Source organism: Dromaius novaehollandiae, chromosome Z, assembly GCF_036370855.1.
Source record: "Dromaius novaehollandiae isolate bDroNov1 chromosome Z, bDroNov1.hap1, whole genome shotgun sequence".
NCBI classification, from domain to species: domain Eukaryota; kingdom Metazoa; phylum Chordata; class Aves; order Casuariiformes; family Dromaiidae; genus Dromaius; species Dromaius novaehollandiae.
This window is the reverse complement of record NC_088132.1, coordinates 46,278,374-46,394,299: the sequence shown is the minus strand read 5'-3', so window position 1 is coordinate 46,394,299 and position 115,926 is coordinate 46,278,374. Positions and strand designations below refer to the sequence as shown.

General features: G+C 38.6%; 2 protein-coding genes across 16 annotated transcripts; both read left to right on the top strand.

Moving 5' to 3' along the window:
* Positions 1-637: 637 nt before the first annotated feature.
* LOC135323506 (inositol hexakisphosphate and diphosphoinositol-pentakisphosphate kinase 2) lies at positions 638-53,475 on the top strand. 14 transcript variants are annotated; one of them, XM_064502053.1, is made up of 32 exons: positions 649-769; positions 3,495-3,560; positions 12,281-12,681; positions 14,206-14,401; positions 15,147-15,237; positions 16,529-16,614; positions 17,804-17,958; positions 18,502-18,603; positions 20,872-21,033; positions 22,148-22,269; positions 23,779-23,880; positions 24,423-24,509; positions 25,544-25,619; positions 25,720-25,829; positions 26,895-26,980; positions 27,600-27,725; positions 27,832-27,953; positions 29,447-29,629; positions 31,151-31,292; positions 32,280-32,503; positions 34,140-34,267; positions 34,461-34,575; positions 36,136-36,243; positions 36,328-36,444; positions 37,242-37,415; positions 39,751-39,924; positions 41,149-41,218; positions 43,276-43,395; positions 44,291-44,353; positions 48,241-48,387; positions 49,920-50,048; positions 51,616-53,475. In XM_064502053.1, exons 3-32 carry the CDS (start codon positions 12,538-12,540, stop codon positions 51,717-51,719), a joined length of 3,765 nt encoding a protein of 1,254 aa, XP_064358123.1. In that variant the 5' UTR covers positions 649-769; positions 3,495-3,560; positions 12,281-12,537; the 3' UTR covers positions 51,720-53,475. The 14 variants fall into 14 exon arrangements, with proteins under 14 accessions (XP_064358124.1, XP_064358123.1, XP_064358122.1 ...); XM_064502052.1 differs by lacking the exon at positions 649-769 and adding an exon at positions 906-1,006; XM_064502054.1 differs by lacking the exon at positions 3,495-3,560 and having other exon boundaries at positions 638-769.
* Positions 53,476-59,862: 6,387 nt separating this feature from the next.
* Positions 59,863-71,962, top strand: MACIR (macrophage immunometabolism regulator). 2 transcript variants are annotated; one of them, XM_064501419.1, is made up of 2 exons: positions 59,863-59,971; positions 69,584-71,962. In XM_064501419.1, the coding sequence occupies exon 2, from the start codon at positions 69,605-69,607 to the stop codon at positions 70,226-70,228; it is 624 nt and encodes a 207-aa protein (XP_064357489.1). In that variant the 5' UTR covers positions 59,863-59,971; positions 69,584-69,604; the 3' UTR covers positions 70,229-71,962. The 2 variants fall into 2 exon arrangements, with proteins under 2 accessions (XP_064357489.1, XP_025971275.2); XM_026115490.2 differs by lacking the exon at positions 59,863-59,971 and adding an exon at positions 61,565-61,678.
* The last annotated feature ends 43,964 nt before the right edge of the window (positions 71,963-115,926 follow it).

Here is a 115,926-nt window from a genome sequence, read left to right as displayed (position 1 = left end):
TGTTATTTTAGAATAAACCATGTTACTTCAGATCAATCATGTGCTGCTATTAGCAATCATAACCATAGCATATACTCTCTAAAACTCAAAGAATTTTAGAGTCAGCAAACAAGTCTTCAATGCCTTTGAAATAGGGAAAGACTACACTGTATTACAGACAAAATATTTGGGTAATGAGACAAACGTCTATATAAGCAGGACTCCTTTTGCTCAGCAGTAGTAGTCACACCTAGTGATGTTTATTTTTCTTTTTACTGCCCTTTTTAAATACACTCACAACTGCAAATCTCTTTAGTCCAGCTTTTGAACCCTTCCTCTTCCTCGTTCTGCAATTCGTACCAGAGGAATTCCCCATATTCTTGAATACATCTTTTAAAAGCCAAGTGTCCAGACACTCAGTAAGTAACAGAGACACCACCGCTAACGTCCCTCACTAGGTTTTACGGCAGGCGACCTCGCTCGGCCCTGCCCTGCCCCGCCACGCCCCGCCGCCGCCAGGACTACAGCCCCCAGCATGCGCCACGCCCCCCGAGCCACCAACCACAGTCCGCGGGCGAAAGGGCGCGCGCTGACCTGCGTCTCCAGGACGGCATAATCTGCGCATGCGCCCGGCGACACTGGCGCGATCTCTTCCTCCCCCCCCCCCGCTTCTCTCTCCCTCCCTCCCGCCGATGCTTACCCCCTTCTCTGGGCGCGGCAGCGAGGCCGCAGCACACCGAGAGTTGCAGGCAGCTGCTGGGCTCTTGAGCACACACCTGCTGCCGCAGAGGTATCAGCGCAATCCGTCCCCCGGGGCACAGCCCGCTGTGTTCACTGCCTCCCCGCGCGGCGAGCCGGAGCACCGACCCTCGCACCCGGGACTTTTGTGGCGCCCCCGGAAGTGGTGCGGGGGAGGGGGCGGGGCGGGCCGTGCGCGGCGCGGGGGGGCGGGGCCGCGGGGCGGTGGCGGCGGCTCCTCAATGGGACGCGGGGGCGCGGGCGGCGCCATGCGTGGTGGCACGCGCAGGTGAGGCCGTTGTTGCCGCGCGCCGCTCCAGGCTCCCCCCTTCCCTTCCCCTCCGCGCCCCGCGCTGCCCCCGGCCCGGCCCGGCCCGGCCCGCCGCGGGGGATGCGGAGGGGCCCGCGCTGCCTCTCGCGGCCGGCTCGGCGCCGCCCGCCGCAGCCCGGTGGCGGTGGGCGCTGCCGCGCGCGGTGCGGGGGAGCCCCGCGGGCAGCCGGGCGGCGGGCGCGGCCCTAACGGAAGCGCGGAGCCGCCGGGCTCGCGGGCGCCAGCGGCTCGGCCGGGCGGTCCCTCTGCCTTCCCTCCGCCGGGCTCAGCCCCGCTGCGCGGCGGCAGGAGCGCTGAAGCTCTTTGTTTCCGCAGCAGCCGCCGCTTCCCCGGAGCAGCGTTACCGGGACAGCCCCGCCGCGAGGTCGCGGCGCCGCGCTGTGCGGAGGGGTGGTGGAGCTTCTGCGTGCGCGGGAGCTCGCGGGGCGGCGGGCAGCGCTCCCGGGGCGGCTTTCGTGTTACGCCTCCTAGAGCCCCGCGCGGGGCTCCGTGTTAATGCACTGAAAACTGGCAGTGAATTCCAGCTGTAACCTGGGAACAAGTTGTAGAGATGAAGTGGGTGGTATATAGGTAGGGGGCCTCTGTAATATCTCTGTGCTAATGGTGTTTTCCTGTACCTGGGAGCTTTACGGAGTCTTAGTAAGCTCCGAGTGTTGAGTATTAGTATGCTGCTTTCCTGATGTGTGTGTTTGGCTAGCAGTGATGCTTTTTGTACTTAGCGACTCTCCTCACAAAGCTGGGAGACTGGGGGAGCCTAGTGTCACAACCACAGTGAGATAAGTGGCTGCCTCGCTCTTCCAGACCGCTTGTATTTAGTGCTGTCTAAGCTGGAAAGCTACTCCTTATCCTTTGTATAGTCTTTTGTATAGTATTTCTGCAGCACGTTGAATCTTTGAGTGCTGTTTCCCATTGTCTGAGCTGCTGCTTGTCATATCTTCTCGAGATCCCTTTTGCTTTGTTTTTTGTAAACTGGTAGCAGGCCAAGCCTTTTCTGTGCAAGGTATCAAAATTCCTGAAGAACTCTGCCTTCGCTTTGGTGGAAACATGTGTGATTGTCTCACAGCTATTTTAAATGAAGGGAGGCAGTTAAACCTATCAGTTTCAGGAGGTTTTAATTCAACCCATAACAAAACTATTGTTGTTATGTAAAACTTTTTTTGATGAGGGAGTCAACTGATATAATATGCCTGTTGTGTTTCACGTTGGAGAAATATGATTTTTTGCACTGGTTGGCTTATCCTGTTTGGCTGACATGTTTTGTGGAAGTGTGCTTCTGCAGTTGTGGTTAGAGTGGATCAGGCCTCTCGAGACTGAGTATGTTGGAACTTTGGTACAGAATTTTTGGCAACAACTTTCTCATCTTTGCAAAAATTCTTCTCTCCGAAAGGTTGAAATAACTAGTTCTACTGTCTGGGAGAATATAGAGAAGCTGTTGTGATGTCTTTGAAGGGGGAGCTTTAAAAGATCAAAAATCAGCTTTACTTAAAACTTTCAGACTTGCCATTAATACAGCCATCTTTCATGGCTGATGCATGTGATGTGCGTGACAAGATTTGATTTAGAAATGCGCTTGGAGGACGTGAAGGTTATCTGTACTGTGGCTCTGCAGGAGGCACTTGCAGTGCATGCCACATGTCAGTTTGTAGTGGTGTTTGCCAGTACTAAAAAAATACTTCCTTTCCATCTTGAAGGGAGGACAGTGATATTGACCAGACTGGGATTTTTTTAGACCTCTAAAGCTGTTCTGACACTGCTGCTGGAGGTCTGCAATGGTTCATTTTGCAGTTTAGACCCTATGACTGCTAAAGGGTGGAAGGATGAAGCACTGTGATAAAGCAGTGTTTGGGCTTCTTCATGCTCGACTGAATTTTAGTGGATGTCACTGAGTATGCTGGTGAGATGTTGGTGAAAAAATTAATTTCTTTAGGCAAAGAATTTTGTACGGGAAAGATTAAGGTATTTGTACAGAAAAGATGTTTTGTTTAAAGTTTGGTAATTCTAAATGACTAGAAATATTTTGATTTACTCTGTAGAATTACTAGAGAAGAAAGCAAACATGGGAAACTCAGCCAAGTAATTAATGCTTGAAAAATGTAACAGTTGTCTTTTAAGGCTAGACATTTCATTCATCCACAGCTTAAAAGGCGTATCTTCCCACTCTACAAAGCTGGCTTATTAGCGCAGTCCTGGTTCACATGGCAGGTTACTGCTCTGAACTTCTAGCACCTTGGGCTCGGCTACTGTAATGTGGAGGGTCAGATGGAAACCCTGCTTTAGGTGCACCAGTTAGGTAGCATGGTTCTGGGAAAATAATTCTGGTCCCTGGGAAAAGTTTTAGGCAACTGCAATTAGTTGGCTAGCTGAGCTACATAGTATTGAAAGAAATTTAAGTGCCTCTGTAAAGTAAATGCTGGTAAGATGGGTATTTGTGAATTTGTCTCCTTAGATCTTTGGCAAGATTTTACACGTTCGGTCCCTTCTGCTTTGGATTCAGAGCACCGAGCCCCCTCCTGTAAGTAGAAGCTCAATGGCCCTCCTTTGAAGAAAACTGCTGGCATATGGGGGAAGTGGAGCTAGACCATGGCAGGCTAGCGGTGAGAACGCTTGACCGGAGCAGGAGAAATATCATTTCTATTCCCTCTTGTCTCAGTGGTTTCAAGTCCCTCTTTTCTGTTTATCAGAAAAATGTCCTAACCACCAAGCCAAAAAAAAGTGTGAATAAAAGTACTTGTACACTTTACTACTGAAGATGTAACAGTGCAAGAGTGATTTGGCCAGGAAAAATGTTTCGAGCACTTAACTGGCGGGGAAGGCTTCCTCTTCAAAATGTTTCTTCAAGTCTCAGAGTTCAGAGGAGTGAAAATGAAAGATTAGTCTCAATTTTAGAAAGGGGGCTGCTATAGCTTTTCTGGTGAAGTAGTGCATAAAGTAGTATATAAGAATGTTTTTGGAACACTACAAAATATTTATAATGTTCCTGTAAAGAAAATTTAGCATGTTCACAGTTGTCATTAAACCTAGATTATGGCTCTTCATCTGACTGTCTGAAAGCCACATTTGGCTTGCAGGTGCAACCAAGTGGCTGGCTAAAAGCAACAAATAAAAGAGTACTCTTCGACTTCTGCTTTGTAAAACTTCTATTGTGTCACCTCTTCCTGGCTGATTGTGGCGATTGCCCTACCCCATCACCAGAATGAAGGGCACTGGGATGAGCAGGCAGAGCTAGTAGAGGTGACACACTCAACTGGGAGTCTGGACAGGGCAAAAGTCTTTCTATAAGGTGCAGGGTTCAGGGTGTGCGGAAAGGAAGATGGTAAAGTTGTGGCTGTCCCTGTGCTGGAGCACAGAGCAAGTTGTGGTGGGTTGAAGCTCTTGATGATGAGAGCTAAAGGCTTTTCGTAATTTCACAATTCTCAGCCGGACTCTTATGCCACTGGACTTTGTATGTTTCAGTAGTTATTGGAAACTGCTATATCCTTTTGTATTTTCTGTTTGTTATGTTTCATTTGATGTAGTCCTCTTCTTCCGTGCAAATTATCAGCGGGCTAAAACTATAATGTTCTTTGTGACTTGGCGATGTAGCTGCTCTACATCTTTTCTTAGGTTTAGTCTATGTCTGTAATGGGCTGACAGCTGCTACTGGCCACCTTGTAGGATGTATGGTAGAACAGAACAACATTTGTGTGTAAATATTAATGTTATGTAATACTGAAGATGTGACACAGTAGACGTTGAATATTTAAGTAGATTGGAGAGCCAAGTATCTGTTGCTATGTAAGACATAGTACTAAACCAACAAGCAATTTCTGGTTTGCTCACAGTCTTGTCTTTGGCAATTTCCCTGTCTTCACATCCTTTCCCTGTTCTTCCACCTTCTCCATGTCATATTGCCTTTCTCTTCCTGATCACATGTCAGACCCAAGGAAATGTTGTTACCAAACATGGGCCTTGTTTGTAGTTCAAGAGTCTGCATTTAAATCTGAATTATCACCAAATTTGTTTGACTCATCCCTGAAGAGGTATTATACATATGGATAAAGTACTCGGGTCCTTACTTGCAGCTCTCATACTTGCTTGTGTCAGCTGTCTCAGCGTTCATACTCTGCGTTTTTGTTTTTCCTGTGTCCCCCTCGCTTCCCCCCGCCTCCCCTGTGTTGTTTCTACATGAGCAGCAACCCAACGGGCTGCCCGGCTGCCGTGGTTTGTCCCGCCAGCGCTCGCGTCGCGTAGTTGGGGTTCCAAAACAGACAGAACATGTGTCGGCAATCGTGAGGCGGACGTTGTCGTTGCCGTATTCAGTGACTACCGCCGAGGGAGAAACCTTTCCATTTTCAGGCTTCTTAAATGTGCCTTGTCTCTGTACTTTAGATCAGAAGCATAAATGTGTTTGAAAAACGTAAAAATTCCTTGGAAAAAAACCAACTTCCAGCTTGCTTTTGAAGACTTTGTTTAGATGATGTTTATTCAGACCATCTAACATACTGCGTATTGCTTAATGTTATATAGGCTGTTAATGAACATGTTAGGTATAGCAGTTCTAAAAATAAGATATCAAACGTTTTTTGATATCTTACTGAGACTACCCAAAAATTATTAAAGCTATTCAGTTTGTCAATCCTTTGAATTTGAATTGGAGGAAGCCGATAGTAGACTCCTGGCAGTTTGAATAAACTTACAATGGTAAGAACTGAGACTTAAAAAGGGGCAATACTTGGGGGAAAGGTGTTGTTTTATTTTTTAATAGAATCATATAACAGATGATCTCCAGTTACACTTTTTGTACAGTTATCTGTTTGTTTAAATTCCAAAATGTAAATGGAGCAAAGGTGTTTTTGAGTTGTTTTGTTATAATGGCATTTCCAAAAGAAATTTTCTTGTGTGGCTCCTGATTTGAAAGTGTTCTATGGCTGTTTAGTTTATGATATGTTTTTTTCTTGAGGTTACAAATGAGAAACATTTTTACTGTAGTTTTGACCTATTACTTTTCATCAGAGTGCAGTAGAGGTAGTTTGCTTTTTTGGTAGCTATACCTATACAAAAGAAAAGCTGGAGGAATGCTTGCTTCGTTTTACAAAAGTCGTATTTATATAAGTGTTTCATACAGAGCTGTTAAAACTTTGAGCTGTTTATACATGACTGTTCAGATCATTGCTCCTCTATTGAGCTGATTTGTTGCTGACAGTTATTGGAATGCTAATCTTTATGGTCTGAGTAAATATAGGAAGTACCAAGGCTGGATTCCTGAGCTGCTGTAACGTGTGGAGTGGGGACAGGAAAACTATTTGAGAGAATAACTGTTTAACATTTAGTAGGGGCTGCTTCTTGGTTTGTGAAACCTCTTTAAGATTTTACTTGTGAAAGTAGAGAACTGTTCTGTTAGAAAAAGCCTACAGAGTACCCCTGAAGTGAACACTGGACTTGAGTGTTTAATGGGCTATGATTCAAGTACAACCCTGTCTGTTTATTATTATTAAATTTGTCTGTGTATGATTTTATATATTCAGAATGTTACCTTGGTATAGCTTTTATTAGTAAGCATTAATAATAGGAGTCAAACTTAAGGCTTTTTCTTTCTCCTTTGCATTATGCTGTTTTAGTGCCATTTACCTTTTCAGGGAAAAGCTGAGATTGATTTATTTCAAGAATGTACAATGAGCAAATTTACTGATGTTTTCTTTGAGCAGTTACTTTTTTTCTTCTTTTTTTTTTTTTTTGCCCCTCCCCCCTTTTTTGGCAAAGATTTATAGTATGGTGGTCATGAATAGAAGGTTTTAGGGCAGGCAGAATGAACAGACCATACGTTTAGTTGAAGGTTCTTTTAAAGAAACAACACTATTAAACTATGGTTTTCAAAAATAAGAGATTTTTAATCTGTAAACTGTAAAATAGAACCCTTGCGTAACAGCTGAGGTTTAAAGGGAACACAATCTAATTCGTTTTTACCTTGAGAGGTTATTGCACAGGAGGAGATTGTTGCCTGGATCTTCTTGCCGTTACCTCGCTGGAAACGGATCAGTGTATGTTCCAGCAGAAAGCTTTGGGTTTTGTCTTGCTTAGATTGCAGTCTTCTCTGGTTGAGGTATGCATGTAATCTTTTAATCTTTGTTGTCTGGTGAGGCTTATGCTCATGCACTCGATATGAGAGGATATGACATAGAGCAGCTCTACCTCCATTTTGCTGCTGCTGCTCGCTACTTAATACAGAAAAGCGGGAGCTGGAAGGACTCTTCCTTGCTGTCTGTGGTAGCAAGATGGAATTCTGCTTAGAACACGGTGTGTTAGAAGCTTCTCCGATCAGCATCGAGACACCGCTGACAATGCTTCCAGAGGAACTGAGACTTCATTTCAGACGAGCTCCATCTTCTTGCTCTGTCATTTGTTGTTTCTCCTTGGCATACAATTTGAGAACCATGTATTAATCCAGTGACTGTCTCTTTACTTGGTTGCTGCGTTTTCTGTTGACTGCAGATTACTGTAGATGTTTTAGAAGGCTTCTGTAAATTATTCACATTTCTTCAGATTTTTCTTTCTGTGCCCCTTGTCTTGGACTTCTTATGTCACACACCGCAAGAAAGAAGTGGATTCCTTATTTTTTTATAGTAGCCAAAGCTTTTGGAGGGGAAGGATCTTGATTCTTATCTCTAAAAGCATTTACTCCAAAAATAAAGAATTTACTCACTTCTGTCATGACACAAATTTATGCTAATGACAGTAGTTTACAGCATCTGCTGTCTGAAAGATAAGCTGGTAATCATCAGCTGTCAGAATGCCAATTTATATGCAGTTCAGCTAGTCCATGCAGTAGTAGGTTATAAGACTGCAAAAGGGTCGGTACCTTTTCTTGATCTTGTATCTTTGCTCTTATTTTTACAAACTTAAAATTCTGGGTCCCATTTGCAGTAGTAGGGAATAGCAATCTAGCAATTCATCTATGTGGATAATTGATTTATAAAGTGAGTTCATCCCAAGATTTCTGTTGCTTCATCCATAGTCCTTACACTAGTTTTCTCTCCTTAGGAGAAAGTAAATTACAAAATAACCGTAATCGCCTATCTGGTCAGCTGAGATCTGTATTCTGAGTTGGCATTAATGCAGCTATCCTTTGATATTTCTGAAAACTGTAGTTTTCAAATCTTAAGAAAGCTCCCAAGAAGCAGCTGGAACCCTGCAAGACGCATCTTGCCAAGCTGCATTTCCTGTGTCTCTGGGGTAGGCTGAGGATGGTTTTCCAAACAAAATATATCAGTGTTTGCCTCACAATTGCAGTTTGTCTTTTCTTCTCTAGATTTATAAATGCATGCTCTTACCAGTCTTGCTGTAGTAACACTGAATGCACTCCTCCACAAGAGCTAGAGGGGCTCATCTGCAGCTGGAAAGTATGTGCTCATGAAGAGGATGCTTGCTCTTCAGACTAATAGCTTGGGAGTTTTGTCAACTGGTCTAAGACACCTGTGTAAGATAAATTCCTCTAGCACTGTGTTAAGATAGGTGGTGCCTTGCAACTTACTTGTTAGAAGACACAAAAGATGCCACCTTCAGAGGGTGAACAGTGTGATGAACCTTGCAGGAAGCAATCTGCTAACCACAAAGGTGACTGCTCAAAGTCTGTCTTCCACAAGTGAAGCTCCCTTTGATAGATCTTCTTGCCATCAGTAAGATCAACAAACACTCTCCAGATTCTTGCGTGAGTAAAATGAAGAAACGCTAAGTTTCAAATAGACTTGCTGATCTGTCCTGTTGGGGAATTACATTTGCCAGTCTGTCTTTGATTTGTAGAGGGGTTGTGCTTTTCCCTTCAATCTTTATTTGTATGATTTCCTAGCTAACTGCTTTGAGAAGTGATTGCTTCAGGTAAGAGAGATTCAAGTACTGCCAGAGACCCTCATATTGTGCCTATTTGATATTAACGTCAGATTCTTTGCTGTGCTTTTAGGAATACTGTAATCATCATGATCCTAGGCGCAGAATAACACGGCTTTTTGACATACTAAAGTTAACTGAATAAGCTTTGTCATCCAAAATTAGTAGATTTTTAGGTGAGTTAACTGCAGTTTTCTAAGGAGATCCAGGCATGTTTCATTCTCCTTCTAAGAGAAATTGTGTGTTAAAATGGTGCCCAACAGCCTGCTTTGGGAACTAAGGTCTTATTATGCTAAATACTGTGCATGTCTAGGAGGAGTTAATTCTTTTCTTTTGTGAAATTTTACGGGACCTGTGGGATATTTTTGCAATGTAATTGTTAATTCTGAAATTCATTAAATACTGCTCAGATTTGGAACAGATATTGAGTGTTAGTGGTGCTACCAAACACTATGTAAACACTTCACTACCTGACCAGGAATAAAATGCCTAGTCTTTAATTGCTTAACTTCACAAACTCTACCGCTTTCACAAAGGGCGCTACAGGAATATTTAGGGGGAAGAAAACTAACAACCCCCTTTTGATGACCTGCTGCTTATCTGCTTAAAGTGGTTGCTTTTTCTTCTTTAAGAGAAAACCTTAAGTTTTAAGAACTTGGTAGGACATCTGTTTTTCTTTTCTTGACATATTCTTTTCGAGGTTTTCTGTATATGAAAATTTGTGCTAGTGAAATAAATCATCAGGAGACAGCCTGTATGGTATAGTATTTTTCCTGTTTGTTCTACCCATCTCTTTTGCATCCTGGATGTCTCACATGCAGGGAAACGCATGGGTCCAATGTATTGAAAGGTTAGGTACTATGATACTTCTCCTTTTGGGGAGTTACTACAGCAGTATAGCTAGCAAAAGTACTTAAGAACTGTTGTTCTAAAGTCAGACCAAAGATAAGTCTAGCTGATAACGAAATGTCTAGGGAGGAACATGTGGCCTGTTCTCTTGGTCATTCAAGAATGATCGTTCATCTTGCAGCAGCTTGGGGACTTCAAGAGATGGTATCATATCTGCTATTTTCTTCCATCCATGAATTTGCCTAATCACATTTTGAACCCATACAAGCTTATAGAATCAAAACCATCTGGATTTCCAAAACGTAATTATGTATATTGTGAGGGAAAAAACTGTTCTTTTTGTCTCTTCCATCTGCTAGTCTTTGCCCTCAAGCAAAATATTAGAAAGGATAATGAAGAGTCCTACCCTATTTTCCTTCTCCATTGCTAGTGATTTTGCAGATTTGTCATACCTCAATCATTTATCCTTTTCTTTACATTCTCTTCTTTTTTTCTAAAGAGGAAGTGACAAGAACTTCATGTTGTACGTGCTGCAGTGTTGCGCCACGATTTGTACCATAGCCTTACAAAGAGTTCTGCTTTTTCTTCTGTGTTGCCTCACTTATTCTTAAGGAATAGCTGTAAAATATTGCAGTACCTCCTTCTGTTCCTCTTGACTGAGTTGATGATCTTTTTTTCTTTGGTCTGGTGAGGAACTCACCTGCATAATTAATTATGCTTTTAAATATGAGAGTATTTACAGAACGGGGGGGGGGGGGGGGACAGACTGTCTTGAGAGGAGCTGTTAAACTTTTCATTTTTCTTAAGTTTGGATCCAATTCTTCAGACTGCCAATTTTTTTAATCTTTAGTACTATTTCAAAATTCTGTATTAGTTGCCAGTAACCTCTGCCTTGCTGAATCTTTCTTGAGGCAGGATTTGGACAGTTTGTTTTCTTCCCCTTTTCATGAATGGAATTCTCTCAATACCTAATTTCTAACTCTCATGTGGGAGCAAAATGAATTGTTTGAAGTTTCATTTTGTCCTTGTTGCTTGAAACACAAACAGCTGCAGTTTGACATAAGGGAAAGTAATTTTTATTAGTGGGATTGAAACAGCAGATACATAACAAATAAATTTAAGAGTGGAATCACTTGCTGTGGCTCCAGGATCCCTGCATGTCTGTTCAGACCTCAGCTTTTCCAGATCTGAAGCAGCTATATTGTTTATCCATGCTTAATCTGTCACTCTCTGGCTTATGACAGATCCTTTCTGCTTTATTTGCCACCCTCTTTCGCAGGAGGCTGAGTGACTGGTTACCATTGGAAATTTCCTGTTGCTTTACTTGGTTTATAGAACAATCAAAGTTATTTTGGCAGATTAAAAGACAAGTTCAGTTCTGCTGAGACATCACTGTTCAACAGCACTTGCATAATGATCTGACTAGTAAACAACCTAAATGATTTCTGTTCCTGTCTCTTTAATTTAGAACATTTATGCATTATACTGACTTCTTTCTCATTGCCTAAAACCATTGTTTAAGAAGCAGTAGAGGCAAACTGCAACAGCCACGCCGCAGCTCAGTCTGTGTAGCTACTGGGTACTTGCAGTCCTTTAAATGGCTTCTTCCAGCTCACTGAAGCCACATGATCAGATGAACTTCTAAACAAATAACTGCTTATTAAAATTCCAAATAATGAGTTATAATTAATAGTATAAAACCATGCACAATTTATAAAGTAACAGTTGTCTAGTTAATATAACAGAAGACTGAGCATCAAGTCTCTTTGTTTCTATATACAGCTTACTTGGCCAAGACTTTCTTTTGATGTGGCTGGTTAATATGTGTTCGTTTCACTGGGACATCGAAAGCTGATGTTTAGAAGTAGTTTTGATCAAAGGCAGTGCTAATGGGTACCTCTGTAAATATTTTTTCAGTGTGAAAATGAAGCAACACTTAATTGAACTAAATAAGCACACAACATCAAGTTGGCATATATGTTTTACTTTCAAACCAAAGTCTTACTCTGTTTTTGAAAGAATAGTTTTCTTAAATAGCCTTAATGGTGGCTTTATATGTTGGGGTTTTTTTTTTTTTGGAATTTTTGTCTATTAGTTTTAGTTGTTTGTCGCTGCACGTTTTATCAGGAAACTAGAAAAAACAGCTGACCGAAATTGGTATTTAAATATCTCAAATACTGAAGAAGGCTATTGTTCCTTTATCTTTGTATAAAAGATACCCTCTATGCTTTGCCTTTTCTAAGTTGGAAAGAATGCATTTAATGCTTTTTACTTTGCAGAGTTGTACTGGGTATTTTTAAAATGTCTGAGTCAGCAGTTTGAAATATCTTGAAATTACTTTCCCCAGCTCTAAATATACATGTAGAATTGTAGACTGTACGTAGTCTGCAGGGTTTTATTTCTGATTCTTTGCTTTGGACACTGTGTCTTAGATCAGAGGTGTATTGATATCCAAATGCCTTTTTTCTTTTTTGATAAGCTTTTTTTATGTGCCTTTATCAAGTTGTGTGTGTTGGTTTTTAGGATAAAAAGTTGCCATATCATCTCAGGGAAACCGTAACCCGTGGCTGGTTTCTTGGAGCAACAACTCAAACCAATAATGGACAGCTGATACCTGTTAAACTGTGCCTGGCAGACAGCTTAATCACGGTAACAACACTGCAGAAGCAGCATCAAAGAGCGGGGGACTTCTGTGTTCCCAAGTCGTTGGGAATATGCCCAGTATCTCAGCTACCGAAGCGGCTGCAGTTTCTACCTAGATCTCTATAGGTCTTGTAACCATGTCTGTTAGTGCAACAGAGAGCGATCCTCCTCGATTCTTCGTGGGTGGAGAAGATGGAGAGGAATTGCTGGACTCAGCCAGATCTACAGATTATGATCACTTCTATGGCCATGCAGAGGAGGAGGAGGAGGAATATGACTCTGTACGTACTTTAGGGGCACATACACCTTGTATGTTTTCTAGTGTTATTTTACCTTTGAAATGATATTAGCTCGCATAGATCACCATTTCAGTATTAGACTTAAACTGGGAAATGTCTAATCGTATTAGGATAATGGCCTGTCAGTTACATTTGGAAATGCAGCACACTTGAAAAATAAGTTACAATATGTATGCCTTGAACTTGGAAGTAGATGTGATTGACCTTAATGCAGAGTTTGAGGGCAGTTCAGGTGGTTGTGCCAGTTTTGCAGGCTTGATTTGGATTCTGGGATTGAATTTCAGGGCATAAGATGATGGAGAGTTTATCTTTGGTATATATTGTCAACTGCTGTGGGATTACCTTTGATTTTCAGTTTGAACAGACTCCTAAGATTTCTATTTTCATCTTATAATCATCTTGCTGTTGTTTTCATGAGGCTGACATGTTTTTATTCTTTCCTTCTTTCTTATCTTGGTCTATAGAAAGTGCATGTGAAATTAATCTTAAATTATACTCTAGTTTATTATACTTGCGGAATGTTGTGAATTGTATTTTAACACTGTACTTACCGCTTTTTAGCTTAAGGCTGAAACTCTTAATTTTATTCTGCGCGAGTCATGTTACATCTCTGCTAAATTGCGTTTTTTCTTCATCTTTTAGTCTGTAACTTTTCACTTTAGGGAATTGTCAGATTAAATTTTCGTCGATTGCAAGCATGTCTAAAATTTAAATGAAATGTTAATCAAATACTTGATCGTGATTAATGGGAATGCAACCACATACTGCAAAGTTAGCACTGAAGCTGTTTAATGCAATCAGTGTATTTTAACAAGAAAAAGTAACTGGCTATATTTTAAAAGAACAATAACTTAAAATAAGGGTTTTTTTTTGTGGGGTTCTTGTTTCATTTTAAACAGATGAGCAGGTTAGCTGTCACAGTTAAGACCACAGGGGAAAGTAAAAAATTTTTTAAAGGCTTATAAAGTGGAAGAGAATATCGACTATACAGAAGAAGAGTGAAACTAGCTATACACAGAATAACTCTGAGAAATCTAAAGTAATATTTTCCATTTGATTAGCTTTCATTATCATAGTTCACTTCTTAATAATAGGTAGTAAAATGAGAAGCCTTGTGGCTAATAGGTTTAGAAAAATTAAATTGTTTAAAAAAGAATTGCTGGTTAATTTCACAGCAAGTCACAAGTGTGATCTCGCTCTGGTGTGGCATTTCTGACTCAATTTTTGATCCTGTACATTTGTTCCTGGTAAGATGCTCACAAAAATATTTTAAAGTAGTATCGTGCTGTTGAACAACTTAATTTCTTGAAGCATGTTTCATAAGGACGCAGGGCAAATTGCTATCATACCGGATTGTATTCCTTGCTAGCAATTTACTACCTCTAGTTTAGCTTTTAATCATGTATGTGAATTTTAACAGAGTACGTCTGCACTAGTATTATGCTGCTAAAACACTGTTGCATTCTGAGAAGACTTAATAATTGCTTTTTTTCCCACCCCCTCCAGCCACCAGAAAGACAAATTTTAGTTGGGATTTGTTCAATGGCTAAGAAATCCAAGTCCAAACCAATGAAAGAAATTCTTGAACGCCTCTCCATGTTTAAGTACATAACTGTTGTAATATTTGAAGAGGATGTTATTTTGAATGAGCCAGTAGAAAACTGGCCTTCATGTGACTGTCTCATTTCCTTTCATTCTAAAGGTAAATCTTTTACTGATACTAAATTCAATTTTACTAATACTAAACTCAACAACTATATATTTCTTCCAGCCTGTGGATTTTTTTAAATTATTTTTGCCTTGTAGTTCTCTTGGATTTTCCTAGGAAGCAGTACCCTTTTCTTGTTTAATGTAATACAGCTGACTTTTAAAATGCAAGCTCTTAAAATGATGCTATTTTTATTGTGTGAGAAAGTCGTGTTCTGACATGACTTTTAAAATAGCTGTTCCATTAGTAAATATTTGGGATGCCAGTGGAATGGTAAGCGCTATTGATCTAATACTAATTTGGACCAATAACTGCAAAAGCATGCTGCTCTCTCAATGGGCGTGTTGGGTCTCTAGCTACATGTTCCTGCATCTCTGCAGGACTTAATCTCTAAGCTTTTTGTGGGACTATGCAGTGAACCAAAGGTGAGTGGGCTAAGGTTAAAAATTACATTTTCAGGCAAAGGCAACACAAACCCTAGTTCTGGCACTAGGGAATATGGAGTGAGGAGGAGGGAATGGGAGACACGACCACTACTTCTGGCAGTGTACACTGAAATTGGCCTATGATTTCGTGATTGTCTTAAGCTCACATTATATATGTCTACAGTTGAGGGAGGGAACATCGTCCCAAAGCCGTATGTCTGGTTATACTCTAAAGTTTGAAAATGAAGGTGTCAAACTATGTACTAGCATTGTGTATCATGATTTTAATTTATATTCTTTAATAAATATTCTAGGTTTTCCACTGGACAAAGCAGTTGCCTATGCAAAACTCAGGAATCCATTTGTAATCAATGACTTGAATATGCAGTATCACATACAGGACAGGTAAGTGATGATAACTACCTATCAAGAACAAACCACTTTTAAGTGAGGGACTGTGAGAATCTGCTGGTATTGCACAACAACAGTTTCAATGTATTGTACACTAGTTTAAATTACAATGAATTTTATGTTTTGTTAATTTATGTATAATTTTGTGATGTGTGTTTAGGTATGCTTTTTTTCCTTGACTGCTTTCATATTGATGGCTCTGAAGATTTGCCAAGATAGAAATTTGGTAATACATTTGTCTAATGCCTAGCAAATAAAAAAGGTTAAAGTCTGAAAAATACGTATAGCATAGGTTTGGGATTGTACAATCCTCTGTTGTCAAGCACTCGTGAAGTGGCATAGCATTTGGTTATCTATTGGTATTCATTAATCTGACTTTTGATATGCATTTGATCACCTCTTATTCAAGTCATTGGGACTGTGAAACTTAAGCAGTGAGACCCTGATGCCAGCTATGGAAGTTTAGAGGAGAGTTTCTTGATGACTTTAAGTTGTCCTGAAATGTTCAATTTCTTGTAGAGTGCTAATTTTACACGAGCATTGCATTTTGCAGTTGTATGTGTCGAAAGAGATTAGCAGCGTCAATTAAGATAGTCATTATGCAAGATGATGTTAGCTGTGAAACAGGAAAAGCTTAATTGGAAGCATATTAAACAGTTAATTGTCTCTGAGATGAGGAAATAAAAGCACATTTGACTTTGGGGCCATAACTGTTCTCTGCAACTGTAGAGCATTCCATATTGTAGAATTCATATGGCTTATGTAAGGCTTTTTCTGTAAAGTAAAAACTTTTGGGGGTTGTTGAATGACCACATGATCTTTGAATACCAAAGCGAATTTTTTCTGGGCTGCAATCATGCTTAGCAAATATTAACAAAACAATAGTAAGCAAAATAAACAGAGCTTTCTGAACAGTGAACAGGCTTGTTATTTTAGATGATTTCAATTGCTGTACTGTAAGAACTTTTCCAGCCATTCTTGTTAATCTGTTCTACTGAGAGACTTGCTCTGTGCAAGTTGTTCTTGCACCATGAGGATGGAGGGAAAGCACTGGCACTGCAAATGTGATTGTTTTACTGATACTGATGAGATCCCTGCGAAGGTACAGCTCTCCATCAACAACCTTTTGAAGCATTGTATACACAGAGTGTTAACAGTATATACGTGATCTTTTGCGGTGTGGTTATATAGTTTCCTCTTCCTTTCCACACACTCATGGACTAGAAAATACAAATACTGTCAGGACCTGCAGTCTTACTATGCAACTTCTGTTCTTTTCTTCTAGGAGAGAAGTATACAGTATTCTTAAAGCTGAAGGCATTTTACTTCCTCGTTATGCAGTTCTAAACCGTGATCCAAATAATCCCCAAGGTAAAAACTGATGACAAAAATATCAACCATTGGCATCTTTTGATTTCCATTGGAGACCAGTAGATTCATACAGGAAAACTAAACTTTGCTTCCTAGAGAATTGGTTCAGTGGCTCAGAGATTGATTTCTTCTCCAGTATTTAATTAAAGTACGCATTTAAGAAGAGTGATTCTGAAGTCTGAGGTCAGAATTCTCTTATAGCAATCATAAACCAGCTAGAATGAGGCCTTCCAAACTCAAACTGATGTAGAAATATGCTACCAACGAAGGAGAGCAGCATTTGTGATTTGTCTTCCATTACCCGTGATAATTAGTAATCCTGCTTAGAATAGTAGGATCGGCAAAAGCAACTCAGGCTATTGAATCCTTTCCCTTTCAAATACAAGGAACTACGTAAAGGAAACTTAGTCCAGAGAGATTCTGCAGATGATCTCCTCTGGATATCACTTGCAATGAATTTTTTCTCTACTTTAAAACCAACCTAAGAGCTTTTTCTTAGGAGATTGCAATGACTGATCAAGACATAAGAATAAGACATAAGAAACAATAAGGAAAATTGGAGCATTACCGTGTTGTAGCTCTCAGGAGAGGTAGAGAATTCTAGGTGAAAAAGTCTGCCTAACCTTGGGGGAAAAAAAGACTCATTTTATGCTACTGAAGTCAAATGAAAGCTGCTGCACCCAGCCAACCTGTAGTGAAGAGATTTCCAATCCTATACACAGCAGAGTTACCTAATCCAATCACACATTGTGAGAGAGTTCTCAGCATACTAAAAGTACTATTGCATCTGGCCCCACATTCACTCTCAAGCTGTGGTTGCTCTGGTATTTCAGAGAAGGGCACTGAAAGAAAAACTAACAGCCCTACCTCCTCCCTTCAAAACATTTCAAAAAAAAAAAACCCACAAAAAAACATGCTCATATACAAGAATATGCATCTGTAGGGGATGATTTGCTCTCCAATGCTGCAGGAATCAGCAGAAATCCTGAAAAACAGGATTAATGTAATACCATTTAGACGTGGTACGGCAAACGTGTTCAGCACGTGATGATGAAGTCTTCGTGCAGTCAATAACGATCCAGTCAACTGAAGATTCATTGTAATCTTTATTTCAACCACCAATATCACCTTTAATCATTTTTTCCATGAGTATATCATTGCATCTCTGTTGTTTGCGCTGTTTCTTCAGAGTGCAGTTTGATTGAAGGAGAAGATCATGTGGAAGTGAATGGGGAAATTTTCCAAAAGCCTTTTGTAGAAAAGCCAGTTAGTGCTGAGGACCACAATGTTTACATTTATTATCCAACATCTGCTGGGGGTGGAAGCCAGAGGCTCTTTCGAAAGGTGAGGACAGTATACTAAAAATGCTGAAATTCTGTCATGCTAAGTGGAAACTTGGTGAAAGTAACTCTTGTGGGGTGGAATCAGTATCCCGGTGTGAGAACATAAAATTAGATTCTGTAAGAAAGTTACGGCCTTTGTTCCCCCCACATCCCTCCCAAAGAAGTTGATGCCCGGCAGAGAATTGCAGAGTAATTTTGTCCTGTCCATATGTTAGCTGAGACCTGCATCTTTGCTTTTGTCACATTCGGCCTGTGTAGGAGTAGTGCAGATCAGAAAAATGAGTTTCAGGAAAACTTGTAGAATGAATTAAGGCCCCTGTTCCTTTTAGTAGATTGTCAGCTGCTGCCTATTCTTATAGATAAAATAAGCATACACTGTCAGTGCATGTTTAGAATATCAAAAATCTTCTGAGAGCTATCAAAAAACTATTTGCTTCACTTAGGACAGGAAATATGTTCTATCAGTACAGATGTGGTACTTCAAGGAGTTTTAAAAGTCTCTCAGTAGCCTATGAGTTTATTAATAGAAAAATATTTATTTCAGATTGGCAGCAGAAGCAGTGTTTATTCTCCTGAAAGCAGTGTGAGAAAAACAGGCTCCTATATTTATGAGGAATTCATGCCTACAGATGGCACTGATGTGAAGGTATGACAACTATGCATTCTGATTTATATTTAGAACAATCAAGTGCTCTAAGAGTTTGTCAGCTTTAAAGATGAAAGTGTATCTGTGTGTCAAGGATTAGCTTTAATAAAGTTTTGGTACAGTTCATAAGTAGAGAATGTCGTTCTTATTCTAGCAAAACACAGTACTTGTAATTCAGAGTATCTTTGCTTATGTCTTTGCAAGCAAGTACTGGATGTTTATTACCTGACTCATCATCTGTCTTTTTTGTAATGTATTAGTGCCAGAACACCACATACTTTCCTATGTAAACAGATGCTACCTTGATATTTTGTCTGCAAGTTGCAAAGAAATCTGTACCTGAAATATATTTTTACCAAATATTTTAATCTTATCATTAATAAACGCTAGTTACTTACTAAAATGATATGAAGTTGGAAAAGCTAATGCATTGAACATACCTGTATATTATTTTCAATCTTTTCTTCATTTACTTGAGCAGATACAAAGATCAGGCATCATAACAGAGTAATAAAATACAGTTATAACAGAATGGGAACTCAGCCAGTCATCTATGGAAATTGCTTTCCTTCCCTTTTTGTCAGAAGTCAATTCTAAACCCATCACAAAACATGTCAAACAATTGTTTTACCATATGCGTGGGAGATCATATTTAGGCCAAGAGTGGAAGTCAGAGTCTGACATTTAGCAGTCAGCTTCTTCCACTTGGAGATGCATGAGAGGAACGCTGTTTTTATGTTTGCAGACAAATTCCCTGTTCTCTAAGTTGCTGTGCTTTTATGAGCCATACTCCTCAGATGATTTTAGTGTGCAGCACCATGCAGAACACTTTGCAGTAGGTTAACCTGAGGTTATAGAAGCCTGTGTAAAAGCTTTACAATCTACTTCCAAAAATAAAAGTTTGTAGTCATCTGAAGAGATGCAAATACTTGGGTGGATGGGGACTGCTTTGACTACTGTGGTAGTGTAGTTACTGAACAGCAACTGTGGACTTAAGCATCCTGAGTAAATAGATTTTCTTCAAGTAAAAAGACTGATGTCATCTTTGTATCAGGCAACTTCACCCAACTCGCCCTCTTACCTGAGTTGACCGGCTTTCAGGTGTTTCTGTCACCCATATTCTAATCTCAGCTTGCCAATGGCTGAGATACTACATTCATCAGTCAAGCAGGAAATACGCAGTCTAGTCTTGCAGGAGGTTGATAATACCACATGCCATGCCTTACAGTAGAGGTATAAGACACTTGTCACCCCATCTCTTCCACATGTTGTCCTATAGGGTTTTGCATCTGAGAACTGTTTGAAGAAGTGCAACTGCCTACAATTGCTCCCTTAAATCTACTGGTAAAGATAAAACCACTAGAGAGAAGTCATGTCTAGTCTCATTAGACTTTCAAGTGAGTCAGTATTGCCTTATGGTCAACCACACGTTGTTAAATGTAGCACAGGGAAGGGGTATTGTCAGCTTAGATTTTTAGCCTTGGAGAGGTTTCTGTGACTTTAGCCAGGTACTTATTCCATCTGCTGAGAACCAAGAAGGTATTGAGATTCTGTGAGAGCTCTCACCACAGCTTTCTTCATTCCTGTTTGAGAATAGATGCGATATTTGACAGTATTTACAATCACCTTTTCAGTTGAAGACTTTCTTATCAAAACTTGCAGATTTGTTTTTAAGGAAAGTAAGAGTAACCTGTGTCTTGAGAGCTTTCGACAAATCTCTTCTATTAAAGGCTCCAATACTTTCCTCTTTTAGTGAGTATTGCCAGTTGAAATTCTAGCAGAGAGGACAGCACTCTTATTTTCTAAATCCCTTGTCTTGTCACAGTAAAACGGGGCAGATCATCTTTGTTCAATCTTGCCTGAAATATGAAAATATCTTTTAATAACGGGAATCACTTAGTCCTACAGCCAAATTTCAATTATCAAGTAAGCTCAAATATTTTTTTGTATTAATCTATCCAGGCTTTGCAGATGATTTGGTTTAAAAATAAGAAATTAATCTTCACTCAGCAACTTCTAATTTTTCCTGTTCACTTGGGCTCTGGCTGTTTTCCCCTCCTGTTTCATCCTAGGTTGTCAGTAAGTGATCAGTGTCCTCTGAACACAGTACCATTGAGGAAGTTACTTTAGAGCCATCTCATCAGTGATGAAAACTTGCTAGCATCTTTTGCGTGGACTACCACAGTTGAGATAAATTTAGTAAGGTTCTTGCATACATGTAATGTAACTTAATTACACTGAATCAAGAGTTCCTATTTTTTAATAAAGGTGTACACAGTAGGTCCAGACTATGCTCATGCTGAAGCCCGGAAATCTCCAGCTCTGGATGGCAAGGTAGAACGAGATAGTGAAGGAAAAGAAGTGAGGTATCCAGTCATCCTGAATGCAAGAGAGAAGTTAATTGCTTGGAAAGTATGCCTTGCCTTCAAGGTAAGCTGATTACTTTGCTATCTGATCAAACATTTAGTGCTAATTAATTGTTTAGCACATGAAATTTCCTTAGCATTTAAGTGTACAGAGCCAGTAGTTACACTGCTGCAGAACTCCCAAGAGGGAGAAGAGTTAAACTTCTGCATCCACACTTTGTTTAATCTGGAAGAATTCTTCCTTTGCATTAAAAAGTTCTGGGTGGGATACTTTTATTGTGCAGGTTTCCTGTTACTATTGTGGTTTGCCAGTGCACAGCGTGTGTGTTTTATGCATCATACATTCGCACACTTTGTTAATGGTTTCTAAGTTAAGGAAACACAACTGCAGTAGTCAAGTTTATGTAACTCTTGTTAACTAGTGTTTACACTGGGCCCGATTAATATTAATTTGGTATTGACACAACTAGTTTTTCTTGGTTTTAAATCTTTGATGATTTCCATTTCTGTATAGTTCAAGGTACTTTAAAACTTCACTCAATTTCTTGCCCTCCTTCAGCCTTATTAAAAGGTTGCCTTTCAGTCTGTCATGTGTTACCTGCATGTAACTATGGTGGTATTCAGGAGCCTGTAAGGTATGGACCATTATCACCAAGCAAAGTGGGCTTTGAGCTCTAAAAAGTAATCTGTTAAAACAGCATTTTATCCTAAATTAACAATGTAAATATCGTGTCAATGTCAAAGCAATAGCCTATCAAATTAAGATTTGTACAAAAAAGGTTTTATTGGTGCTTTGTCTCTTCTTGCCTGCCACCCTCAAAGCAGTGTCTAGAGAAAAATCTGTAAGAATGGAGAACTTGTAAGCCAATCTTTGCGTACACTGAGGGTCCCGAGGGTTAGATTTGTGAATGTATGAATTTGACCTGCAGTATTGATGTTGCTACGGATATGTAGGAAGTTTAAAGCAAAGCTGGGGATGTAAAGCTAATAGAAAAATGGTTGCGTAAGGTGAGCAAACCTTACATGGAATTGGCAAAAGGAATGAAGTATTAAATCTATTACATCTTTGTCACGTTTTTGGATAATTACCATGTAAAAATATAATGAATATTTATAATAAGCAAACCTAAGGAAGGTGATCTCTGACAGAAATGACTTGAACTTTTATTCTGAAACAGCAAACAGTTTGTGGCTTTGATTTATTGCGTGCTAATGGACAATCCTATGTCTGTGATGTGAATGGCTTCAGTTTTGTGAAGAACTCCATGAAATACTATGATGATTGTGCTAAGATACTTGGGTAAGAGTTTATTGACTTCAGGCATTTTGCCTATTCACTGTATTGTGTGTAACTATAGTTCATGTGCTACTTTCCCATTATTCCTAAATTATTTATGAAACATCTAAGCTGAGTGTTTTGTGAACACTTAAAGGTAATTGAAAAAATATTTTCAAAGCAGGACTGAGTTCTTATAGGTGGTTGAGTTTGGGTTTGAGGGTTGGTTGGTTGGTTGGTTTGTTTTTTCTCCAAGTGGGCAAGCACCACTTAGTGATTATGTTTCTTGCTGTTTAATATGTGCCCAAATTTATGAACATTGTCCTTCATCTGATGCCAGTATATATTTTTATACTTGTGTATTTTGTAATGGTATATACAAGCTGAGGTAGCATCAAGATACCCTGTCATGCCATTTTCTGTCTGTTACACTGGGAGCAAAAAAAGGGATAATAAGGGATTATGCGGAATTGGGTACTGAACAGTATGCCAGTGAAATGTTGCCCTCAAGCTCAGTTGATCCTATTTTGGCCAGTTAAACTGGCTTTACAGTAAGATTGCGCTAATGACATACAGCATGACCTTACTGCATTATCAAATGATCTAGCATCTTATCTAAATGGTGAAAAAGAATTTATAGCTAGATTGAAATTCTAGATAATAACTGTAGGTCTGTTGTTTTAGGTCACTTCTTGAGTTAGAGTCAGAACTCTTAGACCCATTTTGATTTCTCTTTATTCAAGTTCCTGTAGATCTTGTGATTTCTGCAAAAAGTTATCAATTTATTCATTATGTTAAAAAGTAATAAGTTATAGTGTTAAGTCAACAAAAAACATTTTTTCCTAGCTTCTTAGAAATTAATGTTTGGGGTTCAGCTAATTTAAAATGAATTATTTTAAGTGCTCAGTACTATTACTTTGGTAGATTTTAATCTGAAGTTCAATGTATTTGACGAAATACTTAGGCAGTAGGACATTAACAAAGTTTTAAAATCTTCTGTATGTTGGTGTAACGTAATCATTTTGTAGTTATGACCAGAGACTTTACATGTTCTTCCAGTTCTTACTATATAAACTTCTGAGAAATAAAATTACTGCTAAAAGTACCAGTTAATCTTTGATTAGAATGGCTTGCTGGTTTTCAGGGACTTTCAGTTAGATAATGGAGTCAGGTATCCTAATATTTCAATTAACGAGACCAAATCACAGCCTAGGAATTTTTCTAGGAATTGGAGTACATAGACTGAGGTTTCTTACAAATCCTGAGCAAGTTAGGGTTCTGTTGTTTCTATAACAAATGTAATTAAGGATTATAGTAGCCTTAAATTTGTTGTTTTTTTCTTTTAATTGTAATACAATGCACTACTGAAACATGTCTAGAGACTTAATGTCACTAGTATTCTAAAACTGAGTTGGTTAAAAGTATATGCATATGTCTATTTGGTTTGGGGCTTGTATATGTTGTTATGTTGTATAAGCCATACTTTAAATAGTCTTTTTTCCTTTTTAACACCCCACCCCCCTCATCTTTTAGAAATATCATAATGAGAGAACTTGCTCCCCAGTTTCAAATTCCATGGTCGATTCCTTTGGAAGCTGAAGACATCCCTATTGTGCCAACGACCTCTGGAACAATGTAAGAGAATAGTAGCTCTACCTGAATTGTGTCAAGTCCTAATATAACTTTTGTGTGAATTTTTTTTTCTCTTCAAAAGGTGTGCCCACTTTCGCCTATGAACACTTGTTTTGTGTGATGAAAACAAGGAAGGAATCACAATTGCTATGCCAGCAATCAGAGTTTCTGACCCTTAGTCAAGCTGAGTATAGAACAGCAGATTTTCAAGTGTAGCATCTTCTACGCATAGCTTCCTTCACTGCTAATCATTGTTCAGCACCAACTTAATATGCGCTTCTAATAAACATGCTCTTTCATTAAATAAACCTCAAAATTGTTGTTTTAAAAACTACTTAAAATAGATATTCTGTAGTTACCCAAGTCTTAAAATCAGTATTTTTTATACCTTCCATCATTTTCAGTTAACCTTATATTCTTGCATATCCTTCCGTCACTTCTGTAGTTATGTCAGATATAATTGTGTCAACTGTCTTGATTCACGGTGTTTTTAATAAGAAAAAAAACCCATACATTGAACTGAAGAAAAACTCTTAAAATTTCAGGATGGAGCTTAGATGTGTTATAGCTGTAATACGTCATGGGGACCGAACACCAAAACAAAAAATGAAAATGGAAGTAAAACATCAGAAGTAAGTTGACTTTTGATAAAAAATTAGTTTCATAACTTTAGAACCAAGCTCATTTCATGGGCATGTGGAGGTCATGCGGTGAATTGAGCAGAAGTTGCATGCACACAGGTTTGTATTTCTTTTTTTTCTTTTAAATCTAACCAGTGTTATTCTAGGTAAATAATAAGCATGCACCTCTCTTTCTAACAAGACAATCAAATTAATTGTGCAGACTTCCTTCATCCCATGTGATTTGTAAATGCTCCTGTTTAAACTTATTGAAAATGCCTTTGTTTCTATAAGTGTCCTTACTCCAAATATTGTAGCAAAGTGTATTTCTGTTTCGGCATTTGACCATGATGCTATGTCTTCTTTGGCTTTCTCTTTTTATCCTACTGTTTTTCTTGCATGAACTGTCTTGCTGCACCACCTTTTTGTCTTCTGCCATATGATTATATGATACTTCTGGTAGATACCATCTTTAGGGTGGAGATTGTAAAGTGCCTTACCTAGCAGTCCTGCAGTTATGTGCAATTTCAATAAAACATAATTATTCTTCATACTGGGACTAAATTGTTGCTTTCAGCAATATGTGTTGTAAATGTGTAGAACTGTGTATATGATACTTATAATCTCCATTTCTGTCAAGGATTGTTCTTGAAGATAAGACTAGACCTAGCTGTATACTCAAAAATATTTTGTCATTTGATGTGTAGGGTGTTTTGTGGAGGGGGGAGCTGTTTTTTGTTTTTGTTTTGTTTGTTTTTTCCCTAACACTTGGCAAGTCAGTTTTTCTCTGACTTTTCTAATGTGTTGAAGACTTTCTTGGGAGATAAGATCTGAATGAGTAAAGGTTGGCTTGAGCTCTGAAGTTCAGATTTTCACATGCTTTCCTTATAATGTAAGGATGCTAATTTCAGGCCGCTTTAATTTTAAAAGCCACTTCTTTAAGTAATAATCATGACTTCTTTAAGTAATAATCTAACATTCTTACCAAATATGGTTTATTGTGTTTTTTTGTTTGTTTGTTTTAATCAATATGCTTTCTCCTAAAGATTTTTTGATCTCTTTGAAAAATGTGATGGATATAAATCTGGAAAACTAAAACTGAAAAAACCAAAACAGTTGCAGGCAAGTTTGTCTTTATCCTTCCACCCCACCCCCACCCCACCCCTATTTTATAACTAGAAAATAATTTGTTTTAAGGAATTCCTTTGTTTCCTTTCTTTAGGAAGTGCTTGATATAGCAAGGCAACTTCTTGTAGAACTTGGGCAAAACAATGATTCTGAAATTGAAGAAAGTAAAGCAAAACTTGAACAACTAAAGACTGTGTTAGAAATGTAAGTATCTAATTTTGTCTAATGCTTCATAGCGGTACAGATTTCTGTTATTTTGACTTCTTTGACTATTACAGTTACTGCTTAGAATTGCAATGATTACCAAATAATATGCAATGATATATTAATTAAAGCATAAAGATTAGTAAGAGAAAGGATGGCTTCATGTTTGATGTTAAGGAGGGATCAAGGAGACCCAGCCTCTTTCCATGTTTTCTCCTTATCTTTTTTTATTGAACTTAATGCTTAATTTAGTATGCGTCTCAGTACACTTTTTATGAAAGTACTACTTCCTTTGATCTCGAGTTTCATTTTCTTGTATATTTTTAAACCTAAAGTACTTGAATGTAGGGTCTGTCTCTTGCAGTGTGTGGCATAATGAAGTCTGCTGGAGCCTGTAGGCACTTACGCTGCTTGTATACTGTCCACCTTTTAGCAGACTTGGCAGATTCCAAATAGATAAGGCTTTGTGTATAAAACACGAAACATTTTTAACTGAAACTAAAGTTGCAAGGTTTGTTACAGACCTGGGGTCTTAAAATTCTACATGGTAGTAGATAACTTTAATTTTAAAAAATCAGGGCAAAACCAATAGTTATTGAGATATATGCAGCAGATCTCTACTCTTCAGATATATTGAGTCCTGCTTGAAAACTTCATTGGCCATCTACACTGCCAGATCAGATTCTAGATACTGATGGTTATAGATATGAATAAATTACTCATGCAGTCTGAAAATGTAGGTTGTTTTAGGCTGCTATGCATAAGCAGTTTTTCAGTTTTGTGTTCAGTGCAGTGAACAGTAAATAGTGGGTAATATTTTGAAATGTTTCATCGTGGGATGATTGCTATTTTTGTAGTCATTCTGTGCTTGTTGAATAAGGTTTGTTGCAAGCACTGCTTCAGTATATGGGCAGCCACATGCATGAATCAATGGGCAGCATAGTTTTATTATATCCTAACTGTTACAGGAGCACAGTAATTCTGAATATTTATTGGAAAAATACATATTCTTATCCGAAATATTATTTCTCTCTTCCCCCCTTCTTCCAATAATTGCTACTTCAGGTATGGGCATTTTTCAGGGATAAATCGCAAAGTCCAGTTAACATATCTTCCTCATGGTTGCCCAAAAACTTCCAGTGAAGAGGAAGGTATGGTATTACTTTAGCATGTACTCTTGTCTTAATAGGATGTCCATTTACATTCTTGATGTTAGGAAGAGAAATATGTTGTTTTGAATGTTTGTATTGATGGCAGATATTCAGTCTCTTAATCTGCTGAGTAGTACACCCAAAACTAGGTAGTAAATTTGTATTTTAACGTTGCTTTTTTTTGTAACAGAAGAAGCTTCAGTGATTCGCCAGAAATGGTATCCTGGGGCAGATATGGGGAAAATCCCACGCACTGTTTACTATTATCTTTAAAAAAAATTTTAAGCTTTTATGGGTGTTAACTGAAATAACTCTAGATATTTAGCATCCCATTTGTTTTAGCTTTCTGGCTTTTGATTTTTTTTCCCCCCCTCAGATTTCCTACAAAATATTTTTCACTTACGTTTTCTCTGTAATTGAACTACTGCAGGTTTCTCTGTTTAAGTGCCCATTTTGTCCTCTAGTTCAGTGTTTTCCTAATGCTAGAATGCTATTAAAAATTTATAATGTTGAAGAGATCCTTTACTAAAGCCCTGTGTAGGTCCAGTATTTTTATTTATAAACAAAAAAGATTTGTAATATAGTTCACTACTGAACTCCTCTCTCTGTGTACAATTAGATAACAGAAGAAATGAGCCATCCCTGCTTTTGGTTCTAAAATGGGGAGGAGAACTGACCCCTGCAGGCAGGGTTCAAGCAGAGGAGCTTGGAAGGGCTTTCAGGTGCATGTATCCAGGTGGACAAGGTAAAAAAAAAAAAAAAAAAAAAATTGTGTTGAATGGTGTATACTAATCACTTCTGAAGTTGATCAAGTGCAAAATGAGAGTTTGAGCAGAATGTTTGTTTGATAGGAGATTATGCTGGATTTCCTGGATGTGGTTTACTTAGATTACATAGCACTTATCGACATGATCTCAAAATCTACGCTTCTGATGAGGGACGAGTTCAGATGACTGCAGCAGCTTTTGCAAAGGTACGGTGTGAAATTGCAATTTCAATTTAGAATCCTGATGTTCTGAGGACTGTTTGTTCTGCTGAAGACTGGGGGAGTTGTATGGTTTATTACAGTCCGCAGAGTAACAAGGCTGCATTTCAAAAGAAATATATTTTCAAAAAGTATTTAGGGCAGTGTGCTAAGTTTCCAATTAATGTGCCTGGCACGTGAAGCTCTGAGAGAGCAGCTGTCTGCAGACGGGTTTAACTTATGCAACCATAGCAATACACCTTAGTCTTTTCCAGTAACCACTTCCAAAAGAGAGAAACATGTATAGTTTTACCTTGCCTATTTTGGGTTTATTTTCCACATATTTTGACAGATTTCTTTGACAAATTGTGTGTGTGTGTGATGCATAAAGCACAGATATTAGAACTGATTTAACTGTGCATTCATTTTACATGAGCAAAAAATCCATTTTCAGTCACTTGGACCAAAGGGTCTGGAGTTCAGGAGGCAACACTGTCATTGAAACCGTCTTTTGCATATTGCTTTGTAATCGTATACAGAAAACAGGAGGCTTGAAGCTATAACAAATGTGGAATTAATAAACTACTTTAAAAGGGAAATTGCAATACAGATTCTATGTTCATGGCTTTTTAGAATTAATAGAAAAAATTTCTTAGAATAAAAGGTTGTTACAGGATGCTTTTACAGTTGGCCTTTCAGAATAACCACCAAATAGGTAAGACATGCTGACAGTACTGCGTGTGCACATCTTACTATTTTATAGCAATTTATTGGAGCTAAGGCATGGTTCAGGCTCACCCAACACCAATGCCACTTCTGACAGAGCTGGATCTTCCACACCTGCTGCCAGTGTGCCATCCTTAATCTGTTAATGCACATCTGCAGGCAGAGGAGGAGCTTTCGTTCTGTTGCCAGAAACATCTCTAGTTTCTGTCTGTTTACATTTTGGAAGTCTTCAGCCACCTCTTGCTCAAGCATAGCCTTTGGTTGTCTCCTTTTATATCACAGTGGGTTTTGTCTTTTGCCCCTATCTATCTTCTGTGTGTCCTCTCTGATGCTCTTCAGCCTGCTAACTCTTCCCATAGCTCTTCACCTGATGGCTCAGCACCTTGACCAGAGCGTGTTTGCCATAGGTAGGTTGCTGTTACTCCCAGCCTTGGGGCGAGGCGCCAGGCATCCCTGCGGTCTGAGACCTGGACAGCCAGGGCTTCTCTGGCAGCACTTCTGACATGCCAGGGTCGCTTCAGCTGGTGCTGGGGAGCATGCTCAGGGCACGTCACCACCACTGTTGCACTGACTCTAGCTATCCTATGCACTAAAGTGGCATTTTGGGGGTCACTTGCAGGCAAACTGCAAAAATTATCTGCCAAGTCTCTGTATGTCAAACATGTAGGCAAGTGATATAACCTTGATTTAAATTGTTGGTGTTTTGTTTTGTTTTCTTAAGGTACTCTTTACATTTTCATCTTTATCTATTTGGCTAATTATATTATTTGCTTCAGGGACTACTGGCCTTAGAGGGTGAGCTGACTCCTATTCTTGTCCAGATGGTTAAAAGTGCTAATATGAATGGTCTGTTGGACAGTGACAGTGATTCTTTAAGCAGCTGTCAGCATCGTGTTAAAGCAAGACTCCATGAAATTCTCCAGAGAGACAGAGAATTTACTGCTGACGATTATGATAAGGTTAGAATATGATTACTTTTTCTGTGAAATGAAATAGAGATCAAGCAAATATTTGTATTGAAGTAATAAGCAGGGATTTTGTTTATGTATTTTGAAAAATTATTTGCTTGCAAATAATTTGAACTAAGCAGGAATCTGCAGGAATTTCGTTTCAGGTATTTTTTCCCTTTATGCAATTTGAGTTATTGGAATAGTTAAAAACTTTGAAATAGGAATATAATTGTTGATAGGGACCACATTAGTAAATCTTTTTCACTGTTACAATAAATTTTTTAAAATTGTTCAAGAGATTTAAGTATGTTTATTTTTTTTGGTAATAGTTACTTTGATGGTGTGTGGTATTGCAAAATATATTGCTGGCTGATTAAAGTTTGTACCAATATTTAACTTGCTACAAGGCCTTTTTCTGATTCTGAGAGTATTAAGATGCTGAAAACCAGTGGAATACTTTCTAAACAGTGAAAGGAAATGTCTCATTAACATGCTAAATTAGTGCATCTTAATAAAATTTATTCTGACTTAGTACAAAATACAAATAATTATTCCTGGTTTTAAATGCAAGTATCATTTGTTAGGAACAGTTAGAAAATAGTTAGGAAACTTTTTTTTAATATTTTCAAATGCCCTTACTCTGCCTGGTATAACAACTAAAAAGAAATCCTCAAAATGATATTTAAGCTTAATCTGCTATACTCTAAAAGGTATTGACAGCAAATTGTTGAAAAATTAATTTTATTAATTTGCACATATATTCTATGTGAACTCATTTAAATGTATAGATTGAAAATGTCATCCAAATCACTGTTAGTAGTGAATTTAGCAGGAGCTGGAGAAAGTAGTAGATGGTACCAGGATTTATTTTTTTCTTTTCCTGTATAAATGGTATGGGATTTGAAAGGCACCTGAAACGATTGAGCATGCTCTTCTAAAAGAAAGTCACTGAAACGTACTAACGTTAGAGTTTTTAAAGTGATAATACTATTTTTTGTTGGGGTTTGTTCTTTTTACTTGCCTGCAGTTTGGAGGAAACAATGTGGTATTTTTTTCCTATATCAGAGCACCAGTTCTTTCGGATTACTTTTGAATTACACAGGGCTTCCTGTAACATTTTTTTATAAAATTTTTAGTGAGCTTTTAAATACAATAGTTACTGAATGGAAATTTTGGAAAATTACTAAATGTATATGAAGTCTTACACATCCTCAGAATTTGCACTTTTTGGAATAAGAGAGAGTTAAATCAACTCCTGAAACTTGCTTAACTCTGCTGTATAGAACTATTTACTCTGTGAATTTCTTGTAAGCTTTTGAATCTCTAGTAAATCTTACTACCTTTCAATTTATCTCTTTGTTAGCTCCTCTAAAGGGAGTAGATAATTGAGAAATGCTTTCAAAAATAACAATGTGCTTGAATACCTTTCCTGCAGTACTTGGAATCTTTAGTACATTCTATCTTGATTCCTCAGTTCTTTCAAAATTAACCAATTTGTTGAGATAATTTTGTGTTTATCTGAAATTGCAGCTTACCCCGTCTGGAAGCATCTCTTTGATAAAATCAATGCAGGTTATCAAAAATCCTGTAAAGACATGTGACAAGGTCTATTCCTTAATCCAGAGCTTGACTTCTCAGATCAGGCAAAGAATGGAAGATCCAAAGTCTGCAGGTACTTAAGTATTTTGTAATTATATTTAGTTTCTCTCATTTACATTTGAGAAAGAATCGTAATATAACCTTTCTTCATTAAACTGGCTTTTAGCAGAACTTTGATCAACAATACCTTAGGGATTTTCACATCTGATCTTGTATGTGTGATTTTAGAATAAAAGTTTTCTGCTCTCAAAATTATGTGAGAGCAGTAGGAAGAACCCATGGTCATATTGGAGGAAAGGGCTCTTGTGTCTAGAAACTCAGGGTAGCTTTCAAATGTCTGCAGAAATTCTTGTCATAATAGTTTGGGAGTCACCAGTTTGCAAAAGGAATGGGAAAAGCAAATGGTAGTAAAGCTAAGTTGGATAGAAACTTTTTTTTATTTAAGTATCTTTGATGAAGATCTGTTGCTTACTCTATGTGATACACAGTAATATTGCAGAGAATGATGCTCTGATTAGTGGTGGTGAACAGCTACCACAGGAAAACTAGTACTGGGATTGACCACAAGTTTTTTTGTTTGTTGTTTTTTGGGGTTTTTTGATACTAGCTAAGTATTAGAACATACTCCATCACTGTTCTCCAGAGGGTGTAGTATGTGAACAGCTTCTACTTGGAAGCTGGGCACTACACGTTTCACCCATAGGTGCTGTTGGTGTTCCGTCTGTTTGGTCCAATCCTCTATCCTGTCAATGGGGATTACCCATCCTTTCTTCCCACTCTCTTGGCTTCTGCTGTTGACACATGCAAGAAAGAGAGAAATGGGATATGCACTCTGTTCTGAAGCATTCTCATTTGGTTGGTTTTTTATATGGTTTGTGCTCTAGGACACTTTATTCTTGGCGCTGTAGTTTTGCTTACAAAGCCAGTTGTGTATTTCTACTAAACTAAATCTCTATTAATTCCTGTTAAAATTATTTTAAAGTGTTAATAATGTAATTAAAATTGTGCTTTTGTTATTTGGATGATCCTGAATACTTACATGAGGTATCTGTCTGTCCAGATATTCAGCTGTACCATAGTGAAACACTAGAACTAATGCTGCGCAGGTGGGCCAAGCTGGAAAAAGACTTTAAAACAAAGAACGGAAGATACGATATTAGCAAAATTCCTGATATTTATGACTGTATAAAATATGATGTTCAGCACAATGGTTCCTTAAAATTAGAGAACACAATGGAATTGTACAGGCTTTCAAAGGCTTTAGCTGACATTGTGATCCCTCAGGTAAGCATTTTCAATTAAGTAGATTGCTTGTAGAATAAATGTTTAATCAAATTATGTGAAAGATGCCTATTGTATGTTTGGGGTTTTTTTTGAATGTTCCTGTGTTTTGCAGTAATAGAAGCCGTAAATTTCACCTCTTATTTTCTGGCAGTAAGCAGATTATTTAGCATCAGAGAAGTTTTGATTCATAATTCATCAAATTTAATGTGTACAGAGTGACTTTTTTTCTAGCATCTCTAAACTATGAACATATATGCTTCCTATAATGCAGTGTATTGAAATAAACTTGTTCATCTCGGTTATTCTTTATAGATTTAAGTGGAGCCAGTGTGAATGCCTGTGTCTTCTGAAATTTTATTTAACTTCATTCTTCCTGCTTCTAGAAACTTTATTTTCAGGCTGTTGCAAACAGAGATTGTTAATCCCTAATCTATCTAATTTCACTTTTATTAAGTAATTTAAATTTTAAAAGACCTTTCTGCTGTTTTAAAACAGTAACATTTCTTGTTTAAAATACATACATATATATATAAAAATGCACACGCACACACACACAAAAAGAATTTCACAGACTATAAAGTCACAGGTAGACAAGTTGAACTTCCTTACACTACAGGCTATTAAATTCAGGTTAGTCTAAAATGTTGTGGGCTACAGGACATGAAATTACATTGTGGTATAGAACAGACTAAAACTGTCCCCAAGTATCCCTACAGTTACAGAGCACTGATGCTGGAGAAGTGTGATCCACATCTTACATAGCAGGTGAGGGAGCTTCTTCCCCTCCACCTCTCTGAAACTCCCTGATAGCAGGGAGAGCAAAAGAGCAATGACACTAAAAGGTTAATTTTGAATAGAGTTTCAGAGCAGAGTGGATATAAAATAAGGATAAATACTGAAGGAATTAAAACAAAACTTGGAGGACCTGCACAATGCAAAGGAAAAACACCTATCTTGCTTTCTGGGGTAACAAGGTAACCAGGATGTCCATCATAATGATGAGTATGCTTTCATTTGATATGTAGCATAAAGCATGAAGCTTTTGAAAAAGGAGATTTTAAATGTTATACATATTGTAACAAATGCAATATTATCCAATTGTGTTATACTACCGAATGTCTGTCTGTCTTTTAAAAGAATCTTTTGTTTTCAGTACTGTTTGAGGTGAATTAGGATCTCCTGTGGGATGGTTTACTCCAAGCTAAAATAGATAATGTGCCTATCTCTCTTTATTGACTGTAAAAAGAGTAGTTAATTAAAATCAGGTGAGATTAAACTCATCATAAATGTCTGAACATGTGGGGAAAAAATAATTCTCTAGGTGTTTTGCTTCAGGAAAAGAGCTTCGTCATACCAAGGTTAATCCACTTTTGTGGCTTATCTGGTGAATGACTAGTTCGCTACTTTACGAGTGAACTAGCGAATGGTTTTTTCTGTGTCATCTCAAACAGCATAAAGGCAGACCCTGTCTTACTTGAAGGAAAGTTAGTATAAAAGTGTACTAAAAACACTTTAAAAAACAGTTTGCAACCAAAGCAAAATAATAGGTGACTAATTGACTTTAATGTACAGGCCTTGAATGCAAAGTTGTTTTATCTTTAACTTGATTTTTAAAAGTCAGTTTCTTCTTATACAGGAATATGGTATTTCCAAGGCTGAGAAACTGGAGATTGCCAAAGGTTACTGCACTCCTCTAGTTAGAAAAATCCGTTCTGACCTTCAGAGAACTCAAGATGATGATACTGTAAATAAGCTTCACCCTCTGTAAGTCTTTTACTTTTTTTTATATAGTTACATTAACTTCTGTAAGATTTACTGGAGGTATTGCATAGCTTTCATATTTGAAATGTCTTACCAGCTCACAGTCATTTAAAAAGTATAGTTTATTCGTTAACAGCTATTTTTAAAGTGGGGTCACATCTCATTATGGTCTAATAAGACTTTTTTGACTTTTAAGCTACTCCAGGGGTGTTATGTCCCCCGAACGTCATGTTCGTACACGGCTATATTTCACCAGCGAGAGTCATGTTCATTCCTTGTTATCCACCCTTCGTTATGGTGCCTTATGCGATGTAAGTTGAAGACTTTTTCTTCTGTTAAAACTCTGGTATTTTGAGAGGAACCTAAATGACCAGATCCCACTAAAATTATATCAGTTAATTTTCTTAGGTGGCTCTGAAAATTGTCACACTTCTTGAAACATTTGATTTCTAGTTATGTATGATGGACATATTTCAAATGGTTAGGATGCTTATCTGTGGAAAACAGTGGCTTGAGTATACCTTTTAAAGTAATGCCGAGTTCCTTTGGCCTGTTCAGCTGTATATGTCATTGTCTCAAGGGATTTGGAAAGGGCAGATAACCCAGTCTTTTGTTTTAAATTCTCACCTGTAATTAATTCTGATTTTCCCCCCCCCCTTTTGAGTTATAGATCAAATTTCTCTTGAATTCACTTTTGGATTGGCCTATAACTTTTGTCCATTGGCATATGGTCAAGACCTTGCTACCTGGCTTCAAGAATACTCTACAGTGCAACTTTTGCACTGCTCAGTGGATTGTCTTGCTTACCCATATTGTTGTAGAGCACTTGAAGGTGGCCCATTTTTCTTCATCTTTTTGGCCTTGAAACCAAGGATAAAAAAAAGACAAGCTCCCCAAATTCACATGTGACGGCACTGAGCTGCATAGAGAGGATAAATGTAGCACCTTAGAGCCTATATAGCTGCTTCTTAGAGCTTGATTAATTTATTAATTTTTGAAATAGTTGTATTGATATACTTGCTTCTGGTAGCAGATAACTAAACTCATTGAGCCAAAAAGCACTGTTAGTCCCAGACTTCAGTGTGACAGGATGGTATAGCAGATAACCCTTTAGTTTTAGGCTGATACACTTTTAAGTTTTTTATAAGATGGATTTATAAATGCAGTGTGTTTCATAATTACTGGACCACTTCTAGAGCATGAAAAAGGTGAATGTTCATTTTAAATGGCTTGGGAATGTATGGTAGGGGTTTTTTTCTCCCCTCTCTATATTCTAAAGGCTCCATTTACTCTGTCCATTTGACTAGTAGAGAAATATCTAGAAACACAGCTTAATAGTTCCAGTTGTTCGTTTTTGTCCTCTGCCTTGTTAAGCCTAAATTTGGGGGTGGAAAGAAAGATACGTGTGTGTGTGTGTGTGTGTGTGTGTGTGTGTGTGTGTGTGTGTGTATACATATTTATCACTTTTCGAGCAAACACTGCTTGAAACTGGTTTATAGCAAAATCAAAGATTCCTATCAGGAGAATTTAGAATGTTTCTTTTCTCTACAAGTCTACATATGCTATCACTACCAAAAGAACATGAAAAATAAAATGAATTAAATATGAAAAGTTCGGATCTCCACCTTTTATTCATTTGAGTGTTTTACAGTCATTTTTATCTTTTTCTAGTTGTTCATGAGGGTGTGTATTTCTTTTTCATTACTTGGGAAGAGCTTTATACTTCTGCTATGAAAATAAAATCCATGTAAATGGCGGGAGAGACACAGAGATTATCAGTCCTTTTAAAGCAAATCGCTGACTTCTAATTTTCGAGATTTAAATGTGGCTCACAAAGGATTTTTTTCTCTCCCCTCCTCTCCCCCCATAAGGAATCAAAAGATGACCAATGGAAGCGAGCTATGGATTATCTGAATGTTGTCAATGAACTCAATTACATGACACAGATTGTTATCATGCTTTATGAGGATCCAAACAAGGTATTTAAAATTGGTAAATATTTTCAGAAATGAGTAGTTCTAAGCTGTGTATTAAAGTGTAAACGTATTTATCCTTTTCTTTAGGAACTTTCTTCAGAGGAACGTTTTCATGTAGAGCTGCACTTTAGTCCAGGAGCGAAAGGCTGTGAGGAAGATAAAAATTTACCAGCTGGATATGGATACAGACCTGCCTCCCGAGAGGTGGTAATTGTGTCTGTCTTTAAAACAAAAATTGATGTTTCTAGATATGGATATGCCTAAAATGAATACTGAAAGATTGTTAGATGAAAAATAAAAATGTGGTCTTTGGTTTTTGTTTTGTTTTTTTTTTTTGTAGAAAAATATCTAAGAAAATAAAGGTAATCCCAACATACTGGTCTGTTTTGGATAGACGCTGGGGAAATGGACACATAATTTGGGCCTTTTTTGGCTTTGCCCAACTGTATTGCTAGAAATGCAAAGTACTTGTAATAAAAGTGGTGTCAGCAGGTATTGCCATGTCAATGATGTTATGGCAAATGCAAGAAATATTTAAGAAAATGGGGTAGTTTGGAATGTTTGATAATACAGATAGATGAGGACGGATTGATATTTTCAGAGTTGTATGTGTAGATCCATACAGTTACCTGCTTTCTAAGAAATAAATGAAAGTAAAGCTTGGTGAGAATTCTGCGATTGGTTTCTGGTGCCAGACTTGTATTACTGTGTCAACAGAAAACTGGAGTAAGATATGGAGGTTGAGCAGTATGGTTCATTAGGACCTCATTGTCATATGTAGTGGCTAGTCAGGAGCAAATACTCATAGATGTATAAAAGTCCCAAGCAATATATATTTTTATGACTAGTCATTAAATAATATATGATTAATCTGTATTTTTAATGTGTTTTTAAAATCAACTTGCTTTTGGTTTGCCCAAAAAATCTACTTAATGACCACTTCTGTCTACATGGTGCAAAGTGTGTAGCTAAATTGAAAAGGATTTATCTATTTCTTGTAGAATGAAGGCTCAAAGAAAACCTCCCATAGAAATGATAGTGATGAGGAGGCACATGCTTCTAAAAGGGATGAAACAGACCGGTCAGTAGTGATGTTCAAGCCAATGGTATCAGACCCAATTCACATACACAGAAAGTCACCTCTTCCAAGATCCAGGAAGATTGGTTCTGTTGAAGTAAGTGTTTCTGTTCCAGAGCACGTCTTTTACAGAAATTAACTTTCTGCTTGCTTTTAACAAAAAAAGGCAATTCTGCTTTTGGTTACACAAAAACAGAATGATGTTATGCATCATAAAAGGATTGCTTTAATTCTACGGGAAATCTTCCATGGCAGTGATCTGTCTCAGTGAATTTTTTTTTAAATGAGTGATTATTTTGCCCTAAAATACTTCTTTCCTTCCCCCCTCCCCGCTTTTAAAACCGTATTAGAAAAACCGCTATTTGAAAATGAAGGCCTTTTCAGTCTAAGCCCACATCTCCTTCAAACTAACGCACATTGCTTTTGTATTCATCTTTACAAGACAGCTGCTATTGGGAATAAAGCAAACCTTGAGGGTGATTATGCTGAGAGGGGAGGAGGGTTTGGGGTGGTAGGGGAGGTGCAGGAGGTGAGAGAAATGTTTTCAGCTGTCTTTGCTTTCACATGGGGTGAAAGTGGCTCCAGTAGTCCAGCATTTGAAGGTAAGAGAACAAACTGGCAGTATTTTTTGAAGTGGGTGGGTTTTGCGTTTCAGGAAGTCTCTAGATAACCCAAACAGTCTAGTCTCCAGTTTCGAAGGCCATGACATCTAGGTGTGCTTCACAGATAAGGCTTTAATGTCACAGCAGTGGAGGATGCACAGCAGTGTCATGGTACCACTTGTGTGGTTGAGTGGCAAAGCTTCAATTGGTGCATAGTGACACTTCTGTGACTTTAATGCTAGAAGTAGACTAACAGCTTCATGTTACCTCATTTTCTGTTGCTTAAAACCATCAGAACTTAGGACCTGCACCAAATGCTTTTCCTTTTGTGTTTGTTTTGGGAATGGGCTGTTTGTACACTATGCGAGTATTATGGAAGTAAGATTTGCAAGTAACTTGGTTATTAGTAGAGTGGAGAGAAAAAGATGCATGGTTTTCTTCTACAAGTATATCTTTATAACTTCACATGACTTCCATAAATTAACAAAGGTAATAAATGTGAATGTCTTACATTTTCTATTTACAAGTTTATCATAAACAAATGCTTACAACATCAGTACTTTGGATTTTTAAAAGCTGCTTTCACTATGATCATGCAAACTCCCCTCCTCATTATGAGTTCACACACACACAACTTAATAGTATTTTCAACTTTTAACCATTTTCATTCTTGTAAATTATTTACAAGTTACTTTCAAAAGATATTAATGACATAAATTGCTAAATTTTGACTGTGTTGCTAATGCATGTTCAGATAGAATGTGTTGCAGCATTCAGCGTTTTTTTCTGGGAAGGAAATAGCCTACTTAAAGAAATCATTCACTATGAAATTTTTTTTGAAAATGTAAAATTGGAAATCTCATCTGGCAAACTGAAATCTGCAAAACCAGTATTTGGAATATTTATCCCAAATGGTATTTTCAGGTGTTTTTTAAAATGTTACTGCAACTTAAACTGCAACTGCCTTGATTTTTTTTTTCTCCCCCCCCATAGACAATTCTCTTTTCACTTATGTCCGTTAATTAAAGGGACACTGTCAGGTAATATTAGATGTAACTTTTAATCTGGGTTATAGTCCAGCAGAATCTACAGAAGAAGCATTGCAATTCTGCATTGAGTCATGAAAACAAACAAACAGAGTTCTAACAGTAAAATGAGAAAGTAAGGCTCATCAGCATTGAAAATCAAATTCTGTATTACTAAAAATGTTTGTTACTAGTCATTATAGTAATACATAGTGATGTAGGGCATGGAGGAATCTTAGCCTGACACTGTCCCTTGAAGTGTTATAGCTGTCCAGCATCAGTAAATTAAAAATATATATAATTTAAGTTGGAAGACCCATGGTGCCACTACCAGACAGTCGGCTGTAAAATCTCCAAGGCAATTCTAAAAATCATTAGAAAATTTTAGATAAGGTTACAGACTAGAAATGAAAACTATTAAATAGTAAATAGGAAAAGGTTAATGTACTTAGAGGGGGAAACTATTAAACAGTATGTCAAGAATAATAGATGTTGTTTCCAACTTGTAGGGGAATTTTTTAAAGTTTTGAACCAATTATTGACCACAGTTATTTTTGCTTCGTGCCATTACTAAGTAATTAGTCCACCAGAATTTGATGAAACCGTTGTATTTAAAGATATAATTGATTATGAGCAGAACTGGTAATTTTGTAACATTACTCTTCCCTAGTCACTGTTTAATAGTTTTAAAAGCAGTATATAAAAGGGTGCAAGCAGACTGGGTTTTTTTCTTTTCTGTTCATTTGGCTCTGTTGAATCTAACTTTGCATGCTTTGCTGTTTTTTGCCCCCTTTCTCACTTCCAGGAAGAGAGCCCCCTGAGTGTGTCTAGCCCAGAGTGTATTGGTACCTGGCTGCATTACACCAGTGGTGTGGGTACTGGGCGTCGAAGACGCAGATCAGGGGAACAAATCACTTCTTCCCCTGTCTCCCCTAAATCATTGGCTTTCACATCCAGTATTTTTGGCTCATGGCAACAGGTTTTTAAACTTTACTTCATTCAACATTATTATGCATTCCGAGCAACAACCAACTGTCTTTAAGGACATCTAATCCCTTGTTATGGATTACATTTGAAGCAAATTCTTCCACTTCTTAAAATTACTTCCCGAGAATGTTTGGGGGGAAAAAAAAGAGCAAGTGCCTGTTTTTCCACTGAATGTGTTGTACATCTCCCTGAAGAATTGGTTCCTCTATAGGAAATGCAAATGTTAACACAGCAGAAAAGACATAGTCTACTGCCTAATGAAACAGATTTCTGCTTTGGCTTAGTTGTCCTTTAAGACTTTGAAAATGGCATTGCTTAATTTGGTGGTAGGTAAATTGAAAAACTTCTATAATGGCAAACAATACCATTTAAAATAATTTATTTGGAACTTCATATTGCTACTCAACTTGTTTTGCATATATCATATTTTCAGTGGCCTGGTATTAACTACTGCAGGGAACAAACTCTAGCACTAATAATTCTTGCCTTCTATATCTGGAGGTATCTGAAACTCCCAGCACAGTACATCATCCATTGAATTGTACAATATTTTGAAGATTTTTCTAAATGTTGGGGAAGAAGCAGGAAAAAAGACACAAATATTTCTGAAGCATCAATGAAGATCTAAAGACTGTTTAATATTTCAAGATATTGTTTACGTATGTGGCAATGGATGGTGTTCTGTTAACCGTACCCTTTTTCTTTATAAAAATTTTTGTAATTTCTTTTTATTGTGGAAAACTTAAAACTATTTATGTAGGAAAAGTATATATCGGTAAAGGCTGTGAGCATCTGAAGATTACACTGATTGAGCCCGTGCATGGATCAGTGATTGTATGGTGTCCTCAATAGTTTGTCTGTCTTTCCTTCCCTCCCCTCCTTTTTTCAATACAGGCGCAGTTTAGGAGAGTGCATTTGGTAAAATAAAATAAAATCTGTCTCAAATGTCTGTTCTCATATATGTCTTGGTCTGTGTCCTTTTTCATTCTGAATGCTTGCTTTGCACCACTTCATTGCAAGGAACTCATATGTGAAATGGACTCCCTTCAGAAGGGGATATTGCATGATCTTTCATATTTCCTTTACACATTTTTACTAACACTTATCATACAGCTTATTAACACTTGTCTGTCTGAAACAGGCTGCTGTATCAAATTAAATAGATGTTTCATGCTGCTGTTCTACTTTTCCTTATTTTTCTGTTTTTTATATCCAGGTCCTATCAGAAAGCAATAGTAACTTACGAACACCAAGAACTATTTTGGAACAAAAGCAGAGCGGTCTAGGTATGTGCATATAATTGATGTTTTGTTTCACGTTAGCTTTTCCTCTGCCCATTGTTCTGTACAGTTGTACTTTTTTTTTTTTTAAGGGGGGGGGGGGGAAAAAAGCTTTTACATTGAACAGGACCAGGTAGTATTTGTAATCAATAATATCTGCTGATTGTCTGAAACAGTACAGCCTTTTGAACTGGACAGTTTTTTTTTGCAGCAAAAGTTTTTATATAAATTATAATTGAAAAGAGCAAATTGTTTGAGACTGTTAACATTACTGACTCTTTACTGCCCAAAACAGGTACACAGGATTATTTTTAGCATAACATAGATCTTTAAGATTATTTAGTTTATGACTGAGCTGTTGGTTTTTGCAGAATCTTTTGGATTGAAAAGGCCTACTGTGGAAACCATTAAAGCACTTTTATTGAAGATAATTAATGTTTCCTACTGTGGGCAGTTGATGGAATTGAAGGTGTGGTACCAATGCTGGGGAAAAAAAACGAACAAACTTCAAGTTTCTTGGGTGTATCAGGGCTTTTGCACACAGTCCCTTTCCTAAAATCAATTTCTTTCTTTCAGTGTTAGAATTAATTTTGCTATAATTCAATGAGTTGTTTCAAACTCTTTTAATACAAGTGATGTTCTTCTGTCATTTCTTTGAAACAGGCATTCATTTGACCAATATGCAAAAATATGAAATTTTGGACTACTGTAAATTAATACTGTATCTTTTTTCTGTAAATGTAAAATGTCTTTTCATGGGAAAAATGCAGTGTAGAAAATGCATAAGCTGTATATATTAGGCTATTAGTAGCTTTTCCTTTCCTTGTAAAGATCTGTATTTTTATCTAATCTTTCTGTGATACTTTTCTCCCTACTATATTTTTTTCCTTAGTAAAATGCATTCATCAGGTGCTCTTGTTTACTGAAGTCATTTTTTAATGTGTGCTTGCTAAAGTTAAACAACTTTTCTTTTGTCAGTGTGACACAATATGGCTTGTGGAAGTTGATATATTTGTGTGTGGAGGTCAAGATACTACTTTTGGTGCTTTTGCCACAGACCAGGCACCAATTTATTTTGGCTGTGATTGGTCACATGTGCTAGTAATGTTTCCCTCATTGGGTCTTCAAAAGTAATGAAAGGAAATATCTCCGAATAGTTGGTCTTTAAAAATCTGGTGCTACTTATCTGAAATACAAAAGATAAGTTTCTAGTGAATCATTTCTCCTTTCAAGTGGTAGTGAAGATTAAAGGAAAAAAATTAAAGCATTTTTTTCCATTTTACTCACTGGTGTATGTAAATTTCATATATGGTGTTTATAAAAAATAGATTTCTGCGTATGGCTTTCAGTGATATGTTAAAACTCCTAGTGGCAGGACTGTACGAGTGGTAACAAAAGTACTCTCAATTGCATGGAAACGTACAGAAGTCTTTTCTCTAGGAAGGAAGTTGAGCTGAACTTGCTGAAAATTTTAGGTTTTTTCAGTGTCTACCATTGGCAATGAAGGTAGTTGAAATAGTGATAGAGTATTTCTGATTTGGTTAACATTTCATGGAGGCTAAAAGGAAAATGTTTCCATATTAATCTGTGGAAATGCATGAGTACTTCATTGCAGCCTGTCATCTCAAAGGTTGATTTGGATGAAAGCAATGAGCAGTATTTTCCAGTTTTTATTTGTTTCAGGACTGCAAGTTTTAAAACCCACAACTTTTACATCATCATCTTGTTTTTGTTTTGTTGTTTTGGTTATGTTTACATTGACGCTAACTGGTAACTTTTCTTTACCAAACTTGAAAACAGGATATGAAGTCACTTTGTTAAAGTCAGTCCTCTCTGCCCATGTAGCAGAGAGTGCTGTTTCATGAGTAGAAGCACAATAAATTATGATAGTTTCAGCCTACAAGTACCACTTTGACATTACAAGCATATTGTGAACCTGTCCAAGGCACTGCCAAAAGCTGCCTTTTGTGTGGTAAGAGCCCTGTGCTTGCATGCTGCATGCATCCCCAATGTGAATGGACGAACACCTGGTTGTTGTATGTATTTTCTCTAACTCCCATCAGGGTCTCACTGTGCGGGCCTGTTTAGCACCTCAGTGCTCGGGGGTTCTTCAAGTGCACCTAACCTACAGGATTATGCTCGTACTCATCGTAAAAAGCTGACTTCTTCTGGCTTCATAGATGGTATGTGCACACTCTCGCACATGCACGCACAAACCCATGTGCCACGTTAAACTTCTAAAGATAAATCCTAGGTTACTGATTTTCATGGAATCCTAGAATCCTTTGCCTTAGTATTAATTGTATGAGTTTCTGTTGCTTCTTTATGGCCCGTAGCTTGCTTATGTTTAACTTAATAGCATAGTTAATTCTTGTTACTGTCTTGAATTGAACACTAGCTCGCAGACTTGTAATACATGCCAAGAGATTTCAGCAAGTGCATTTTTTCAATATGCTAAAATTTTAGTTTTGAAATTCTTTTTCTCATTTTAAACTTCTGCTTTTATCATTTCTTACTCATCTTGAAATAAATTGCTTAGAGCATATACAAGGAATGAGAGAAATGATAAACTAATAACTTAAAAATACTGATGGTGAAAATTTTAGGATTCCTGACTCCTTTTCTGGTGGGGTTTGGCTTACAGAAGAGCAGGAGGTTTTCAGTTTTGTATAATCTGGGGTAGAGCAGAAACTCTTTCAATGGATTTCAGAATGTATATATGTGATAGCTTACCTTTATAACATTGAGGCGAAGCAGTATTCATGCTGTTTTCCCCTGAAATTCACTACTCAATGTTCAACTCTAACATGATATAACCTCGTATGCCAGAATCACCAGCTCATTCTGCTTGTTTTCATACACTTCATTACACATCTTGTAGTTACCAACTGCCCAAATTTTCTTCTTTTAACATCTATTTAGATTTTAGCCCTTTTCCCTGGTCCCCTCTGCATGCCACTCAGTTCTAACACCTTCTCATCTCTTTTTTTTTTTTCTTTCCTCTTCCTCTCCTTTTTTAAAATGTCCCCCTTTTGGTAGCTGTTACGAATTTCAGGTACCTGTTTTTCTCTTTCTCAGACACCACACGCGGTTCTGCTGTTAAAAGGTTTTCTATCTCATTTGCTCGACACCCAACCAATGGTACGTTTTGCTTTTATTTTAAAAAAACAAAAACAAAAGGTTCCTTGCTTCATCCCTTTTATTTTTATTTCAAATATGGGGTGTACACTATCATCCAACCATCTGTCGTTCCTAACTTCAAGCACAACTGCAAATATATTTGTGATCATTAGATATCTTAAATCTCTTCTTTACCATTCATTAGTATAAATATGACGTCAAAATTCATTCATCAGAAAAATCTTTGAAAAATTGAAATGCTACTGTTAATTATGATCTCTAATAAATTATTCTCCCCAATTTCTCATGTGATCAGACTGTATGGTACAAGACAAAAACAGAATTATATCTGATCTTTATTGGGCATACACTTCTTAATAGCTGCTGCTGCTTCTTCTTTGTCTTCCTTCTGCTGAGCTATTTCCCTCCTCATTCCAAAGTAAATAATGGAGTTGACAAATGGATTTCATGACCATCTTCTTGAAGTGACACTAAATTAAAAAAAAAAAAAAAAAAAAAAAAAAAGCTTTGGTTCCTTTCCTGCTAAATTGCAATATCTATCAATGAACAAAAAATTTACCTGATCATACTTCTCTGTTCATCAGGTGTGCAAATTACTTAAATATTGCACTAAAAAATCACAGTGAGAGTGTTGCCTCTCGCTTACATAGACCTCTTGAGCTTCAAGGGTGAGAGTTAACTTGTTATCAGTCTAGCATTTAAAAAAAAAGTAAAGTCTGTTTTAACACACAGGACAGAGGTATATCTTTCTCTTCCTCAGCAAAATATTTTGCGCTTAACTTTCTACGTGATTAAATAGTCCCCAAACATATGCTGTTCATGGAGACCAGACTCGGTCTTCAGCATTCACCAGACCTTAATATAGCTTTTCCAGATTCCTTAATTTCAGTTTTAGAGTGCACGACTGCTGGCCCAGTACAGTGATGATGATGATATTGAAACTGCAGTGGAAATTATCAGCATTGTCATGTTCGATTTGAAAGGCACTTGTTTAGGAATGAGGTTTAAGAAAAGTGAGTGCTTGCTTTGTGTTGCCGTGAAGCAAACTGGTACTTTACTGTATTCATTTGGAATCCATAGCGAGTTGCACCGCAGTGTTTCTTGAAGGAAAAGTGGTATAATAAGGCTGAAAGAATAGCAGTGAGCTTCTATTTGATCTAAAAAGGCCAACTCCAGTGTCCTATTTCCAATAGGAAATGTGGGAACCTATTTTTTATCTTTAGAATCTAATCAGATAATATTTCCAAAACATTACAAAGTCAGAAAGTAAGAACTGCATTTGAATATGGATATTTAATAGTTGGATTACTTTGTTCCGTTTAGCACTATCTTCTGTGACTGCATTCTTTAAAAATAGATCCATCTAAATTGCTTTTACCGAATGCATTGATTGTTCTGATTCATTTAATACAGAAGTTTTACCACACATCTCTCACGAGATAATGCATGCTGTATGAGCTCCTATGAAACCTAAATATCTGACAGGTTTCTACGAGTTCCTTACTAACATACCAGCATATAGGTATCATTTTGTCTGTCCTCTGGACTGTCATTTTGATTCTCTTTGTCCCTTCCACTCTCTTCCTCTTACTTTTCTGTTGTTATCGCACCTTCTAACTCATTTCACAGACTTCCCCCTCCCCCTCATCTTTAGTTCAAGGAACATGGTGAAACAAGCATCTTCTGACAGTGCTGTACCTTATTTCTGGGCCTCTGTGCAGAACACCCACACCTCTTCAGGTGCAGTGCGTTTCCTCTGAGAGGCTCCCGTGGTCCCGCTCGGTAGCTTTTAAACGGAAGGCAGCAGGGTGGCTTTCTGAAGCGCTGCGTGAACCCTTTCATTGTCTTGCATTTTGAAGGGGACTGTGCCTTACGAGTAAATACAGCCCAAACTCCAGGGCTGTTAGTTTGCAGGACATTGCTTTATTAAATGGATACTGTCGGGCTGCTTTGCCATTACATATTCAAATATATTTATCAAATTCATTAATTACTTCCATAATTTATCATAAAATATTCAAATAAAACACATTAGGTAGATTTTCAGGGTATCTGTTGTAGTCATATCCCTTAGATGCAAAAGTTTTATAACATCATGCTGGGGTATGGCTATCTGAGAGCAGAGTTCCCAAATCTGAACCCAAGCCTGGAGACAGGGAATTCCTAAAAGGAAAATGCTTTTTTTCTTTCTTTCTTTTTAAGGGGTTGGTCTGTTTTGAATTTTCTTTCTGGTTTTCTATAACATTGCACTGAAATATTAATAGGTATTTAAAAAATTAACCTGACATTGTCCCACTGCATTCTTTGCAAGAGTAAGATTTAAAAAAAAAAAAAAAAAATCTTATTCAACTGATGGCAATACTTATGTCAGGGTAAATAAATAAAATCTTGTGTATTTTAGTGTAATGCAAAGAAAGGGTTTGCGCTTTGCATGCATGCATAGTTATATAGGATATTAACATGTATGCCAAACATTTTTTAGTGCTGACACTGAAGCTTAGCTGCTGTCTTTTTAAGAAAAAAATACAAATGAAGAATGCGTTGGTGTTTCTTTTGCACATGAAAACTGAGTTTCCCTGAAATGCAATGTTTTATTCATAGTATAAGTGAAGCTGACATAAGCACACTTCAGTTGATTGTGTATCTGGAGTGACTTTCTCAAATTTGAGTATGACCATGGTGGATTGAAATATAAATATAGACATTTTGGGGTTGAAATTTCATGAAACTATTTTTTCTATGTAAATCACTAAATGAGGAGCAAATGGGGAACACTGGATATCAGAGGAATATTGATGCTTACTTTTTGGGGGAAGGGAAGAGTTCACAGTTATATTGCTATCTCTAAAAAATGTACCTTGAACTGAAATTCTAAACATTATTTCATTCACTATTGTTTCTTCATTTAAATATCTTAAAAGAAATGTAGCAACTATAAATTTACAGTATTGAATTGCAAGCTTGTAATGTTACAGCTGTATGTGAAAACGCTAATGGACACATTTTCCTCTTTTGAAATGCAATTGGATGAAGAGAGCTGTTCATTGAGTTATCAAACTTGCATCAGTTTACAGAAGTGCAGTTTTATGCTAAGATGTGTTTAAATGCTTTTTGATATGTTAGTAATACAAATATGCATGGTTGGTTTATGATTAATACTAATGTAGAAAAGTAGAGTCGAATAAATTTTTAGATTTTGGTTTCGTATACTTACCTGCTCTAATATATGAAACATTTAGTGTTTTAAGTGCTGATTTTTAAATGCCTAAAGGTAGGTGTAAATCTGTCTTACAAAATTAAAACGTGTAACCTCAAAGTACACAAGTGCTGATAGTGGTTTTCTGTGGATACTTAAGGCAACAGTTGTTTTCACAGAATGCTTGAGATGATAGAAGGTGACTTCTGCAAACTTTTCTTGTTGAGAGTTCTAGCATTTTTAGCTCTTCTGTCTCAGCTAGCTGTTGACAACATAGCTGTCCTACTTCACTTGCATGAATGAGTTATCTATTCAGTGTTCTGCCTCATATGAGAATGAGTAGGAGAAATACTACAATTTCTTGAATTTTTTAGTGATTTAGTCTTAAAAGAAAGTTATTCTTCATGAACTGATTTGAGAGTAAAGCTTACTGATTGTAGACCAATTCATGTCTACATGGGACTTGTATCCCATGGTATGTTACATGGTACTTTGAGTTTAGTATGTTCTGGAAATCAGCCCACCTTTTTTCAACTCCATGTTCTATTAATGTCATGATTTCAAGAGTATTATGTCTGCATGTATTGAATTTAAGATAAGTATTGTGTTTTATGCATTAATGCTTGCCCATGCAATAGCTTAAATCCTGTCTTATGTTTGGAAATTTTTTTTTTATTATTATTTTTTGCAGGTTTTGAACTGTATTCCATGGTGCCTTCTATTTGCCCGTTGGAAACCCTACACAATTCCCTGTCTTTAAAGCAGGTGGATGAATTTCTTGCCTCTGTTGCTGCTCCATCAAGTGAAAATCTACAGGAGACATGTACTGCTTTTAGTTGTAATTATGCTTATCTTTAATTGTTAAATATTGTCTAGTTAATCTTTCCAGTATCTTATAGCAAACGAATAAACTAAGAGTATTGCTTATTTAAAAGAGAAAAAGAAAAAAAATATAGAGATTAACTGTAATTTTAATTTTTGGAGTATTCTCTTGCTATATGAACATTATCATGATCCATTGAGGTAATATCCCTATTAATTGGTATAATAAACCAAAAATTTTACGAAATATTAATAGGTTTATTTCCTCACATTAAGAACTTCTCAGTACTGTCCACATTAAATCTAGCTGGATTATAGGGAATGCTTTTTACTAACACTGAGCATGCACTTCCAGCTTTATACTGTACTGCTGTACTGGCAGTAACCTCAGCAGAGTAGTGTTGCTTTTTATATCTTATGCTGCTGTTTCCTGTGTCTTTCAATATTACTTGGTGTTTCACATGTCGAGTGCCTTGCAATTACTTTTTTTAATAAGTTGTGCTGCATGTTTCATGTTTACATGATCTTGAAATCAGATGCGAACTGAGTTCTGTACATGTGCATGTGTGTGGGAAGATGCTTTTCCCATTGTGATTCTTCTGCTGTTTCTCTGGAAACTGTTTTCAGTTGGTTTAGATTTACCATTTAATAGAATGGTTATAATTTGTGTGTCAGGTGAGTGAAAAACAGTTGTCTTGAGGAAATGTTTAAAGAATCATACTTTTGATGAGAAAACTTGTGCATGCTAGTACTAATACAAAAATAATAGCAATGCTAGGGGTTTTGCCTCTTTTTGCTGTTCTAAGTTTATATGCTTTAGATTTGAATCAGCAGCTAATTTGATAGCATAGGCCTCCTACATCTGGGAAGGAAGATAATCTAAGAAAACTGGTGTTATTGAAAAGGAAATAAGGGGAGCTCATATGTATTTTAAAGTTCTTAGGTATTTAAAACGTTTTGTTATACTGCTTAGGATTTGGAAAGATGGTGTCTTTTTAAAAGCAGTTAAGAATTTACCGTTCATTAGAGGAAAAAAAATACTAGAAAAACCCAAAGTCATACTATTGGGGTGGATTGGTAAGCAGAATTTTCACAATTCTGCTTATGTAGAGATCACCTGTATGTAGATCCTTCTGCTTTCTTACCACATCTGGGAGTTGTCTAGAGAGTAATCTGTTATATACCTGTTTCTTAGACCTATTGGACTGCATGTCAGTTCCAGTGGCATTTTCACAACCCATGAGAAGTAACACTAATTCTGTTGCCAGTCGTCTTCTGGCAAGGCAGCCATTACTGAAACTTGGCTTAGCTTCACACTGCCAAAGATGCTGTCATGTCGCTTGCTGAGGTAAAAAGGCGATTTTGTCTTTCATGCTTCGAAGTTTTGACACAGGGTCAAAAATCTGTGACTGACTTGCAGGGTTTATGGCTAAGGCTTCTGTAGTACTAGACAGATATGTGGTTCTGTGACTACTATTTTTAGCATTTTGCTAATACAAGCATATTTTTAATATTTGTGATGTATATCTCCCCCCCCCCCCCTTCCAGCTTCTCCAACTTATATGAGTCCGCTGTCAGGAAGAAAAATTTCTTTAAATACATACACCCCTGCAAAAATTCAGCCAACACCACTTGAAGCTTTGCCTGAAAGGCTAGCAATAGAGAAACCAACCATATGTAAGTAACTTCTGTCAGAAGTAGAATAGCTAACTTCATTTAATTTCTTATAGCAGTATTTTTTTCTTACATATTGCATAATTTCTTAGGGCAGCTATTTCATAGCATTGCCTGTCTATGTAGGTGGGATCGTTTTAGTAATCATCCAGAACTCATAGCATTGCCCATGTGCTTCTAGCAGTAAAACTTTATTAATAGTTGCTTTCTCTTATGCTCTGAAGTGTTTGGAAGAAATGTTATGATCTGAAAATTCATGGGGTTTTTTTGTCTTGTTTTGCTTTTAAGTATGTCAGTATTTCCAGCTATGTCTTACTGAGATGAACAGAGGAAATGTATTTATTTAAATGGCAGAATTGCTAATGTGAATAGTAGTAATGAACCAAAAAAAATTAACATTTCCTAACTGAAGATCTGCTATTTACAAAACAGGGAAAGGAAGAAAAATGACCCAGGTAATTCAAATAGTTGCTGCCATGCATCTGGAAATTGATTGTTGAAAGGCAGGATTCCTCACAGAGCTTGTAGATACAGAAATTAAAAAAGAAGAAAAAGACCAGTGAGATCAAAAGAAAGTGATCTGGGTTTTTTATGCTTTGATAATAACATTAGCTTACTGCACACACGAGATATACTTCCTTTACTGATTAAACGTCACACGCATGAGCTGTGTGTGTGTGATTACAGTTAAAAGCTTTCTTCTTTTTCTTTTTTTTCTTTTTTTTCTTCTTTTGAATAGTTTGGAATTTTGCTGCTCATTGGCATATGATCCTGGAATTTGCAACATTACTTGAAAAAGAACTTAAAAAAATTCCTACAGTTAATTTTTGACCTTTTTTTGACTTGAAACTAATAACATGACCCTGTTTGATTTTTCATTTCCTTTGAGTTTTGCTGTTTGTGGATGCCCTCCAGTTTGTTTTTAATATCCCAAGCTTGGTATATTGGTTTCATCCAAAGGTGGTTTTGATTCTGAAACTACGTGTTCAGATAAATATATTTCAGCTTTAGTTTAGTATTTTAGGAATAAGAAAATGTAAATTTAATGTCCAGTTCCTATATAAACTTGCTAAAGTGTTTTTGTTGCCATTGGTTTTTTTAGATATATAGATCATTCTAAAATGCTGTCCAGCAGCTCACACTTAAAACTTTTTTTTATTGCAACTCCAAGAGGATTATTTTTTTCCTACGCCTACCAGCTTTGGCTTTTCTGTTCTTAATTTCTTTCTTTCTAGAGTTTTCAAATCTGCTTTCATCTGTTTTATCTATTACAATGTGTTCCTTCTGCTCTTAGTCTGACTTTGTAAAATTAACTATTTATCCTACTGATGTCTGTGGTTTGGGGGTTGTTTTGCTGTTTTAGTGTCAGTATAATGAGTTTTTAATAGTGGTGAATTGCTAAACCTGTAATTTTAAGATCTGTTTACTTTAAGATCTCTACTTATTGTAGCATTGTGTGTGTTTCTGTGCTAGGTAACTTTTGTTGCATTTGCTGTGCTTGTTATCTTTTTAGCATGGATGTTCTTATGTATAAAATACAATAATTTCTTTCTTTTCTTTACCTTTGCAGCTACCAGTGGATCATCTGGTTGCATATCTAATGTTAAGCTATCTCTTGAAGAGGCCTCACTAGATGTAAAAGTTAGTGATGAAACTCTTTCTGAGAAGAAATGAAGTTGATCAGAGAAATCTGAAGCAACTACTTAAACAATTCTTTAGTGTGCATTTGGTTGTAGAGAAACAAACCAAATGATGATTGAGCTTTCAAAAGCCATTCATGTCTGCATCTCATAGTGCACTTAATCCCATACAGACTAAAGACAACTAGTGTGCACTCTACATATCTAGGTCAAAGATCTCATTTTTTAAAAACATTTAAGGAAATATTTATTTATCAGCTTGATAAACTGCATAACTTTAACAGAAAAACTGTACAAGAACCTTTTTGGTGTCTTCAAATATTTACTGTAAACCTGTACAAAAAAAAAAAAAAGAAAAAAGAAAATACCAATCCAGTGGTATATTATGGTGGCATTGTTGATGCCACTGTAATGAAGCATTATCTGTTGTCATTATAAACTTCTATTTTCAGGAGTTTATAATTTGCCTGTGAGTTTCTTTTGGGGGCTGAAAGGTAACACATGTCTTCGCTAGGAGCTTTTTTCTTTTCCTTTTTTTTTTTTTTTTTTTTTTTTTTTTTTTTTTTTTTTTAATTTAACTACTTTTCCAAAGAAATGACTCTGCCTGTTCTTGAAGGTAAGCAGGTGTTTTCTGTGTTTGAATGATTTTTTTTATCATATATGCTGCAATAATTAGGCATGATGGAGTGAGTTAATGTATTTTCACTTTTGAGTCTCCTTACTTTTATTCTATGTTTACATCAGACCTATAACATTCTAATATACCTTCTCTTTTGTTGTTTAGTATTCATGCCTATATGTGGCTACCTGTATGTCATTCAGCTGATAAAATTGTCTTTTATATGTTTTTATCAAAAAAATTCTTTTGTTTACTAAAAAGACAGCTTTATTTGCTTCACCATATGTTCGTACAAAAAGGTGACATTAAAAATCAGGGTTTATAAAAAGAGAAATGGTTACAGCTGGTCTGCTAGTAAGTTTATCCTGAAAATTGTAAATATCCCATCTGTGCTTTATTATTAGCCCTTCAGAGCAGAGAGAGACTGTGGTCCTGCCATGTAACAGAATACTCAGGCTTCAGGATGGACCCACTGGGATTTTTGTACCTCTCCTAATTCAGGCGGTTGTCAACAGCTCTCATTAAAAGTCATTAAAGATCTTACAAGAGCTGTGAGAAGCTTTAGTAAGTCAGTGGTGCTTTGAGTGATTGGGTTATGTAGAGTAATCATCCTATTTCAGCGGTCCTTGTGATTATCTGTGGCATGACAAACGTTTGAATGTTTGTAATTATCCCAAATGTATGCAAAATATTGTCCACTTTCGTAAGTTGAAGTGGCTGTTTATTAATAACTGACTTAATAAACTACAAGTTAGATAATTCCTTTCACATTTAAGTTGCAGAAGACAGCTTCAGGGTAGTATTTTTAAGCAAGTAAGGCTCTTGCTCTTCTTCAGAGTCAGTGCAACTATAATTACGTTCACCTTGCCACAGAGTCTGAGTGTTTAGACTGATGATACATGAAATGGCTTCAACAGACTAATTCTATAGAATACCGGTTAAATACCAAAAATACGAAGGGTTTCACAGCTCTGTACTTAAAACATTTCATTTTCTGTAGTGTAAATGTGTTATTGACAGTGTTTGTCCTGCACACAATTGAATGTACATATTATGTTTACAATTAAAAAAAAAAATGTTAAAACTTAAGTATGCATATCATTCCAGTCAACCAAAGCTGTGGCATAACTTTTTTTATGTGCTCCTAAATAAAAACCAAGGTCACTGGCAACTTCTGTCCATTTTGCTTTCTCTTTTATGAATATATTTGAAGTACATTGAGTGGTCTCAGTGAAGAAGAATTAGCCATTAACATACAAATAAGCCATAATTTCTTTTGCGGGTGGGTGAAGTAGCTTACAAGAAATTAGGGTTTATCATTCTCTATTGTTGAAATCAGTCCTCAAAAAGGTAGACAGAACACAGTCACTTGTTCTGCAGTGCTTTCTAAAGGCCTTGCATGGTAACACTAAGTATGTAACAACTGTGAGTATTTCGAGCACTTCTTTTTCCTCTTTTTACTCTGGCAATAAGGAAGAGTGTGGGCGGTATCTGGCTGCTTGGCTGAGTGTTCTGAACTTCAGAACCTATTTTAGTCCAGTTTATTTAGGCAATTGGACTCTCTTTCTCCCATTAAACTTTGAACTGTACACCCTGTTCCAGCCAGATTTGACAGTTAGAGGTCTCAAAGATTAAGTTCACAGATAGTCAATGCTTGAATATGGCTGTAATTCCGGAAATATTACCACCCTGATATGTAATTTAAGGAAACATTTAGTATTTCCTTCAAAAAATGAAGCATCTTTACCAGAGATCTCCTGGAATGAAATCCAAAAATGTTTGTTTAATCATATATAATTTTAAAAGTCTTGTATTATCTATGTTCTTAAATTATAATAAAGACATAAATTTGAGTTCTCTATATAATTATGCTAATAGGTGAAATTTGTTAAGGGAAAGTGGAAGTGCATTTGTACTTCAGTTTAATGGGAAACCACATAAAGTAGCATAGGGAGAGGGAAGGAGGGCCCATCTAGAGAAGTGTACAAAAAATCCATATGGGACTGATCAATAGTATCAAGACCAGCAGAGGTTAAAGGAAGATGGCAGAAGACCTGAGACACAGTGAAGACTGAGAGCCATTTCAATGCAGTAGAATATGCACATGGCAGAATGTGGGGATTTTAGCGCTGTGTTCTCTCATCTAGTAGAGATGAAAGTTTAAGGTTTCACTTGTTTGAAACATCCTGTTCCCTGTATAGTTTTTCTTTATAGTTAACAGCAACTATATTGTTGATAGGCCTGTAAGTCGCTAAAGAAAAAATGGCAAAGACTATTCCAAAAAGTCAGTTCTGAAAGAATTGATAATTAGGTGGTAGAAGAAAGGAAGGCTACTTTCAAATCCAGTTATTTATGTTTCTGTTCTTTTACTTTTTTATTAGTGGCTTTAATTTAGCTTGATTTCATGGAGAGGATGTATTTCAGTGACTATTTTTGAATACTAATTTCTTGTCTCCCTTTGCTTATCCCCATAAAGTTCTTCAAAACAACCATCTTCTGCTCAGAAATACAGAAAGTGGTGTAATAACAAAGCAGTCCTGGGCATTTTACTTTGGAAAACAGATGTCTGAGAAAAACATTTTAAACTTGTATCTATAAATACAGAAATAGTCTAATTCTAGACCACAGTGCAATGTGATACCTCTCAGCATTTTAACTCATCATTTTAAATGTAACAGTGCTGCTGTCTAATTGAATACAGTTCCTTTAGGGATGGCAGAAATCCAGTATTTGAACTCTAAAGCTTCTGGCAAAACAGCTAGCTGGAGGTCCAGCTCAGTCTTCAGTGACATGCAGTTTTATCTCTATGATCTGTCCTTCTTTCTTCAGTGACTGAGTTGGATGATACTGAGTGAGAGCCCTGCAGAGCATCTGTACTTTGGAGATGAATTCTATTTGCAGTTCACACGAGAAAAATCTTGGATAGATAGATGTGCATGTGCGTTAGTGGCATCAGATGTGGGCCCTTGATGAAGAGGGTGTGCTAAATATAGACAACATCCATGTTGTAAAAGAGGTAGAAAATCTTGTGGGGAAAAAATAGTCTGAGAGTAGGTCTAAGTGGACACCCTACTGCAATCACAAAACCTTACAAGAAGCTGAAGGTTTTTGCATTCACAGAAAAACATTCTAATACATACGTGCTTCAAGAGAGAACAGAAGAATGGATGAAATTTTTTTTCACCATACCACATAATGTATGAATGTGATAGTAGAAATAGATTTCTTCTAGTCCAGACTTTTAAGAATTACAGATTTTTCATATGATCTGCTGCTAATGGCTGAGGGATGGCAAGCATCAACTTTTTGAAATAACACTGAACTTGATTTAAAATCATGTTGTTGTCTTTCCCTGAGCTATATTGACATTGCTGTATATTTACCTATCTATTGCAAAGATGTTGGAAAGGAGGAACTTTTATCTTATTTGAAATTATCATAAGTTTACTGACGTATTTTCTTTCAAAAAGAGCCTCATTTGATGATACTTGTTCTGATCTATTCTCTAGGGAGAAATTCCTTCTTTTGGTAAATGAGGAGAAGTAGAGGGAAAAAAAACCCTCATATTTTTGTAGGTATCTCAAGATTTGCCTGAAAGGGAGCTATTTTAGGTTATTTTTAGTCAGAATGTATTTTATCCACCCATTTTATCCTCTGGCATTTGATCTATATAATCTGATGTCTCTGAATAAAACAGAAATATCATCAAGACCATTTTCTGAAGCATCACACCTACGTATTCCCATTCCCTTCAGTAAAAGGGACAAAAATCAGTGACAAGGGAAAATAAGATAATTGGGTGATGTGCATTTTGTACCAGACCAAGGATCATCCTAATAGTATAACAATTTCTTTGCTTCCAGCAAAGCCTATATGGTCTGGGGGCATGTGTCTCACTAAATCATGTCCTGTTGTAATACATTTCTCTCCAGAACAGAACCGTTCCTTTCATAAATTTATTGCTATACTATACTAATATAAACAGCAAAACTCCCTCTTAGGTTTTTTTTTTTTTTAACTTGCTGTAAGCCCACTTGGACCTTCTGTCTTACTTGCCTTCAGATTCTTAAAAATTTCTTATTTCTCTTTGGTGGGGGGATGGTTAGGCTGGAATATCTTTGGACTTAAAACATTGTTTCAAAAGCCTCCCTAAATGATCTTGAAGGACAGTAGTCTGGAAAATATTTTAAATGATTTATGAATTTGAACTAAGAGTCTGTAGTCATTTTTAAAGAGGACTTGCGCAGTAAATGGAGAGGTACAAACTACTGAGTCTGCACAGGGGAAAATCAAACCAAAAGTGATACTCCACTTCCCTTTTCCAGTAATTATTAAATCTTACAGTGTAGGATACAGTCCTTGTTCATTGGTTGTAATTATTCTTTAAGACAGTATGAGTCAGAGTAGGTACTAATTCAACATCTGCAAAATACATATAGCTCTAAAACATTACCTTTTTCACATTCTTTCCTGCGCTTACCTCCTCCATCGGATACAAAGGAGCAAATTTAGCCTTTCATGAGTAGCCATAATTCCTACTGAAGTCAGCTTAATTATGCTGAAAGTGAATTTGGCTCAAAAAGCAAATGAAGGAATGTTTTCCACACACTCTAAAGGTTCATTTTACTACTGCTGCATAAAAGATAAAGATGGGATTTCATTAAATGGCATACTTCAGACATTTGGTTTAGATTTTCAATAAGTTGCCACCATACTTTCTTTGAACTTAGCCAAATATCCTTTTAAGATCTGTTTAAAAAATGACTAAGCTTTTGGTTTTGGATGGCAAAAGTTGATAAATCTTACGGCAATAGATAACACTGCTACTTTTGACTGTTTTAACATAAAAACATTCACGTTTCAAAATTTTTTTTCAATGGAAAAGTTGTAGTACTATTTCAGCCATACCCCTCTGAGTGTTGCTACATTGCCAACTTTGTGCTTTTTTATTCCATTGCAGTGTTAGCTTTTGCACAGATTATTTCAATTTTAGGAATCTGTTTTACTCAGTTTTAAGTATGGCATATATGTTCTCTATTATCAGTTTTTGTTTAACTTGTCTTAGAATTTTAAAACTAATTTTGCCTACTACTTTTAAATTTGATAAAGATATTTTTAATGTTATGTACTTCTGTGAGTTGAAGATGTTTCAAGAATTGGTTTTTTCATGTTTTTTCCTAAAAAAAAAAAAAAAAAAAAAAACAAAAAAAACACAAATACTTTGTATTTTATCTTGAATGTCCTTACAGTTTTCCAACAAAATCAGAGTTTCAGAATAATGGCTACAATCTCTAATAAGGGAAAAGAGATCGAATATTTAATAAAAGATTATGTTTGTCCTATTATGCTTTGGAATTAAATCCATGAAAAAAAATTATATACACTGAGTACATATTCTTTCAGTAGCTCAGCTTTCAGCCCTCGTGATTTAGTAACTGCATTAATGCTCAAATCATCTTAACAGTTTCCAATATACAAGCCTGGAATATACAAACGCAAGAAAGAAAAATCTTTTGATAAAAGCTCTCCAAGGGTAATAAATAAAAAAAGTTACAGATAATGAAAAGGAAGTGGAACCCTTTGTGTTTCATCTTTAATAGTTATGAAAAATGATTTAAACTGAATTACATTGGCAGTGGAATTGACTGTTACTGATGTAGGAACCCAGTAGTGGGCAAAGCCATCACAAGATTGAGGTACTTGATATTTTGGTTAGGGTGATGATGCAGGGAAAATCTAAAGTAGCTGCTAACCTGTAATGGTTTGTGTCTTTCTCTGCATTGAAGCAGCACACAAAACTTTTAACCTATTTTTAAGTGGGAAAAACAAAGTTCTAGTACCTCAGTGTATCTTTGTTCAGCATGTAAAATCTTGGATAATTTTAAGAGCACTGCAAAAGTAGTGAAATACAGTAGCTGTACTCTTGGTAAAGATTAATAGCCTCAGTTGTTTCATGGAAAATGCAGAAGTTTGAAATTTGAGAGTTTTTTACTCTCAGATATTTGTTGTGGAGTTCAGATATAATCATTGGGAGAAGTTTTTTGCTTTAGTACCTAGAAATTTCAAAGACAATTTTGCACCGCATTAATTCTGTTAGTACATTAAGTGTTATTAAGGTTTATTAAATGTCAAAACACCTGACACCTGGGGGGAGGGAGGCAAATCTGTAAATCATGTCTTATTTTAAATGGCTACTTGGATAAAGTGCATTATGACCAACCCCAGGTATCTGTCCTCTCCTGAAGTCTTTGGCCACTGCGTTCCCTTCCTATCAACCTCGGCCACTAGATGGAAGTCCACCTCAAAGCCTGACAGCTTGGTCAACAGCAAGGGGCCCAAAGGTTAGCATTTACTCCATGACAGAATCATATATGGCCACATAACCACAAAAATACTCCTTCCATCAGCAAAATATGTGTTTGCTTGAATATTTGTGAAGGGAAGTTGCGGTATACTAACTCAGAGGACTTTTAGCTGTGTCTACTGCAGGGCACCACAGGAAGATGAATTTTCTGACTCAAGCTAAAAGCAATATTGCAGATTTCAAACTGTTTGTGTGCTGTGAGCAGCATAGAGCATCATAATGACACTAAAATATGCACCCAATTCCTTTCCTTGTACTGCTGCTGCTTAATCAGATATATTCCCCACTTTCCATATTTAATTTACTAGTTTAACACCATTCCTCCACTGTAGTCAAAGCTCACTCCAGATTGTTCTATTATCACATTTTGTAAGTAGTCCAAATATTAGGGAAAATACTTAAAACTAGATTTTCTAACATTATTTCAATTGGCTGTACACCTATTTTATCCAGACTGCTTCTTTATTTTAATGTTGTATCCAGTGAGGTGTCCTTTTTAAAAATCAAGACATTTTGTTTCAGAGCACCTGTTTTGAACACCTGTGGTCAGAGAAGCCATTTTAAAACAATTTAATGGCACTGGTTTTATTAGTCTCTCAAATACTAGCCCAATGTTGTGATGCACGGAGGAAAGTGGCCTGGGTGGGAATAGCCTGGCATTTCTCAGGTGGGGCACGGGGTGAAAGTGAGAGCCACAGCTCCTGCTGCCACACATCCCTGTGTGGTTCAGCTGCCAACAAACTAGAGAAAAAGATTGGACTACCTTGCGACACCTTCCCCTCCCTGTCCCTTTTTTTTCTTTTTTGCTTAGAGAAGGGAAATTAGGCAATTACTTGCAAAGTTTGTTGCAGTAGCAGCATCTTTGCTAAGTCCCCAGCATATCCAATAAAATAGTGAAATGCTCTAGCGGAACCGCGGTAAAACCATGACTAGAAGTTTGTATCCAGCCAGTGTCCCCCCACCGTTGCCTGAGTGTGGGCCCCGCGAAGCTGCGTGGCCGCCCGTGCCGCGGGGGAAAGGCGAGGCGAGGCGAGGCGAGTGGGCGGCGGGCCCGCGCCGCTGCCCCGCGGGGCCCGGGCAGCCGTTGGCAGCCGTTACGGCGCGCGCCGCGCGGCCCGGCGCGGGGGGCGGGGCCTGCGCGCGCCCCGCGAGGCGCGGCCCCGCCCTCGGCCCCGGCCGGCGGGGCGGGGCGGGGCGGGGCCGAGCCGCCGCACTCGGCGCCTCGCTGCCGCTTCCGCGCTCTGTCGTGTCCCTCGCCGCCGCCGCTGTGTGCCGGGCTGGGCCCCGCCGCCCTGGACCGCAGGTAGGAGGAGGGGGCGGCACCGCCCGGCGGAGCGGAGCGGCCGCGGCTCGGGCTGGGGCTCTGCCGCGGCGGCGAGCCCTGCCCGTGTTGAGGGGGTACTGGGGAGGGGGCGGCGGCGGCGACGCGGGGGCCTCGCGGCGGGGGTCTCGCGTGGCGCGCGGGGCCGTGCGGGGCGGCGGTGATGTCACCGGCAGGCGGCACGGGCCGCGCGCGTGCCCTCGCGTCTGTGCGGGCGCGGCGGCGCCGGCGGCGGTGATGGTGCCGCCGGGCTTTCTGTCATGTCATCGCGCCGGGCGGCGGCAGGAGGCGGCGGCCCGCGCTGCGTTCCCGCCCGGGCGCGCCAGGTGCCGGCTCCGGTCCGCGGTGCGGAGGGGGCTCCCGCTGCTGCCGCCGCCCTTTCGTAACGGGGTCCCGCTTCGCGGGGGGCGGCCGCGCTCTGCCCGCCGCTCCCGGCCTGTGGGGCCGCGGTGCGGTGCGGTGCGGTGCGCCGGGCCGTGCCTCCGGTGCGGCGCGGTCAGCCGGGGAGGGAGCTGCCGGGAACCGCTTTCGGCCACAGTGGGAGCTCCCGCAGGCCTGCTTTGTCCTGGCTTCTCAGACCCACGTTTTCTTTTGCTCCCATCACTGTTTAAAAATACAGTGGGAGCAGTAACTAGGCAGTGGAGCTGCTCTGGCAGATCTCGGAGGAAAAGAAGATATTAATTTTGATAATCGTCATGTGGAAACCTGGAGAGTTTCCACCTGAAGCCTTCAGCTTGTAGTTAGGTTGCTCAAGTGCATTTTTTGTGCCAGCTATGATTATCAATCCACACTGGTGGAAAAGGCAGAGTTCACACATGTTAGCACCTGTATCTTTTTATAACCATTTATAATTCTTTTCAGTTGCAACTTATAACCCACAGCAGCCCTACTCATACCATTCCTAATACTCTTATACAAGTCCTAAACGTGAGTACAGCCTTTCAACTATTCAGTCGTGCTGTTACAGTGGCCTGCTGCCCAGCTTCCTATGGGCAACTTTATATTTTGCTGTAATTAAAACTTGTTTAGTTAAAGGCGAATGGAGACTCAAAGCTCTGTCTTAAGTGTCAGTTATATTATCCACGATACTCATGGACTGCATTTGCATGCCCTGATGCAGGTTAAAGGGTTGCTTTGTATATATGGAGCTTGCTAAATGGCTCTGGTTTATTGGCTGGATTGTTTTGCCTGTTCCCTCTCTGTGTATTGAGATGTTGGGTGGGGAGGGACGGAGGGGGGAGGGGGAATGTCTCCAAACAGTTAAGGTACTAACTGCTGTTTCAAGTGTTGAGTAGATATGTAGGAAAATAGTCTCCGGTCTTAAACCTTCCTATGTAGTTATTATTTATATGCCATTTTATGGAGGATTTTAGCTGACATGAGTGCATGTGTATCTATTGCACAGAAAATAGCAAGAAATGTGCATTAGTAGATATTTTCTATGAACATGTCTTTGCTTGTTAGTGTGTCTGTCTAGGGTGGGGTTGTACATCACCGTACGTATATGCTTGCACAGTTATGTGTGGAAACGAATTAATGGCAGAAGACTGCAGTTATGCAGACTGTGGGAGTGATGGAGAGGGTCTGTGATGGGGACAATGACTTGCTACTTCTAGCAGTAGTTGGCTGACTTCTGACGTCGTTTTGAAAACAGCAGGATTTCTTGGAGCGTGACCAGAAGGAGGTGTAGTGAGTACTGGGAGACTGATTCTTTGTTTTGCCATAGTGAGTGGAGATGTGCAACGTTCATTTTCCTTCTTCCTTTTCCCATGTCATCTCCCTTTTTGAAATCTTCTCTTCCCACCACCCCAATCTCTGCCGCTACCATTGGCGTATTTTGAGACATATGCTGTCTTATGTGGTGTACTTTCTTTTTCTTCCTTGAGGAAAAGTGTTTATGGAGATAATGAGAATGGAGAAGGGTGATTCTTTCAGTAGCTCTGAAATGGAGGAAAGAAGTGAGGCAACAGCCATGTGATCACTGAAATTAAATCCTTGCATAACAGTGCTGGCATTGTAGCATGGCTTTCTTTATAATCTCTTCTTTGACCAGCCATATGCTGCCTGCTTGGCCACCAGGCTTGCATAATCAGCTGCAAACATTATTGTGGTAAAGTCAGATGGATGGAGCATTCCTAGTCAAAGTTTTCTGTTTGCACATTTAAATCACATTTACTGTACTTGAGTGTGCTGTTGGGCTTCAATTAATGTTTATCCCATATTTGTGTACCAAATGTTGCCTAAAAACAAGTGTTTATTTAAGTATGGGAAGGGGCATTTGAAGAGGTGGCAGAGAACAAAACTTTAAATGTCCTTGTATACATAGCTTGTAAGCTTGAGGAAGTGACCTTTTGAAATGTGGGTGGTGCAAGTGAATGAGACACACCTTTCCAAGGAACAGCTAGATACCTGCTGCGGATTACATCACATCAAGACAATGAAATAGTTGCTTAAAGTGCTTCTGTTTAAAAACCCTGCAAAGTAAATTACATTGATATTTTCCCTAATAGCTTTGAGAGTAGGTGTTATTTTTAACTAGTGTCTTTCTTTGAATAGCTGTTCCTAGGCAAAGTCTGTATATGATACAGTTTTTGTTTAGATTGATAGTTTCAAAATAATATCTGCACAGCTGTGTTTTTGGGCATGGCAAGATAACCTATTACCAAACATTCATTTCTTGTCTGACACAAAAATGATGGAGACCTGTTTTGCTCTTAGTATTTTGCTTTTAAAGACAAAAAGTAGTATTTATTCAGTGAAACATTCAAAAATTATACCTTTATACTTCTGTCTTTATTATTCTGTAAAGCTAATTGAATTATTCTGACAAATCAAGTTAGTTTTCTTACAAGTGAAATGGCCTGAAACTGGAGAGAGAACTAAATTTTCAGTTGATGAGATGAAAATAAAAGATGCTGAGAAATAAATAAAATGCAATAATTATGAAAAACTTCTTTTAATGTACCATTTTGAACTGTTGCTTGCTAAGGAAGCAAAGGATTTGTTTTACGCTACGCACCAACTCTTTTACATGTCTTACAGTTTAGTCTTTTAATGAGTAATAGCAAACAGCTATCTTCATGTTGGCTTAGAGCGTCAACTTGCTAACAGAATGGGGGGAAATGTTCATCTATGATTCCATACAGCACAGTTGCATTGGTTATTTAAAGAACTATGTATCTTTCAAAAAAGTTACTCTCTGTTAAATATGTTCATCTAATATTGTTTGGTGAAGAGATGTTAGAAGTTAAGTGCCCTTCTTTCCCACCATTTTCTTTTACTTTTCCAGCTTGCTAAGACTACTCATACAAAATTCATTAGCCCGAACCTACTCGTGAAATTCCATCTGTCTCTTTTCTGTGTAAATTGTATGCTCTGGCATGCTGATCTGGTCTGCTGGCTGTCACATCTGCAGGATGAGCCTGTCACTGCAATTGCCAGTTGTAGTTCCTCAGTAATTCAGTTGTGATCCTCTTCATTTTTAAAATAATGTTTCCTGGATCATTTTTGTTTTCTGTTTGAAGTTGAATTAATAAGAAAGATTAACAGATAAACTGGTTAACTAGTTCTGGTTCTAGCAGTAGGAATGTATTATTAGAAACTGACTTAATCTTCTTTTGCAAAACATTCAGTATCTCCTTGTTCTGTATAAATCATGGTATGGTAAAACTGATATTGTATTGTCCAGTATACTGCATTGCTTCAGGGCTAAGTACTTCACCTGGTCAAAAGAAAAATGCCAGCTATTCCATATTTATCATTTTAATTGGTTGTTAGGTGGAGACTGTTGTTTTGCACCACTTCCTGAAGTTATTGCACTGTCTTTATTAATTCAGTCTGTCTTTGACTTCTTGCTACTCACTTGGGAATATGTGTGTGTGTATACATATATACATATGTCTCCATACCTGTTACGTGTTATTTCTTTTTCTTATGTTTAAATTTGAAAAAAAAGTTAAACTTTGTTTTTGCTCAGTCCGAAAGTTACCTTATATGATGCAGCAATTTAATGTTTTCTCCATTTGCTTCTTCTGTGGCTTAGTATCTCTTTTAAGGAAGATCAGGATTTGGTGAAAATATGTCCAGTTTGTAGGCATCTTTCATGAGCTTTCTCTCTAGTCCCGCTGTGATTTCCCCCCTTCCCCCCACCCTTTCCTGTCTCTACAAACATGGTATCCATCTATAAAACTTAATGTGACTGTTCGAGGGTACCTTCAAGAGCATAACGAGGCTAAGTGTTTTTGGTTTTGTTTGTTTTTTAAACCCCTTCAGCTGAATACGAAGTTGTCTATGGTTAAGAATAACTAGCAGTTTGAGAGAAAGGTGAGTGACTCTGGGAGTAAGTTGAGGGGGGGGCAACTCCCCACCACTGTGTCTGTAATCTGGGGCTGGCAGCACCCGCAGCAGGATCACCAGCTTGTGCAGGAAGGGCCTGCAAGCGGCAAACAGCTCAAGGTCTGTGGGCTGGCTGCCCCTGCTCTAGAAACTGAAATGTGGCACCTTTGTGGATACTCTTAGATAGTTCGACTTTAACCTGGCTCTTTTCTTTCAGCTAAATGTTTCACTATATATAGTTTTTAATTGCCGATTGGAAATAATTATTTCCAGAAACATATACTCTACAAATACATAGTTCCGTCAGCATTCAGCAAAACAGGATGGAATTTCCAAGTATCCATACTATCTGTGTGAGAATTCATTTTTTCATACTGTAAAGGGAATGATGTAGACTTTATTTTTTCCCCTTAACAAAGGGGAAAGATTAAAATAGGTTTTTGGGGTTTTTTTTAATAAAAATGTGTCGACTTTGCTTGTCACAGTCCTCTTATAACTACATGGGCTGGGTGACTTCACTTCCTGTATTCTTTCCTGATGTTTGATAGACAAAAAAGCATGTCTTTTAGGTGTGTTGTATATATTAAGAAGTAATGGAAGATCAGAGAAGGGGAAATATCAAAACTGGTACTGCTCGATTAATATCTCTAACCAAATGTGTTTCACCCTTGTACAGAGTTGGTGTGTGCTGACTCTAATGCCATCTTTCCATTCAGCCACCTGCTTGTTGCAATTAAAGTATTTTATCAGAGAGAGAGATCTCCGTGGTTCTTAACAAACGGTAAACATACCTGCAGGACTGCTATCTAGAAAACAAAAACCAGATGGATCTGTATGATTAAAGACATCAGTTTGTAGTCGGATGCACAGAAATCTAATGCTTTTCATAGAAATAGCAGAGAACCAGTACTCTTGTTAAGGACAACCTGTTTTAGTGGTTTCAAAATAACACAGGCTTTTTAGAAAGCATAGGAATGTCGAGGGAAAACCCACTTCATCTTTCTTTGTATTTTCTTTGTTTAAATTTTGAATAACCGCACAATTAAAGTTGATATTTTTAGAGTCACTTGTTGTCTTTTTGAGGAAGAGAGAAAAGTAAATAACAGATTATCAGCAAAAAAAACAAACCCCAAAAATGTGGTTGTGTGTAATCAGAGCAAATGACTAGAGGACATTTCAGGGCTCCAATCCAAGTCAACAAATGATTTACAGTATGTATACTAGCATATGATGTGATGTTAATATGTAACACACTTCTGTTTTTCACATGTAACATACTTACCTTTGTGTGGTATCTGCCACCTTTTTAAAATGTTCAAAAATCAGAAAGCTTTGGTATATGCAGGGTATAGGGGCTTTTTGATTTCTGGGGGTTTTGCTCTCAAAGATCTATCTCAAGCATATTAATGCAGTCTTTAAGGTAATAGTGATTTATAATAGTTAACCTAGCCTTTGTATTCATTATTCCTTTTCTCAGTGGTTTAGGTGGCTTTTTTGATATTTAGCTGAATTAGGTCAGATTAATTTATATGCAAAGCCTCCTTTGTAGTTTAAAGAAAATAATTAAAATCTTGAAAGATCTTAATGAAGCGAATTTTATTCTGGAAGCACTTTTAGCACCAGTATATATGTTGGTCAAGTGAATCCTCCTGTTAACTTCTATTTTCAATATTTTTCCTTACTACTTAACTATGTGGAGAGGCAGTAAAGAAAAGCGTATGCCATCTTGTTCATCATCTCCTTGTTTTCATTCTATAGTAAAGCCTTAATTATAAATTACGTTGAATTGGCATCGCTCCGTTGTCATTCTCTTTGAGAATCAAGGCAAAAAGGCAACTGTGATCTGAGGAAATAATCTCTCTTAATTGAAGTACTGTTTTTTCAGTAGTAAAATTGATGCTGAGAATTACTGACATGTGCTTAGATCATTATACAGCAATAAACTTATTAGTAGTCAGCTAATGTCTTATAACCACAGAAATGGCCTAAAAATTCAGCCTAAAAGCCTTAAAAATGTATTTATAGGTACTAGTACCTACACTCACAGATGCTGTGAATCTCACAAATGATCTTCTTTTATAGAAATCTTCTAAACAATGTTACTCTGTCTTTTTTACCAGATAAGGAAATGAAGCATATTGAAACCATATGGCAGTTTGAGTAAGTCACATTAAAAGGCTTGGGAAAGCACGGTTGCACATGCTGCATTTTGGACCTACGCCTCCGGAGCTGGCCAGTCATTCATTTCACCAACTCAGTGCTGTTCCCTTAAGCTTCTGATGTTTATGGCACCAAATCCTACAATTTGGCTTCTGATGCTACCGTTCTTTTCAGACGTCTGTCGGATTCTCTCTAGTGTCTTGTTTTTAGGGCTGTTCTTTGCATTGGAATACAGCAATGGAAATTCTGTGATTTCAATTTGAAGCATTAGGCTGGAGCATTGCTGACTTCAAGGGTTTTTTCCTCTGTTTTTCCTTGTCCTGTTCTTGGCCAGCAAGGGATCATTGTTCTACGAGGACCTCTTGCCCCCTGCCCTCCTGCTTGCAGTTTTTTTTCCAAAATTGATTGCTTTTTGTTAGCAGGGCACACACCCATGTTTCAAACTAAAGTAAGTTAATTTTAAAAGCTGTATTTTGAGAAGAGCCTTTGTGTTGCTTTCCAGTAATCCAAGGCTTTTTTAGCTCAAAATGTGCATGGGGACATCCCTTCCTCCCTCCCTTTCCTTAGGGCACCCATGGCTGTAGCAAGTGATGATTGCTGTTGTTGCTGGGTTTTAGGATGTATGTAGTACAGGCTAATTCATTTCTAACCTTGCTATAAAACTCTACTTTATTTATACTTTTCCTAGCATTGTTTCTGCTTTTTAACAGAACAAGTTGAATCTTTCTGGAAGATCACTGTAGATATTTTTGACCTGGAAGAGACAACTAGGAATTAACAGGAACAGTTAAATATTTAGGTTTCTTGGTGAAAAGCCTAGGGTAGCCAAAAGTTTTAATGAAAGATTTTTCTAATTTACACTTCCAGTAACCTTGGTTCTTGATGGTGCAGGAACTATAATTTCTGCCCAAGGAGTTGCAATGAATATCTCTAACTGTGTGTGCTGAAACCTTGCCATATTTATCATCTCATTGTCTAGATATGGTACTAAAGTAGGAAACAACAATTGCTTCTGCTATTCTGAAAGTTTGAATTGACTCTGTAAATATATTTCAGAAAGCCAATTAAATTTAACAAGCAACATTCTTGAGTTTTTATGTAGTTGTTCAGTGAAAAATGTTGACATTTGGTTTGGTATAATATTTTGATTTTTATTTAGCTTTTGCTATGTTATCTATATTTTTAGTAGAAAATGTTAAGAACTTGCTGCATAAAGTGAATCTATGTATCTGTAAAAACAATGCTACCCAAACTGAGAAATCCAAAGTAGACCACATTACGAGGAGAACTGAAAAAGGACATTTTAGACGAAAGGCACTTTAGTAATGGTCTCTCCATAATATAAGTCTTTTTGTCAACGACTGGCAAATCAAATCCTGTTTAGCAAAACTATGAGAATTTTAATTCCTCTTTAATTAGAATAGGACTGAAGCAGCAGGTTGATTTGAGGCTAAGCAGGAAACCATAGGTAGGAGCATTACTTAAACTGCTCTCTCCCAGTCCGTGAACAGAAACCAGGTAGGCTTAAGCTTTTAAGACAAGTGAATGGTTGTTGACCTTGATGGAGTTTTCCATTCTGTTTAAGTCCATTCTGTATTGGAGTGTCTAATTACAAATGTTTGAATAAAGTATTGAAAAGGATGAACTATTTTCCTTCCCTTATTGCATCTTTGCTTCTCTGTCTCTGACCTCTCAATTCTCAGAACGGCAGCAAGTAGCAGCTTTAAGTCTGCAAACTGACAGTAGCGCGTTGTAAAGGCAGTCTCGTTTGTGACACTCTACCAAGCCCGTTAATGTGGGTCTTACAGTTTCCTATAGTAAAGTTCAGAACTTTGTTTCCGCTGGAAGGTTGCAAACTAACTTTCCTTTCTTCTCTGAGTCCTGTTGACTTTAAACATTACAAAGCTGCATAGTTTTTGGGGTTTTTTTGTGTGAAATATATTGGCTAGGCAGTTACTAGCTAACATTTAGAGCAAAGGTGAGGCTGACAGTGTAGGAAACATAGATTTGGAAACAGATGTAACCTTTGCATTTTGTGAACTAGCTGTGGCAGAAAGATAGTGTAAAAGATATCAAAAGCAAAGAAATGAAAAAAATTAAGCCTTCTTTGTGTTCTGGCACCCATTGGCATATATTTGCTGTGATAGCAACTTTATGTTCCCATGTTAAAGATGGTAATGGCTAGGTGTGGAAAGTTATTGCATCTGTAAAGGCACCAAACAATTTATGTAGAATAGTTGTGAGGGGAGAAAGGACAGGGCAAACTAGTTTGTTTCTGAAAGAAATAAAAGCCAAACAAATATGACAGAAATCAGAGTATTGGTTATACTTAAGATGCTTATAAGACTCTTATGGCATACTTATTAAACACTAGTAAACTATTTCCTTTGTTAGAAATACATTAGAATAAAACATTGTGGTTTTGGTTGGTTAACTGTGAATAAGAAGCTTGTGTTTTTTGGAGGGGGAGGTTTATGGATGACCTATAAAGACAGCTGAGTTCGAACAGTCAGGATGCTGTTCTTTGTTGAATCTAAAGCAAGCTGTTTTCACTTCTGGAAGAGGGAAACATTGCAGTACCCAATAGGTCAGGTCTGGACCATGGTCATGCCTGAGGTGGTAGCTGTTAGATGTGGGGGAGTGTTTTTTGTTTTTGGTTTGGGTTGGGTTTTTAGCTTTCTTTACTGAGATTATTGTGAATGGAAAATATATGCATCCAAGTACAGGAGAATTTACTGTGGATGTGCTAATAGATGTAGATGGCCTCAAAGGAAAGGGAATCAAATGGTCTAAAAGGATTGAAAAACAGAGTGGATTTCAGTTTTAGTGGATTTAGTAAAATACTATTCAAGATTGTTCTTAACATATTCAAGAATATCAAGAATTATTTGTCATAAAAAACAATCAAAATAGTTCTAGAAGGCAAATGTTGGTGATAGCTTTGTTATGAGATTTTGTAGAGTGTAAGACAAGACTGTAAAGAGAAGTACTGGTTGTGATTTTTGGGTGATAAAAAAAAATCTGGTATCTGAGATCTTCTCTCAGCTTCTCTTCTGGGTTAAAGGCTCTTTTTCTGATCAAGCTCTGTTTTATTTTTAGGAGAATAGCATTGTGTTTAAAATGGAAGTTGACATAAATGGAGAGTCCAGAACTACCATATCTACCCTTCCTGTACCTCTTGCAGAGGTGAGTTCTGCAGGCAAAACCGACGCCGAGAAGCCCCGATGCTCCAGCACCCCGTGCTCACCAATGCGGCGGACAGTTTCAGGCTATCAGATCCTTCATATGGATTCTAACTATTTGGTTGGCTTCACAACTGGAGAGGAGCTGCTGAAATTAGCCCAAAAGTGTACAGGAAATGAAGAGAATAAAGGGGAATCCGGGCCTAACTTGCGTTCCAAACAGCTTGATTCAGGACTTGCACGTTCCTCCCGTTTGTACAAAACTAGAAGTAGGTACTATCAGCCATATGAGATCCCAGCAGTAAACGGAAGGAGGAGGAGACGGATGCCCAGCTCAGGGGATAAATGCACTAAGGCTTTACCATATGAACCTTATAAGGCACTACATGGTCCCCTGCCTCTTTGCCTTTTAAAAGGTAAAAGGGCTCACTCTAAATCCCTGGACTACCTCAATTTAGACAAAATGAGCATCAAGGAACCTGCTGACACAGAAGTGCTACAATACCAGCTCCAACACCTTACCCTTAGAGGGGACCGTATGTTTGCAAGAAATAACACATGAACTATTATCTGGAATTTAGAATCAATTTCTGGTTATTTCTCTGTTGCTGCAAAAATCCACTGTTGTACTGTGTACATGACTGTCCACATTGTAGGTGGTCGTATCAGCTAAATGTTACCAGAAAGTAATTTATTTGAATAGAATTCTGACAATGCAATGTGTTACAAATACTCGGAGGGAAATAAATCTTTCCAGAGCAAGCAGCTTCTAATTCAAATTTGACTGCAACTGGTGGATATTCCTTTGGACACCTTTTAACAAAGAAAAAGCTTTTGTTTTTTTGATTTTGGGTTTTGTTTTTTTTTTTTTGTACAGTTATATCTAGTATTTACAGTAATTTAACACTGAAAAATGGTGATGTCTGCTTGGTTGTTGCTAATTTTGGCTTGATGTTAGAAACTGCTCTTGGATAAGTACTCAAGTTATCTTTTTGTTTCTTCCTGTATTCTACAGTAAAATGTATGTATGATTTTTTTACATAATGGCAAGGAATGTGAACTTGGCTAAATTAGATCACTTGTTATTTAAACAATCCAGTTCAAACATTTTGTAACTGGGCTTGCACTGGTGAGGGGGAAATTCACTCAAAATATACCTTTGTTCTTTTGATACTTTAGACCTATTAAATTATTTTTTAGTTTCTGCATGGAAGTAATTGCTTTGCCTCCTCTGTTCTATAAAAAAATTGTTTGGAATAAGTATTTGGGATATTTAAAAAATCTTTGGGGGAGTGAGGTTTTATTTGTTGTTAATGTGATTTTTTTTTTTTTACATGTAAGCAAGGATTCACTTCAAATGCCAGTAAATACACTAGAATGTCTGCATCAGTATGTGAATAATGTTTTTAATTTTAATTCATTATTTCTATAACATATATAGTAATGGAAAGTGTCAAATAACTTTAGCGTTGCTTTGGAAATTTAGTTTATTTGAAGCACTGCACACTTTTATTGAGATCCAGAAGGTAGACGTTTAGATGGAGTGCAAGTAAAGTGTTTCTATATCATCCTCGAAGAGCTGATCCTGGTTTTTTTCGGCAGAGTAGATTGAATACACTGGCTTAATTTGTTGCTTAAGAAATTTTCATCCAAACATGACATTAAATGCAATTTTGACAGCTGTATTCTTAGGTATATTTAAAACATGTTAATAACTTATGTTAAAAAAATGAAAAATAGTTTTTAGACTTTTTTAGGTGCAATTTATTACTGAAGCAGTGTGCAGCTTAGTCTTGGTTGATGACCTCTCTAGAAGTTAAGAATAATTAAGATCACATTGTTTTGAAACATAACATATTTGATCAGTTGTTCCTGGTACAATTCAGGTATTTGTTGTTTCTCCTTCGGAATGAATAGAAAGCACTAGTCAGTGCATGTGTTGTGGAAAATGAAGAGTTCTTTTCATTCTATCACTTACTCCGCAGTTGTAACTGAAGGCAGTAAATAAAAGCCCGGTAGTCTGAATTTACTGGTTTGGTTAATGTTTTAGATTTATTAGAATCTTTACAACAAGTGATGTGTATTTTAAGAAGTTAACTGCACCTCTGTAAATTTAATGTATTCAGCAATGATCTCTAAAGTAAACTTTTCCTATATAGGCTTTAATTTGAAAAACAGAATATGGTCAAATGCCAAAGAGAACGGGGCTTTGTTTAAAGAATAAACACCACTATTTATTGAAATACCTATGAAATTGTATTTCTGGCTGAAAAATAAAAAGGGTGATATAAATACATATTGTTGTGGAGTCTTTTGCTGTGTAGGAGACTGAGGACACTAAAAAATGTCACTTTAGAGTGGGAATGCCAGAGTTCTATGAAATATTTAGATACTTCTGTTGTTTGAGGAAATCACACAATTGTTAGTATGTTTTGTGCATGTTGTTACTGGGATCCTGTGCACTACTTGTATAGCTACATGTATAGAGAGGCTGGCAGCTGTTTTGCCAAGTTGAAACATGGAAAAACTTGCTCGTGCATTTCTCTGACCGGTGGCTTGCCTGTGAAGGTGCTTACACATGGTAATGTTTCTTGTTTAACTGTTTTACACTTGCAGTTCTCATAGTACATAATCATTCAAGAACCTGATGTTTTGAAAATCGGGTTTGTAATGTTCTTAATCAGAACTCTTAAATCCATAAGGTGATTTCCTGTATTTACCTCTAGAAGAAGCAAAATCTCAGCCAGATGAAGGCTTTTGATCTTGTCTTATTTTTGCTGATTATAATGTCTTCCATTAAACTAATCTATTAAAATAAAAGGCGAGATGGTTCTTTAGACTACTAAAATGAAATTGAATGTGAACAGTGCTGGCTTCTCAAAGTGAGCTCTGTAGTAGATATCAGGAACACCGCATTCTCACTGTTCTCTTAATACGTTTGAAAAAAAATGCATTGAGGAAAAGGAGCTATCCTTGTGAGCTCTAGTTATCTTCCAGAGGATTAAAAGAGTCAAGGTAGAAGCAATACAAGGAAGTAACACAAATCTGCTGTTTGACAGACCATTAACACCAAAGCAGATTTGTAATTAAGTACCAATGGCTGGGATACTGAGCCAAGTCTTAAATTTGGTGAAATGGATGGCATTTTTTTGAAATATACCAAAATTGGTAGGCATTAAATCCATTTTTATTTCAGTGGTTTCTCGCTTTTCATTTCAAGTATACATTTGTAGCTACTCCTGGTCCATTGTGTTTATGGCTTGTATTTACAGCCCTATGCACTACTTGTTTTACCTTACCCTTTACCTTCTCTGTGTCCATCTGTTGTACTGGCTCGTACTTGATCGATCTTCCTGTGTGATGATCTCTTGCTGAGCATGTTGATTGCTGTTAAATTGCTGATGGGGGCTCCTAGACTGTATGGCAGAGCATGTAATAGCCAAACTTTTAAAACCGTTTCTAAAGCTGCTCTTTAAACATTTTTTTTTCTAGGAAAAACAGAGGAGTGAGTGGAGAAAGGTTATTACTTAATGGCTCAAAAGGTAGATGTTACTGTCTGGAGATGGAGGAAGGTTCTGAGTGGTTCAGTGCTTGGAACATAAATAACCTTGTTGTTTTGTGGGCAAATATAGAAGAAGGCAAATTTCCTCTTTAAGAGGACTTGTAAGGAAAGAGCAGAAAGGCCATAAGCTGCATAAAAAAGACTTCCAAAATCCACAATATCTGGAGAAATGTGAGCTGATTAAAAGCAGGTCAGTTTTGGGAAAGCTAGGTCGTGTCAGGTTGTGTAACTTGCTTTTGAACAAATGAGAGAGGTTTCCTCAGACCATATTTCTGTGCTCTGGGTAGCTAAGTGGGTTTTAAAGTGGGTTTTAGTTTGGTAAGAAACAGGATGCAGTTTAAAAAAAAAAAAGTCTTAAGGTCAATGACAAACCAATGTTAAGTTTTATGAATTAAATGGGGTCTCTAGTAGTAGTATGAAGGTCAATACTGTAGCTAATACTTCCTAAGCAAACAGTTGTTAATGGATAGCATTGCTATTGTTTCCAGGTCTTTCAGTAGTACCAGAGAATCTGAAACTGAAAATGAACAACATGATCAAATTTTAAACTCTGCCTGCTTGGAAGGTTGGTCTGGGTAAAGTAAACTTTTAATATTAAACTTAATTTTAAAGAGGTATATATTCTAAAAAGAAATGAGCAAAAATGAGCTTCAGTGAGAATATAAGCACAAAAAGCTAGAAAAATTCCTTTGAGAGGAAGACTAATCTTAAAGTGGAGCTATGTTACAGAAATGTAACTGAGTAGTAAATTCAGCTATTGTAGGAAAAATGCAGATCTAAGATTGAAAGTGAAGTAGAGTTAATACAATGCTAGTAACTTTAAAGAGAGTCTAAAAAATGACATCGAAAAATAAAACTACATGCATGTTTCTTTGCTGTCTGAGCAGTTCAGAAATATGGTTTTATTGATGACCTTTTGGGGGATTGACAGTGTTTGCATGAGTGGTTTTCAAGTGATTTGGTCTGTTAATAGGGTCATCAGTTTCCATGATGGGTGATTACACTGAGCACTGTAACAGAGTGGCAAAACACATATCTGATAGATGGTTCCTCAGAAGAACACATTTAATAATGAGTTTGCATCATTGATTTTTGTCTGTATCACATCACAGTTTTTAGCCTGGGGTTAATTCCAACTTTCCAAATCCTTGAGAACCTTCAGACAGGTAATGTTTTTTCGCCCCAGTGATTCTGCCAGTGAATCTTTTTTTTTCTTGTTGTTCCCTCTTTATTCCATCATAACGTCTCTTGGGCAGAATCAAGCTGTATATTCAGGACTAGAATACGGGAAACTTCCTTATTTGGAAGGAGCAGGGGGAATTGCTAGTTGTCTGAAGTACTTGCTTCTTATGTAAAATCTAGGTATTGTTGTTAAATATATATGCTGTATAAGTACAGAAATATTTCTGTGACTTCTGTGAGCTACTTTTGTAGGTGTTTTTCTCTGACCCTAACCAGGGAGTAGGCTAGGAGGTGTAGGTTGAGTTATGAGATGTCTGTAACTGACCTATGAAGCACCACAAATTCATAAAAGTCTGTCTTGTGTCCCAAAAATAACAATCAAGCAATTCTTTGGCTATATTTCCTTGCCTTGAGGTGATGACATAACCAACAGTCACCCTAGTTTTTCCCTGTAGAACACAAGGACCATTCTCAATGACTCTGCCCCTTCAGAAATTGCCTTTGGTTATTTCATTTGACTGCTTATGAATGTCTCGTTGCATGGCAGTAGTTAAGATTCATTTCTTCTGCTGCGTTAGTGGAAGTCCTGAACCTTCTTATCTTGGGCATTTTTATGAGATGGCTTGAGGAAGAGAATGTTCACCTGATGTTTCAAAATCCAGTCTGTTTTACATCCTTCTTAATTTACTCTTAGCTTTAGTAGTTTGGCGGTAGAGAATGGCATCAAGGCAACCCTACAGAAGAATTATCTAGGCCACATTAGAAGACCTCAGGAAAGAAGACTGACTGTCTTTGGGAAAAAAATCCAGAATCAACTGGCTTCATTGAAGACAAAAGGAAAGGTAAGGAAATTAACTGATCGCATTTGGTCCATTTTAGGAGATAGTTGTATAAATTTACATATGCTTGATGTTACTTACTGAAGAATTAGTCTAGAGTGAAAAGAGGGGGAGGACAAAGATGGCGAGCTCTGCACAGTGCTTTTTTTTTCTATGGGAAAGAAAGAGTGGGAGGGCAGAAAGGAGAATCCACCAGAATATGTCAGGAGGAAGCCTGAAGAAATAAAAAGAAAACCTCAGAGGGGCAGTACTGCAAGAGTAGGAAGAACGAAATAATGTATAGTTTCAGTGTCAAAAGAAGCAAAGACATGGAAGAGAGGGTTAGGAGTGTGCTGATCTCAAATGTGTCTAGAAAACAGTTGTTAGCTATCTCTGGGGGATTAAAGAAAATGGTGGGATGTTTTAGCAAAATGCTGTGATTGGAGCTGGGCTGCAGAGAAGGTAGAAAAGAGGAGCTTAAGGCTATATGTGTAAGTTTGCATACCTATAAAGCTTAGAAGAAAAAAGAAAGTTCTGGGGGAATAAAATAATAAACTGAATACTTTATGACATTCAAATAAGTACTGAATGCAAATCCCCTAGTGTTTCTGTGGTATCCTGTAGCTCTATACAGTGACAATAGGCATTTGGTACAACTTCACAGTATTCTTTGACAAAACCAAATGTAGGAAGCTACCTGAGCAAGAAGAAATTTTTATACTGTAATATTACTTTATTTTCAGTTTTTTAAAAAAGGCTTCAAGCTTTTTTCTGTATTCCAGCATAAATATCAAATATGATGTGTGGTAGAATTACTGCCCAATTTCATTTTTGCTAGACTCTTGCCTGCTCCAGCTACTGATGGCCTGTTATTTCTGTGAAGGTCATGGAGACCTGAGTGCTAAAATATGCAAGAGCTTTGAAAATAGCATTAACAGCTTGAACTCTTTATGAAAAACTGAGCAGGGCATGATTTGCTGTAGAGCTTTGCATTAACCTATTTTTCGAAACTCTCAAAAAATGTTGAACAGAAGTGTTAGGTACGGAGATGCTTTTAGCATTCTATTTCTGGCCAAAAATATTGCGGTGTAGAGCTTCACTGTGTGAATTATAGTCTGCAAATGGATGAAACTATAGAGAGGGAGAGATAATATCATAGTGCACTAGCATATCTAGTGGCAGAGCCCCAAGATTTTTAGCTGCGTGAGTGATAGAGAGTGGCTAGAAGAATGCAGTATATGCAAGATTCATCTTTCTACCTTAGTTAAATGATTTAATGTTTGTGATGTTAATTGGGACAAACATCTTACAATATTTATGTAGGAAAATCAGAAGATATCCAGAATAACTATGGCTCCAAGCAGCTGATTCAGTGCAAGATTTCTGTCTGTCTATATTAATATTTTATATAAAATTTATTTCTCTTTATTTTTTATCAGCCATTCAGTGTTCAGCTGATATCATTTCAGAATTAGTTTTGATTCAGAGATGGTTGGAAAAAAAGTTTGGTATCAGAGGAAGAAATGCCGATTGTGTTATTTGTTAAGTTAGTAGATAAAGCTTCAAGTAAGTGGTGGCAGTCCCATTGATTTAAGCATTTTAAAGTAGAACTGCACACACAAAAAAGAAATCATTCATCACTCCAGGGAATACAGGTGGGACAAGATGATCTATAAAAAGATGATATCTATAAATTCTGTGACACACAGTCATGTTTTAGAGCTGTGTTTCATAAAAACAAATCCATGATTAAACATTTCAGAAGGGTTGTTAGAAGGCTGTATTACTCAGTTCTCATCAATTAGATCAATTATTGCATACAAGCATCTCAAGATAGTTTTTCCATCAGTCTGATACCTGGGGCATTTCAGCTCCTATAAGCCTGAACTAAAAATAGCCCTCTTTAAAATATCTTCAAAGGCTAAATGGCTCTCTGTGAAAGGGAAGAAGCAAAAAAAGACCAAGAAATTTTCATGGTGAACTAGCTGCTCAGAGGTGTGAATTTTAGGATGCTTTACATTGGAAGGTAACTTTGCAGTATGAATATTTAAAATTGTAATGGGATGAAAAATATTGGAAATCCAGAGGCCTGAATCTATTCCTCCTTAAACTTATTTTACAAATTTAAACAAATTCTTACTCCGTCTGGGCTTTCAGAGAAGGCCTAGGTCTCGTAGGCAATAATGTTGACGGTGAAGCAAGCAGCTGCCCCCCTTAAAATCAATAGGGAAGTCAAGCTCTTGAATGGTGATGTTGGGACCTAAACTGCCACTAGCAAACCAAAGGAAAAGGTGGGTTCACTGGAGTCTTTGTGCCGTATTCTCGGAGATGACAGGTGGTGTTCTTGATTATGTGGCTAAGTTAGAAACTGTGTAAGGAACCCTGAATAGTCAGCTCAAACCACTATAAAAGGTATGTAAATCTTATTTTTACTGTATTTGAATGTTTTTGTTTGCCTTCTGATTTTAGAAGTTCAGTGATACACTTGGTATTTTTCACTTTTCTCCTGTCATCTTAAGTCTATAATTTTTTTAAACTAAAAAGAATTTAGATCTTTTATATTCTTATTTATATTCTTAAAATGTAATGTACATTTCATCAAATATCATCAAATGCCAAAAAGCACAAGATTTGTGTTAAAATTATGAGATCTGACAACCTTCAGTTGTCTACTTTCTGCTTTAATACTCTCTGAAGCTTCTCTCTGCTATTCTGCATTTTTCTGCTTATAAGCAGTTGGGTTGCTGCTTATAGAGCTGCTGACCTCTTTGAAAGAAAATGATGGAATTCAGAAAGATGTAGTGGTTATTGACATTTCGATACTTCTAAAGTAGTTTTGCATCCAAGATGTTACCAGTATTGTAATTGAAATTACAATTATCAGTAACCTTTTTTTATCTGGCCCTGAAAAGAAAAGTTTCTTTAAAATGAGTATACAAGTAGGGAACATGCCATCATTTATAGTTTGGCCTTACTTTCAAATCAATGAGAAAATGGCAATTGGCTTTAATGATGCAGGAGCTAGACTTTAGAATAACAAAGCTATATCCTCTATTCTGATGTCAGTCCTTCTACCAGCTGCATGTTTCCTCATTGCCTACTTTGTGGAGGTTTCACTGATTAATTTAGGAGAACTTCAGCCAGAAGAGAAGGTGTTTTTGGAACAGTAAGTGTCTCAAGTGAGCAATTTTGGGGAGAAAAAAATCTCACTTGGCTTATATGTTTGAAAAATGTTCTTAGCTGAGACTTTCCTATCACAGGGGAAATCATTCTTTGGGTGCTTGCGGCTTTTCATTTTTTTTTTTTTGGAGTGAGCTGTGGGAAGAAGGCAGGAACCATACGTAGTTCAACATTAGTTAATGCTTAATACTAATTTATAAAAATGCTGCCAGTGAAAGATGCAATAATTGTGTATCTGGTTAGCCATGGGAGAGAGAGCAATGACCAGAGGGTCAGTAGGATGTACCCCAGCTAGCTTTTAAAGATACCTAGTTTTTTGTTTTAGTCTCCCCCTCACCTCCCGCCCAGTTATCTGCAGTATTCCAGTTTACACTACTTGCGCAAATGAGAAATTTTCTTGTATCGTTGATCTGGAAAGTCCATCTTTAATCCCGATCTGGAGTGAAATGGCAGTAATTCTGACTCTTCAATTGAGAGAAGCTTAAATTTCCTGCAAAGGGAAGGTCAGCAATGCTATGTTCACTGGGGCAATTTCAACACAGCAAGTAATCGTTCTGATTAAAGCCCCTGTTGAGACCGAATGTTTTGTCTGATTGGAAGACTAAATCTGTCCTTAATCACCCAGATAAGATGACATCACCAGGATGCTATAAACTGTCTAAAAGATTAATGCCCACTATCAAATGCAAACTTAATCCTGAACTTGGAAAAATAAGAAAAGGCTACCTTTTTAATTCTGTGACCACTGCTAACATGAACCATAACTGAATGAAGGTTGCTACAGCTCAAGAAGATTTTCTGTATTAGCATGTATGTTAACTGTAGAGAGAATTTTTTTGAATGACTGCTCTCTAGCACAACTATTCCTAGCACATACAAGGGAAAATGCTGTTCTGCACTTAGTCGTCAGCATGGCACAGGACCTAGCTCAGGAGGTATTACTGGGAGCCCTCTGTAGTAGGAATTGCAATACAGATGAGTTTACAATTGTCGTAGGAGAGCAAGTCAGATAAATCCAGTGTGCAGATATTTAATTATGTAAAAATGAGGCAGTCCAAAAAGCAAGAAGCTTACAAGCAACCTGGAAAAAATGAAGGAAAGTTTATTTGCCCAGGTAAACTCTGCCACATTTCAAAAAGAAAATAAAGTCCAATAAAACCATGCATGACTCATTAGGAGACTGAAGGAGGCTATCATAGGGGAAAGGCTGACATTTAAGAAATGAAAAGCCTGCCTGTGTGAAGAGGACAAGGCAGTCAATATATCACAAATTAATCAAATGTGTAAGATGGCTAAAAAGATAGCTTTACTAAGGATGCTTGAGCTGATAGTTAAAATTTATTTAAATGCATCAAAAGTAGAGAGTCACCTAGGGAATCGGTGGGACTAGGTGAGAAAAAGGTGTCAAAGGGGCACCCAGGTGAGGAGGCCCTGGCAGAGAAGCTCAGTGAATTCTTTGTGTCGGTTTTCACCACTGAACGTGTCGGGGACGTTCCCGCACACAGCAAATTGTTTCTAACGGAGAAGTCTAGAATTCTTTCTAACAGACAGGGAATTTTTAGGGCATCGTGCTGTTATTTGCTTTTATTACATGTGGCCCTAGAGCAAATTAGAGCACAGACGTTTAGCTCAGAAAGGGAGGGAGGTCTCGGAGGCCTGCTGGGGTCTGGAGCCTGCCCTTCGGATGAAATGTGTAATGGAGCGCAGCTTTCTTGGTGGGGGAAATTGGAAGCAATCCTGACACTTTTTTTTTTTTTTTTTTTTTTTTTTTTTTAAACCAAAAGTAAACTCAGGTATAAGATGGCTTTAAGAACAAATGGCCCAAATGAGCTATAGTTTGGCAGCTCTCATGTACAGAGAAATCCAGTTGTCACCCTCGTGCACGTTAGTAATAATATGATAACAATTGATGAGAAATATAGGTAATTAGTAACATGTCAGATGCAATCTCTTTTTCAGGTTATGATGGAAAACGGCAAATAAGCCTTCTTCTGTACCTTTTGCCTCGTGTCAGGCTTAACAGCTCAAATTATTTTGAATTCCCTGAAGTGTTGTACTGAAGTACTGAAAATGGAGGAGGGCACAGGAAATATTTTGGAGTCAACAATTAATAATTATTATACACATTGGGTGAAACATCTTAAGCAATGCAAGCAGCCCTGTTGAATGTAGAGCCATAATTTAGTTTATTAAGTTCTGGTCTGTCTCTAAAGATGTTTCTGCAGACGAAAATGTATTTATATTGGTTTTTCCCTTGGGTAGTAAAACTTTCCAGTGAAGACTGAATTTCTACGTTCTTTTCTTTCTTCTTTTCCCAATGATATTTTCTCTCTTATACTGTGATTCATCTTGTTTTGTTATCAGTCCAAAAGTAATTAAGATTGGAAACTTTGAGCCAAATCCGACTGCTCTGAGCTGTATTTTTTACAAACATACTTTTTTCAGTAGCTATCCATGAAATATGTATGTGACTTGGCTGCTAAGTGTAAACATGGGCTTTTTTACAGGTCTAGTTGAGAGCAAAGTCTATAGTAAAGCTTTGAAAAAAAATGTTTTTTGTTTTCCCGAAATGTAAAGAATAAGCGAGATGTATATCAGAAATTAGTCGATGATTCTAAAAAGCAGAACACTTTAATAAAGATGTGAAAAATGTTTGAAGTCTGCTGTTGCAGAGCCATTGCCCTGAGAAGAAGTCTAGCAAGTCCACTTTTAAGAATGTTTGTCCTTTTCCCAGTTCTCAGATGGAAAGATTTTAGGCTGTGAGAGACCACTGTAATGTCCAGTCTGATCTTAACGTATGATTCAGTAATACCTGTATCAGATCTATAAATTCTGATTGAACTACAGTTTGTTCAGCTATGGTGCCTGTATGCCCTCTTATTTTACTTCCTTGTCACTGGGTGTATTTAAGCATAGATTTTTAAAGTGCTTTCTTGAATTGGAATCTCTGGTTTTGTTTTGATTAAAACAGAAACATTTTTTATAATCGGAAAGTTGAAACAGTTGCAAGGACTTCATCAGACAGCAGTTCCAAGTCTTAGGGTTTAGTGTTTTCTCGGCAAGACGCAGGACTACATTAGGGGTCTGCTATTGTTTTCAAGTCCTAAGCTGCAGCCGTAGACTGAGCACAGGACTGAACGTGGGCCCGTTTACTTCAGTACTTCTTGTGGGTTCATTGTTCACGTTGGGCAGGATGCAGGCAAGCGTTCGCTACGTAGCAGTGCAGTCCGCATACTAAGTGGCTAGAGTCACTTTTCCCCCCCTCACACGCGCGCACACAAATTTCCCGTTCCTGTTGTAACAGGACTGCTTGTACAGCACAGAGTTAAGGACAAAGTTTGAGAGGTAACGTTGTGTCTTCTGGCTAATTCTCATGTAATGTTTACGTCCAGACTCGCGTTCTGGTTACTTCAAGGGGGCAGGTTTATTTTAAAGTGTATTTCTTGAGTGAAATTTCGCTTCAAAGTGTATGCTGTGCCAACTTGAATTGTAGGCTGAGTAAGTATAAGTGAAAACCAGAATCTGATTTTCTAAGTGTAATATTTCACAAAAACTTTTTTAACAACTTCTTAGAACAGAAAAGTGCTGTTCTGGGTTACTAAAACTACGAAAAAACAGAATTTTGCTATTTATTTTGGTTAGTATGTCTCATGAATCCAAACCTTAGTTCCCTGCCCCCTCCATCTCTTGGTTAGATGTCCCTACCACTCACTTGGTGACAGTGCTCACACTGTTAGACCCAGTACAGTTTGTTGGAGTTGCTAGAATGGCTTAAAACAGATTCGGTGAATGAACTGGATCTTTTTCCTGCGATTTCAGTGGCTTAAGTGAGTCGCGGTGGAATCCAGCCGGAGGCAGAGCTCGGGGCGAGAGGAGGGCTCCTGCGCGGCCGGGAGGGACAGCGGGCCCTTCCCTGTGGCAGCAGCCGCCAGCCACCCCGTCCGTGCGACCATGGCCTTCAGCAGCATCACGGGGAACCACGCTGGCGGGTGTCCTGCCACGCTTCAGTCCTGCCTCCTTGTTTGGCGTTTGACTCAGCTTTGGTGTCCTTAAAAACGTTCATGCATTATATTTTTGTTACTTAATCCTTGTGGCATGGGACTGTCAGGGAGAAAGAGGAATTAAAACCAGTTGATTTGCCCGATATGAGGAATTGTTTTATTTTGCCTCGTAATGCTATCCTGCTCACTCTGCGAGTGTCTCGGTGTCCCATCTAAAACCCCCTGGGTGCTAGGCAGGGCGCTGTAGGCTCATACAGGAGCTGACAGCACTTTGGAGCACCGTCTCCTTTTCCGCCTCCCTCCCTCCCTCCAAGCACTGGGGCTCCATTACTAGGTTGACACACTAAAAATTCTGCTAGAGCACTGAAACACTGGAATTTTCTGTTTATTTACTATATAAAAAAGGAAATGGTTGTGTTAGAAGAGAGCTTTATACTCTTCAGATGTGTGCACACACATTTTTAGAGAGTGAGAGATCATTATGGAATATAGCACCTTATCTTGCCAGGTGGCCTTTCTTTTGTTTTAGTACTATTTGGGGTTTGATATTAAACCACTGAAGGAAGAATTTGGAAACAGTCTATGAGATGAGTTCAGAAAAATTCGTTCTGTGTGTAGCAAAGCTCAGATCACGTTAGTGGATTTTCATCAATATTGGACTATAAGTATATATTAACTACTCAAGTGTTTTTTACATGACATGAAATAAAATCATAACTATTAATTATGTTATCCTTAACACAGAGAAAAAAATGCATTAATGTAGTTGCACTGAATAAAAAGCTAACTGAAATTGAAATATACTTTGTATTTATTCAAATCTGTATTTAGATTATGTATTCTTTATTCTGTGAGTGTAGTGTTAGGGATTTCAACTAAGCTTGTCACTGTTTCCTTTAATTTCAGTGTAGATCCTGTGCATGCTATGTACCTTATTAAGCGGCTAGCAGATTTTATAAATGTTTTAAGTTTAGTGCCAAGTGTAAATTATTTTTGCAGGTTATTTAATTGCTCTGCTTTTGCTTTCATTAGCTGCTGATATTAGGTTATATCTAGATGAAGGGTATTGGTACCTCATACTCCTGTACAGCATATATAGGTAAGAAGTTGCTGCACTTATGTATAGAACGTGATATAATGCAAGTTCCTGTTTCAAAGTACTTTTCAATGCATCTGTAGCAAATGAAAAGACAGACATGCAGAAATGGATGAAAGGAGATCAGTAAGAGTAGTTTTTTTAAAGCTGTTTTGTTTCATGCATCATTCATCTATGTCACATTTAAAATTGTGCTTTAATGGGCAGAGATAGAGAAAAGGGCCATAAAGTTGCATCTGTATAATCCTAGCTGTTGCTGTATAAATAAATGAAGTATCCTGTACAGTAAGCTTAATAACAACCAATGTAGAAGTTCATGGGGGTGGTTTTTTGAATGGTATTGGAAAAATACTGTTTTTACACCCTAAAAACTTTATTTCTCACAGTAATTAAATGGAGTTATTGGAGGGGAGAAAGGAAGGACTTGTAGATAAATTGTTTTAGTCGGAGTGGTGTGCTCATATACTTCCTGCACTCTGAGATAGCTCTGTACATTTTATTCCCACGGTTTATTTGGAATTCCTGCTTTTCCATTACCCTAATGGTCTCAATTAGTGCTATTTTTCTGTGCATCAACAGAGTGCTAATTTAATCTTAAATTCAGAGTTAACAGATTATGTAATCAACCCTCAAATATCATTTCAAAACCAGGTAGGAACATTAGAAAGTACACAAAGCATTACTTGAAAATATAAATGTGCTCCTTGCCTAGGTATTAATCCTCTTGTATGTCTGTGTGTCTGTGGTGTGTAAATGTAAACTATTTCTCAAGATCAAAAGCTAGGGAGTTTCTGTAATAAGCTGTGGAGGCCAGAGGCAAACTGAGTCCCATGTGATGTGGCAGTTGCCAGGGTAACTAGCTTTATTTGTGAATACTGAGTGTAAGAATTTCTGTTTACCAAGTCAGGTTTTTTTTCTTCCTTTCTTCTTTCTCTTTTTCTTGCTGAACAAAGGGATGATAAGTAGCGCTCCATTTCCACCCAGTTTTTTTGTGGTGACATCTGACAGGGGTGTTTGACCCCTACTTTAACAAATAGGACGAGAGAGGCCTTTGCAGGTGTGGTCTCATTTATATGCAGGTTATGTTGTATTGTAGAAGAGCATATTTAACTTTTGCATGCTTTTCTGTGGCAGTAAATTTTACTCCTGCTGACAGCAGAAATGCTTTAAGCAGAATAAAATTAGCTGGAAAACGTTGAGCTCTGTCATCTTGCTCCTTATTATAATTCACTGTGTGGTTTCAAAGAAATCTAAAAGAACAGCATTTTCAAAAAGAGAATAAAAATATAACCATTTCATAGATTTTTACACTAGCAACAATGGAAAACGCAATATTATTTCTTGTTTCCTGCTATGACTTGACAAGAGGACTACAACTGATGCAATGACTTTGGTTTTAATTTTATTTTTGTTTGAAATCTGGTTGCTATTTTAAAGCATTTTTCAAGATTCTTTTGCTTAAAAATGGTACATCTATGTCTGATCCTTTGGATAAAAATTGTGCTCAATAAGGATCAATTTTCTGTGAAAACCAACAAAATATATTTTTCTGTGAAACTGGTAGAATGTGCCATTTGATACAATTTTATTGTCAAAATACCATTTCTGTGCCATTTGATGAAAATAAATTTGGAAGAAACTTGAAAAAAACCTACTATTTTGAGTGCAGCCTTAGCAACCAACCTACTTGGTTTCAGAGGATATTGCAATTTGTTCTACTTACGTGAAAATCAAATGTCACAACAATTTCTTTAAATAATTAGTGAAATAATTGCCTTTTAGTCATTTTCCCTTTGAAAAACAAAGCTCTTTAAAATTAAGCAGCAGTATTTTTAAATATGAGTACCTGAATTTAGACATTACTCCTAAATGTGAACGATTTGTCATTAAAGGTACTAAGACCTGCTGCTCCTACTGAAGCTGGCAGGTTAGAATACACAGCATGGGTGGAAATGAGGTAATTTTAGGCATTCATGTTTGAAAAATGTCACTGACTTAAGCTGAAAAACTTCATGTATTTCAGAACAGAGTCAGCATCCTCCCTCTGTCTGGGAGGTGTACGGCTAGCCCCAAACCCATTCACAGGACGTGTTCTTTCTCTTACTTTTAAGCATGGCAGTTGATGTTTATAAAACAAAGAATATGGTTTTGAAGAGAAATTAGAGAAAAGAAATAGAGATCTGAAAACTTTGAACAAAGGCAATAATTGCTTTTAGTCGTTCTCTAAACCTCTTGCAAACTCAGTCTGAATTTACTGGTTTTGAATGAAAACCTTTCTGAACATGATCTCTCACAGATGTGAAGGAAGAAGTGCTTCATTTTTTCACTCTGTGATGAGTTCCTAAAGGGACACAGGATTCACGTGCAGAGATCATCTTGCAGGATCAGAGCCTGCATTTTAAATCCTTCATGATGGAACTTGATTCTCAATGCTGTATTTGAGTGATGCTGGTAATTCTATAAAATAAATAATTTGAAGAACTAGTGCCATACTGAACATAGCACCCAGCAGAACTGAAACTCCATTAATGTAAGAAAGCACCTTTAGGGTCTTCGTATAGGAGAGTTTGAGTAGGCATAGCATTAATACAACATCATTTCCTATTTTAGATAGTGTGTTCAGTTGTTCTAGTAAATTTGTAAAGTAATTTGGTTTTAAGAGCAAGTAATGCCTGGATATAGCTACAAAAATGTAGGTCAAAGCAGGCATGATTTCAGTTAATTGGAATTTTGTTGGACAATTTCCCTGCTTTGACAGTACAAAACTCAGCTCTCTGTTAGATGCTATCATCCCTCTCTGTCGTCTGGAATAATATAGGCCAAACCCTACCTTGTTGTGAAAGCTCCTTTGCCTCATCAAAATTCCGAAAAGCTGCATTAAGCTCATTAAGGGGGGGGGGGGGGAAAAACTCTGTTTCTCTTAGGTGGTCTTTTTGTGTGTCCCAAATCAGTGAGAAGCAGCTGAGATAAAGATTTTAAAATTATATATCGAGAGGCTGGGGGTCAGCACCAGAGCTAGAGACTCGCAATGAAGAAAGGTAATCATAAGTTTTCATTTGCACTTCCCAAAATACAACGTCTGAGCTTCAAGGCGGCTGTTTGAAATTCTGTTGATGCCTAGCAGTGACTTGTGTGAGGCGTCCTGCAGAGCTGCCTTCCCTTTCTGCCCCTGCCGGCACAGCCTTGCCCCAGGCGCTCCCCTCTTCGCAGGAGCGTGATGCAGCGATCGCCAGGGTCTCTGCGTCAGGGCCATCTAACCATGGGATTGCACTTCTGAGCTTGAAATAATAAGTCCTGTGTAGACTGCTAATTATACAGGAAGACTGTTTCTGGATTTCTGGATTCAAGAGCGTTCACGTATAGTTATTTATTGCAAATCTAGTCCATGCAAGGGTAGGCAGAGCGAGCTCGGTGCTCTTGTCACCTCCGCCTGTGTTCCATGGCTTCATAGCTCCTCTACTTATTGTTCTTGTCATTTAAGCTGTAATTTCGGTCTTAGTTAAGGGCTCCTCTCTTTTGAAGGGTTTGAACAGTACCTCTTCCATTTCAGGCGTTGTGACCTAAGAGGTAATAATAGCGGGAGGGGGGAGAAATCAGCCCAGTTAATTTAATTTCACTTGTGTTTTCACCAGTTTCTATTTTAGCTGTGTAAATTAGTTGGTCAACTTCTCTAAGTTGTATCTGGGCTGACATTATGTATTTGTTTATAGCTCAGAGAATTATTAACTCAGCCTTAGACTTCACCAAGTGAAGTGAAGTGAACGCCCTGTCTTTTTTAACTGCATGGAAACGTTTGACATTCTTTTTATGCAAGAACTAAAGCATTCCCAATCTAGATGGGGAAGATAACTTCTGCTAAGAAAAAGACATTATCCTCCTTTTCCAGAAGTGGGGGGCTATGCCTAGTGGCTGTAGGAAAGTTGTATCTTCCTTGGGATTTCTAGCAGAACTGATGTCAGAATGCAGTGGGAAGAACTGGCTCCCTTTTTTCTTTTCCTTTAATGAAAGTAAGCTTTCTGTGGAGAGGGCAGAAAGTTGGAAGCAGCTCGAAAAGGGGATAATTTTTATTTTTTTTTCCTATAGCTATTTAATATTACTTAAGCTGTACTTTTTCTGGGTACCTGACTATATTGCTATGGGTGGTGAGTAAGCAGGAAAAATCTTGGTATTTCAAAGGGATGGAGTTCTTTCGGCCTCTCGTTTAGCATGCTTTATGAAATGCTCAGTTATCCTTATAAAATATTTACTTTTTGTTGAGGGAAAAAAATAAACTAAATAGTATAAATACACTCTGTAGAGTATCTGACCCACACTTGTTTGTTCCAGCAAGACTACTTGCTCAGAAGTTGATTTATATTACTTACTTACTAGGCTAAAATCATCAAATCTATTTTCATGCAGTGTTGGTTCTAGGTTGTTTCACAGATGCATCCTATCTTCCACCTCGATGACCTTCTTTCATGTATCATCAGTAGTAATATGAGAAAACTATTTTTTATTCTTGAACTGTACAGTGATTTTTTTTCCTGCAGATAGATTTCAGAATAACTACAGATAGGAGATGTGGAATGGTGAAGCAGCTTGAAAGAAATGAAAATAGTTGAGAGGAAGCAGGGGGAACTCTTAAATTCCTTTGTTTTAATGCTAGCAATAGTCCTTTTTTTATAGGCTTTAGATAGTTTTGTAAGAAACCCCTTTACTTCTAGAAAGTGAAATTTAATCTTTTCAAAATAAACTTTCTGGCCTTTTCTGGTCTAGGAATTTCCAATTGGGCAAATATTAAGAGCTCCAGGCAGGGCTTGTGCTTTACAGAAACAAAGAAGTTGCTTAAAGTATGGCAAGGTGCACCTTTCCGGAACTGCACTCGCTGAATAAAAGGGATGTTGATTTGTGCTCTAAAAAGTTAACATCTAAATGTAGCATTGGCAGAATAAACATAATGATGGGAATCTATTTTTTTAAAACAACTTGATCAGAAAGGTCTATTTTAGTGACATTTGGCTTTACTAACAATCTATGTCAGCTGTCTTTGGGGAATGACGCTCACGGGATTCATGCTTCAAGAGAAGGACTATCCATTGAAATCATACGTTCAAATATATGAGTATTAAGAGAAAAAACAGTTATTTTTTCAACTGATTCAGGTTTAGTTAACACAATGTGGTCCAATCATGAAACCAAAGCAACCTTTCTCCTGGATATAGCATGCAGTGTTCTCTCATGTCAGCTTAGAGCAATATGAAGAACCATTAGAGTTCTAAGAAAAAACTGTAGAAAATAAAATGTTAACTTATGAAGCAAGATTATAGTGCAAAAGATATGTTTATCTTAGCTTAAGAATGACTGGGGAGGAATAGCATACTTCTGGTGCATTAGTACTACTACAAAGTGCTATAATAATATAAGCAATAATGTATAACAAGCAGTTGGTATCAGACTTGTAAGCATTCAAGAAAAATGTGTAATGGTACAAGAACTATGACTTATGAAATCAGGGGATTGTAATGCTGGGTAAAAACTATAATAGTAACAAGTATTATGTCTTTTTTTGGCACTTTAGCATAATGAAATAAGCTGAGACAGCTGTCATTTGCCTCATCAAAATAAGAACCTTGGTTTTATAAGGATGTTGACTGAAAATGAGTCTACAAGGTAGATAAATTAGTAGATGAGATCTGTGCATTAGCATAAAGTTATGCTAATTATTATTGTGGCTTGATTAGTAAGAGGAGAAAACTGCTTCCACTAAAATTGGAATAAAGCAAGGGGAAAAGAACTGATACCTATTGATTTTAAATCAATATGAGTGCTCTGTGGCCAGTCTGGGATAAACAGATGTGGCCAAAGGATCAGCATTTCTGTCCTTGGATATTTACTTTTCTCTGTGACTGGGACAAGAAACTGAAATGTATTTTTGCAGAGCAGAAGTTTTCAGGACCTCTCAGATGAAATGTGTTCAAATACTTCATTCTGACGCTTTCTCTCTTCCACTCCAGAGCTGAAACACTTTGTTTTGAGGTGCTCCACGGTCTGAAACTGTTCTGGTGATGATGAGTTGGATGATTTTTGTGCGTGGGCCTGCAACAGGGTACCTTTGGTGCCCCACGGCATTCGTAGCTGAACTGCCCCGTGTCCCTTTTGCCTGTGAGGCCTCACGGTAATTCAAGTGAATGGGGGAGAATATCAGTACTCACGTGAACAGAAAGTCTTTTGCGCCTCACCAAACTAAAATGCCAACCTGTTTTAGTCAGCCTGGAATCCTTTTTTCAAGTTTTATAACAACAAGATTGAAAATGCCAGTAAAAATTTAAAACTTCCCAGAGAGAAAGCCTGAAAACCTGAACTCTGCTGAAAACCTGTTTACTTAAATGTAAACAATATTATTAGTTACTTGAAGCTTTATCATTCTAAATATGTTTTTCTATTTTATAGTGGTGCATAGTGTTAGGCTTTGATTTTGATGGAAATGAAGGCCAGTTTAAATTGATTATATGTGTTACAGTAGTTTTCTGTGACTGCATTATCATAACATGAGCTCGTGATAGAGTGAAGTTCATTCCTCTTCTTTAAATGCTTGTGTAAGTTAAGTATGGGGGAATTTAAAATTGCATTGCTTGTGACTTGAGAAGATCTAAAATAAAGTGAAAATTCAGTTAAGACTTGGGAAGAAGGAAATCTGCAGTGACTGTTTGACAACCTATTAGTCACCATTTGAAATGTTTTTTTCCTGGGAATTGAGGGTTGAATATAGACTATTTGGTAAAGGCTGGAGAATTCTAGATATAAATGTTCTTCCATTCTTAGGAGAATAAAGAGATAAAAACCTCTTGGGAAGCTGGAAGCTGTGGCCTGGCTGGGCAATAGGAAGTTGACTCTCTAAATCAAAGATTAGAGATGGATCCTTGTTTTGCTCTTCTGCCTGTTTAATCTAGAAATCAGTAGCATTAAGGAAACATGTAAGTGTTGTAATAGTAAGGTTAAGGTTTTTATTTCAATTGATTATATGTGAACAAAAGTTGTTTCCCTATAAGGGCCTAAAATATTTTGATCTGGAAGCCAGTAATGAGAATTTCTGTTTTCAGCTACTTTGTAAAAATGATTTCTCATCTCAGTTGTTACTTTCTTTTTTTAACTAATAAAGGAAATATGCATGAACAGAATTCAAATCCTCTCTATAATAGAAATCAGTGAGTTAAAACAAAAATAGCCAAGAGAAATGATTCTATTTTGTAACAGACGTCAGTCTTTTTTTCCACAGCACAGTCAAATTCTAGAGGGTTTTACTGATCAATTATTGCTGAAGACCGTTGTGCAATTATTCATTCACAGTGTTAGAGTGACTTTTGATAATGCAGGTACATCACGTTATACAGTGCACTCAAATTTACTCCGTCTCTCAGAACTAATCATCTGAAGGTCCACAATTAATTTGGCTGCTTCAACTTAGAATTTCTTCCAGCTAAAATATCACCATTATTTTTAGGCCAATTATGTCTCCAAAGATGTAATTACTAGACTTTTCTGTATAATTATAACTTGAGCTTCCTGTTAACTTGTTAATAATTGCATCTTCCCTGGCTAATAAACACCTCAGGATTGAGCCGCAAAGTTTTTTTCTTTTTTAGGTCAGAATGTAGTTGTCTCTGATAAACAGGAAACAGTTCACTTGGAAAAATCTGTTTAGTCCAGGACACTGTCACAAAGAGGAAGCACCTTATTATTATCTGATTAGGATCTTTATATTAGTTTCTGTAGTGGCGGAGAAGATCTGCTAGTGCATAAAATGCGGGTTGCCAGGTTCTGCTTTTTGGCCAGGCAGGATGAGGACCCGCAACCCTGTCTGTCTCTTGAGTTTTTGCGTGGTTTGTGTGCGGTGGGTGGCAGCAAAAGGGATTTCTCTGTTGATCTTGGTGAGGCTCAGCAAAGAGGAATGGGGAGACGCGCTGTCTCCAGTGAGCACGACTGAACATCCCCATTCCCGGTTCCCTCGGCCTCCCAGGGTTGCTGGCGGTGTCGGCACCAGTGCGACCATGGATTTCACCCAAGTAGAAAGTTGAGGTGGGGAACAGGAGGTGGGAAATGTCTTGCGGGGGCCGAAGCGTGTTTGTCACGCATGGTAGGGAACAGGCAACGCGTGCAACCAAACTGAGCAGGGTAAGACTATTTTTTTTCTTTTTTTTAATACTGAGTGCAGCCTGGAGGGCACATTTGGGTCACAGTAAATAAGTGGCTGTGCCAGGTTGTTCTGAAATCCTCATACGATCTCAGCTCGGCTTAAGATCAGATCTTCACAAAGTTTACACCTTTATTTCAAAAAATCAAAACAATCATTAAAATTTCAAGCGGTGTATTAAATTGACTGAAAGTCTCTTCTTTATTATTAGGCACTCTTTTGTGCCTGTGATGTTTAGGTAGGGATTGCCTGCTTTTCATTAATATCCCCTGAACGGAGGTTTTCCTATCACATTTAAATCAAAGTCCAGTGGAGCAGCTAATGAGTTTTGGAGTTGAGAACATGCCCTTAAGATTATATTTCAGATTTTAATAAACAGAAGGCTGAAAATGAGATTCAGAGAATACTAAATATTCTGGATAAAAATTACTTCCTGTAGTATCCAAGTAGAGGTTTGTGCTTTATTTTCTCCTTGCAATTTGCAGGCTGGACCAAAAGGAAGTCTTGATTGAATTAAATGTTCCCCTCAGATTAGTTTGGTTTAAAATATTTAATAACATTTAAATGTTTTATAAATTAATTGCTTCTCAAAAGGAAATATAATTCAAACTGAAAAAAGAAAATATCAAAACATTTTGTTTTTTTAATATCATTTTTGGATCAAAACAATTAGCTGAAATCCAAATGAGTTCTCAAAATATTTTTGTCAGTCAAATCTGCATATTTGGAAAATGAAAGTTTGACTGAAAAAATCTCTTCCAAATCTACCAAAAAAAAAAAAAAAAAAAAGCCTAGGGAGTAGGACTCCCCTCACTGATCTGTTAATGAATTGCCCTGTGATCATGCTGTAGACCTGTCTGTGCTCAGACTACCACCGTTTTGTGTGTTCTTTCTGTAACAAAGATTAAAAATAATGTGGAAAGCCAAAATATTCAACTAAATATATTTGCCTTGGACCTAAATATATTTGGTTTTTTTCCTGTTGAGAGAGGTTCACACTGAAAACCCTTCAATCAGTGCAAAGTGGCTGGGAGATGCCCACACGAGCAGCCCAGGAGAGCATGGAGCCCACAGCGGGTCCTATCCATACGTTTATCGCTCCTGGGCATTACAAGGGTGGTGGAGGTCTAGGGTTTGGAGCGAGGTTTGGAGCACACCAGCTCTTTCTGTTTGGATGTAGATTTGACGTGCAGACAGAGCTGTCCTCCCTGCTCAGGGACAAGAATTCAGCCACAAAAATAGGAAGACATGTACTTATGATCTGCATTTTCTTCCCAGGGGACAGGTGGTCTCATCAGGAAAGCATAGGAACAGTTAATATAAAAATGTGTCATGGAGAAACCCAAGATGGTTACAGAGGTTTAAATGGGGCTGGGAGAAAAAAAGCTCTCTAGCATGTCATGAAGTTGTCTCTTAAAGGTATCTGATGAGTAACGTGGGAGACCTGCACTAATGGGGGCTGTATCTATTTTGAGAGGATAGGGAGAAGTCTGGCTAGTGTCTACTCTTAACATAAACATAGTTGCCACAAAAATAACAGATTTCAAATTAAGAGACAGTAAATGTAAAGGAATAAAGCTCTCAAAAACTGAATAGAGCAAAATTCTTCGGAGCAGTCTACCTGGGAAAGCCTAGCATGATGATATCAATTGGGGCATAATTACCATAATGATTTTTTTTATAAATTACATCCACATGGGAGTATCTTTTAAAACTGAACAAATAATATATTAACAAATAAAGCTAACGTTAATACCTTGTAAGAACAAAGACTTCTGCAGTTGGATATATAACAGAAGAAATTACTTGTGAAGCATACTAGAGAATTGTTGGTCACAGAGCCATGTGAAAGCATATTTTACTCTCACTATACTGAAATACACATTTTTGGTTTTGGTATCAAAGCAGTTTAGACTGGCTTTTTAATTAGTATCAAGATAACAGTATACATAAGAAATGGGTCATGCTGCTCATAATATCTCTATCAGGCTGATAAAATGCACTTACATATTGCATATGGTAATATGAATATTCATGAAAGTATCTCCTTGATGTAGAAGATTAATAGTTTTGACATTGACAAAAGAAGTGCGATACACGTAATATTAAAATGGCATCTCTACATTTGTAGGCTGTGTTTTAAAGTGGTTTTAAAAGTATTTTTCAGGTGATACTTGCCTTTATTCGACTTTCCACTGAGGCATAATGTAAGGAGCCACTGCCTGTCAGCTGATTTCTGCCTTTCATCTGAGACAAGCTACCTGATTGCCAGCAGCCTGCTATTGGCTCGGCTGATTAAACAGATGATATTATGTGAGAGAGACCAAAAGGTAAGGGAGGTGGAGAGACGGGCCTTAATCCTGCCATGCTGTGTTTGCATACATAGAAAAAATCGAGTTAGAAAATTTTATCAGAGAGTCTGGAATGGTTATCTTCCAGTGTTTATGAGCGGCCATATTATACCGTACCGTTCAGTATGTCATTTGTGGTATTAAGAAAATCATTTTTGACAGATTGTCTTGCTGATCAGTACCTCTGAAAACGATTAGTAGTCTATTTTTACAGCGTCAGGTTTGAAATCTGTTGTGTTACTTTTACCTTTGGTAAAGAAGGCGGCACTGAGTCGCACTGGGAAGGCAGGAATTTCTTGGTCTCTTTTCCCAGTGCTACTATGTAAGGTGCAGGTTTCCGTTGTTGCAAAGCTACAGAACACCAGGCTTTAAAGCTATTGCCTTTCTTCCACCCCCCCCCCCCCCCCCCATTCTTAAAAAATGTGTCACTGTTTCAGGTCATACAGCAGAGTGATTTTTTTTTCCCCCAATTCCATCCTTTGGAGAACAAAAACCTCTGAGTTTTCTATTACTGGTGATTATGTGAAACCGTTGAGGGTATAAAAAGTTAAAACAAACCTTACGGAGCTAACCCCCAGGGCCAGATGAGAAAGTGTGTTGGGTCAGACCAGATCCATCTAGCCCAGTGCTGCTTGTGGGGGCTGTAGGAGATGCATTTCAGAGAGTGCAATGCTACTGTACGTGCCCTTCATACTCTCCCAACATCCACAGCCACCAGCTTAGGAATATTACAGGTTACCTCCTGCCTCTTACCCTAGTACCCCTTTAATGTATCTCTTTAACGGGCCTGTGGCCCACAAACATGCCTGGTCTCTTTTGGGGACCAGCCCTTCTGGACGACACTGTTTGCTCTTCTAACCACATGCAGCAGCGAGTTTCAGATGTTCAGCACCCACTGTATAAAAAAAAGTGCTTTCTCATATGCTTTTTTAAAGGTGATCTTCTGGTTTCATTGGGTGCCCCCTATTTGGGACTGTGGGATTTGGGGAACAGCAGTTCTGTGTTCACCTTATCTGCTGCCTTTGTGACTTTCTAAGCCTTGATCCTTCCCCCGCTTCCACGGTCTCCGCGGCCAAGTGACTGCCCGGGCGGGTAGGTGCTCCGCTCCCTCCGTTGCCTTGCTCGGCACCCGCTCTCCCTGCCCCGCTGCCTCCTTAGCCCGGTGCCGAGAGCAGAAGAGCGCTGGGCGATCTCGCTGCTCCCCCTGCTCTCCGGGTCCCTGAGGCTGCTTCTGTCGCTGGTCCCGGGGGGACCCACTGCTGGGACCACCTCAGAAGTGGCCGCAGGGCCTGCCCTTCGCCTCCCGTCCCCTGACCGGCCTTCAGGCCGCTAATGGACCTTTCCTCCAGCCCCGCAGCAGCGCACGCCCCCGCTCCGGCCTGCGCGTGGCCGGAAGGTACTTTTTTCAGAAGGGATTGTAGCCCGACCTGAAAACTGGACAGTTTCCTTCATAATTAGGTTTAGTGACTGACGGTCCTCAGTGATTTCAGAATGGAAGCCAGACTTCTGTTATAAATTTGTTTAACTTCTATGCAGTGGTTTGTCTCTGCTTTCTAAATTGATGAGCCTTTTAAATACTTTGTATTTTCAATTATTTATAAGCAGATCATTCTTCAATATGTTTTCATAACCTATTTTTTGATTAAGTGAAGTCTGCTACAATTAGGTCACTTTCCCCAAGAACCGCCTCACCTTTTTGCAGCTTCTTCAGTTTGTGATATTTCTTCTTCAGAAGTGGAGCCCGAATTGCATGCATTATTCTGTTGTTAATCTTACCAAAGCAGTATAAAGGGGGTTAAAAAAAAAAAAAAAAAAAAAAAAAAAGCCTTTGTGTTCCTTTCTGTAAACCACTCAACTTTTTTTTTTCTTTTTGTCAGTGTTGCACCTGAGAGGGTATGTGCAGTTCCCTGCCCACTGTGATCCTGCGTCATTGTCATTGTCCTGTCTTGTCATAGTGTTACTGTTTGAATATTTTATTTATATTGTATATTTGAATATATCGGTATGTATAACCCTGCTAGTCTTTGTATCATCAGCACACTTTGTATTTTTTGTGCTTCCAGGTCACTGATGAAACTGCTGAACAGCTTTCAGCCTTGTATTGACAACACTAGAAACCCTGATTCCCTACTGGCAACTACTTCTGGAGGTCTGTCACTTTTTGAGTTCTTAATATATTTTAAAATGTGTTTGGGTGTTTTTGATGTTGGATGGAGAAATTATAGCTTTCATTTTCCTAAAGAGGCTATGAATAAAACAAACACACAGATAACCTTGTTTCCTCCCTTAACTTTCACAGCATAGATAAGGCACATAATTTTAAATTTGTATGATGCAATGTTTAGGGATCCTCCCTGAAGGTCCCTTGTGACTTTATAGGTGTGGAGAAATTGACTTACAGCTAAAATTTTGTTTTATAAAAGAATAAATAAATGCTCAGAAGGCATTTAATTCTCTATTAAAATTATAAAGAATGATGTCAAAACAAAACTGATCTCTTCTGCCTTTGAAGCAATCTAGTGACTCATCCTTTCCATTTCAATAAGCTTACTTTATTATTTTGAAGAGGTACCCAAGAGCCCCAGGTATATGATGATAAAAAAAAAAATTGCATTTAACCTTCAATAAGGTGCTACATAGAGTTGTCTTTACTAGGAGTTGTCCTCTCTTCCTCACAAGATTTTTCTATAACAACAGTCCTCTCTCACAAAGATTGTGTGTTTATGCTCCTGGAAGTCCCTTGAGTTTACTTTAAATATTAGCTTGAGATGTCAACAAGCTGATTCTGACAAAATGCAAGAAGTATTAAGTTCTTGATTTACAAAACTGAAATGCAGCTAAAACTGAATATAAGAGAAAGGACTCCTCAGCTGACCCAGCTAGCTTGCAGGTGGCAGGTTAGCTCTCACCTTGCCAGAGCACTGTTATATACCATGACTTCTCTGTCCTTTTGTTAAAGAAATATTTTTCTTTTTTGCTGCTACATTTCAAACCATCTTTGTGTTAGTTTATTAAGAGGAATTTTGTTCTGGATTAGACCAGCTGTAGCTGTGACAAAAGTTACAAAAGATTTTGCTTAATTTGCATGTAATAGAAGGTGTTCAGTCAGTGTGATAAAGGTGGTAGGAGAAAAACAGTTTCATCAGGAAGAAGTCACATTCTTAGACTGGTACCCAGTGTTTGTATAACTAGGATTTAGGACTCTAGGCTGCCAAAATAAAGGGGCAGAGAAATTCTCTGTATTTCCCTTCATGGATTACGAGGCATACCGTGAGCTCTGCGGAGTGTGCTTCGGGAGTGTGAGGAGGCCTGGCTTCATCCGTCACTTGCTGGCCAGTGCAGCTGAGCAGAAACTATTTTAATTTGCTGCTAGGATGGGCCAGCAACATACTACTATAATCTCTTCCTTCTCCATCCATCTTCAAGAAAGGAGACGCTGCATTTGAAAGCTCCTTACTCTGGCAAGGCTAGCTCTTAGGGGACAGGACTATTCAGCCTGTTGTTTTGCAGTCAACATGAGTATCGTTCCCTGAGTATCGTCAACAGCAGCCGTGAAAGAAAAGAACAGGGAACATCCACGTGAAAAACTGAACTCTTCACTTTGATCTCAGAGGAGCTCGCAATGGTGAAGGCTTCGGCAAAGGTCACTGACTATCAGGGACAAACACAAAACAGTAGTCTGGGTGGAAAGGACACTTACAATCTGCTCAGTCTCCTGATCTGAAATGTTTTAATGAAGCATTTGAGAATTAAATGTGAACACAGTGCGAATGATCTATTTTAAATGCATTCCACAAATAAAAGCTGCAAAGCCTGAAGATGTATCTATATGAAACATTGATTTCCTGAGAACATAATCCCTTCAACCCCGGATTTAATTCCTATCTACTCTGCTAGTGCTCATCAACTCTGCCTACAGCTATTCAAGCAATTAATTAGATATATTTCACACAAACATATGCTCCTGCACATACCAGGATTTTTCCTCCTTCAACCATAACAATAAATAGAAAAAGGAAAAAAGTTCTACGGAGAGGAGTGGAAGGCATTATTTAACCTACAATGCATGACTGTGGTCCCAAAATATTTGATGAGGGGAGAAGTGTCAGGTGCTACAAGGTGCAGAACTGTGGTCTTAATTGCTGAGGTATTTCTCTCTGTGGGTCAAAAATGGGAGGAGGATTTAGCATTAAATTTAACATCTTGTTCCACCTTGAGAGCCTTGGCGTGGAATGTGCTACTTGTTGTCTGCGCAGACAGCTGATATCCATCTTAGGCACTAAGGGCTGGCAATATTTATGAGAGGCTCACGTTGCATTTTAATATCCACGATTCTTCAATCATGAGTGTGGCAGCATTTGATTGAATTTGTTCATGCCGTTTCCACTGATATCTCTCCAGACAGAGCAACATTTCACAGTTGCAAGTGCTCTGACAACCAGACTATACTGACTAGCAGTAGCATATCTCAGTCACTATTCAGAATTCATGCCTAAAGGGACAAGTGCTGTATTTTGAAAGCTGTCAGTTTAGCTTTGGTCAGGATCTATGTTTAGCACATTATCGGTTTCCTATATTCCCTGAGACTAACAGAAGCTTTGGGTATATGATAATTAAGCTTGCAAAGAAGCATATTTATATTCCAGCAAGGTTTACTAACCTTTATGATTCTATTTCATGATTTTATGTATATTTTAATGGATATATAAATATACTGTATGTGTATATATTCTGAATGTTAATTGCAGTAAATTCAGCTTGTTAGGAAACAAGTATATTATGCCAAGACAGAAAATAACACATAATAATAGAAGGTCACTGACAATGTTATAGGTAGAAATTGTGACCTACTTTAGCTTGTTATAATGGCACAGTGAGAACGTCTAGTGAAATTTATAGCTCTGCCTTTTAGAGAGGCCAAGTGCCTGCAGCTCCTGTTGATTCCTGCTGGGGATGGGTACTCGGTGCTCCTGAAAACCTGGCTCTAAGCATCTATCATAGAAATCTTTAAAATAGCTGTCGTTCATTTGGCAAGAATGTAAAGCAGTATGAGAAAAGTATTGGCCATCAGCTCAGTAGATCCCAGAAAAAACAATCTGTTATGTATTCATCTCCTGTGATTCTGCAGGAGCTGTTAATGAACAAATACGATTCTTTCCAGACCTCTGCTGATATCATTGATGGTTGCACAAAGAAAGGTGTTTTGGTGTGATGAGGAGCTCTATAAATTGAGGCTCTTTTTAAAAAACAAAAAAAGCTTTTAATTTCTCCCATTCTCAATTTTGTTTCCTGCCATGATGCTTGCCTTGCCCATCAAGGAAAAAAGCCATCCAAAATGTAAATAATTAAGATAAAATTGTTGAAATGATATGTGCAGCTGGAAAGGAAATATTATCTAAAGCTTTTAATCAGAATGTATGAAAAAGGTGTCAGCCTAACTGTATATTGGGCTTGATCTAAAGGCTGTTAGAGTCTATGGCTTATTTCTGGGTCATGTATACAAGGTGTATGTGTGTATATGTGTGTGTGTGTATATATATATATATATATATATATATGTATGTGTGTGTGTGTATATATATATATATACACACATATATATATAGACATGTGCCCACTTGCATATGAAGTTTTTAAGCAGAAGTTCTAAGCAGAACAACTTAGACTTGGAAGGTAACATAATAGGATTGTTATGTTAGAGGTTTTCTAGCAGGCTGACAATTATAAAAGAAACTACAATATTAAGTGGTTAGGGAAAAATACAAAATGGTTTTAAGCCACTTGTTCATACGACATTGAACTAGATTGTTAAGCCAGTCCCTTGCTTCAGTGGAAAGGAAATCTTTGGATTTCCTATTAGGAAAAAAAATGGCAAGGGAAATTCTCTGGAGTCTCATATCTCTAATATTGGCTATAAAACCAAATCTAAGGTGAGACACTTCAGCTAAGCTAGTTATAACTCACTAAATGCCAAAATTTGCAGGGAAACAGGTGACCTTTGCAAAGGGCACGGAAAACGGGGATGATTTCAACACACTGTGGAAAAGGTCTGTTGCCCTGTAGGTTTGGGCTGTAAGTACGGACTTCTCAGAGCACCTTGCTGTTCTCTTCTGTGGCCGCCAGACTGATGAGGGAACTCCACCTTCGAGCTTTCTGCTAGATGGTCTACAGGGTCAGCGTAACCCTGTAGCATGAGGTCAGCTGCATGGATCGCGCAGCTAAAGAAACTTTTTCAGTACCTAGGGAATGCCGTCTGCAGCCTGAATCATACCTGAATGGTAGGTGTTTTTCAGTCTAGTTTTACCTTCACCACCTGCTGTCTCTGACACTACCCCTGCAGGACACCCATCAAAGTCTCTGTGCTTTGATGTTTGGGATTTGATTGCTGATATCTTTAGAAGTGGTGCAAGAGTAAGGAGCGTTCCCTGATTGTAGCCTGGTTTTTCTGGTTACGAGATGGAAAGCTTGCCAATCACTACAGCGTGTAGCAGGGCTCTCCCACTGAATTTCACTAGCTTGTTTTTGGCTCAAAGGTGGAATTAAGATTTACCATTTCTGCCATCTTTAAGAATATTCATCTGATACAGCAATTGCTTTGGTTCTTTGCTGAAATGCATTTAGTGTAAAACCCTATAGGGAATGTGAAAATGCTTTCTGACAGCATGACAGATGTAGAAATTCTGCAGTGATATTTCCCACCCCTTTCTGTTCATTCTTTTAAAGTGGATTAATCTGGTGTTTCACCTTCAAGAGGGGAGCTGCAGTGCTGCACAGAACAAACTCTTTGTTTTGCGAGAGGCCTCAAGGGAATGGTGTAACACAGAGATAATCCGTACATCTGAGATACTGCAGTTAAGCACTTCCGATGAATCACTGCTGGCAATGAAGGCAAATGAAGAGTGTACCCAGACGTGATTTAATGATGGGGATGACTGGGAACAGTTCTGCGCTGTGGAGCAGGTCGTGTGCTTTTGCCAGGCTTGTTCGTAAACGGCTCCTTGCAGCGACCGGTGCCTTCTGCGGCGTCTCGTCTGCTGCCACCCTGGTGTGTTCGCACGGCACAGTGCGACGTGCCAAGGTCATCTGGAAGCTGAAATAAGATTCCAAACATTTATTCGGTGAGGCGCTATTTAAGTAAGCTAACCTATTTAAGTTAAATAGGTTACATTTTTAATGGTTACCTTTTAAAAGTTACTGTATGGAGGAAGGTTTGAGGAGATTTTCTAGGTTAGCAGTTTCTTCAGGTGCTAGTGGTGATCAGCTTTGCACAAAGAAGGCAGGACCTCTCAAATCAGGAGAATCTGTCAAAATAGAGCATTCCCCTCCCCCACCATCGCCCCAAACTTTTACAGATGTCTCTTTTGTGCACGTAATAATTATGATTACGTTATATGCTCACTTCATACTTCTGTCAGCCTTGCCGCCTCTGTCCACGCGTGGCAGCTTTGCTAAAGGACTCAAATCCTGTAGCTCTACCTACTCCACCACCTCCTCGGATGCCTTTGCCGGCGTCTTCCTTGTGCTCCGGAAAGCCTCCGTTTGCACGTGCTTTACTTCCCTTCCCCGGTCTGCTCCTGCTCCCCATACTCCTTCCATTTTGCTGCTTATCTTTTGTCTCCCCATAGTCTCAGGTTAGTACCTGCTGTTCTGCAGTCGCTTAGCCTTGGAGCTGTCCCTCTGTCTGCCGCTTGTCCTAATCATCTCCAAGTCCCTTAAAATTCATTTCCCCCAAGGAGCTGATCCACTGCATCTGCCTCACCTGTGGCCTCGTTGCCGGTGTTTACGAGGGTGGCTGTCCTCGCTCTGTTGGGTTTGATCTTATTTGTTGTGTGCCGAGGCAATGTGTGGCAGGGACAGCACATCAATCTGGGTTTGTAAATCATACGTGTGTTACGGAGGGCTGTGGATGTGTCACGGTGCCTTTTCTGTCCTTGATCCACCAACTATACGAGGCTATTACGGCTCCAGTCAATATTTCATGCTTTTAATTCTGACAGTCCCCAGCCAGTCGGTTGGCAACGCAGCAGCTGCCGCACAAGCGTTTGCAGCCCTCCTTTCACTGTCATCAGCGGCTATTTGATTAAAAAGAGATCAGGGAGGAATGCACTGATCTAAGCTTGCTTCTAATGAAGCTCTTACGTAAAGTCCACTAATGAGTGCTTTTTTTACCCCGCTTTCTTGCCGCTCTTCTTGGGATTTTACTCTGCGCCTAGCTTGGCGAGAACCGAAACGGAAATGTTGCCTTTTTATAGCATCCCGTCCCGCCATAATTCCCCAAGAGACGCTAGCTTCCCCTGTAGCCCTGCTGCTGCGTTGCCTCCGACAGCCCTTTCTGCCTTGCCGAGCTGCGGACACGCGTTCCCCCGCCGAGCAGCCGAGCCTCCATCTGCTCAGCACCTCCCTGTCAGCATACGGGGCTGAGCAGTTTGTGGTGCCCAAACCGGGATATCCAGGGCCGGGGCTGCGGGGGTAGTGCTGGGGCCAGAAGGCTGACAATGTGAAGCCGACTGCTGAATCTGGAAGATGCCATTGCTCCTCTGCATACCCGCTCGTACGCTTTGGAGCTGACATACAACTGCTTGCCTTAATGGCGAGGATGCCTATCGCTTATGTTTCGCCCTCAGAGCCATAGGGGAGGTCCTGTCAAAGCACGGTGCATTGTCAATCAGTAAATAATTCCTTTTAGATTGGCACCCGAGAACTGTTCAATTTGCATAAACCATCACAATTTTTTTTTTCTTTCTCCACGTACTTTAGTACTTTTGCTGTATCAAGTTGTTTGTTCCTGTTCCACAGCCTGAAAGAGTTCGTTCGGGTTACTAACGCATAAGCGTTTTCAGGAACCGCCTGCTCCCTGACGTTCCTTGTACGTGCCCCGTGTTTGACTTCGAAGCTTTTCCCCTCTGAGGCTTAAGTCGGCCTTGCTCATTGTGAAAAATCTTTGTCCCGCGTGCTTAAGGGAGGAATGTCGAACTGCTGCGGGTTGGGGGCTGAGCAGCTGCCCCAATAGCTAAAGCCTCAGCAAAAAGGATCTTGTAGATATACTAAACGTTTTACTTGTATAGGAATAAATAAATAATTTTAAAGGGTAATTTAGTGCTTAATGCTTTCTAATTTTCTCTCTCAGTTGTGATCTCCTTGCGTATCAGGAGAGAGAGAAAGTAACAGAAAGCAGAGCTGTGCAGAGGGGAAAGAACCAGCGAAAGCAGCAGGTCTCTCTCCCCCACTTCAAACACAGACAGACAGACAGACAGACACACACACACACACACACACACACACACACACACACACACACACACACAGACAGTCTCTCTCTCTCTCTCTCTCTCTCTCTCTCTCTCTCTCTCTCTCTCTCTCTCTCTCTCTCAGATGGTAGCGGAGGACAAAAGTGTGACTTGTGCGGGTGCTGCGGGGTCAGACGCTGCATGACTGCTCTGGGGAAGAGCGACGCTGAGAAAGGATCCCTGCAGGCGCGGGCTTCTAGTGAGGTTGTTTCACAGCTGCTAAACAAACTCACATTGTGTGTGCCCACTCTAGATGTATTTAGTATAACAGGCTTTTGAGAGCTTTTAAATCTTAAATAAAATTTTAAATTATTTTAATTCTGTTGGCTGTGAGTAGTAACGACAAACCAGTTTAAAAAAGAAAGGACTTTCCAGTCAGCCTATTAGTGCAGTTAGAGTTGCTTTAATGTTTTAGAGCACCTTTTATGCTATGACAGGGTGAGCACGGGTAGGTATGAAAAGTTGCAGCATCTCCAACTGGCTCTTCCTGCTGTAAAATGCTTCCAAATTTTCTTCCCCTCTGCTCTTTGCTGATTACGCTGCATGGCTTGTCACGGCCGAATACTCCTTCAGCGACCAGACCCCGACACCCTCCTTATTTTACATCGCAGTCTTGTCTCCTGCGAGGCGGGAGCTTTATTTTTCGTTGCAGCGCCGTTTACACGACGTCAGGGGTGAGCAGCTGCGCGCCGCGGCCCTGTGCAGCTATTTCTGCGGCGCCTTTGTTCCGCCACCGACGCGGCGATTAGCGCGAGGCTGCCGAGGGGCCGGGCAAGGAAAGCTTTCCCTGGGCGCTTCCCTCTCTCCAGGCGCACATCTCCCAGCGGAGATTTCTGGGTTCACCGCTTTAGCAAGAGCGCCCGTTTGGCACTCCAAGCAAACGCGCGAGCAAATAAACTGAAACCGAACAAATTCACACTGTCTTCCATTTAGGAGAGGTCTGGTGCGCTATTATTATGCGTTTTTATCCTCCCGGCAGCCTGCACAGGGATCTGCACGCTGTTCCCTTGGGGTTTCTTGGTAAAGGGTTTCCATTCTGTTGAGAGGCTCTTTCTGGGCAGCCATCTCCAGAGAAAATCGCGTCTGAGCTACTAGACAGTAAACAACAGCGCAGTCCCACAGGGTCTAGGGTGACCTGAATAAGGTTCAAGCTAGAGGTAGTGACAGCAGTGCAGTGCTTCCAGAGCGTCTGTGCACATGTGTGCGTGTAATTTTAACTATGAATATTTCAAATTGCCTGGGTCAGACCTCAAGCAAAACAACTTACAAGACTCGCACTGTGAAATGGAGGATGGTTGTGATAAGAGCTTACTTTTATGCATACAGATAAATAAACACGGTTACAGTTGTTGCAGGGTAGGTCTTTATCAGTCATGCGGCGAGGTTTTGCACCGCTTGCTCTCCTCGTGTGTGCTCCCATTGCGCACGGATGCTTAGATGCACTGGTTTCTCCGCTTCTCCCTTTCCCTCAGAGTGAGATGGAGTTAAAACACACGTCGATCGGTTCTCTCCATGTTGTCCTGATGCATGTGATGAGATATTTTTACAAATCTAGCATTAAAGTGCACATTTGCTTGCACCGTTTCCTGCTCTTCAGCTCTCCTTCCCCCTGTGAGCCGGGCGCGGGAGTTTTGCCCGCGCTGGGTCACCGTTGCTAGCCCAGGCGCCGTTCCCCCTCTCTTTCCCAGGCTGGCCTCATGCTAATGCGCCTATTGATTGCCCAACAATTTGTTCCTGCTAACCAGTTTTCTTTTCACTGTCTGTCAGTTGTCACTGTAACTCTCCATAATGGGTTTACAACCTGCGCTGTGTCCAATTTTTCCTGTGAAAGACTCTCATTTTCCTCATTTTTAAATGCAGCATCTCAAGCCCATTCCCAAGGAGCCTACCTCTCGCTTGGTTAACAGGAAACGCTTTTTGCATCTCTTTATAACGGCCTGTCATCCACTGCATGTGGAAAGCACATTTTGCCAGTTTTCATTTTATACTGAGCCCCTTCTCCTAGATTTGATCTGAGGCCCTGGAGCAAGTTTTCCATAGAAAACTTTAACTTCTGCTCTGCCTCTTTGATGGCATACAGCAAGGACTTGCAGGTTGCAAACTGCTAAGCTCGGCTCAGCCAGGCCGGCAGACCCGGCGCGGGCCTACGTGCGCGGCACGAGGCTGTCGAGGTGCGCCGGCCGGCCCGGAGCGGCCGCGGGGAACGCGGGGGAGCGCGCCTGCGGGGGGCCCTGGCCCCCGCTGCACGTGCGTGGGCGTCGCATCCCTCCCAGCGCTCCTGCAAAGCTGTTACCTGGCTGTTTCTCACGCGCCGCGGTGGCTGCGCCTCTGCGGAGGCCCCTCGGAGTAGGAATTACAGGCTGTTGTGTTGCGGGGAAAGAATTAGCGTATTGCCGTTACTATTATGGTGCACATAATAGTATATAATTAAAAAAGCTCTCACAGCTCAAGACTCTGACAGGTAAAAATGGCAGAATACGTTATGTCACTGCTATGTGAGCCTGAAAATACTGTAATTCTGTGTAAAAGTCCTTCTACAAAGCTGTGCCTGCTTCATCCTGCCAACTGCAAAACAAAAAATGAAAAAAAGAGAAAGGGTTTTTTTTTAAAAAAAAGGGAACATGACTTTTTTTGTTCTATTTTTATTATTTACCTCTGACCTAAATTCACTGAAGCTGGAGCTGTGCTCCTGACAGATCTCGGTAGCCGATAACAAATGTTGGAATTTAATGCCCAAACCTGGGGTCAAAGGCGGTTTCTTCCCACCGGCGCAGAGCATCCTGGAGCAAAGCAGGGCAGCTGTGCACAGCGCTGTTATCTCAGTGTCAGAATTTGAGGGGAGAAAGTGCCTGTTCCTCAAATATGTCTTTAAATGTCTTCAAGAGAAGCCCTTTCTCCTTATTGCTTCCAGCAACTAATCATTGCCTCAGCAAACCAGCACCTGGAGCTTTTCCCATTTTTTTCTTAACTTGGAGGCCATTTACGTTATGTCAAATGTGTGAGGTCTTTCTTTTTCCCATAATTGTCTTCAGGAGCAACGAACATTTACTAATCGTGATCTTCTTACAGGTCACTGGCAGTAAGGCCTTTTTGGTCCTTGGAAAACAGTGATGTAGAGATAATTTAGTTAATTTGTAGGTTAATTCTAGTTTCATTTTTCATTTATTTCTAGGGGTTTTTTTTGCCTGGCAATGTGAGGAAATACTGTATGCGATACAAACAAATGTTACTTCTCAATTCCTCTCTTTTTCTTGTTATTGTCTTATATATTTGTTTTATGGCAACAGCGTCTTTCACGCCAGATTCTCTGTATGTGAATAATAAGTAGATTCTGCGCTCCAAATAGCATAAAATATAAATGGATCAGACAGACAAAAAAGAATAAAGGCAGTATTATCTCTATTTAAAAGTGAGAATACCTTTACTATTGACTGTTCCCTTGTTATTTTTGGTGTATGTGGGTGAAGACGTCTTGTGCTCAGATTTCCATTCAGTGCTGAATTTAAACAGTAGCCCCTTGTCTGAGTGCTGTATAAGACACGCATCTGCTGTGCTTTGTGGGGGGGTTTCAGGCCAGCTCCTGCCAGCAGGATGTGCAGACAGTCCAGCTCCCCGAGACAGAGTTTGGTACTTGGCTGGGTGGCCTGGCACCTCCCATAGGGACGGGAAGCTTTCGCAAGCTGAGGTTGCCAAACTTCTTCCACAGAGCGATCAGTATCTCACAGCGGCAGATAAATGAGATCCATGCACTTGCCATTACCAGTGAATTTTTGGGGTAGTAACTTGCTCCCTAGTGCTGTCCTTGCTCATTTATGCTATTCAGGGGCTTTTTCCTGATACTTTCTAACGGCCGCCGGTGCATTTTTTTTATTCCCGGATGAGCTAACGAAGTCCGTCCATTCCCCAGACCTCACCTAGCAGCTCGCTCTTGGCCTGAGCCTTTCCCTGGTGTCTGTCATGACCTGCTGCCAAAAGCTGTGTGCTGCTGGCTGTGTCCTACTTCCATCGTGCCAAAACTGTGCTGTTCGCGGCAGCTCTAACTGCTCTTGAGGCTTGTAGGGACTCTAGGACAGCGTCAGCTTTTTTCAAGAGCTCGGCTGAAACCCCCTCTGCAGTGGAGGAGTAACTGTGTCAAGGTTTTCAGTAAGACTGTGCAGAGTCTGGAAGGATACTTGGCTGTCCCTGCAAACTGCTGAACCCCTTCTGTAACCTTGGTTTGGGGCATTTGCTTAATGGTTTTAAGGGTCTTGCTGGGGCCACGCAGGAGCCAATGGCTATTAAATGTAGGAAAATCAACTCTCCTTAGCTTTGCATTCAGTCTATTTAGCAGTTTTTAAGGTTTGGTTTTATGGCCCGATGTTTGTTGCCTGCTACTTAGCACCTTTCCCAGCGGAGGGTTGCAGCAGAGAGCCTTTGGGGACTGAGCTGCGGCTCCGGGGATGCTCGCCGGCTCCCGGCAGCTCTGCCAGCGCTGGCTTACCCAGCTCTATAGACCACAACCTTTCCTAAGAGCAGAAACAGTGAGTCATTTTCCCTCAGATAAAATAGGTGTGTGTCCTCAGTTGCCGGCAGTGGGTAGCGGGTTCTCTGCACTGGGGCGCGGGGTCGGCATGCACCTGCGCTTAATCAGCTCCTCACGGCAACTGGGCTGCTCCTGCAGCCCACTCTGGGTCCCGTCTGATATCCCGTCTTTGCAAAAGCCCCTACAAAAGTTCTCTGTGCAGAGGCTTTTCTAGGGCTCCTACACATTTTCTCGTATTTTTGTGAGGAGATGGCAGGGGTCTCTGCTGCTATTCCTCCGTGACCACATCCTTGATCGGAGTCCTTCTATTCTGCTTGACAGAGGGAGGTGACTCTCTTTTTTCCACATTGAAGACACTCCGTGGGATCGCCTTGCTTGCACTGCTCTGCTGTGGGTGGGACTCCTACAGGTCCCTTGCTGTCAGCTCAAAGCAGTAGTGCTTCCTTTCACTTTCCTGTCTTATTTACGGCCTACATTTCTTCCCACAGATGGCCCCAGAATGATTTTTAAAAGCATCTGGTCATATTTCTTTGCTCCGATATTACTACTTATCAATACTGTTGAGATTATGTTGTACTTGGCTTTGCAATCCAGCTAAAATTGGCCATTGATCTAAGAGCATAACTGCAAATATGGCAGATGGTTGGCAAACAGCCTGTGGAGCGGTGAGTGCAGTCTGAACGCACGGGGAACAGCGGCTCTTGCGTCAGCGGACTTGTGTGAACTTGCGTGCCGCTAGCACAGGTATCTACCCGCCGCCGTAGCAGGCTGGATTGCAGCTTTGCAGTGACACTGGGTGTCCATTCTGGTTTCCAACCTGTGAAGAGATAGATGCCAAGTTGTTTTGTCTGGTGATACCCGGAGCCAAACGAGGGCAGATTTTCCTATTCCTGATGAAATCACACTGTGAAAACCCTCCTTTTCATTGGATTTCTGTGTCGTGCGGATGCAACTGTGCGTACTGCTGCGCTTTGTTTAGTTGGTGGTGACTACCTAATGTAATTTTTTTTTCTTATACCTTTGCACTGTAGTTTTTAGAGTGGATATTTTTCTTTCTTGCTTCCATGCTGTCTCTTTGACACCGGATTATAATGAATGCAGCTTCATCTGGGGCTGCCTCTTGGGCTCTTCCAGCCTGAGCTTGGATACTTATTCTTTTCTGGTGGTTCTTATTGCTTTGATCCCTTCCCTCGGCATATTGCCTTGCTATTTCCCCGGAGTGAGATCCATCTCATTGGCAAAATCTAGGCTGTTTTTCAGCTTTGTTTGTGAATCACAGCTTGCGGTATCTGTAGCACACAAGGAAACACGAAGGCCAAGCTGACGTGCAGGCTCCTTCACGCGGTGCTGCACCGTGGCGCGCTGGACTTTGCTGCCGGGAGTCACACAGCACTGCGCTGGCTGCGCTGCTGCTCCCAGGGGGGCAACACTGCCAGCTCTGGCACCGACTCCAGTGCGTGAGAGAGACCTACACTTAGAGATATTACCTCCCAGAGCCCTACTTTGCTCTTCATGACCATACTACCTCATCTCCAGTTAGTGATTTCGTGTTTCAAAAACATCTTTGGAGCAGTTATGGCAATTGCTTATTTGCAGAAGCAATTTCAGGACACTTATGTTTTAATGTTTACCTCTTTTAAGAGCATTTTTCACTGCCCAGTTCGCTGGGCCACCAGCAAGTTTTCCCTACATCCTTTTGGTCTATGTGATTTGACAAACACATGAGCACTGACAAATTGCCTTATAGGAAAGTCATCAGTTGTGCATGCCCGTCAGTGGCACATAGTAACACTTTTACACTAAAACGATAGTGCTACGGAAGGATCAAAGACTAGGGCTCAGCTTAATACAGTACCTACATCGACATGCCCAGAGGCTCAGTTAGTATCATTTGTTCCCACTGAAAAGAATTAATCCATTTCGCATCAGCAGAGAGTCTAGAACAGGCGGATCCAGCTGTTTTCCTTGTGTTGAGTCTTGTGTCTTCTGCTTTTCTGTTCTCTTGAGGAATATGAGGGCTCGAGGGATGCTAGGACACAGCATCTACCCATCTTTCCATACGTGCAGCTGAGGACTCGAGGGGTGCGGAAAGGGGCATATGTGTCGATAGGCAGGTGTAATGTCCAGAGAGGCATCCTGGCTGGTGAAATCCTGAATGGTTATCCTGGGAAAGTGCTCTTCTTCCCGACAGCTCATTTTCTTATTTCTCCCAATGTGGGGAGAAAATATCCCAATTGTAAGCACTGTCTCATGATATTTGACAAATAGTAAAATAACTGGTTAGTGCTGGGCCTGAGTACAATTATGTGTCATCATACTAATTTAGAATACCAGTTGCTGTGGCAACTGGAGAGCAGCGGATAGGTGTTCTCGGCATTTGTCAGGAAAACTCACTTTTATCAGGGAAACAGATGATCACAGTTGTGAACTGGATTTGTTGAACCTGGTAGTATACCTGCTAAAGCACTGAGGTCGGCTATGCATTCAGCAGCTAGTCCGTACCTGGGGAATTATAGTGGTTTGTCAGGTTTTGTGTTTTATCATTTGAAAATAGCTGTAAAAGAGAGAATAACTAGCTAAAGACTTAGAACATTGCTTAAAAAGTTGCCTGTCTTCTCGTTTCAGAATTCTGAGTAATGACACTCTTTAGGAAAAAGAACAACCTAAATTGAAGATATGGTTAAAAAAAAAAAAAAAAAAAAAAAAAAAAAAAAAAAAAGCAATGTCCCCTACTAACTACTCAAAATTCAAGTGTGACTTCTCAGTAGTTGCAGTTCAAATTTTGATTCTCATTCCCAGCTGGGACATGGGCAAGTATGTCCAAAATTTATCAAAGGATGTCCTCCCAAATGTTGGTTTCAGATCATTTTCATTTAGAAATGCATAAATTATTTCATAGCTGAAATATTTTATTATTTTTAAAGCATAAGGAGGGATGCCACTGAGTCTGCATTGAAATGACTGTTCTTCTAAATCAGCTTTTCAAACCATTTTTTTCTAAATCAAAGTGCCTCCAGCTTGTTGTAATGAAAACAAGACATTTCAACTGATGCAAAATAACAGCTATTCTCAGCAATGTAAAATTAGGGAAATACTTAAGTTGTAGATTATAAAAATAGGTGTTATATTATACATTGCTACAACCGACTGCATATAAAATAATCTAATGTAATATACAAATGAAAAATAAAAAATACAATTTTCAAAACCTCTAAATGTCCTAAAACATTAAGAAATCACTTTGATTTTTTTTCTGAGTAATTTTATTAATAGGGGATGCTTTTCTAAATGATGAAACTTTTCAGGTGAAAGCCATTTATTTTTTTCCACAAAAAGGAAAGTATTTTCCCGGCTCTGTCAGCATGTGACTTTCTGTTATGAAGTATCTGTCTTGGCTGGCATTACTTGCCCTTGAGAAGATCAGCTTGAATAAGAAATGTCAAATTCTACATGCTGCTGAAATTCTTCCTTGCTTCTACTCAGATAAAATTAGCATGTCATCTTGTGAATGGGCATAACGCCAGCAGAGGGAATGGGCATAAGCATTCATATGTCAGCAAAGTCTGGGTATTAGCAGTCAGATTTCTGTCCTAGAGTGCTGCAGTGTTTTGCAGCTTTGGCTAATGCATATCTCATCATTAGTGTAGTTTAAAGGTGGATTAACTCTGGAAAATTCGAAAATATTTTCCACTAAAATGAGTTTCCATTTGTGGTAAATGAGATTTCATGGCCTGGGAGAAAGAAAGGAAAAACCCAAACCTATATACCCATGTCCTTCAGAAATGCATTACAGAAGGGTATTATGCATTTTGCAGAAATGTTTTTGCGGCCCCAAAGTGTCTCCTGCTAAATAACTCAGCCCTTGGTGGAAAATGCATCGGTGACCTTCTGTGGCTTTCCCTCTGCAGAACCTTGCGCATATTTTCTGCTGAACAGGGCAGAAAAAGAGCTCCGTTTGGAGTGCAGCAAACCATCTGAATAAATCATGCTTCAAGTACATGACCCGATTTCTTCTCAGCGGAATATCATACTCTGCTAATGGAAGCATTCTGGTTTCAATACAGTTATCTTTTTTCCTGGCAGCGAAAGGAAAACCTTGAATGCGAATGTATCTAGCAATAAATATAAAGTCTTGAATGCAAACAAATGACCCCTGGTGAGATACTGGCAACACAGTGACTGCACAGCTGTGCCGATCCCTTGCTGACATGAGCCAGCAGTGAACTCGCTCACCCCACAGGTTCCCCTTCCACCTTTGCTTTTGAAAGAATTGTAACAAAAGCTAAAATGGGACTAAAACTTAAAATCTGAAAGGGAACTCAAATAAAATTTAAAATCTAAACTCCCTTAGCTGTTGGGGAAGAATAGATTTGCAGTTGTCATGGCTGAGTGCTGTCTCCTTGGTGGCTAAAACAAAATTCTGTTCCATTACATTGCAAAATACGTATCTCCATTTAAAAAATAATTACACTAGCTAAGATTTCAGCCTGGTATCTGGGGGCCGTCCTTTTGCCATTCTTCGGGAATATTTCGAACCTGCTATTTTTGCGTCTCTGCCTTGCTGAGTTCACGTTTGAAATGTATAAAAATAATAACATTGTATTGCCATTGCTGAAATAACCCGAGGACTTGAAAAAGTAACATTTTATTTAATGTTCACTCAAACAAAGAGTGCATTTTTTATGCAGTCCCATGAGAAGAGCAAGAAAGACTTCCATTTCTCAGGATAGAGGTAGCATTTTCCCCATGATCATATTTTTCTTGACGTACTCCCAACATTTTTCCCTAAGAAGATAAAAGTAAAGCTGTCAGCAGCCATTTAAACTAAGGCAGCTGATTTTGCACTAGAGAGAACGAGGAGTTATCACACAATCCATTCTGCTGGCTCATAAAATGTGGCAGTTTAACATGTATCTGCTCCTCGGCTGAGGATGGCAACAAGCACCTGAGGGTAAAAACAGCCAAGCTGCCACGGTTGTTTTTGCAGCTTTTTACTCATGTTTGCCCTAATCCTCCTCCTCCTAATCTGAGAGGCAGTTTGGAAACATCAAGATGAAAGCTTATTTTGGAGACATATTTTATCTTTTCTACTCAAAACATGAAAATCAGGTTTTCTCCAAAGTTTAGAAGGGCATTATGCTGGCCAGGACCTGTAACTGTTAGAGGCTCTAAAAGATTTTATCTGAATTCTGTCATGGACTTGAAATGGTATCTTGAAGTTTTTTTCTTCATTAATTCAGGTCTGTTTAAAGGAAACAGTAACTTTTCCAATTATGCAGTAAACAAATTGTAACTGCAACTAATTACAAGCATTTTCTGACTTTGTTTTATCAGCTGTGTTTATCTCTTGACATACTGGAGACAGGATGCATCAATAGCAAATTGTGACATTGCCGTGCAAGACTGGACTGTCCTTGGACATTTATGTTTAAGAGACTTCACACTGCCGCTTTTTAACTTCACATGTTTTCTCTTGATGTTCTGGGTATCAACAAAAGCATTTCAGTTAATTATTTAAAGCCTTTTTTAAACAACAAAGTGCTTCTGTTTATGTTTTAGTGTTATAGAGATCATTCATAAGACACATTATAGATTAACTCTCATACATCTATACTGAAAAATTACTAAACACGTTTTCTTAAAATATATCTTTTATAAACTAGAGATGAAGTGATATTGAGAAAACTGCTGTGTTTTCTAATTAGTTTGTGTCTCGACTCAATTCTAACCCATTTTAAACCCAGATCTTTGTTTTCAGTTTTTTAATCCCTTAGTAAGCGTGATCTAGTTGAATGCGAAAGGCACGGTGTTGATTTCTGTCTCAAAGTTACAGATGTAATCAATTAAGATGGAAACTGCTGTTACGGGTATGATTCTGTAAAGTGCTAAACACCATAAGCATAATCCTACTAATTTTTAATCATTTGTTTAAGTTTCAACACAGAGAAGAATGGGACCATGCATTTGACTGGGTTTGGCATATTCAGCACATTTCAGGTTTCAGCCCTCAGCTTTCAAGCATAATGTTAAGGAAATTGGAGGAAAGGTAGTACTTCAGTGGGATGCTGATGTTCCACTGTGCTTTTTGCTGTGGTACATTGCCATAATGCCCAGGAAGAGCATGAAGGCAACGATGAAGCTTGTAGCTTTACCTTAGCCTGCCAAAGAAGGCATTTTGTTTATTCATCTGGCCTGAAAATCCTGCCTGCCTTAAGTTCACAAACACTTAATTAAACATAAACTGCATGGTATCAAAATAATGCCTGTTATAAGGTTATTCAGATAATAAAACTCCTACCAGTTAAAAGAATTAGAAAATGACTCCCACATTTAACCAGAATTACCATCTCTTATTCTAGTAGCTTTAGCGCATGCTCTAGGTGCAAAGTTTTACTTGGGAAAAGTTAAAGGTTTTATTTTTTTTTTTATATTGAACAACTATAATCTTTTCATCAAACAACCTTATCCAGTGCCTTACCCTTTCCCTGGCCAAGAGATCCAGTATGTTTTTTTCTTTCTGCTACATAAACCTTATCCAAAATGACTTTATTGCCTTTCCCTGCACTTGGTCCGTGGCAGCCACATTTCCTCTAGTATAAAGAGGTTATGACAGGTATTTTGATTAGCTGTTCAGGATAGTGAAGGGTAAAGTGAATAACCTGAGTGTCCTTTTCGTTACTCTCTCTCCCAGTTTGAAAAGGCATGATTGCATGATTAAGGAAATGGCCATTCACCATAGAAAAGAAATCATTAATACTTCATGATAAAAAAAGACCATGTGGCTGTATTAGAGAAATGGTGTAGAGTTAACAATCCCATTTCTTCTTCTTCTTCTTCTTTTTTTTTAAGGTCTGGCTGATTTTGTGACCATGACTAACGTTCATCCTGTAGTCATATGTATGCCGAGCTCAGTGAACCATATCTCATACTTGAAGGTGTAAGCTGATTGCTATAAGCTTCGGGGAGGATTTTTATCCTCTGTGTGCAGGAATGGACAATTTGCTGTGCACTGCTTTATCTATCTATCTATCTATTTATTTATTTATTTTGCCTCCGTGTGGTGCATCTCAGGATGCAGAATTCTCGATTTGATAAACGATGGTCTGACCTAGCATGGCAAATCCTGCGGTAACTGGATGTTAAATGAATATTAAACTCACTTTAGCAGGAGAGCTGCAGTAGTACAGAAAGTACCTGGTAAACACTCAGAATATTGAAATGGAATTTTTATTTTTTTTTAAACTGCTGATAATGTTCAAATGTAAATACAGCTTTGAGGCAGATTAAAGTGTAAAGAAAACAAAACAAACTGGTGCATCGAAAAAAAATCTGGAAAATAATTCTTGACTTCTTGAGTATTTTGGAAAAAAACCCGGAGGGGAAAACAAGTCAATAAAACATGAAAAGGTAAGCAATATATCTTAGTGACAAGGAGATCACAGAACTAGGCTGACAAAGTACATGCATGAACACCAAATTATATGCATTGCTATTTATAACTACAGTTATCCAATTAGCATTAGATGTCATATGTAATTAAAACTCCAGAGGAAAGTGAAAAACCACAGGGGAAAAAAATCATAAGTGCATTGGAAATGTTCAAAAAAATTCCTTTTGGACTATGCATTTGGATCAGGAAGAAATCTCAGGACAATGCAGGATGATATTGTCTGAGAAGGGGTGTGAATGCAAGTAAGAATAACCATAAAACCAGATACAGTAATTATAGCTTACGACGATCAAGATCGTGTTAATTCCTCTGCTGAGAATTTTCACACCATTGGAACAAACCATCAGAAATACCTCCATATATTTTTCAAAGTGCTTTTAGCCCTGCTAATAATGTGAAGAGAAGGCGTATGCTATCAAAACAGCTGGCTGACAGCTTGCATCCTTGGGACTATAGCTACCTAACAGAAAAACGAGAACAGCCCATAGGCTACTCTGATCTCTACTCTAATGTATGGTGAGCAAGCAGCCTCAGCTCAATATGAAGGTTTTCTTTGGCTCCTCCTCATTTTTATGGGGTTAAAAGCTAGATAATTCCAAGGCCTGCTCGGTTTTTCAGTAATTTATATGTTTTCTTCA

Bases quoted from the DNA above. Each gene is read 5' to 3' on its own strand.
- LOC135323506 (XM_064502054.1), top strand. From the start codon at position 12,538: ATGTCTGTTAGTGCAACAGAGAGCGATCCTCCTCGATTCTTCGTGGGT. The intron at 26,981-27,599 runs GTATGGTATTAC...GTGTACAATTAG, and splicing joins AACTTCCAGTGAAGAGGAAG to ATAACAGAAGAAATGAGCCA. The intron at 34,576-36,135 runs GTAAGTTGAAGA...TCCCCCCATAAG, and splicing joins GTTATGGTGCCTTATGCGAT to GAATCAAAAGATGACCAATG.
- MACIR (XM_064501419.1), top strand. From the start codon at position 69,605: ATGGAAGTTGACATAAATGGAGAGTCCAGAACTACCATATCTACCCTT.